This window comes from Salmo salar, chromosome ssa09 (genome assembly GCF_905237065.1).
Source record: "Salmo salar chromosome ssa09, Ssal_v3.1, whole genome shotgun sequence".
NCBI classification, from domain to species: Eukaryota; Metazoa; Chordata; class Actinopteri; order Salmoniformes; family Salmonidae; genus Salmo; species Salmo salar.
The window spans coordinates 139,319,586-139,463,764 of record NC_059450.1 but is presented as its reverse complement, the minus strand read 5'-3'; the positions used below and the strand labels follow the sequence as shown (position 1 = coordinate 139,463,764).

At 43.4% G+C, this 144,179-nt stretch overlaps 3 protein-coding genes across 3 annotated transcripts; 1 reads left to right on the top strand and 2 right to left on the bottom strand.

Annotated features, from left to right (window-relative positions):
- Positions 1-13,879: 13,879 nt before the first annotated feature.
- LOC106613062 (uncharacterized) lies at positions 13,880-24,097 on the bottom strand. Its single transcript, XM_014214946.2, has 11 exons — positions 23,980-24,097; positions 21,636-21,815; positions 19,928-21,481; positions 17,920-18,012; positions 17,229-17,333; positions 16,941-17,050; positions 16,506-16,700; positions 15,992-16,154; positions 15,600-15,765; positions 15,005-15,099; positions 13,880-14,708 (listed from the first exon to the last, which is right to left on the bottom strand). Exons 2-11 carry the CDS (start codon positions 21,790-21,792, stop codon positions 14,623-14,625), a joined length of 2,724 nt encoding a protein of 907 aa, XP_014070421.2. The 5' UTR covers positions 21,793-21,815; positions 23,980-24,097; the 3' UTR covers positions 13,880-14,622.
- A 2,389-nt stretch (positions 24,098-26,486) lies between these two features.
- On the top strand, positions 26,487-29,408 carry LOC123744748 (cis-aconitate decarboxylase). The gene is made up of 4 exons (XM_045724702.1): positions 26,487-26,555; positions 27,067-27,254; positions 28,071-28,138; positions 28,965-29,408. Exons 2-4 carry the CDS (start codon positions 27,176-27,178, stop codon positions 29,127-29,129), a joined length of 312 nt encoding a protein of 103 aa, XP_045580658.1. The 5' UTR covers positions 26,487-26,555; positions 27,067-27,175; the 3' UTR covers positions 29,130-29,408.
- A 16,900-nt stretch (positions 29,409-46,308) lies between these two features.
- LOC106613063 (chloride channel protein 2) lies at positions 46,309-133,029 on the bottom strand. The gene is made up of 23 exons (XM_014214947.2): positions 132,803-133,029; positions 125,609-125,762; positions 119,174-119,305; positions 108,434-108,562; positions 108,191-108,324; positions 106,456-106,533; positions 105,448-105,526; positions 104,628-104,753; positions 94,486-94,570; positions 92,780-92,881; positions 91,833-91,917; positions 89,889-90,044; positions 80,415-80,484; positions 80,170-80,280; positions 78,785-78,998; positions 77,606-77,739; positions 76,785-76,981; positions 56,008-56,125; positions 55,651-55,721; positions 54,041-54,079; positions 51,991-52,095; positions 51,191-51,277; positions 46,309-48,819 (listed from the first exon to the last, which is right to left on the bottom strand). Exons 1-23 carry the CDS (start codon positions 132,845-132,847, stop codon positions 48,613-48,615), a joined length of 2,658 nt encoding a protein of 885 aa, XP_014070422.2. The 5' UTR covers positions 132,848-133,029; the 3' UTR covers positions 46,309-48,612.
- Between the last annotated feature and the right edge of the window lie 11,150 nt (positions 133,030-144,179).

Here is a 144,179-nt window from a genome sequence, read left to right as displayed (position 1 = left end):
AAACATTTTTCCCAAAAAATTAATTATAATTATACTTTTTTTTTTGGGGGGGGGGGGGGTGAATATAAGTGCCCCAGGGCCCCAAATGCATTAGTCCAGTCCTGCTTGTGGGACACTGAAGGCTATGATGGACTCGTCTGATCTTGCATCACCGAGGGTGATGTACTGCTTGTGGTTAGAGAGGTAGGAGTTAAACCAGTTTAGTGCAGTCCCACAGATGGCAATGTGCTCTTTGAAGCGCTGCAGTAGAATGGTGTGTTCTACTGTGCCAAAAGCAGCACTGAGGTCAAGAAGAATCAAGATGGTGGGGGATCCTGTATCTGCAGCCATAAGCAGGTCATTTACAACCTTCACCAGGGCTGTCTCAGTACTGTGCAAGGGCACTGAGGTGTGAGTGAAGCTGAGTTACCACTGTCTTCTCCAGAACTTTAAATAGAAATGGGAGGTTGGATGTAGGCCTGTAGTTTGAGAGGTCTTGGTCAAGGAATGTTTCTTTACCAAGGAGGTGATGGCAGAAATGTTGAACCGTGACAGTACCGTCTTAATAACACCTCTTATAACCTATTCACCTTTTGTAATGGATCACCACCACAAGCTATTGTCAGTGTAGAGAATTAGAGGGCATGTTTTACATGTGTATGTACTGTACAGATATAGGATCTTAATTTGATCACCCTTTTGTTGCAGGACATTTCAGGCATAGCAGGTAATGCTAACTTGTAGTGTATTCAAGGTATAAAAAGGCTTCTAAAGTTTATAATTTCCACTTTAAATTGTCAGACTTAATTTTCCCTACAAAAATGACCATTCATTATAATATAAATTAAAATCCTTCATCTGTACCAATAAGAAATGACAGTGTTGATAGCGTCTCTCAACAGAGCGTCAGACAGCTGCCGTTAGAACAGGGTTGTCATGTTCAACACAGTTCAGGTCAGAGCCATATATGCTGAACAAAAATATAAACGCAACACGAAAAGTGTTGGTCCCATGTTTCATGAGCTGAAATGTTTTTTTTACACAGAAATGCTCCATACACACAAAAAGCTTATTTCTCTAAAATGCTGTGCAAAAATGTGTTTATATCACTGTTAGTGAGCATTTCTCCTTTGCCAAGATAATCCATCCACCTGACAGGTGTGGCATATCAAGAAGCTGATTAAACAACATGATCATTACACCAGTGCACCTTGTTCTGGGGACAATAATGTGCAATTTTGTCACAGAACATAATGCCACAGATTTCTCAAGTTTTTAGGGAGCGTGCAATTGGCATGCTGACTGCAGGAATATCCACCAGAGCTGTTGCCAGAGAATTTAATGTTAATTTCTCTACCATAAGCCACCTCCAATGTAATTTTAGAGAATTTGGCAGTACACCCAACAGGCTTCACAACCGCAGACCACTTGTATGGCGTTGTGTGGGCGAGTGGTTTGTTGATGTCAACAATGTGAACAGAATGCCACATGGTGGCGGTGGGGTTAGGGTATGGGCAGGCATAAAGTACGGACAATGAACACAATTGTATTTTATCGATGGCAATTTGAATGCACAAAGAAACCATTACGAGATTCTGAGGCCATTGTCATGCCATTCATCCGCTGCCATCACCTCATGTTTCAGCATGATAATGCATGGTCCCATGTCGCAAGGATCTGTACAAAATTCCTGGAAGCTGAACATGTTCTTTCATGGCCTGCATATTCACCACACATGTCACCCATTGAGCTGTTTGGTATGCTCTGGATCGACGTGTACGACAGCAACTTGCAAAGCCATTGAAGAGGTGTGGGACAACATTCCACAGGCCACAATCAACAGCCTGATCAACTTAATGCGAAGGAGATGTGCATGATGCAAATGGTGGTCACACCAGACACTGATTGGTTTTCTGAGCTGGTTTCCTTTTTTAAAGGTATCAGTGACCAACAGATGCATATCAATATTCCCAGTCATGCGAAATCCATAGATCAGTACCTAATGAATATGTTTCAATTGACTGATTTCCTTTATGAACTGTAACTCAGTAAAATTGTTGAAATTGTTGCATGTTGTGTTTAGAATGATCCTACAACTTTCAGCTTTTTTTTTTTATATTGTTCTACTTCTAATTCATTTACATACAGTAGAATTGTTTAAATATTGCAGTCATATTTTTATTTAATCTTAAATGGGAGCTAACATGGCTGCCATAGAATGTTGTAGTGTTATGTAATGTACAGTGTCTTACAAAAGTATTCATCCCCCTTGGTGTTTTTCCTATTTTGTTTCATTACAACCTGTAATTTAAACAGATTTTTATTTGGATTTCATGTAATGGACATACAAAAAATAGTCCAAATTGAAATGACAAAAATAACTTGTTTAAAAAAAAATACAACTAATAAAAATGGAAAAGTGGTGCGTGCCTATGTATTCAACCCCTTTGCTATGAAGCCCCTAAATAAGATCTGGTTCAACCAATTACCTTCAGAAGTCACATAATTAGATTGCACACAGGTGGACTTTATTTAACTAAGTGTCACATGATCTGTCACATGATCTCAGTATATATACACCTTTTCTGAAAGGCCCAAGAGTCTGCAACACCACTAAGCAAGGGGCACCACCAAGCAAGCGGCACCATGAAGACTCACCAAAACTCACAGACCAGGCAAGGAGGGCATTAATCAGAGAGGCAACAAAGAGACCAAAGATAACCCTGAAGGAGCTGCAAAGCTACACAGCGGAGATTGGAGTATCTGTCCATAGGACCACTTTAAGCCGTACACTCCACAGAGCTAGGCTTTACGGAAGAGTGGCCAGAAAAAAAGCCATTGCTTAAAAAAAAAAATAAGCAAACAGATTCTCAATTGGATTGAGGTATGGGCTTTGACTAGACTCTAGTCAAAGCCCATACCTCAATCCAATAGAGAATCTGTGGTATGATTTAAAGATTGCTGTACACCAGCGGAACCCATCCAACTTGAAGAAGCTGGAGCAGTTTTGCCTTGAAGAATGGGCCAAAATCCCAGTGGCTAGATGTGCCAAGCTGATAGAGACATAACCCAAGAGATTTGCAGCTGTAATTGCTGCAAAAGGTGGCTCTACAAAGTATTAACTTTGGGGGGGGGTGAATAGTTATGCACGCTCAAGTTTTCTGTTTTTTGTCTTATTTCTTGTTTGTTTCACAATACAAAATATTTAGCATCTTTAAAGTGGTTGGCATGTGGTGTAAATCAAATGATACAAACCCCTAAAAAAATCTATTTTCATTCCAGGTTGTAAGGCAAACAAAATAGGAAAAATTCTCAAGCCACTGTAAATGAATAATAATGCAGAAGCCTCAATGGCCTAACTCTCTAAATATATTCTATTTGACCATGTATTTGTATTTATTATGGCTCCTCATGCCAAGGCAGCAGCTACTCTTCCTGGGGTTCAGCTAAAGTAAGGCAGTTATTGCATTCTCTACTTGTCCTGCTCTACCTGTGTGAAGACTGGTTAAGCACACACAAGAGGAGTTCTTTGTTGAACATGGCCATTTCCCCAGATTAACATTTTTCATTCTCTCCTAAATGTTTCTTTACTGCTCTATTCAGTCCTTATATTGCTTCACAGCCTCCGTTAAGGAATCTCCATCTGAAGGGTGAGAGAGGCAATGAGGGGTGAGAGAGGGAGAGGTGGGACCAAGTCACTATTATTAGAGACTCAAGCAAGTCTCAAGTCACAAGGTCCGAGTTTCAAGTCGAGTCCCAAGTAGAACGGGTCAAGACACGAGTCAAGTAAAACAAATCTATACATGCAACACCTTGTTCAACCAAAAATCTTTGACTATTTATTGAGGCTACCAGACAGCCCTTTCCATTATTTTGCCTACAACACATTGTGATTAGCCTATGTAATTGTAAAATATGGAACTTGTAGCAGTTGTAAGGGCATGAAATCAGCAAAAGGCAAGGCAGGTTGACATGCTCAGTGTAGATTTATTTACAGGTCTTGGTGATCCAATGGTGAAAGCGCCATATCATACAAAATATACAAGTAGATTTACCAAATATACACAGGCAATAGCCCAAAAGAAATAGTCTCTGTATCAGGCTTAACCTGTCCTATCTGAACGGACACAAGTAGAGGGCAAGACTGTACAGCCTCCCCTTGAGAAACCAAATGGAATCTGTCCAACAGGAGCTCAAACAGGTAGAGGGCAGGACTGTACAGCCTCCCCTTGAGAAACCAAATGGAATCTGTCTAACAGGAGCTCCAACAGGTAGAGGGCAGGACTGTACAGCCTCCCCTTGAGAAACCAAATGGAATCTGTCTAACAGGAGCTCCAACAGGTAGAGGGCAGGACTGTACAGCCTCCCCTTGAGAAACCAAATGGAATCTGTCTAACAGGAGCTCCAACAGGTAGAGGGCAGGACTGTACAGCCTCCCCTTGAGAAACCAAATGGAATCTGTCCAACAGGAGCTCCAACAGGTAGAGGGCAAGACTGTACAGCCTCCCCTTGAGAAACCAAATGGAATCTGTCCAACAGGAGCTCCAACAGGTAGAGGGCAAGACTGTACAGCCTCCCCTTGAGAAACCAAATGGAATCTGTCCAACAGGAGCTCCAACAGGTAGAGGGCAGGACTGTACAGCCTCCCCTTGAGAAACCAAATGGAATCTGTCCAACAGGAGCTCCAACAGGTAGAGGGCAGGACTGTACAGCCTCCCCTTGAGAAACCAAATGGAATCTGTCCAACAGGAGCTCAAACAGGTAGAGGGCAGGACTGTACAGCCTCCCCTTGAGAAACCAAATGGAATCTGTCCAACAGGAGCTCAAACAGGTAGACAGGCCTACATTATATAAGCATTTGACCCCCAGAACCTTACAATTACCCAATTGGCAATTACAACCAAAAAACTGTTTTTACACTGTAAAAGGCCATTTCCACATCGATTGTTACATTGGTACATTCGTCTTAGTCAGACTTAATGATTTAATTATCTTTCAACACTATGCATACCGTACATGGAACAGTCATTTGTTGACAGAGACATAGGACACAGACACACGGAACTCCGACCTAACCCGGGAAATATGGACAAAGGAAACTATACATTGAATTAAATAAACATAACTTCTACATCACGAGTCTTGCGAATGTTCATGTGCACTATAAACATCGCACCCACTCAGAGCAGGGTACGCAATGGTTAGCTAAATGAAAAAGTATCTTAGGCCTATCAAACAGAAATGTCTATGTGTTGCATGAAACGGTACGGGAAGGAATGATGAAATGCTAGCAATTATTGTAGTATTCGATGCAATATAGATTTACCACATAGGGCCTATTTAACCTCCCTGGGCAAGGTGAGACGTTTGCGTCCCACCTAGTCAACAGCCAGTGGAATCGCGTGGCGCGAAATACAAATACCTAAAAAATTCTATAACTTCAATTTCTCAAACATATTACTATTTTACACCATTTTAAAGACAAGACTCTCGTTAATCTAACCACATTGTCCGATTTCAAAAAGGTTTTACAGCGAAAGCAAAACATTAGATTATGTCAGGAGAGTACCCTGCCAAAAATAATCACACAGCCATTTTCAAAGCAAGCATATATGTCACAAAAACCAAAACCACAGCTAAATGCAGCACTAACCTTTGATGATCTTCATCAGATGACACTCCTAGGACATTATTTTATACAATACATGCATGTTTTGTTCAATTAAGTTCATATTTATATCAAAAACCAGCTTTTTACATTAGCATGTGATGTTCAGAACTAGCATACCCACCGCAAACTTCCGGTGAATTTACTAAATTACTCATGAATAACGTTCACAAAATACATAACAATTATTTTAAGAATTATAGATACAGAACTCCTTTATGCAATCGCTGTGTCAGATTTTAAAATAGCTTTTCGGCGAAAGCACATTTTGCAATATTCTGAGTGCATAGCCCGACCATCACGGCTAGCTAATTTGACACCCACCAAGTTTGGCCCTCACCAAACTCAGATTTACTATAAGAAAAATTGGATTACCTTTGCTGTACTTCGTCAGAATGCACTCCCAGGACTTCTACTTCAACAACAATTTTTTTTACATTTTACATTTTAGTCATTTAGCAGACGCTCTTATCCAGAGCGACTTACAGTAGTGAATGCATACATTTCATTTCATACATTTTTTTTTCTGTGCTGGCCCCCCCGTGTTTTGGTTCCAAATAATCCATAGTTATATTCAAATACCTCCGTTTTGTTCGTGTGTTCAGGTCAGTATCCGAAGGGTGACGCACGAGCGCATTTCGTGACAAAAAATGTCAAAATATTCCATTACCGTACTTCGAAGCATGTCAAACGCTGTTTAAAATCAATTTTTATGCAATTTTTCTCGTAAAATAGCGATAATATTCCAACCGGGCGACGTTGTATTCATTCAAAGGCTGAAAGAAAAAAAAATTGAATTCACATGAACGCGCATCTCCAGTGTCACTGTTCCTAGCCTGACCACTCACAAACAGAGCTGCTGTACTTCGCCCAGAGACTGCAGACACCCCATTACACTTTCTGGCGCCTTCTGAGAGCCAATGGAAGCCTTAGAAGATGTCACGTTACAGCATGCTGTATTTTTGATAGAGATACCACAGAAGGAGAACAAATTGTCAGACAGGGCACTTCCTGTATGGAATCTTCTCAGGTTTTGGCCTGCCATATGAGTTCTGTTATACTCACAGACACCATTCAAACATTTTTAGAAACTTTACAGTGTTTTCTATCCAAATCTACTAATTATATGCATATTCTCGTTTCTGGGCAAGAGTAGTAACCAGTTTAAATCGGGTACGTTTTTTATCCGGCCGTGCAAATACTGCCCCCTATCCCCAACTTAAACATGTGAAAGCAACAGCAAACATTTCTGCCAAGAAAGATGGTGGTTTTGTTTGAAACTGCTTGTGAGTGAAGGGTGAAGCTAATAGTATAGAAAGTGAGAATGAGTTGGTTACCGTGGCGAAGAAAAAGAAACAAGAGAAGTAATGCTGTGGTGGAAAACAGGAAACCACTAGACTTGTTTTTAGTCCGAGTCAGGGTTTTGGATCAATGCTACTTGGAAAATCCATTTAATTAAGTCTCAAGGAAAATCTGGAATGTGTTAGAGGAAAGTGTGAAGTCGGTGAGAGTCACAAGAAGTGATCTTATTTCAAATTTTTTGTGTGTCTGCGGAGCAGAAGAAGAGTGTTTTAAGACTCAAAAAGATATCCGAATGGAATGTTTCCTGTATGGATTTTCATAGAATGGCGCCTTTCAAGGAGGTTATTTCTGGGGTGGCGCAATAAATAAAGGCAGAGGATATAACTGAAAACATCGATGGAGTGGTTGGTGCACGTCAACTGACCTGTATGGTGGATGGAGAAAATACATTTACTTCATCCATGCTGGTACCAAGTCAATGTGCGGGGGTACAGGTTAGTCGAGGCACAAGCTTCATAAGTAAATTATACATTTCAAGCAATTGTTACAGTGCATTCGGAAAGTATTCAGACACCAAGACTTTTTCCACATTTTGTTACATTACAGCCTTATTCTACAATTGATTAAATAGTTGTTTCCCACGTCAATCTACACACAATACCCCATAATGACAAAGCAAAAACAGGTTTTTAGAAATGTTTGCAAATGTATTACAAATAAAAAAATGAAATATCACATTTACATAAGCATTCAGACCCTTTACTCAGTACTTTGTTGAAGCACCTTTGGCAGCGATTACAACCTAGAGTCTTCTTGGGTATGTCGCTACAAGCTTGGCACACCTGTATTTGGAGAGTTTCTCCCATTCTTCTCTCTAGATCCTCTCAAGCTCCATCAGGTTGGTTGGGGACCATTGCTGCACAGCTATTTTCAGGTCTCTCCAGAGATGTTCCATCGGGTTCAAATCCAGGTTCTAGCTGGGTCATTCAAGGACATTCAGAGACTTGTCCAGAAGCCACTCCTGCGTTGTCTAGGCTGTGTGTTTAGGGTCGTTGTCCAGTCTGAGCTCCTGAGCGCGCTGGAGCAGGTTTTCATCAAGGATCTCTGTGTACTTTACTCCGTCCATCTTTTACTCGCTCATGACTAGTCTCCCAGTCTCTGACATTGAAAACATCCCCACAGCATGATTTTGCCAACACCATGCTTCACTGTAGGGATGGTGCCAGGTTTCCTCCAAATGTGACGCTTGGCATTCAGGCCAAAGAGTTCCATCTTGGTTTCATCAGACCAGAGAATCTTGTTTCTCATGGTCTGAGAGTCTTTTGGCAAACTCCAAGCGGGCTCTCATGTGCCTTTTACTGAGGAGTGGCTTCCGTCTAGCCGCTCTACCATAAAATAAAGGCCTGTTTGGTGGTGCTGCAGAGATGGTTGTCCTTCTGGTAGGTTCTACCATCTCCACAGAGGAACTCTAGAGCTCTGTCAGAGTGACCATCGGGTTCTTGGTCACCTCCCTGACCAAGGCCCTAGTCCCCTGATTGCTCAGTTTGGCTGGGCAGCCAGCTCTAGGAAGATTCTTGGTGATTCCAAACTTCTTCTATTTAAGATGATGGAGGCCACTGTGTTCTTGGGGACCTTCAATGCTGAATAAATGTTTTGATACCCTTCCCCAGATCTGTGCCTCAACACAATCCTGTCTCTGAGCTCTACAGTCTATCCCTTCGATCTCATGGCTTGGTTTTTGCTCTGAAATGTACTCTCAACTGGGGACCTTATATAGACAGGTGGGTGCCTTTCCAAATCATGTCCAATCAATTGAATTTACCACAGGTGGACTCCAATGAAGTTGTAGAAACATCTCAAAGTTGATCAATGGAAACAGGATGCACCTGAGCTCAATTTCAAGTTTCATAGCAAAGGGTCTGAATACTTATGTAAATAAGGTATTTCCATTTTTTAATACATTCTCATAAATGTTGCTTTGTCATTATGGGGTATTGTGGGTAGATTGCTGAGGATTTTTATTTGTTTAATCCATTTTAGAATAAGGCTATAACGTAACAAAATGTGGAATAAGTCAAGGGTTCTGAATACTTTCAAAAGACCAGTAGGCCTATGCTAGTAAATGCTGCCCCATTGCTGGTGAGTTTACAAAGTGAATAGTTAATATTCTTGATCAGTAAACAACTTTTGGAGCTGCGTATTTATTTATTATGGCAATCCTCATCCTATAATCTGACTTTGCTCTGCACTATGTGGTGGTTCATTTGTTTACTATCAAATGAGGAGAGACAAACTTATCACACAAGTCAGAGTTAAACTTAAACTGAATCTTTATTCACTTATTAATAAGGGAGCCGGTCAATACAACGCACACATATAAAGTGAATCGATTGAGTGCTCTACGATAATGATGGCTGGTCATGGCTGGTCGACGATTCACGATCAAACGATTCGTTGAGAGCCCGAGACAAAATTACAAAGGTCTTTTATAGCCAAGATACACCCCTTTCAACCTACATGACGAACAACAGATATATAGAATGGATCACAAGGTTAAGATCTGTATGAAAGATTCCTATAATACATAGCAGACAGTATCTGCTGTGTCAACAGTTTTCATTGTGTAGAGACCAGTGTCTGGCCCTCCGACTCCAAACTGGAACCATCTCTCCCTGGTACGGTATAGAACAGAAACATTAACTCATGCTCTGGAATGCTCTTTAGATTTTATCACCCAAAAGACATCGTAAATCTCCTGTCAGTGTTATCTCCCAGAGGTCCATCCTCAGTAGAACACACACAATAGTTAAGAATACTCTATTCTGTTGCATAAAACAACCATTTGACGCAATAAAAGTATTATAACATAATCTTGCAATTTTGCTCTCACAAATAATTCCTATAGCTGTACAGCAAATCACACCCGACCTGTGCTGATTGACAGTTGGCTGGTCCAATCAGAGTGCCAAGTGTGCGTTTCACTAGCTAATCTGTTGCTGTTTTTTTGCAAGGCCGATGTGGCTACTGTCTCTGGTTTTGTGAAGAGTAATCCGTCCATGTATACGCTGTGCTACAAAATGAGTGACAAAACATAACATTTTAGTCATTTAGCAGACGCTCTTATCCAGAGCGACTTACAGTAGTGAATACATACATTTCATTTTTATTCCATGCATTTTCTTGAATTTATTAGTATTATAATTTTTTTGCACTGGCCCCCCCGTGGGAATCGAACCCACAACCCTGGCGTTGCAAACACCATGCTCTACCAACTGAGCCACAGGGAAGGCATCTAAAACATTACAAAACCTGGCCAGATTATTTTAAGTCATCAGTCTCAAGTCAACGTCAAGTCCCGAGTCTTTAGGCTCCAAGTCCAGGTCAAATCTCAAGTTATTTTCTTTTCTATCAAGTCGAGGCTCAAGTCATCAAATTTGTGACTTGAGTCAGACTGGAGTCCAAGTCATGTGACTCGAGTCCACAACTCTGGAGAGAGGGGTGAGAGAGGTTCTGATGGGTGAAAGAGAATCTGAGGGGTGAGAGAGGGTTGATAGAGGCTCTGAGGGGTGAGAAAGGGGTGAGAGAGGCTCTGAGGGGTAAGAGAGGCTCTGAGAGGTAAGAGAGGTTTTTGAGGAAAGAGAGGTTCTGAGGAGTGAGAGAGGGGTGAGAAAGCCTCTGAGGGGTGAAAGAGGGGTAAGAGGGGTTTTGAGGGGTGAGAGAGGCTCTGAGGGGTGAAAGAGGGGTGAGATAGGCTCTGAGGGGTGAGAGAGGGGTGAGAGGCTATGTGGGGTGAGAGAGGTTCTGATGGGTAAGAGAGGTTCTGAGTAGGGAGCTAGGCTCTGAGGGGTGAGAGATGGATGAGAGAGGCTCTGAGGGGTCAGAGGTTCTGAGGGGTGAGAGAGGGGTCAGAGAGTTTCTGACAGGTGAGCGAGGATCTGAGGGGTGAACAAAGAGTCTGAGGGGTGAGAGAGGTTCTGAGGGGTGAGAGAGGTTCTGAGGGGTGAGAGAAGGATGAGGGAGATGCTCTGAGGTCTGAGAGGTTCTGAGGGGTGAGAGGGGCTCTGAGGGGCGAGAGGTTCTGAGGGGTGAGAGAGGGGTGAGAGAGGCTCTGAGGGGTGAAGATACTGAGGGGTGAGAGCGGGGTGAGAGAGGCTCTGAGAGGTGAAAGAGGGGTGAGAGGGGTTCTGAGGGGTGAGAGGCTCTGAGGGGTGAGAGAAGTTCTGAGGGGTGAGAGAATTTCTGAGGGGTGTGTGAGGCTCTGAGGGGTGAGAGGTTCTGAGGGGTTAGAGTGGGGTCAGAGAGGTTCTGAGGGGTGAGCAAAGGCTCTGAGGGATGAGAGAGGTTCTGAGGGGCGAGAGAGGTTCTGAGGGGTGAGAGAAGGATTAGAGAGGCTCTGAGGGGTGAGAGGTTATGAGGGGTGAGCGAGGCTCTAAGGGGTGAGCCAAGGCACTGAGTGATGAGAGAGGTTATGAGGGGTGAGAGAGGTTCTGAGGGGTGAGAGAGGCTCTGAGGGGTGAGAGAGGTTCTGATGGGTGAGAGAGGCTCTGAGGGGTGAGAGAGGCTCTGAGGGGTGAGTGAGGCTCTGAGGGGTGAGAGAGGTTCTGAGGGGTGAGAGAGGTTATGAGGGGTGAGGGGGGATCTGAGGGGTGAGAAAGGTTATGAGGGGTGGGAGAGGCTCTGAGGGGTGAGAGAGGCTCTGAGGGGTGAGGGGGGATCTGAGGGGTGAGAGAGTTTCTGAGGGGTGAGAGAGGTTATGAGGGGTGGGAGAGGCTCTGAGGGGTGAGAGAGGTTCTGAGGGGTGAGAGAGGTTCTGAGGGGTGAGAGAGGTTATGAGGGGTGGGAGAGGCTCTGAGGGGTGAGAGAGGTTCTGAGGGGTGAGAGAGGTTCTGAGGGGTGAGAGAGGTTCTGAGGGGTGAGAGAGGTTATGAGGGGTGAGAGAGGTTCTGAGGGGTGAGAGAGGTTATGAGGGGTGGGAGAGGTTCTGAGGGGTGGGAGAGGTTCTGAGGGGTGAGAGAGGTTCTGAGGGGTGAGAGAGGTTCTGAGGGGTGAGAGAGGTTATGAGGGGTGGTAGAGGTTCTGAGGGGTGAGGGGGATCTGAGGAGTGAGAGGGTCTCATGGGATGGTATCGTCAAGTAAAACCTACATAAATCATTTGGATGAGCATTCTGGATGCTGAGGATGGATGAAGAAGAATGATACATGTGAAGACTGATGAATAGTGATGCCAGTAACTATCAGTCATTCATCTTACAAGGAAGTACATCCATCTTTTGTTAGCCCTGCTGGATATTTCCCCAGATCAACCTTCTCATCTTCTCCTGTGTACCTTCACAACACTTTCCTTACTGCTTTTATCTTATTTTGTGTTTCTCACTTACTTAAAACATGTTGATAAGGAGGCTAATCTTCAGTTCTTTGTTGGTCCTGGCCCTGGGCATTTTCCCCAATCAATTCATCATTCTCACTGCCTCTGTTTAAGTGGAATTTGTCTCCATCTGAGGGGTGATCAGAGAAGGCTGGTGAGGGGAGCTATAGGAGGCTCATTGTAATGGCTGGAATGCTTGAATGGAATGGAGTCAAAGGTGGTTTCCATATGCTTGATGTGTTTGATAACGCTCCATATTCTATTCCAGCCATTACAACGATCCCATCCTCTTATAACTCCTCCCACCAGCATCCTGTGGTGGTGAGAGAGGGGTGAGAGAGGTTCTGAGAGCTGAGAAAGGGGTGAGAGAGTTTCTGAGGGGTGAAAGAGGCTCTTGGGAATGGTATCGCCATGTAGAACCTGTGCATTAGGCGTGTAGACTTTTACTAGACACTGTACAAAGCACACACATGTAGCAGGCTCAACTTGCCCGACTGCAATAAATGCCATAAATTGTCTGTCTTCACTTAAACAATGGGGAAGAACCAGATATATCCGTTTTAGGATACTGGAATTCTTTGCAAAAAATCCCCTTCCCAATGGAGAAACCTCTGTGTGACTGCAACTTGCGTGACTGCTCAGTTCACTTGCCCCAGGCAATAGGGCAACCCTTAATGTCACTCCTATTCTCATTTGTTTAACACATTTTTGGTTTCTACAAGTTTCCATATGTGTTATTTCATAGTTTTGAGGTCTTCACTATTAATATACAATGTAGAAAATAGTGAAAATAAAGAAAAACCCTGGAATGAGTAGGTGTGTCCAAAGTTTTGACTGGTACTGTATTTATATCAGGGAAACTACATTGCATTTTGAATAACATCCTTCTGTAGCAGATGGGCATGTATGAAACTCACTCCTCACCCTGAAGTGTCCCTACTGCTGTCAAATAGCTAGCGCGACTGGGTAAGATGCTTTTGGAGGTTGGTTACGCGTGTTTGTGAAGCAGAGCTCCTGGGTAGAGGCTACTAGAACCCCACCTCAGAGATCCACTGGAATGTCCCAGCTCTTTTGGAGGCCATTTTGAATGGTGATGGATAGAACGTTCTATAGCCTACATGTTTTACCTCGAAATGAATGCATGCACCTCAGATCTCTACTGGAATGACCCATTTCTATTGGAGACCATTTTAAATGAAAATGTTATTATCTTAGCTGTATTTCCTCTTGCCCAGGATTCATTGCAAATTAGAATTGGTTTCTAGTTGACCAACTATGCAGGAAGTGGATTTCCCCAGAGTCTGCTGTAAGGTTAAAAGCAGGATATAAAGCATGCTCTAAAACTAGACCCAAAAGAGCCCTACTCCATAGTTCTGCAGACCTGTTTTATACATGGAGATCCTATAATAATGTTCTATTCATTAATGTGGTTTTTATCTGTTCATATGCTGGGTCTTGTGGTGGAGACATCTTGTTTTAGGCTGATCATTGACACTTGTTTATTCATTATTAAGACATGAGAAATATTGGTTACGGTATTGAAAACAGAAAAGAAACTGGAAATGTTAGTTTAGTTGAGTTTTAATATGAAATAGATTTAAACAATAACATACATATACACATATAACCATTGCAACACATTGTCAGGACAAATGATAGAAATCGGGTCATTTAAATGTTGCATGTATGCTGTTTGGCCTGTGTAAATCTCCCATATGGAACAATACATTAAATCCCACATAAATCTTACCTCACCATAACAATAAATAATCCTTCATTTCTCCCCAGAAGCATCACACATTTATCCACACTACATAGTCCTTAACAAATGTTTATTTTAGACTTAATTCAACATCAAGGTATTATGGTGTTTTCTGGTCGCACTTTATTACAGAACAAAAATCTAACATCAATCTAGAATTCACAACATCTGTATCGTACCTCTAAAACTACAACAAATATACTGAATGAATACATAGGTAATTTCCCTGATTAAAACATTTGTTATAACAATAAGGTCAGCAAAGATTGCATTTGGCTTTCACTACAGTCCTCTCATCACAACGAATTGATTAGCATTTAGTTAGCCCAACATTACAACAATTATGCCGCGTTTTTACACTCTTCACATTTAATCTTCAGTTATCTTTAAGAGAACACTCTTCATTGGCTGGTGGCCTGAGATGTGTGGGTCCAGTATCTGATCTGAGCGTCATCATTGGTCAACATAGGATGGAGGGAGGGAATGTGGGAAGGAGAGGTGGATGGAAGCGAGAATGTAGGAGAGGATGGAGTGTGAAGGTCCTCTTCATAGCATACTGCTCTTCACCCTCTCAAAGATCTGTCGAACCTTGATAGCCGGGACACAGCCCTCCCTCACGATGCTAATCGTACCTGGGGGAGAAGGAAACAATTCTGACTAAGTGATCATTGACACACAAGGAACCATTGGGTGGGACTATGGTTGCAAAGTCTCAGTAACTTTAACTAAATTCCTGGTTGGAGGATTTTGGAAATTCCTACTTAAATCCTTCTGAAATCCAGGAATCTTCCAACTAGGATATCTGGAAAACCTGGGAATTTGGGGAAAGTTATTGGAATGTTGCAACCCTAGGTGGGACAACAGACAGCCTAAGAGGTTAGTTATGACTTATTGTAGTGGGAGTCTGTACTGCACTGTGACATCATACCTTCATCTATCTTGAGGCAGTTGACCACTGTGGAGGCTACGACCTCGTTGGAATCCCCGTCACACAAAACACCCTGGATCTTATGGCCCAGACGACTGAAACACACACAGATAGAGGAGACAGTGTCACTATCAGTATTAGGAAGACAGTTTGAGAGTAAGTTCAGGTACAGGTTCAGAACAGCATCAAGAGTAAAGAACATCATCTACATTATGACCCCATAACGAGTCGAGGACTAACACAGTCACATTAGCATAACTGTACATTTACACAGCAGGCTGACTGATACCAAACCAGTCTGACTGGAAAGATCAAACCGGTCTATAACAAGACTCCTGGACGCAGAAATACCTCAATAATGACATCACTCTCAGCATCACATCAAATAGTTCTCTCCAGGTTAAATAGTCATCATTTGATGAAACCCTGATGAAGGCAGCATAGCTGTGGAAATGTTGGTATCTAATTATTACATTGGAGCTGCAATGTGCACCATTTATGACATGTTATAAATGGTGATCATTTACCACTATAATGTTTTATGAATAAGCGTCAACACGCTTGAGTACTGGTGAGTATTATGCTAGACTGTTACCTGATGACCATGTCGTGGTGCGTGCTGTCGGGTTCTCCGCTGGGATTGGCTGAGGTGATGGCGAGTGGGCCGGTGATGTCACACAGGTGTCCGGTGACGGTGTGGTCAGGGACTCGGATCATAATGCTGTCCTTGGTCCCCACGAGGTCGTAGGCCGGACCCACACCTGGACAACACATGTAGACCATTATCTCAGCAAAACTTGACCGACACAGGTGCGAACACAACGATTAAAAACACTATTTTAGTTTAGGTAGACCCCCAAAAGTCAACCACATGTTTGACACCATTCCATTCACTCCATTCCATCTATTACACTCCATTCAAAATATTATTATGAGCCGTCTTGCCCTCAGCAGCCTCCACTGGTAATTTGCCACCATGGTACTGACCCAGTCTGAGTAGCCAATCTCCCTTGCAGACGATGCAGCTGATTCCTCCAGGGTAGACGTTCCTCAGGAACTCCCAGAGTAGAGGACTGAAGGGGGGCTTGGCAGCCACCAGCTGCTCCACACTGGAAATACAGATACAGATCGGCTTCTCTGCTGGGCGGTCCTGGTTAGGGGTCAGAGAGACAGGTCAGGGGTTAGAGGTCAGGGGTCAAGGGGCTTGGCCCAGCTGCTCTACACTGGAGATACAGATTGGCTTCTCTGCTGGGCAGTCCTAAAAGGGGTCAAAGAGAGGTTAGAGGTCAAAGGTCAGGTGTTATCCAGTTTCAACCAAAGTTTCATCCCAAAACAAAATTTTGTGAGCCAGTGCATGACAATTCACAGACATTTCACAATTAGGATTGTTCCAGGACAATTGTTCATATCAGGCTCAAAGGACCAGTAGCCTACTTGCTGGAGTAACATTGGCTTGTTTAAGAGTATGAGGACAGTATGTTACTGATAATGTGAGTGTTACCTTGATGTTGTAGATGCTCTCGATGGCGTGAGGGTTCTTGCAGGAGGCAGCCAGGGCGTAGACAGTGTCGGTGGGGATTCCACAGACCCCCCCGTCGTCTAGCAGTCTGTTGATTTTCAGGAGTCCACTAGTCAGCCTGGAGTCTGCTACGGGACAGGGCGAGTCAGGCGACAACGCCTTCCGCTGCTTCACATCCTGAGACACAACACAGAGAGAGACGATATGGAGCGTAACAGAATGGAGTAGGACGGAATGGTATGGAATGAAATGGAACAGAACAGAAATAAATGGAATGGAACGGGAACAGAATGGAATAGAATAGAATGTAACGGAATGGAATGGAGTAGAATGGAACGGAATAGAATGGAATTGAATGGAATGGAACGGAATAGAATGGAACAGAATGAAATACGGAATGGAGTGTATTGTTCTCACCTTGAACAGCGGCGGGCCAAGGGGCAGCAGTCTCTGAGAGAAGGTACAGTTGACCAGCGATGCCAGGGCTCCATACACACAGATGATAGAGAACACAGCTAGCATGGCAACTGTAGGAAGAATGCAAGAGCAATGTTAGAAGTGACATTCAACTAACATCTAGGTATCAAAACAATGTGTACATAATGCAATGTTTTGAACAGAAAGCGTACATGTTCACTATGGTAGAGATACTGTGCAGTAGGTCTGAGACCGTAAGGGTAGTGAGGTGAGAAGCAGGTTCCTTACTCTCCAGCTGGTAGGGGAGCTGTTGGAGGGTGGACAGGAGGAAACAGACCAGGACTACCTCCATGACTGTGGTCAGAGACAAGAGGACCAGGTTCCCATATGCAGCTGGGGGGTGGACACATGGAAATATGGAGAGATGTAGAAATGGAGTGTTGGAGGGGAGAAGACATGGAGAAAGTTAGCAATACAGGATGAATACACTGCATGTGTCCCTAATGGTCACCTATGCCCTATATCAGGCTTCCCCAACGGCGGCCCGCGGACACATTTATTTGGCCTATACATTTTTCTGAGCAAAAACAATTGTTGGATATAAAAGACTGCAAAAACACCAGCAAATCAGCTCCAATTGATTTTAATTTTGGAAATCTGTTCCAAGGTATTCCCACGCATAATAGAGAGATATATGTGATTGTGTAGAAATGTAAGCAATGTTTGAAATTACTATGTTTTAGTCAAATGTTATATCTGTTCGGGCTTCTTGTGGTTCATTTGCAGTCTACAAATGATTTGTAATTGGCCCTCGGCTGAATATAGTTGATGATCCCTGCACTACGGTGAAGCACTACTTGCGACCAGTGCCCATAGGGCTACATAAGGAATAGGGTGCCAAACACAACCGTTTTTCACTCTCTTTATCTGTTGAAGCAGGTGAACAGGTAGATTTTGGTCATTTCATGAAGAGACTGACCGATGAGCATGAGGAAAGCGTTGATGACCAGGAAAGCGATGGTTCCAGCTGTGAACCCTAAGGACCCTGCTGGAGAGATCTGTAGCATGAGGCCTGAGAATAGAACAGAGAGTACTGGTTACTAAACAGGTGACAGAGCATGGAGACAACAACAACAACAGTAACACTGACTAACTATCCTGCAAGTCTCCTCTTGACATTATTGTATGATTTAGGCCAAACTTAAAGGCGCATTCTTCCTGTTAGGATCTGTCGATGTGTGAAATGAGTAAAATTCTATATGTATGTTAGCGCCAAAGCCAAATTTCCATTTTGCGTAAACCTAATGGATAATAAAGTCTTCTAATCTAATCCTTCAGGGTATGTCCCAAATGGTACCCTATTCCCTAGAGTGGGGGGAAAAAGTATTTGATCCCCTGCTGATTTTGTACGTTTGCCCACTGACAAAGAAATTATCAGTCTATAATTTTAATGGTAGGTTTATTTGAACAGTGAGAGACAGAATAACAACAACAAAAAAATCCAGAAATTGATTTGCATTTTAATGAGGGAAATAAGTATTTGACCCCTCTGCAAAACATGACTTAGTACTTGGTGGCAAAACCCTTGTTGGCAATCACAGAGGTCAGACGTTTCTTGTAGTTGGCCACCAGGTTTGCACACATCTCAGGAGGGATTTTGTCCCACTCTTCTTTGCAGATCTTTTCCAAGTCATTATGGTTTCGAGGCTGACGTTTGGCAACTCGAACCTTCAGCTCCCTCCACAGATTTTCTATGAGATTAAGGTCTGGAGACTGGCTAGGCCACTCCAGGACCTTAATGTGCTTCTTCTTGAGCCACTCCTTTGTTGCCTTGGCTGTGTGTTTTGGGTCATTGTCATGCTGGAATACCCATCCACGACCCATTTTCAATGCCCTGGCTGGGGGAAGGAGGTTCTCACCCAAGATTTGACGGTACATGGCCCCGTCCATCGTCCCTTTGATGCGGTGAAGTTATCCTGTCCCCTTAGCAGAAAAACACCCCCTTAGCATAATGTTTCCACCTCCATGTTTGACGGTGGGGATGGTGTTCTTGGGGTCATAGGCAGCATTCCTCCTCCTCCAAACACGGCGAGTTGAGTTGATGTCAAAGAGCTCCATTTTGGTCTCATCTGACCACAACACTTTCACCCAGTTGTCCTCTGAATCATTCAGATGTTCATTGGCAAACTTCAGACGGGCATGTATATGTGCTTTCTTGAGCAGGGGGACTTTGCGGGCGCTGCAGGATTTACGGTGTAATGTGTTACCAATTGTTTTCTTGGTGACTATGGTCCCAGCTGCCTTGAGATCATTGACAAGGCCCTCCCATGTAGTTCTGGGCTGATTCCTCACCGTTCTCATGATCATTGCAACTCCACGAGGTGAGATCTTGCGTGGAGCCCCAGGCCGAGGGAGATTGACAGTTCTGTTGTCACCTTCTCACCAAGCTGCTAGGTGATGGTCTTTTAGCCCATTCAAGCCTTGTGTAGGTCTACAATCTTGTCCCTGACATCCTTGGAGAGCTCTTTGGTCTTGGCCATGGTGGAGAGTTTGGAATCTGATTGATTGATTGCTTCTGTGGACAGGTGTCTTTTATACAGGTAACAAACTGAGATTAGGAGCACTCCCTTTAAGAGTGTGCTCCTAATCTCAGCTCATTACCTATCTAAATGACACCTGGGAGCCAGAAATCTTTCTGATTGAGAGGGGGCAAATACTTATTTCCCTCATTAAAATGCAAATCAATTTATAACATTTTTGATATGCGGTTTTCTGGATTTTTTTGTTGTTATTCTGTCTCTCACTGTTCAAATAAACCTACCATTAAAATTATAGACTGATCATTTCTTTGTCAGTGGGCAAACGTACAAAATTAGCAGGGGATCACATACTTTTTTCCCTCACTGTATATAGTGCATTACTTTTTACAAGAGCCCTGTATAAGGAATAGGGTGTCATTTAGGAGGCAGCACAAGTCAACCATGTACCTGCGAAGCGGTACCATGTCCATGTAGCCCAGACAACCATGTAGAAGGATGGGATGACAGATCCAAATCTCTGTCCTCCCCTGACTTGCAGTCTGCTGACCAACCCCTGTACCAACGCTCCTGACACCAGCACCCACGGAACGCTCAGCCGCAGGAACACCCCGCTCTGACTGGACGAGGCCGAGTGGAGTGCCGAGAGAGCTGCCACCCCGTTGGTCAGGTAGAATAGGGTGTCAGTGATCTGAATTGTTGGTGGTGATGATGACAGCGCCCCCTGGAGTTTCCCCGGGGAACAGCAGCAGCACAGGACGGCGCGGAGGCGGTCAGAGGAGACGAGCTGAGGACCCACAGGGATCAGAATCTTCTCAGCAATGGAGTTGATGAGGCGGCAGAATGTCCCGTAAAGCGAGGAGGCGGCAAACAGGGAGCAGGACACCCCAAAGAACATGTAGTACCCCTGGAGGGGGATCTGGGGGACCGTGGACACGGACAGCAGCAGGAACAATGCATTGTGGGCCACCTCCAGGGCGTCATTACTGAGACTAACCACTAAAAGGAGCAGCGCTGCCGTCACAAAGAACCAATCACCAACCATTGCCTGTCTTCCAGCAGCCACCTCTACCTTCGGCTCCGACACGATCAGGGGCGACAACACAAACTCCTCCCACGCCTTGGTCAGCCAGTAGGTGGCATGCAGCCCGGCCTTGATGGCCAGGTAGCCATCATGCCGCAGGTGAGCGTAGTAGCTGGAGAGGAGCTGAGCAGCAGAGATGATGGACACCCACACGGCCCCCAGGGAGAAGGACGTGACGTAGCCGAAGCAGTAGAACAACAGGATGAATGGAGACACGGTGTCGCAAAAAAAGCAGAGCGCTTGAGGTTCAGCGTACTTCGTGTTCTTCTTCTTCTCCTGTCCCAGGCTCTGAGCGCTGGCCTTGGGAGTTTGATTGGTCCCCAGTAGGAGCACGTTAAACAGGGGGTTGCCGAACCCCTTCAAGATGTAGCGCTGTGCCAGGCCTTTCACCAGCAGGGCAGCGCTGCCGTACATGGCGAAAAGAAGGATGAGGAGTTCTAGAATACCGGAGACAATCAGCGGCCAGGCGGAGGACACTCCTAATACCACGGCCTCGAACAGCAGCGTCAGCGAGATGGCGCCGAACACAAAGGGCATGATGACGTTTACCGTGGCCGAGCAGAAGGCCAATAGGAAGGAGAGGAGGATGTATGGGACCAATCCCGCAATGGCAGTCTGGGGAATGTGCAGGAAGAACAGCCAATCAGGGCTCCGCGAGGTGCCGTTGATGAGTTCCGCTGACAGAGATAGGTTGGTTATGAGGGAAGTGTGCATTGTCATGTTGCTCATCAGGTCATGTGACAGGGTCAAGTTGGTTGTGATTGGTTGGGAGGCACCCTGGAAGATGCGTGTGGCGCCATAGCTCCCCCAGAGCGCTGCGTAGCCGATGAAGGCAGTGCTGCTTAGGTGGTCGTATTTGCGGAACGACAGGAGGCCGGCGATCAGCTGACACACACCACCTATCAGAATCAGGTGAACACCTGCAAGCACACAACACAGTTAGTGATGTTGAACAACCACCTACAAACACACAACACTGTTACTGATGCTGAACAACCAACTGAAACACAACAGCAAGAACAGAGAGTAGAGTTAGACAGTGATCATGATGAATGGATGGATTGATTAGCGTACCTGCCAGAATGTTTTCCACCCCCTGCGGCGGTACTCCGGTTCTAGCGGTGTTGAAGTTCTGCAGTAGAACCAGGAACGCACTGATCCCATTGGATAACATGCCCAACACCCCCGGCTCACCATAGAAACTGGCGGGAAAACCATCCAAGGTTGCCATGGCGTCTGTCGTTTCAGCTACAGCTGTAAAACAATAGCAAAAGTAATAATATTATATGAACATGAGAGAGAGGACAGCGAAGAAAAAAATTATAATGAGAAAATAAATGATGAAAATACAAGCTATTCAGTAGCATATTATTCCAGCATCAGTCTGGGTTGAAGTGTTTAACTATAAGGCTCTAGGCTGGGTGCCATGTGGGACCCCAGCCTAGAGCCATTTGGGATGCAACCCTAGACTGGTGTGGTTGGCTGGTCTGTCTGTCAACACTCTCCGCCAACCCAGGGCTAAGACTTCCTCTTGCTCTAAATTTAAATCCAATATTAGCTCATTCCTGTCCTGCCTGTTTCTTTATTCTGTGGAATGGAAATAAAGTATGAATGTGTTTCTAGTATAAATGTGTTTTGGACAATAAACAACCAGAGGATATATTTGCAGAGTTGATGATGTCACTGGCCCAGTCATGGAGGATAAATGTTATCTTGATTGGGTCAGATGAGTTGAAACAGGTGGTATTGGAGCTTACTGTCTAGAAAGGGCTCTGGTTAAGATTCACCTCAGTACTTCATGTTAATTATCACTGAACATAAAGATCCCATCGCCCTCTATATGTAAAACAGTAACCTACACTTTTTTGAATCAAAACACATTTGTGAATTACCACATCGCTCCCTGCCTTTCTCTCTCTCACTCACTCTTCCCCTCCCTCCCTCTCACTCCCTCTCTCTCCCACCTCCCCTACCTTATTCAGCACAGTAACCCCTCTCAGAGAGCCCAGCAGTGCCTCTCTACTCCCTGTCCTGCTTAGTGCCAGCTAAACGCTGATTCTCATATCCACCCACTCCCAGTGACAAAGACAGATTCCACAGTACAGTATGTGTGACTGGAGGGCGTTAGTACATGGCAGGTGCCTGTGCCTAGAGAGATAGGAGGCTGGTGCCTAGAGAGATAGGAGGTTGGTGCCTAGAGAGATAGGAGGTTGGTGCCTAGAGAGATAGGAGGCTGGTGCCTAAAGAGATAGGATGCCGGTGCCTAGAGAGATAGGAGGCTGGTGCCTAGAGAGATAGGAGGTTGGTGCCTAGAGAGATAGGAGGCTGGTGCCTAGAGAGATAGGAGGCTGGTGCCTAGAGAGATAGGAGGCTGGTGCCTAGAGAGATAGGAGGCTGGTGCCTAGAGAGATAGGCGGCTGGTGCCTAGAGAGATAGGAGGTTGGTGCCTAGAGAGATAGGAGGCTGGTGCCTAGAGAGATAGGAGGCTGGTGCCTAGAGAGATAGGAGGCTGGTGCCTAGAGAGATAGGAGGCTGGTGCCTAGAGAGATAGGCGGCTGGTGCCTAGAGAAGTAGGAGGCTGATGCCTAGAGATATAGGAGGCTGGTGCCTAGAGAGATAGGAGGCTGGTGCCTAGAGAGATAGGAGGCTGGTGCCTAGAGAGATAGGAGGCTGGTGCCTAGAGAGATAGGCGGCTGGTGCCTAGAGAAGTAGGAGGCTGGTGCCTAGTGAGATAGGAGGCTGATGCCTAGAGATATAGGAGGCTGGTACCTAGTGAGATAGGAGGCTGGTGCCTAGAAAGATAGGAGGCTGGTGCCTAGAGAGATAGGAGGCTGGTGCCTAGAGAGATAGGAGGCTGGTGCCTAGAGAGATAGGAGGCTGGTCCCTAGAGAGATAGGAGGCTGGTGCCTAGAGAGATAGGCTGCTGCCTAGCCAATCTTATTTTCTTCCTCTCTCTCTCCTTCTTTTCTCTCTCCCTCTTTCGCTGAGTCAGTGACAGGAGACAGAGCAGAGCACATTTAGTTACCCTGTATATGTCAGCCTGTCTATCATCATATATAGTATATCACATACATCTATTAGACTTCCATACATATGTGTTTACAAGTCTATTATCAAGCAGCTGATTCTAGTAAGTAATATCAGACCTCTTTCTCTCTCCCTCTCTCTCCATCACTATCTTACCATCACAACCCTACTAGCCTCCTCTAACTGTTCAGACAACTTCTCCACAGTATCATAAGCTGTTCTTTACATTCTCTATGTTTTCATGACAAATATTTACATAAGATACCAGTTATTTCTAATCATGCCATGAATGTTTGAATATAATATTCTGCTGTCCTGAAACTAGCCTACACAGTGCAATAACACAGAGAGGAGAGGAAATGGATACAGCACGCAGAGAAGGAGTATTTACCTTCTGATGATGAGGACAATGATGATGATGCTCAGACAAAGAAAGAGAAGGCGAGGTGATCGGACAGAGAGAGAAGACGTTGCTTGACATATGTTCTGGAGGAATGTCCTGAGAGTGGGAGGAGTTCCAGATGTTCCGGCCTCACCCCCCTCACCCCTCCAGAGGTGACATCAGACCTTACCTGGGTTGTTCCATGAAATTAGTACCTTTTGCTTCCTTTTGATATTTTAAAGGTCCAATGCAGCTGTTTTTATCTGAATATCAAATAATTTCTGGGTAACAATTACATACCTTACTGTGATTGTTTTCAATTAAAATATTGGATATTCTTTTTTTGCTTCTTTGAAAAGAACCATTTCTGAAGCAAAAACGTTGCTGGGACTATATGGGAGTGGTCTGAGTTGGAAGGGGGAAAATGACAATGTGTTATTGGCAGAAAGGTTTGGAACTCTCTTTCTTATTTGTCTATTAACTCATTTATCGATTGGTGATGTCAACAGGCAGGCCAAAACTATATCCCGTTAAAACTCCTTCTCACCAAAACAGGTTTCAAACAGCTCTTACACTAAAAGGGCATTAACATAATTTTCACAATTTCACAGTATTATTCCAACCTCAGTGTGGAACACCTTCTTAATATTGAGTTGCACCCCCTTTTGCCCTTGTCAGGGCATGGGCTCTACAAGGTGCCGTAAGCGTTCCACAGTGATGCTGGCCCATGTTGACTAAAATGCTTTTCACAGTTGAGTCAAGTTGGCTGGATGTCCTGGGTGGTGGACCATTCTTGATACACACAGGGAAACCGCTGAGCGTGAAAAACCCAGCAGCGTTGCAGTACAGGTGATATCAATAAGGGATCATAGCTTTCACCTGGTTTCACCTGGTCAGTCTATGTCATGGAAAGAATTTTGTACACTCAGGTAAATCATGTTTTTGATTGCAATGAGCCTTTAAGTAGAAAACGTACACCCTTTAATATAGACCACATGGAAAATTCAATAAATGTGATATTTTTATATGAATAGACTCTCTGCACAGGAAGAGTTTAACCCACTTGACACCAACATTTCTCAAAATGTTCACTATCATTGTAAAACCTTTTTGTTGCTTTGACAATGTAATTTCTGAAGATTAGTGAAATACATTATTTATTTATTTTTATAAACCTGGCCCTTAAGATCAACCCTGTTACCTGAACTGAACTCTTGTTTTCATATGTTGAAACTATTCCTTTTAAATATTTACTTCAAAAGAAACATTGAACATCTATTAGTCAAATCATAGTGTAAAAGCAGGTGGGCTGGTTCTACTCTTTTTGGCCATTTTGTGGTGGAATACTGGGTGGGTCGAGTATAACACGTTAACCCTGTTACCCATAGATAGACAGGCTAGACATGTTTTAACAATTTACATTATTTTTGGTGAAACTTGCATTCAATTGCCCCTCCCTGTTGCACACAACAAGCTTCCAGGGGATTTATGGCCGATTTAAGGTGAAATCGTCAACCCTGTTACAGTCAAACCTGTTACTTTAATTGTCACTTAATATGCAGTTACTATAGACATTTTTTATTTAACCTCTTGAGAGGTTATTTTAGGTTGAACATGTGCTTTTTATGACAGAATGTTCAAAATAGGTCAAATCAAAAGCTTTTTTCACCAAGTTACACATCTCAAAAGGCACCAAATTAATGGAACGTCTGCAACTAAGAAGCCAATGACTTCCTGTCCCTCTCTGTCCTGTATCAGGGATCTTTGTCTCTCTGGAGTATAACATCACACCTTACCCAAGAAGGAAATACCTTCCTCCTGATGATGATGATGGTGATGATGAGGGAAAATCCCAGCATGTGATGGGAGTAGAGGTTCATGTTTTGGAATTTCCTCCCCCTCCCTGCCTCTCACTGCTTCATGATTCATGATATATTGATATATGTGGGTCTCTCTCTATTCAAATGACAGTCAGTGTGTGAGGTTAGAAGCCTGTCTGTCTGTAATACTAATTGATGTGTCAAATAAGCTTATTGACCTCTCAGGACTTGAATATTACTGCACGTCACAAAATAATTTAACAAGTAGACCTACATAAAATGTTTACGTAGTGATAACACTATCACTCGTAATTCATACGTCACAATGATTAACTGGTACGGATGCCAGAGGTGGCACCACAGGTCCCTGAGTGGTTGGCCAAATTGTTTCACCTGAGGGTAACCAGGTATAACTTTGGAACCTAGTTGTAGCAGGGACTGTAAGGGTTGCCCTACTGCCTGGGCAAGTGAACTGAGCAGTCTGGCAAGTTGAGCCTGCTCTAAGATGCCCCAGGTGAATTTTCTTTACTGAGAACAACAAACTGTAAGGAATTCTGCTAAGCCTAAAACTGAAGAAAAAGTAGAGTACGATAAAGAACATTTCATAGTTTTGCTATTTTATGTTTTCATTCTTTCTCTCGATCTGTCCCTCAGGACTGTTTTACTGACATACTGTACTGCTGTCCGTCTGTTTGTGTGTTTGTCAGAGATCCTTCAGACCCATGTCTGCTACGCTGAGAGGACTCCACCAGTCTGCCTTGGACAGTAAGCTAAGCTCAGCACTCTACTATGTACTGTGTACTCTCTGCTGTCTCCTTCCTGTGTTAGGATTTTCCTTTACCACAATATCAAAACACACACATATACTGGACACAAGCACATTGGCTAAGTGTTTCTTTCTGGCTTGGATATGAGGAAGCTAATGTTTGACATTAGTAAATATTGGTCTGATCTGTTCTATTCATACAGGCTGTCTTGTTGAGGTCTACAGTATACTGTACATAGACCTACATTGACACAGGCTGTCTGTGTTGGTTGTCTACCTCTCCTCTGGTTCTTCGTCTCAGTTCAGACGTGAGTAAACTGAGCTAAGAACATACTGAGGAGGTTTTAAACATTCCTGTCTCCTGTCCTCGTCTCCCTTCTTCTCCCCTCTCCTCGTCCTCTTCAACACTCCTCTCCCCTCTCCCTCCTCTCCCCCTCCTCCTCCTCTCCCTCCTCTCCCCCTCCTCCTCCTCTCCTCCTTCCCATTTCCTCCTCTCCTCATTCCCTCCAGTGACAGACCATCCAGGCTCAGAGGGCAGTGTGACAGACAGTTTTGGACAGTTCATCCAGGGTGTCCAGTCCTACCAAATTCCCCCATCCTGCTCCACCGCAGCAAGAGGATGGTTCTGGACTCCAATCGGAGTGGGACTACTGGGCAGCACCACACACATCTTCCAGTTGGCCCTACAACACTGTCAGGTGAGATAATAGAATAGATACTTGTCTAGATACTTGTCTTCTGCCTTTCCTAACACCCCTAGATATACACACGCACACCCATTGAGAGGCACAGGGTCAGCCGCACAGAGCGCCCCTGGATGGAGAGCAATTGTGAGGGGTTAAGTGCCGTGTTCAAGTGCCCAACGCCAGGGGATGGTATATGGGATCAGAGACCAGCAGCTTTTCATCTGCTAGTTCAGTTCCATTCCCATTTTTGTGTCACCTGGGACTTGAACCAGCACCTTTCTGCTTCCTTTTCTCCTCGTCTTCTTCCCTTCACCCTACCCCTAATTGATGTGAAAGCAGATAGCTTGTAGTGATGTCAATCTACCAAGTTGTCAGAACAGTGCAGATGAAGGAGAAGACACACGGAAACGAGGCAAGGGCTTTTCTTCGATTGACAACTCTATGAATCCAGTCGAGTGCTGTGACAGTCTGTAAGAGGCAGAGACAGCCTGCAGACAAAACACAGTAACTGGACCCAGGGTTAAGGTTAGACAGAGACAGTTGACAGACTACATGACTGTTAGAGGCAGAAACTCTGTCATCCACTAAATAGTCAGGACAGGAATGGAGGAATAGAGTGTACTCTGTAAAGATTGGTCACTCACAGTCCCCATGGTGACAGTTCCTGTGTAGACGTGTGGAAACACATTGTGATATGGACACAGTGTTGTAGGGTAGAGGAGAAAAATAGGTTGTTTTAACAGTTATGTTGTCTCTGTTCTGTCTCTCTAACGCCCTCTACTGTCCATCCTCTGTCCTGCAACATATGTACGCTCCGGATGACATCAGTTCTGTATACGGACGCAGAGGAACCAGACTCTCCGCAACCCTCGCTGCCTTTATTCAACAGAGTGGCTGTGAGTAGATGCATCTACAGTAGATCTGCATACACATAAGTGTAGATATGCAGTACAGGTCAAGAGTTTGGACACACCTCCTCATTCAAGGGTTTTTCTTTATTTTTACTATTTTCTAAATTGTAGAAAAAGAATGAAGACATCAAAACTATGAAATAACACATATGGAATCATGTAGTAACCAAAAAAGTGTTAAACAAATCAAAATATATTTTATATTTGAGATTCTTCAAAGTAGCCACCCTTTGCCTTGATGACAGCTTGGAACACCATTGGCATTCTCTCAACCAGCTTAACCTGGAATGCTTTTCCAAAAGTCTTGAAGGAGTTCCCACATATGCTGAGCACTTGTTGGCTGCTCTTTTCTTGAATTAGTAGGTGTGTCCAAACCTTTGACTGGTACTGTATGTGGACACTATGGGGCTCCTATTACCACAGACATAAAGACAGACAGACAAAGATACATTTAGAGAAATACAGAGAAACAGAAAGAGAGAGACAGAGACAGACGGAGAGACAGACAGACACAGACAGGCAGGCAGGAGTGACAGAGACAGACAGAGAAACAGACAGACAGGTCATAAAGACAGAAAAAACATCCAGCAACAGACATGTAATTGTCAGTATTTGTCACTATTTACTGTCTCGTGGTAAACCAACTGTGTACACCTACTGTCTTCATTTGTTTTGTAATAAACATAACATTTGAATCTTTAAAGCAATGAGTCTGCTAATAACTGTGGTCTGTCCGTTGTCTGTCTCCATTGTATGTATGTTGTCCAAGATAACTACTGTGTGCCTGTTGTGTGTCGGTTGTCCTGTCCAGGCCCACTCCGTGGACCTTGACGATGCCTGGCACCCTGCCATTCACCCGTTGGGGGCGGTCCTTCCCGCTCTACTGGCGGTCAGCGACATACTGCCCAATAACAGAAAGCCTAGTGGGCGGGACTTTCTGTTGGCCTTCAACGTTGGAATAGAGTTCCAGGGATGACTGATGAGGTTCTCCAACGAGGCTCACAACATCTCCAAGAGGGGAGGACTGGACCATTCCTCTGGTGCTCTCTATGGGGCTGTAACATAAGTATTATAAATGCTTACAGGTCTGTTTGTGTGGTATTCTACCAGCCTGTCGCTGGGATAGCAGAGGCTCAGTGGCTAGTCTAATTAGCTTACTTTAAACAGTGGATTCCCTCAGACATGTACATTTGAAGTCGGAAATTTACATGCACTTTGGTTGGAGTCATTAAATCTAGTTTTTCAACAACTCCACAAATTACTTGTTAACAAACTATAGTTTTGGCAAGTCGGTTAGGACATATACTTTGTGCATGGCACAAGTAATTTTTCCAACAATTGCTTACAGACAGATTATTTCACTTATAATTCACTGTATCACAATTCCAGTGGGTCAGAAGTTTACATACACTAAGTTGACCGTGCATTTAAACAGCTTGGAAAATTCCAGAAAATGATGTCATGGCTTTAGAAGTTTCTGATAAGCGAATTGACATAATTTGAGTCAATTGGAGGTGTAGCTGTGGATGTATTTCAAGGCCTACCTTTAAGGTCAGTGCCTCTTTGCTTGACATCATGGGAAAATCAAAAGAAATCAGCCAAGACCTCAGAAAAACATTGTAGACCTCCACAAGTCTGGTTCATCCTTGGGAGCAATTTCCAAACGCCTGAAGGTACCACGTCCATCTGTACAAACAATAGTACGCAAGTATAAACACCATGGGACCATGTAGCCGTCATACCACTCAGGAAGGAGACGCGTTCTGTCTCCTAGAGATGAATGTATTTTTTTTGCGAAAAGTGCAAATCAATCCCAGAACAACAGCAAAGGACCTTGTGAAGATGCTGGAGGAAACAGGTACAAAAGTACCTATATCCACAGATAAACAAGTCCTATATTGACATAACCTGAACGGCCACTCAGCAAGGAAGAAGCCACTGTTCCAAAACCACCATAAAAAAGCCAGACTACAGTTTGCCACTGCACATGGGGACAAAGGTAGTACTTTTTGGAGAAATGTCCTCTGGTCTGATGTAACAAAAATAGAACTGTTTGGCCCATAATGACCATAGTTATGTTTGGAGGAAAAAGGGGGAGGCTTGCAAAATGAAGAACACCATCCCAACCGTGAAGCACGGGGTGGCAGCATCATGTTGTGGGGGTGCTTTGCTGCAGGAGGGACTGGTGCACTTCACAAAATAGATGGCATCATGAGGTAGAAAAATTATTTGGATATATTGAAGCAACATCTTAAGACATCAGTCAGGAAGTTAAAGCTTGGTCGCAAATGGGTCTTCTAAATGGACAATGACACCAAGCATACTTCCAAAGTTGTGGCAAAATGGCTAAGGACAACAAAGTCAAGGTATTGGAGTGGCCATCACAAAGCCCTGACCTCAATCCTATAGAAAATTTGTGGGCAGAACTGAAAAAGTGTGTGCGAGCAAGGAGGCCCACAAACCTGATTCAGTTACACCAGCTCTGTCAAGAGGAATGGGCCAAAATTCATCCAACTTATTGTAGGAAACTTGAGGAAGGCTACCCGAGACGTTTGACCCAAGTTAAACAATTTAAAGGCAATGTTACCAAATACTAATTGACTGTATGTAAACTTCTGACCCACCGGGAATGTGATGAAAGAAATAAAAGCTGAAATAAATAATTCCCTCTACCATTATTCTGACATTTCACATTCTTAAAATAAAATGGTGATCCTAACTGACCTAAGACAGGGAATTTTTACTAGGATTAAATGTCAGGAATTGTGAAACTGAGTTTAAATGTACTTGGCTAAGGTGTATGTAAACTTCCGACTTCAACTGTAGAGTATGTAGAGTAGAGAGCTTTAGTTGTTGTTCGACCAAACATTAGAACGGGCAAGATGCGTAATCTAAGCAACTTTGACCATGGTATGATTGTTGGTGCCACACATGGTGGTTCCAGCATCTCAGAAATAGCTGCCCTCCTGGGATTTTTTACGCACTAAAGTCTCTAGAGTTTATAGAAAATGGTGTGATAAACAAAACACATTCAGTGAGCGGCAGTTCTGTGGGCAAAACACTTTGTTAATGAGAGAGGTCAGAAGAGAATGTCCAGACTCATTCAAGCTAACAGAAAGGCCACAAATGCAAAAGGGGGTCCTACCCAGTACTAGATAGATGTCCCTAATAAAGTGGCCGACGAGTGTACAGTAATGTCAAATCTGAAAACATGGTCTGGAAAAGTGGTTCATGGGATCATAGAAACAGCGTCTGATAAAGAATGATGATGAAATATTACATCCATAGATAATGTAGTGCACTTGGTTCATGTTTCACGGTAGTTGGTGTCAATGGATCTCGTTATCCTGAAAGTTTAATGATCTAAACATGGAATATTGTTTGTCAGTTTCCATAAAACTTTGCATTAAGAGTAATGCAACAGTTACTTATCATTTTGAGCAGTTGTATCAATTGATACTTAGATCATTGTAATGAAATGAATAGACAGTCAGGTAATGTGTGAATTGCATTTTGAAATGGTAATACTTTTAGGTTAAGTTGTGTCACTTTGAACAGGTGATTTTAGTTCAATGAACATATGATCTTAGCTTTATGTGTATTGTATCCAAACAATTGGAAAAAGTGTTAGAGTTTTGAAAAATTTGCATTTTGATCATCGGTTGTGAGTTTTGTGTCTAGAGTTTTGAAAAATGACATCAAGGTTCTGAAATTAGTGCCAAAGTGATCGTAGAAAATTGTAATTTACCACAGGTGGACTCCAAACAAGTTGTAGAAACATCTCAAGGATGTTCAATGGAAACAGGATGCACCTGAGCTCAAATTCGAGTCTCATAGCAAAGGATCTGAATAATATACATTTATTTTCTATAATTTTTTTTCTCCCAATTTCATAATTTCCAATTGCGATCCAATTACAATCTTGTCTCATCGCTGCAACTGCCCAACGAGCTCTCAGGAGAGGTGAAGGTCGAGTCATGCGTCCTCCGAAACATGTCCCGCCAAACCGCTTCTTAACATCTGCCCGATTAGCACGGAAGCCAGCTGCACCAATATGTTGGAGAAAATACTGTTCAACAGGTGCCCGGCCCACCACAAGGAGTCGCTAGAGCACGATGAGCCAAGTAAATACTTTTCGAATGCACTGTATTTCTCTGTCTGTCTGTTGTAATGGATATTGCATTTGCACAAGCAGGACGCAGTTCCTACACTTTGGAGAAAAAACTATTGAGCATTTTATGTGATGCTGTACACTATCTTTATAGTTTCTGCCATATTGTAGTTCTTGAAAAAAGAACACTACTTGACTGCAAAAAGGCAGACTAACTAAATGGAACGCAAACATTAGTCAATGTTTGCAATAATGACGGATAAATATATTTAAATAGCTAATTAGACTGCGTGTCTGTAACCAGGTTTTCATCCAACCTTTTTATGGCAGTATAGTTGTCACGCCCTGACCTGGGAGAGACGGTTTATTTCTCTATGTTGTTAGGTCAGGGTGTGGGGTGGGCATTCTATGTTTTGTATTTCTTTGTGTTGGGCCGAGTATGGTTCCTAATCAGAGGCAGCTGTCTATCGTTGTCTCTGAGCAGGCAATATTAACTAAATATGCTGCCTTTTCCCACCTGTGTTTTGTGGGTAGTTATTTTCTGTTTTGTATTCGTTACCTGATGGAACTGTTTGGCTTTTCGGTTTGTTTCTTTGTTCTAGTGTTTTCATTGTTTAAATAAATATAATGAACACTTACCACGCTGCGCTTTGGTCCCCTCTCTACGACAGCCGTAAAAATAGTAGCCTACATGTCGAATAAAAAATGCCATGACAGGCCTGATGGAAACAGAACATTTTTTGGTAACATTTCCAAATGTTGACAAAACAAAATACATTAGACGAGGTGGGATCTTTTTGTGTCAGTAAAATTAATTATGTGAAAAATGTTGGTAGAAATGAATGCTGTTATGCGCAAATATTGATATAATAACCATCAAAGTACATTTTCAATCATGTAATAATGTATGTGTGGCGTAATCAAACTTGTCTGTATGTGAGTAAAATAACTACTATCTACTAACTAGAGGGCGACCGATTATGATTTTTCAACGCCGATACCGATGCCGATTATTGGGGGACCAAAAAGCCGATGCCAATTCATCGGCCAAATGTTTATTTTTATATATATATATATATATATATATATTTGTAATGAAGACAATTACAACAATACTGAATGAACATTTTTATTTTAACTTAATATAATAAATAAATAAAATCAATTTAGTCAAATAAATAATGAAACATGTTCAATTTGGTTTAAATAATGCAAAAACACAGTGTTGGAGAAGAAAGTAAAAGTGTAATATGTGCCATGTAAACAAAGCTAACGTTTAAGTTCCTTGCTCAGAACATGGGAACATATGAAAGCTGGTGGTTCCTTTTAACATGAGTCTTCAATATTCCCAGTTAAGAAGTTTTAGGTTGTAGTTATTATAGGTATTATAGGACTATTTCTCTCTATACCATTTGTATTTCATATACCTTTGACTATTGGATGTTCTTATAGGCACTTCAGTATTGTCAGCCTAATCTCGGGAGTTGATAGGCTTGAAGTCATAAACGGCGCAATGCTTGAAGCACAGCGAAGAGCTGCTGGCAAACGCAGGAAAGTACTGTTTGAATGAATACTTACGAGCCTGCTGCTGCCTACCACCGCTCAGTCAGACTGCTCTATCAAATCATAGACTTAATTATAATATAATAAACACAGAAATACGAGCTTTGGTCATTAATATGGTCAAATCCGGAAACTATCATTACGAAAACAAAACGTTTATTCTTTCAGTGACATATGGAAACGTTCCGTATTTTATCGAACGGGCGGCAACCCTAAGTCTAAATATTGCTGTTACATTGCACAACCTTCAATGTTATGTCATAATTATGTAAAATTCTGGCAAATTAATTACGGTCTTTGTTAGGAAGAAATTGTCTTCACACAGTTCGCAACGAGCCAGGCGGCCCAAACTGCTGCATATACCCTGACTCTGCTTGCACAGAACCCAAGAGAAGTGACACAATTTCCCTAGTTAAAAGAAATTCACGTTAGCAGGCAATATTAAATAAATATGCAGGTTTAAAAAAATGTGCTTGTGTATTGATTTTAAGAAAGGCATTGATGTTTATGGTTAGGTACACATTGGTGCAACGACAGTGCTTTTTTTCGCGAATGCTCTTGTTAAATCATCACCCGTTTGGCGAAGTAGGCTGTGATTCAATGATAAATTAACAGGCACCGCATTGATTATTTGCAACGCAGGACAAGCTAGATAAACTAGTAATATCATCAACCATGTGTATTTATCTAGTGATTATGTTTAGATTGATTGTTTTTTATAAGATAAGTTTAATGCTAGCTAGCAACTTACCTTGGCTCCTTGCTGCACTCGCATAACAGGTGGTCAGCCTGCCACGCAGTCTCCTTGTAGAGTGCAATGTAGTCGGCCACAATCGGCGTCCAAAAATGCCGATTACCGATTGTTATGAAAACTTGAAATTGGCCCTAATTAATCAGCCATTCCGATTAATCGGTCGACCTCTACTACTAACAGTGTATCTTTATGAAGGCACATTTATTGCTAATTTGATGTTGCTTCACATTACAAACCACATGAGAGAGAGATGCTTTCCTCATAAACCCTGCATACTCACAGGTCAGCATTAGCATATGGCCAATCAGGATACAATATTCAAATAACACCACAGTGTGGTCCTCCCACTACAACTCATCAGGAAAGCATGCAGTCCCGACCCCTCATGTCTCAGCCTCCAGTATTTATGCTGCAATAGTTTATGTGTCGGGGGGCTAGGGTCAGTCTGTTATATCTGGAGTATTTCTCCTGTCTTATCTGGTGTCCTGTGTGAATTTAAGTATGGTCTCTCTAATTCTCTCTTTCTTTCTTTCTTTCTTTCTTTCTTTCTTTCTTTCTTTCTTTCTTTCTTTCTTTCTTTCTTTCTTTCTTTCTTTCTCTTTCTCTCTTTCTTTCTTTCTTTCTTTCTCTCTTTCTCTCTTTCTCTCTCTTTCTTTCTCTCTTTCTTTCTTTCTTTCTTTCTTTCTTTCCTTCTTTCTTTCTTTCTTTCTCTCTTTCTTTATTTCTCTCTCGGAGGACCTGAGCCCTAGGACCATGCCTCAGGACTACCTGGCCTAATGACTCCTTGCTGTCCCCAGTCCACCTGGTTGTGCTGCTGCTCCAGTTTCAACTGTTCTGCCTGCGACTATGGAACGCTCACCTGTTCACCGAACGTGCTACCTGTCCCAGACCTGCTGTTTTCAACTCTCTAGAGACAGCAGGAGTGGTAGAGATACTCTGAATGATCGGCTATGAAAAGCCAACTGACATTTACTCCTGAGGTGCTGACCTGTTGCACCCTCTACAACCACTGTGATTATCATTATTTGACCCTGCTGGTCATCTATGAACATTTGAACATCTTGGCCATGTTCTGTTATAATCTCCACCCGGTACAGCCAGAAGAGGACTGGCCACCCCTCATAGCCTGGTTCCTCTCTAGGTTTCTTCCTAGGTTCTGGCCTTTCTAGGGAGTTTTTCCTAGCCACTGTGCTTCTACACCTGCATTGCTTGCTGTTTGGGGTTTTAGGCTTGGTTTCTGTACAGCACTTTGTGACATCAGCTGATGTAAGAAGGGCTTTATAAATACATTTGATTGATTGATTGATATTAGGTTACAGATTAAATAAATTATGATGATCTTCACATGGTGGTGAAAGTGCAATGTGATGAGCTTGATGCTCCTTTCCAATAAATATCGAGAGTTTTATTCTGGTGACATGATAATCAATGCTTGGTTGACCTTTGACAGATGAAAATAATCTCTCTCTTTTGTCCATAATAATAATCTGAGCATGTACACTACATGTGGGCTTTAGCCAACAGCGCACAGATGGAGCGCACGTGACGGAAACCCATTTATCTTGAATTTACCGCAAAAGGTATTTTATGTGCACTACGTCATCACATACCGCCTTCTCTCTGCAACAAGTCAATTTTATGGAAACATCACTGGTGGTATTGTTTTTATGCAGATTTTAGAATATTCATATGAAAACATGTCGCCAATTGGATGGAAACCTAGCTACTGTCTTGCTGCTTTCCACATGACGAATGTTCTACGCAGCCGAGCGTGTATCAAGACCAGTGAAAACAGTCTGTCAGGGCTCAGTCTGCGTATGGGCGGATTCGTTTTGCATCGCCGGTGCCATAGTTATGCCATATATGCTGATATTGTGGCGAGAGTAAATAGCTGCATGTAGCTCAGGAACTAAAAAGAACATGAAATCGCTAGACTGCCTATTTGTGTTGTGCCTACAGTATTGTAAACTTAAAGAAAACAGAAGAAAAAATAAGGATTTTAAAAAAATATTTTAAATGATGACAGTAGTAGCACGTTAGTTAACGCTAATAAAGGAAACAAGAGTGTGAACAAAAGTAGTTAAAATAGGAAAGGAGTTTCAGGGGGGTAGGTTACATGTTCATTGTGGTTATGTTGTGTTTTTAAGTGAGGTGTGTTGATGTGGTGTGGGATGTGAGGTTAAGCTTGTATCAGTCTGGCTTTGACATCTGGAGCATGACTGACAGGTGTTTCTGTGGCCCATTATGCTTCTTCTACGTTTTTCTTGTGATGTGTTGTGGATTGTTCAGGTATTTCTGTCCTATTATTGGCTGTCTTTCTGTGATGGTCTTGACTCCCGATACAGTATGTGGTGAATGTATTGTGTTGATGAAGCCGGGTAATCTGTATGCCATTTGTATTGCTTTGTTCTGTATTCTCAGTAGTCTGTTCATTTGATGTGTGGAGGCTGTAATCCAGTGCATATTCAAGAATTGATCTGATTTTAAAATAGTTTTGGGTGCTGTTCCATGTTTATTTCCACAAAGTGCTTTCAAATGATTGATCATCTTCTGTCCTTCTCTCTCAATGTTCCCAATATGGGTGGTCCACAGCATGTTTCTTTGAAATGTTACCCCCAGGAACTTATTTTAAAATTGTTATAATTTTGTTGTACATTTTTACATGCTGACTAAAGCGCAGGCGCGCGTGCGTCTGCGTGCGCCATCGCGCGCAAGTTGATTTTGTTCACCCACACCAGAAGCGATCAGGACATGCAGGTTGAAATATCAAAACAAACTCTGAACCAATTATATTAATTTGGGGACAGGTCAAAAAGCATTAAACATTTATGGCAATTTAGCTAGCTAGCTTGCTGTTGCTAGCTAATTTGTCCTGGGATATAAACATTGGGTTGTTATTTTACCTGAAATGCACAAGGTCCTCTACTTCGACAATTAATCCACAGATAAAATGATAAACCGAATTCGTTAGTCGTCATCCCTCCTTCCTTCAGGCTTCCTTTTCTTCTTTGGACTTTATTTGGCGGTTGGCAACCAACTTTACAGCATTACTACAACCGACCAGTGTGAACCTAAGTTCATCTTTCAATTACCCACATGGGTGTATGTTCCTAAAAACCAATGAGGAGAAGGCACGTGGGTGTATGCTACTAAAAACCAATGAGGAGATGGCACGTGGGTATATGCTACTAAAAACCAATGAGGAGATGGGAGAGGCCGGACTTGCAGCGCGTTGTACGTCACAAATAGAACCAATTTCTATTTTAGCGCCTGGCCATGCAGGCGCTCGCTAGCACTGCGGATGCAATGATTGAATAACATGTATGTGTACATTTATTTTGCAACGCTCGCGCAAGCAACACAAGTGGTGTGGTCAGCAAATAGGGTTACGAGTTTCTTTAGTTATAGGTTTGTGTTTTTGGTAAATAGAATGCACTCTGTCTTTTTGGGGTTTATTTTAACTTGCCAGTTGTTTGACCACTGTTCTATTTCTTATATGCACTTTGTGAGTATCTTTGAGGCTAGCTGTGGGCACTTGGAGCTGGTCCAATGGCATAGGTCATCAGCAAATTGTGCTACCTGTCCAAAGGAAGGAAGGGGGTAGTAAATATCTGAGATGGAGATGATAAATAGAAGTGGGCTGAGGACTGTACCTTGCGGGACTCCAGCTTCTGGGGTAAATGTGGAGAGATGGCTGTGGACACCTTAACTTTTATTTGGCGGTTATGGAGGAAGCTTGAGATGATGTTTCTGATTGGATGTGGGAGTTGGAGGTTATTGTCGGCTAGTCTGTAACGTAGTCCGTTATGCCATGTTTTGTCGAATGATGAATGTCGAAGATAACAGCAGGATTTTTATTTTTATTTTGGACATTTCTCAGGATGTCCTCTGATAGCCATAAAATATTGTCAGTCTTAGATCTGTTTCTCCAGAAACCAGCCTGGTGTACTCCAGGGAGGCCCCTATCTGGTGAGTACCCTTTCAAATACACTACATGGCAAAAAGTATGTAGACACCCCTTCAAATTAGTGGATTTGGCTATTTCAGCAACACCCATGCTAACAGGTGTATAAAATTGAGCACACATGCAATCTCCATAGACAAAGATTGACAGTAGAATGGCCCAAGCTCAGTGACTTTCAATGTGGCACCGTCATAGGATGCCACCTTTCCAACAAGTCAGTTCCTCAAATTTCTTCCCTGCTAGAGCTGCCCCGGTCAAATGTAAGTGCTGTTATTGTGAAGTAGAAACGTCTAGGAGCAACAACGGCTCAGCCGTGAAGTGGTAGGCCACACAAGCTCACAGAACGGCACCGCTGAGTGCTGAAGCACGTAGTGCGTGAAAATGGCCTGTCCTCGGTTGCAATACTCACTACCGAGTTACAAATTGCCTCTGGAAGCAAAGTCAGCACAAGGACTGTTCATCGGGAGTTTCATGAAATGGGTTTCCATGGCTGAGCAGCCGCTCACAAGCCTAAGATGCGCAATGCCAAGCGTTGGCTGGAGTGGTGTAAAGCTCACCGCCATTGGACTCTGGAGCATTGGAAACACTTTCTCTGGAGTGATGAATCACACTTCAACATATGTTAATGGCTAACATAAATAGGAAACACATAAAATAATAACAGTCAGCTACACCAACATTAGTTATCATTCATACAAAGTATCAGGTAGATTGCCACAGTAGATTTGCTGTGGTGAAAGAGGAAATACTTTATGCTTGTCAAATAGATACTGTAAATCACGCTTAATCTGTTTAAAATTGACTAAATTGTTACGATAATTCCAACCAGAGGGCGGACATATATTGAAAGACTTTGTTTGCAAACTGGAGTAAGGTAACACTGACATCATCTATTAGGGAGCGGTAATGAGGTGACTACAAATTGTTGCAAATGAGATCAGCTGTGTTCGGGTGAATTTAGAATGTATTGATGGTTTAAGGAGACATCAGCTGGCAATAATCTAGTGCTAGCGATATTTATTTGCAGGGGTGCAACTTTCACTGGGGACGGGGGACATTCGGACGGGGGGGACATCTGAAAATTGCATTTTTGTCCCCCCCAATTTTATAATTGAAATGTGATACAAAATTAGGCCCGGTGTGCTTTAGGACCATGCAGACTCCTCTAAGCGGTCGGGTAGGCAATTTGGAGTGTTTACCCATGTCACGTCCTGGCCAGTATAAGGGTTAATTGGTATTGTAGTTTGGTCAGGACGTGGCAGAGGGTATTTGTTTTATGTGGTTCGGGGTGGTGTTTTGGAAAAAGGGTATTTGATTTAGTATTTCCGGGTTTTTGGGTTATAATCTTTGTTTACGTATTTCTATGTTTATCTAGTTAGTTGTATGTCTATGTTTGGTTAATTGGGGTGGACTTCCAATTGAAGGCAGCGGTGGGGTGTTGCCTTTGATTGGAAGTCCTATATTAGTTGGGTGTGTTTGTTTGTTTAATTGTGGGAGATTGTTCTTGGATTGCTGTGGTGCCTTCAAGACTGTCATTGTGTCGTTCATCGTTTTGTTATTTTTGTATACGTGTTTGTTTGGTTTTTCCTTCTTTCCCGTAAATAAAGAGGATGAGTATACACATACCTGCTGCGTTTTGGTCCGCCATTTCTAACGACGAGCGTGACAGAATCTCCCACCAACTAAGGACCAAGCAGCAGAAGAAAAGGGACTTCGAGTTGGACTGGCGGGAGAGATGGACCTGGGAGGAAGTTCTGGACGGGGCTGGACCTTGGCACCAGGCTGGGGATTATCGCCGGCCGCAGTGGGAAATTGGGGCAGCCAAGGCAGAGAGGCGGAGGTACGAGGCCTTGGACGCGCTGAGGGAGAAGCACGAGAGGCACCCCCCAATATTTTTTTTGGGGGGGGCACCCGGGTAGTTTGGCTAGGCCTAGGAAGAGCCGGAAGCCAGCTACCCGTGGTTATATGGAGGAGCGTATGAGGTGGAGAGCGCCATGTTTCGCTGAGGAGCGCACTATCTCACCCATACGCACGCACAGTCCGGTGCGCGTTATTCCAGCCCCTCGCAGGTGCCGTGCTAGAGCGGGCATCCAGCCTGGTAGGAGGAGGCCTGCGCAGCGCATCTGGTCGCCTGTACGCCTCCGAGGACCAGGCTACCCAACTCCCGCTCTACGCACGGCTACCATCAGGCCCCTGCACAACCCAGTCCGCCCTGTACAAGCACCCCGCTCGTGCAGGGCTACTAGTTCCATCCATCCAGGACGGGTTGTGCAGGAGGTAAGATCAAGACCGCCTGTGCGCCTCCATAGCCCTGGGTTTCCAGCTCCTGTCTCTCGTGCGGACCCGGAAGTGCGTCAACCCAGTCCGACTCGTCCTGTTCCCACTCCCCGCACTAGCCTGAAGGTGCGTGTTCTCAATCTGGTACGCCCAGTACCAGCACCACGCACCAGGCTTCAAGTACGTAAACCCAGCCTCGCCAGTCAACAGTCACCAGAGCTGCCCGCCAGTCAACAGTCGCCAGAGCTGCCCGCCAGTCAACAGTCGCCAGAGCTGCCCGCCAGTCAACAGTCGCCAGAGCTGCCCGCCAGTCAACAGTCGCCAGAGCTGCCCGCCAGTCAACAGTCGCCAGAGCTGCCCGCCAGTCAACAGTCGCCAGAGCTGCCCGCCAGTCAACAGTCGCCAGAGCTGCCCGCCAGTCAACAGTCGCCAGAGCTGCCCGCCAGTCAACAGTCGCCAGAGCTGCCCGCCAGTCAACAGTCGTCAGAGCTGCCCGCCAGTCAACAGTCGTCAGAGCTGCCCGCCAGTCAACAGTCGTCAGAGCTGCCCGCCAGTCAACAGTCGTCAGAGCTGCCCGCCAGTCAACAGTCGTCAGAGCTGCCCGCCAGTCAACAGTCGTCAGAGCTGCCCGCCAGTCAACAGTCGTCAGAGCTGCCCGCCAGTCAACAGTCGCCGGAGTGGCCAGACTGCCCTGAACTGCCAGAGTGGCCAGACCGCCCTGAACTGCCGGAGTGGCCAGACCGCCCTGAACTGCCGGAGTGGCCAGACCGCCCTGAACTGCCGGAGTGGCCAGACTGCCCTGAACTGCCGGAGTGGCCAGACCGCCCTGAACTGCCGGAGTGGCCAGACTGCCCTGAACTGCCGGAGTGGCCAGACTGCCCTGAACTGCCGGAGTGGCCAGACTGCCCTGAACTGCCGGAGTGGCCAGACCGCCCAGACTGCCCCGAGCTGCCAGACTGTCCCGAGCTGCCAGACTGTCCCGAGCTGCCAGACTGCCCAGACTGTCCCGAGCTGACAGACTGCCCCGAGCTGCCAGACTGCCCCGAGCTGCCAGACTGCCCCGACAGCCTGGAACGGCCAGAACCGGAGCCACCTCCAGAGATAGGTGGGTTGGGGAGGGGGGGTGTAGCACAGTGCCGTCGTTGACGGCAGCCGCTTTACTAGGGGGGAATTTTTCTTTTGGTGTTGTTTGGGGTTATTTTTGTTAAGGTGCTTCCGGGGTTAGCACCTTTAAGGGGGGGGGGGGGGGCGTACTGTCACGTCCTGGCCAGTATAAGGGTTAATTGGTATTGTAGTTTGGTCAGGACGTGGCAGAGGGTATTTGTTTTATGTGGTTCGGGGTGGTGTTTTGGAAAAAGGGTGTTTGATTTAGTATTTCCAGGTTTTTGGGTTATGATCTTTGTTTACGTATTTCTATGTTTATCTAGTTAGTTGTATGTCTATGTTTGGTTAATTGGGGTGGACTTCCAATTGAAGGCAGCTGTGGGGTGTTGCCTTTGATTGGAAGTCCTATATTAGTTGGGTGTGTTTGTTTGTTTAATTGTGGGAGATTGTTCTTGGATTGCTGTGGTGCCTTCAAGACTGGCATTTTGTCGTTCATCGTTTTGTTGTGTTTGTTTGGTTTTTCCTTCTTTCCCGTAAATAAAGAGGATGAGTATACACATACCTGCTGCGTTTTGGTCCGCCATTTCTAACGACGAGCGTGACAACCCAGTACATCTTTTAAAATAATTATGTCCCACTCACTTATAAAACCAAAGTTGCGCCCCTGGTTATTTTATTATATTCCAATTCATTCTGAAAGCTACCTGTTACCCTATCCATTGTTGCATAATGAAAGGTGTGCTCACAATCTATTGTTATTTGTCCAATGATTTTATCTTTATTAAAGGTATTTTATTAAGGAGTGGGGAAGTCCCATTCCTTTCATAATTTTTTTGCTTCAATTGAAGAACATTGTTGGGAAGATAGGGGTCAAAGGGCAGTGGGCCTATTGCTTACCTCGAAATACACTGAGTATAATACACATTAGGAACACCTGTTCTTTCCATTACATAAACTGACCAGGTGAATCCAGGTGAAAGCTATGATCCCTTATTGATGTAACGTGTTAAATCCACTTCAATCAATGTAGGTGAAGAGGAGGAGACCGGTTAAAGAAGGACTTTTGTGTTGTTCAGACAATTGAGACATGGATTGTGTATGTGTGCCATTCAGAGAGTGAATGGGCAAGACAAAAAATGCTGGGGTTTTCATGCTCAACAGTTTCCCGTGTTGATCAAGAATGGTCCACCACCCAAAGGACATCCAGCCAACTTGACACAACTGTCGGAAGCAGGGCCAGCATTCAACATGGGCCAGCATGTGGAACGCTTTTGACACCTTGTAGAGTCTATGCCCTGACGAATTGAGGCTGTTCTGAGGAAGGTACTCCTAATGTTTGGTATACTCTGTGTATAATAAAACAATTGATATATATAAAAAATACTTATTTTCCCTAATTAAAAATACATCTACCCCCTACGAATGTCAATTTATTATAATCCACATAAGAATTCACGAGACGGGCTGTAGCCTGCACGTAGCCTACATAGGCTACTTGAACTGACGCCCAGTGGACTTTCAGTCTAAGGTACAATGTAGGTACGGCATTGTATAGCCTACAAACACCATTTCCAGCTGCGCCCTGGCGGCAAATACTAAATATTCAATATTCATTCAAATCCTCCTGCTGCAGGATTATTTTCTTCCTGCGACGAAATGGTTCAAATTAAGATCCAACATCTGTAGAGCCCCCCTCACCCCCCACATACTGCTCTGAGGCAGGCCTCTGACCTGTTTTACACATACTGTAGAAGAGATGTAATGTCCAGAAATGCGATAGTTAAAACATTTATGATTCGATTTCAGTAGATTTTTTATTGGTGGGTTTAGGTGTTGATGAATTAATACATTTTGTTACATACATTTTCAGTCCTTTAGCAGACGCTCTTATCCAGAGCAACTATGGATAAGTGCCTTGGTCAAGGGCACATTTATAGATGTCAGGGACCTTTGGGCTACTGTCACAGCACTCTTAACCGCAAGGCTATCTGCCGCCTTATAATATATAAATGGATGACCTTTATAAAGAAAATGTATAAAAAAATACAAAATGTATCTTTAACATTGCACCATATTAAAGTAAGTAACATGGGGTTTGGTTTATTACATACACACACAGTGCATCCTGGTCAAAGAAAAGTTCAGACCAGGTTACAGATAGACCCCCCCCCCCCCAAAAAAAAAAACCCTCCAAACTGAACACACTGGGTAGACCTGAGAGAGAGAAAAAGGGTTATTTTCATGAACAACAACAGATACTTGTCCAGAGCCATAGAGTCATCAATATCCTGGTAACCTATGGAACTACATTGTTCTTACATTACACTTGATTTGGTATAGCCTTTGAGCCAGGTCATAACATAGAAATAAACTCATTGAAAATGACCAGTAGTTAATGACAGGGGGTGCCTTGTTACAATTGTTGTTACCAGGTCCTAGCCTATTTATCAACCTTGATATTACATGTGGATTCGATGGTAGTGGCACCTTGTAGTTACATGTAACAAGGTCAGATGTAGGTTACAGTTATTAACATGGTAATTCACAGGTAACTTTCAAATGTGTAACTACCAAAACATTACTTACATAGTTAAACAAGAAAATGTGTAATAACATCAGTAGTTACACCATGTGGAATAACCTTCAGCAAGAGGATGTGTAATTACACATTCATTGTTCCAATTGTGTATTAAAGGGACATTTCAACTTCATACTCATCATCTCCAGAGGAGAGGAAGATAAGTGTTTCCAATGACATCATAAACTAATTAGTAGACAATTAGTAGTGTGGAAGAGAAATGTAATTTGTTATCTTATTTTGTCTGAAGAAGGGACAGGTCATCCTGTTTCTCTTAGATTGCTAAATCTTACAGAAAATTGTCCCTTTACTTTTTTGTAGTCTGTTTTATAACTGTTTCTAACTTTCTGTGAAACGATCTTTCATAGCTCCTGCTATCCCGGGATGTGTGGGGGAGAGATCTCATGTCCTTGGTATGATTAGTTGTTCTCTTTCCTTTACTATCTGTGGTGATGAGCAGAAGGACCGGACTCATTCGAAGGGCATGTGTAACACCCCACCTATCCTCCGTCTGTGAGAACAAAGAGCGAGTTGAATTGGTTTTCCCATGCATGTTCAAATAAAGCTTTTGAATATTGAGATTGGACTGCCTTATGACTGGTTTTTCCACCACAGTAGGCAATGTCTACTCATAATTGCTAAAATCACACGGCACACACCCATGATGTCATTGGAAACACTTATCTTCCTCTATCTTTTTTTACTACAAAACATAGAAATGTGCCATTTTCACATAATGCTGATTGTTGGGGTGGTGCAGGGTGTGTGTCTGTGTGTGTGTGTGACCAAATGCAGAGACATAGGTAGTCATTTCTATCCCCTAAAATGAGAAAACAGAGATTACAGAGAAAACAGGATGACGTAGGCACTTGTGACATGACGATGTCATACGGACCACAGACCATTAGAACACCCATGGGTCCTTTAAACATTCTATAAACGTTGGTTAAATGTTCCTGTTACTTCAGGTAGTGGGTCTCATTCTGCTTACTTTATAGTGTTACTTGCATTATTCAAATTACATACATAAACATTGTAGAAATGTTGGGTACATCCTGCAAGGCTGGATAAACATTGTAGAAATGTTGGGTACATCCTGCAAGGCTGGATAAACATTGTAGAAATGTTGGGTACATGCTGCAAGGCTGGAAAAACATTGTAGAAATGTTGGGTACATGCTGCAAGGCTGGATAAACATTGTAGAAATGTTGGGTACATGCTGCAAGGCTGGAAAAACATTGAACATTGGACCTCTTTATAACAATCAGACAGGGAAGAGCAATACGCAACAAAAACTAAAAAGGAGTTTTAGTCATTAGATTTTAAATGAACAATCATGTATTACAGCAATGATGTTAAATATGTTAAATCTGTAAACGTATAGCAAAGTTTTAAATCCACACATTCCCCAAAAACCCCATCCCCTTTCCAGTGGTGGAAAACGTACCCAGTTGTCATACTTGAGTAAAAGTAAAGATACCTTAATAGAAAATGACTCAAGTAAAAGTCACCCAGTAAAATCCTACCTGAGTAAAAGTCTAAAAGTATTTGGTTTTAAATATACTTAAGTATCAAAAGTAAATGTAATTGCTAAAATATACTTAAGTATCAAAAGTATAAATCATTTCAAATTCATTATATTAACCAAACCAGACGGCACCATTTTCTTGTTTTTTTAATTTAAGGAGTCAGGGGCACACTTCAACACTCAGAAATAATTTACAAATGAAGCATGTGTGTTTAGTGAGTCCAGATCAGAGACAGTAGGGATCACCAGGGATGTTCTCTTGAAAAGTGTGTGAATTTGACAATGTTCCTGTCCTGCTAAGCATTCAAAATGTAATGAGCACTTTTGGGTGTCAGGGAAAATGTATGGAGTAAAAAGTATATCATTTTCTTTAAGAATGTAGTGAAGTAAAAGTAAAATATAAATAGTAAAGTACAAATACCCAAAACAACTACTTAAGTAGTACTTTAAAGTATTTTTACTTAAGTACTTTACACCACTGCCCCTTTCCCAAAATAAGCCATGATTAAAGCTCATTGGATGAATGAATGATGCCAATCAAACCTAGATCAAAATTCATTCAATGAGAAAAGATACAAAATAAACAAGAATAAAAACCTTAAAAAATATATATCCATCATCATAATGATATTGTCCATTAAAATGATATACACAACAGCATACTTCTCCTCATATGTGTGCATCTCTCTGCATGTCAGGATGGACATGACAGTCTGTGAAGATGTTAATGTGTGTGTGTGTGTTTTCTTTTCAGTGGCGGTGAACAAGGCAAGAACTCACCACTGAAATGAAAACCTATTTATGCAATACCAATGTCAGTCAGTGTGTGTGTGGACATGTTTAACTATACTTGTGGGGACCAGAAGTCCTCTCAAGAATTGTCCCAATTTTTTTGGACCAACTGGGGACATTTAGTTGGTCCCCACAAGGTCAAATGCAATTTCTAGGGGGTTTAGGGTTAAGGTCAGAATTAGTGTTAGGGTTAGAATTTGGGTTAGGAGCTAGGGTTAGGGTTAGGTTTTCGGGTTAAGGTTAGGGTTTGGAGCTAGGGTTAGGGTTAAGGTTAGGGAAAGTAGGATTTTGAATGGGACTGAATTGTGTCTCAACAAGGTTGTACAATACTGTGTGTGTGTGCTTGTGTGTGTGTGTGTACTTTATTCAATGTGGAACTGAATAAGGCATATGAATGTGTAAAAGCACAACCATCTGAGCTTGCATATGTGAGCAGACATCTTTACATCGCTGGCAGAAATCAACACCAAGCAGTGGTTTCCTTAGTCATTCAAATGACTAAGGAAACCATGCAGCACATTAAGCCAGCGACTGTCATGAGGAAAATACATGAATAAATCAAAACCACAGAGGTCAGACTCTTAACCATCTAACCAGACCTCCTCTAGGCAGGTCTATATATCAGTAGGACTATTGATAACTCATACTGTAGTAGGAATGTAGTGCTTTATCATTGGTCATGTATAGATCACAGATCGGTAATGCTGACGACTTCTAATTGGTCAGTATGGATGGGCTGTAGTGTTTGATCATTGGTCAGTTAGTTCAGATATCTAGTTTCAGTCAGTTGGCTACTGGTCAACATTATTTAAACTGGTTCTATGTGGTCTGGGTCTGACCTTACTCTGATCACCGTAGTGTTACTGGACAGTGGACATATACAGTGGGGATGTGAAGTTGGCCAACCAGAAAGCTACCCTGGGTTCTATTGAAGAAAACTCCCTAACGCAGCAGATTAGATAACAGAAAACGCTTTCATATTGTCATATTTTAGCCTTTTTCACTCTCCCTCTTCTCCCTCTCCTTCTTCCTCTCTTCAAGGTTATAAAGAACTATTTTTAGAGAAAACTCCATTGTCTTGGAGTGTGCAGACTGGCTCTTATTAAAACTTGTGCATGTGTGTTTGAGACTGTATTTTCTGAGAAGGTGCTACACATGGGATTTTCTTTTTTAAATTTCCCCTCAAAGTCAGACCAATAGCCAAGTCTGCAAAATTTGTATAAAAATGCAATTCCTTTTATAGTCAAACCACGCATATTCTATACATTGTGCTCTGACCACCTTTGTTAAGCAGTGACACCTTAACCCATCCCTCCTCTCCTCTCCCCTCCCTAACACCCAGATCTCTTCTGTTCTGGTTGGGCCAAGCGCAGGGTGAGTCCATCCCTCCTCTCCCCTCCCTAACACACAGATCTATTCGGTTGTGGGCCCCCCCAAGCCTAGTGGAGAGCAGGGTCCAGTCTGTGGTGAGTCCATTCCTCCTCCATAAGAGCTGAGTAAGTGTAGGGCCCAAAGACCAACCGGGAGGAGGGGTAAAGGAGAGAGGGATGGAGAGGAAGGTTAGGAGAGGAGTAAGAGGAGAGAACTCTATAGTCCAGAATTAAATATTGATCCAAGCCATGAGTTTGCAGCATTGGTTGTGGTTTTGAGTTGGGGGGGGGTCAACGCTCCTCCTACTCCTCGCCAACACACCTGTCCCCATTCCTGTGTCACCTGTCCCCATCCCCGTCCACCTGTCCGCATCCTCGTCCACCTGTCCCCATCCCCGTTAACCTATCCCCGTCCACCTCACTTGGACTTCTCGTCAGAGTCGGAGGCTCGGTGCTCCTGGGGGAGGGACATCGACTTTCGCCGGTTCCACAGCTTGTGGAGATCTCTGGCTTTGTTCTCGTTGTTCATAATGGTGCCACTGGTGCCGCTGTCCCGGAAACTGGCCAGAGGGGGGCGAACATTCACCCCCTTCACTGCCACAGAGCCCTCGATGGCTTTCTGCAGCTACAGAGATAATGACAAAGAAATAGTGGGTCAACAAAAGTGAAGTGACTTGCCCAATGCAAACCCAACCCCTAGCCTGTACACTTTGACACTTAGGGACTACGGGTCACAGTTATTGAGTACCAGTCAATTTGGGATTGAGTATAAATTAGGCTTGGTATCAGAGAGGACAGCTCAATCTGTACAGTGACCAATAATGTATGTAATCCCTGGATTGCTGATGCTATGTATTTGCCAATGAAAGACTGAAGCCACCGGCCAGCCATATTGGCACTCCCCAGAAGGAGCAATCCTCCATAGGAATGAATGGAATTTTACAGTATTTCAATGAAATGATTCAAGGACAAAATTACATCTATTTAAGTATTCTTCGTTGTAGTGGGGTTGCAAAACTACCGGTCATTTACCAAAGTTACTGGAATCTGGTAATTAACAGAAAATCTATAGGAATCTATCGTAACTTTGGTCATTTATACTTGAAAAACATGAATACAATTGTTAAATTACGAACCTAGCTGGTTTAGACACAGAAAAAGCAAGCAACCTTCCCGCTAGCCATGATTGGCTGAGATAATGAGTTGGCTGGACATGCCGAGAGATGAGTTTGGATTGGTCTGCCATATAGCAAACTTCTGTCTATTTGAGCTGGTCAGTATGTGTAGGTAATCCTGTCTAACACGGCTTTAAAAAAAATATGTATTGCTTAGTAGAAATGCATAAGTGTTGCTCTCCACTTTCTGGAGGACCAAGTTTTGAAATCAGTGGAATTAGAGTATGATAGCTAAGGAGATGGAGAAAACACCTGTCTCCGGATTACATCTTCAAACTAAGGGAAACCATGGCACCCATGACAGGGAGAAGCATCCATCCATGATGTACACTACCGGTCATAAGTTTTAGAACACCTACTCATTCAAGGGTTTTTCTTTATTTTTACTATTTTCTACATTGTAGAATAATAGTGAAGACATCAAAACTAGGAAATAACACATATGGAATAATGTAGTAACCAAAAAAAGGTTTAAAAAATATCAAATAATATTTTATATTTGAGATTCTTCAAATAGCCACCAAATAGCCAAATAGCCACAAAGCTGCCTTGATGACAGCTTTGTGCACACTTGGCATTCTCTCAACCTGCTTAACCTGGAATGCTTTTCCAACAGTCTTGAAGGAGTTCCCACATATGCTGAATTCTGGTAGTTTACTGGTAGTTTCCAGTAATATACCCTCCCTTTGCAACCCTAGTGGGAACAGTACTTTAAAAAAAGATACATGTTTTTATATATTTTTTAATTTGTATGTTTAGCTTACATAATATAATTTAAAAGTATGCATTAAGGTGTCTGTAATAGAATGAACACGGCAATTTTTTAAAAATTTATTAATAAAGGCATTTCTATAGCTTCCAAAATATATTTTTACAACGGTGTGGCAGTGCCAAGATGGAGGTGCGGTGGCTTCAAAACGGCGCCCCTAGTCAGTCATCTAGTGCACATATAAATCATTGACAGTCTTAGGCAAGTGTAGACCAAAGTGGAATGGTGATGTTTAACAATGGCAATATTACAGGGCGGTTGCTATGGTGATTCTAGGTGATAATATAGGGAGTGTGGCTATGCTACCATGGTAATAAATTAAAGATGATGAACAATGGTTTTTTGAACTCAACATATATTGGCCCCAACAATAGCCCTATTCAGACGTCGTCATATACTCCACCCCTCTCCTTCCCCAACCACGACAGACGCCTGGGAAACAACGCTTTCTAGGCAGACATTTCTCACTTACACACACATACACACCCTCCCCAGTTATTAGAAAGCATAAGGAGAGCTGAATGCAGCAGTGCTGTGTGACAGAGACGAGGAGAGGAGAGGTGAGGCGAGGAGAAGCAAAGAGAGGAGATGAGACGAGAGGGCGAGAAGAGGAGAGGCAAGGAGAGGTGAGGCTCATCTCACTGCTGTTTAACACCAAACAAAAGGCCTAAATGTCAGCCAGTGGAACAACACTGTGCTTAGCAACAATCTCCTGTTTTACAGCCAACTGACAAAGACAGAGTGCCTCCGCATGCTTTGTTTGTGAAGAGAGAGAGAGAAATATAGAAAGAACAAGAGACAGAAGGAGGAGAGACTGCAAGGAACATTAACCAGTCATTTGTCTCGCTGTCTGTCACATAACAAGGCACGGAAGGAGCGAAGGTCATTGATACTGATGGTGGTGACAGTTATGCTGATGATTGTGACAGTGAGAAAGATGATGATGATGGAGATGGCTATGACAATGGTGGCTGTTGTGATGTTGTAATCGATGATGATGATAGGACAGTGCCATGTTGATGTGCTCCACCCCAGGTGATCTGATCACTCACCTCTTTCAGGGACACCACTCCGATGAGTCGTCCAATGCTGGTGACGTAGGCATGGTCCAACCCCAGCAGAGAGAAGATGGTGTGGGTCTGGGGACAAGAGAACAATACACTTAGAACCAACATCTAGAACACTTAGAACCAAAGATTCCCTTTTGACATTCATATGGAGGCCCCTCTGAATCCCAAATCAGTAAACATCTGAAAGCAGCTATTAAACTACAGCAGTTAGTGCATTAGAACAGTCAGCTCAGTGGTCACTGGAGAGCTGAATGGTGTGCAAGCTCCTTCCTCATTCAACTAATGAAGTAAATCAGCAAGTCATCAAAAGTAATCACCTTGATTAGACTAATCGGGTGTCTGAGCACCACTGAGCTAGATTGTTGTGAAAGGTACAACATCCCTACTGATACTGTAAGCTGCTAGAACCTCAAGCTTGAGCCTAAACCCAAATCACAGGAAATAGAATAACCTTATTGTTATTTAAATATTTAATGCAATGGGAGTTAACCATTACAATGTACCAGGAAACAAACACATAAAACAGCATGCAATACACGTCACCCAGACTGATAGACGCAAGAGAACAAACACCAGTGTCCATAAGTCACACACAAATGTGAGTGTGTGTGCTTGCACTGCCGTGGCTATAATAGCATTAATACTGGACTATCCATCTACAATGCGCATTTTACAAAATAATCCTGGATTTAGTGAAAAGGGGGTGCTGAGCAGTATAACGGAGACAGACAGACAGACAGACAGACAGACAGACAGACAGACAGACAGACAGACAGACAGACCTTATGTAGTGAGGTGCGCTCCACCAGTTGGATGGGGGCGGGGTCGATCATGCAGTTGTCAAAGTTCACCTGCTCGTCAAGCTGCTTCTCCTCCCACTCTGCAATCTGCAAACCCGAGGAGGATAAAGAGGAGAGAAACATTCTGGAAGTACTCAAAAACTCAGACATTGGGCTGGCACAATTACCGTATAACCATGTAACCGACGGTTACGTATGAAGACCATCATGGACAGAAAGTAACTGTCATAACTGTAAAAAATAAATTGATAAAACTAATATTTTTTTCCTAACAAACAGTTGACTGAATGACTACAATTCAGCTGCAGCACATATAGAAATAGGTGAATAGAACAGGCTTGGAACCTGTAACCCTGGCAAGTTGACAGGTAAAGTCATGGGTGCACTCACAATGGCTACCTGGTATTGTGATGCAATAATTTTCTTTGTAATATATGCAGAATGTTAATTCAAATGATGTTAACTGATGTGGCTCATGTCTCAGAGCGAGTGACGTCACCGACTGAAATGCTACTAGCGCGCACCACCGCTAACTAACTAGCCATTTCACATCGGTTACAGATAGTTAGAAAGAATAAGATGAAGCTCAAGTAATATGGATAACTATTGAAAGATAGCTGATATGCGTTTTCTACATTGTAATGGACATGGTGCAACCCTTGGTAGGTAGACTGCTGGCAGACTGCGGTACCCCAAAGCCAAATCAACCCGTGCCCACAGGGGAAGTGAAATGATAGGCTACAATGACTTTGTTCATGATCATGTACTCCGCAGATGACATGTAACTATACATTTTATTTTGCGGGTGCCTTTTCATTACCTGGATAGACACTTGTGGTTTCTAGATAACTTTACACCAATCAAAGCAGTGGAGTGTCTAGTGAAGCAAAACTTTAGTGGTCAAAACCATTCATCTTGGGGAGACGGGGTGAGCGGGTTTGCAAAATGCTATCATCTCACGCAATTATACCATTAATAAAACGGTCAGATATATGCAGTATATTTTTAATACAGACTAGCTCAAAAATAAGTGAAAATTGACAAATTATCCAATGGATTTTGTTAATTTTCTGGGGGGGAAAAACATACATTTGCACCGTCCATGGCTCAGGCGGCCAAGTGGAGACTCATCTCAGTCACAAAGAGGAATAACTTTGCAGCTATTTCTGATTAATAAACCATGTCATGCTGGTGGGTGGCAACATTCAAATAAAACCCAGTGCTGAAATGAAACGTAGGCTGAAAATAATTTCTTCATCATATCATAGGAAAAGATACTGCATTCACAAGGATTTGCACGAAATGGGCTTTCCGGATTTGTCTCTTCAAGCCCAAATATGTCATACTTTGACTAAAACCATGATTTATTGACTTCAATCGTTGTGCAACATCATGGGTAAACATCGTATTTCAGTTGAAAAAAGTTTTATGGTGGGGCATTCATTAACATTTCAGAAGAGAAAATCATTCCTTTTGGAATAGACATTAAACTAAGGTGATTGTTACCTATATGGGCTTCTGCAAATCTAAATGCTAATAGTTGAGCAAATATGAGAGTGACATGCATAATAAGCATGGTAGCAGTTGAAATGGAAACGTGAGATTAAAGAAATGATAGATTATGGAATGCAGTGAAAAAATCTCCGAATATTTCAATTGAGGTACCACCAATAATTCCTGCATTAATCTAAAATCCAATCATTCCTAATACCAACCAAATCACTTTGCAAACCCCAATGCTAATTTAAATCCCTACCCAAACATCAACCCTAATCTCAATCCCTATCCAAACTCCACTTCCTTTAAGCCTAGGTGGTTTCCTCTTTTGTGTGGCTACACAGTGTCTGGCTGTGGTCCCTGGTGCAGAGATAATAGATGCCCATAGAGATTCCAGCTTTGATAAGGATATTCATACTCAGTGACTAATTATTCCCCTGATAACCAGTAAATACACTGTAGCGTAGACAGACAGCACTGACACATCCTGAGAGAAAAGGGAGAAAGAGGGAGAGAAAGTGTTATAGGGTCTCACCTCTCTGATGGTCATGTCATCATCCACATCCAAGTCATCCTGAGAGAAGAGGGACAGGAAACAGATCAACACACTTACACTGCAAACACAAACCAAGCGATCAATGGTTAAAGGTTTTATTTCTATAATCTAGCTATATGATGAATGGATGCTTTTATGATATGGATGTGTCATACATGTAGTCTATGGATATGAAATAAAATCAAGGTTTAATGACATAAAACCCTGAACTATTTCATTTCCAGATTGCTGTTCTCTTGACTATTTATGAATAACACAATTACCATTTTATATTTTGTCAGGGGGTACATACAAAATGTTATCATGTTGTATATGTTGTAATCATCATTGTTAATTCAAAATTGGGCAGTTGTTTCATCGATGGACATGAATGGCTGTTTGAGCGTAGCAGCGTTGGTAATTAGACAGTGTATCATGGTTTATGATGTCATTTTCCAGATACCTCAAATAAATCCTCCTCTCATGCATTATGGGTTCCTTGGTGGTTGTAATTGTAATTGCTCTGTCATTGAACAGGAGGATAAGAACTGCCCGTCTTACCAACAGGATGTTCTTCTGATTTCTATTGTCCTCCATAGATAGACATGCATGGACCCCCCCCCGCTCCCATCCCAACCACCACCCTTCCCTCCATCTTCAGTATGACATATGTTTTCATGGCAAGTGGTATGAACAACTATAGAAGATGAAAAGGGGAGGAGTTTGGTTCTGTGGAGGGGCGGGCCCCACCCACAAACCAGGAGAAGGTCACTGATTGGACACCTCTAATGACATGGCTGATGATAGACAGCGTAGCAGCATGCTTTGGTTGAACTGCGACGTCCCTTAAGTTGCCCGCAGCTTAACCACACCACCCTGACCATGGAAAGACCACGTTTGGACCACATAGACACGGTTTGTAGTCTTTTGGGGTTTAGGGTGTCATAGCTAGAGAGGCAGTCGAGTTCTCCACGACCACTACTGACTTCTTGACCAAGCAGTTTGCATTCTGACGATGAGGTCAGAGTTAAAACTACCTAACAGCCAATCAGAAGAGGATGAGGTCAGTAAAAGTTCACAGACAGGGAGGAGGGCGTTCAACACATTTGTCTCGATGGCACAGATCGGCATGGCTCAGCTCGGCACAGATCAAAGTCCACAGGCATGGACTAGCCCTGCAGCGGATGGCGAATGGTTGATTGGTTTGCTGACCAGTTGTTGGGCAGGTTCCTGGGGCATTCCCAGCATTTTTACCACAACGGATATCCTGATGCGCCTGGGTGGCCTCCTAAACTCAGGAGTCGCAGAGCTTGATGTAGTGCCCTTTATGTTGATGTTGACGTTGTTGTTCTTCCAGCGGCCAAAGACAAGAACAACGTTAACACAACATCTCTGCCACGCTGGGCAAATGCACCTCCAACTCTGAAGCTCCCCCAACTCTCAAAAAATAGAGTCATGCCTAACCTAAGTGGAGGTGTGGAGGCTTGAGTTGGAGGTGTCACTCAGAGAGATTGAACAGGAAGTGATTATGTATCGGAGAGTGATTGATGGTGAACTTCTAGAAGAGGGAGAGTTTGTATAGGAGGTAGGAGTGTGTGTGTGTGTCTCACCTCCAGGCCTTCTTTATCAGGTCTGACACGGAAGAGGTTCTTTAAGGTGCTGCCAGAGTGGTCCTGTGGACCTGAGAAAGGGAGAGACAGAGACTATTGAAGAAGCTCTAAGTAATTCAAAAAGTACTTAGTTGTTTAATAATTCACAAAAGTCTAAGCAGTTGGGGGGGTTCTAAACTGATTATGGAATTGTTTTAAGATGCTCATACTATGGATCATTTAGCTATTTGATTTCGAATTTTAGGATCCTTTCGGAATAAAAAATAAATTAAATACAATTATTTGAGAGACATGGAAGGAGAGATAGAGACCATTGATGTTGGTAATACAAGTTCCTCTGTGTGTGTTTGTTCTTACTTGTGGGCATGGATATCTCAGTAGGGCGGTCCACCACAGAGGGTCTCTTCAGGGCCGGCTTCAGTGGCTTCATGGAGGGGGTAGGGGTGGAACTGAAGGAAGACTCCTCTGTGGAGATCTACACACACACACACACACACACACACACACACACACACACACACACACACACACACACACACACACACGTTACTATTCATGGGTTGCATGTTTCGTCACAATATTGTGTCGAACGTTTGTTTGGGACTGATGCCCGACTGAGCATTCTACTCAATGCATTGTCAATGAGCGCTAATGAAGATTTCATCAAAAGTGCATTCCAGTGGCTTGGAAATACTATGACATTCAAAAGGAGGAAAATAATTAGTAGGAAAACATTTTGATGTAGCCAGATTAACTGAGAGGCCACCGGATTGTAGCTAGCTAACGTTAGCATTGCTAGCTATTTTTGATTAACTTAGCAAGCTAATGACAACATTGCCATCTGTCTAAAGTCAATTTGACGGCATGATAATGCTGCTAAAGTTGTTTCCTACTAAATATTTGACTACATTAGCAATGTCATCATATTTTTAGGCACTATAGTGTAATTTTGACGAAATAGTAGTTAGCCTCTGTCCAGAATGACTGGGCGGCAGAGGACAGCTTAAGAACGTTCATAACAATGGCATGACGCGACCGATTCACGGAGGTGCAACCTATGAATACACTCTGAATACATATAATCAATAGTACAGTTCATGCTGTACCTGTTGCCTAAATAAAGGAAACACTTGAGTAAATGAGGGATGCAAAGTATATTGAAAGCAGGTGCTTCCACACAGGTGTGGTTCCTGAGTTAATTAAGCAGTTAACATCCCATCATGCTTATGGTCATATATAAAAATGTGTAAGTCGCTCTGGATAAGAGCGTCTGCTAAATTACTTAAATGTAAATGTAAATATTGAAAGCAGGTGCTTCCACACAGGTGTGGTTCCTGAGTTAATTAAGCAGTTAACATCCCATCATGCTTATGGTCATATATAAAAATTCCCAGTTGCCCATTATTTTGGCTACAATGACTAGAAGAAGAGATTTCAGTGACTTTGATAGAGAGGTCTCAAAGTAGCATAGGGGGTTTAAATGGTGTGTTTGTGTGTGTGTGTGTGTGTCTGTCTGTCTGTCTGTCTGTCTGTCTGTCTGTCTGTCTGTCTGTCTGTCTGTCTGTCTGTCTGTCTGTCTGTCTGTCTGTGCGCACGCATCTCAGTCACCAGATCTCAACCCAATTGAACACTTATGTGAGATTCTGGAGCGGCGCTGTCTGTTTCTCGTTCTCTGTCTGTCTCTCTCTGTTTGTTTCTCTCTCTATCTCTGTCTGTTTCTCGTTCTCTGTCTGTCTCTCTCTGTTTGTTTCTCTCTCTATCTCTGTCTGTTTCTCGTTCTCTGTCTGTCTCTCTCTCTCTGTTTGTTTCTCTCTCTATCTCTGTCTGTTTCTCGTTCTCTGTCTGTCTCTCTCTCTGTTTGTTTCTCTCTCTATCTCTGTCTGTTTCTCGTTCTCTGTCTCTCTCTCTCTCTGTTTGTTTGTTTCTCTCTCTATCTCTGTCTGTTTCTCGTTCTCTGTCTGTCTCTCTCTGTTTGTTTCTCTCTCTATCTCTGTCTGTTTCTCGTTCTCTGTCTGTCTCTCTCTCTGTTTGTTTCTCTCTCTATCTCTGTCTGTTTCTCGTTCTCTGTCTGTCTCTCTCTCTGTTTGTTTCTCTCTCTATCTCTGTCTGTTTCTCGTTCTCTGTCTGTCTCTCTCTGTTTGTTTCTCTCTCTATCTCTGTCTGTTTCTCGTTCTCTGTCTGTCTCTCTCTCTCTCTGTTTGTTTCTCTCTCTATCTCTGTCTGTTTCTCGTTCTCTGTCTGTCTCTCTCTGTTTGTTTCTCTCTCTATCTCTGTCTGTTTCTCGTTCTCTGTCTGTCTCTCTCTCTGTTTGTTTCTCTCTCTATCTCTGTCTGTTTCTCGTTCTCTGTATGTCTCTCTCTCTGTTTGTTTCTCTCTCTATCTCTGTCTGTTTCTCGTTCTCTGTCTGTCTCTCTCTCTGTTTGTTTCTCTCTCTATCTCTGTCTGTTTCTCGTTCTCTGTCTGTCTCTCTCTCTGTTTGTTTCTCTCTCTATCTCTGTCTGTTTCTCGTTCTCTGTCTGTCTCTCTCTCTCTGTTTGTTTCTCTCTCTATCTCTGTCTGTTTCTCGTTCTCTGTCTGTCTCTCTCTCTGTTTGTTTCTCTCTCTATCTCTGTCTGTTTCTCGTTCTCTGTCTGTCTCTCTCTGTTTGTTTGTTTCTCTCTCTATCTCTGTCTGTTTCTCGTTCTCTGTATGTCTCTCTCTCTGTTTGTTTGTTTCTCTCTCTATCTCTGTCTGTTTCTCGTTCTCTGTCTGTCTCTCTCTCTGTTTGTTTCTCTCTCTATCTCTGTCTGTTTCTCGTTCTCTGTCTGTCTCTCTCTCTGTTTGTTTGTTTCTCTCTCTATCTCTGTCTGTTTCTCGTTCTCTGTCTGTCTCTCTCTGTTTGTTTCTCTCTCTATCTCTGTCTGTTTCTCGTTCTCTGTCTGTCTCTCTCTCTGTTTGTTTGTTTCTCTCTCTATCTCTGTCTGTTTCTCGTTCTCTGTCTGTCTCTCTCTGTTTGTTTCTCTCTCTATCTCTGTCTGTTTCTCGTTCTCTGTCTGTCTCTCTCTCTCTGTTTGTTTCTCTCTCTATCTCTGTCTGTTTCTCGTTCTCTGTCTGTCTCTCTCTCTGTTTGTTTCTCTCTCTATCTCTGTCTGTTTCTCGTTCTCTGTCTGTCTCTCTCTCTGTTTGTTTCTCTCTCTATCTCTGTCTGTTTCTCGTTCTCTGTCTGTCTCTCTCTCTGTTTGTTTGTTTCTCTCTCTATCTCTGTCTGTTTCTCGTTCTCTGTCTGTCTCTCTCTGTTTGCTTCTCTCTCTATCTCTGTCTGTTTCTCGTTCTCTGTCTGTCTCTCTCTGTTTGTTTCTCTCTCTATCTCTGTCTGTTTCTCGTTCTCTGTCTCTCTCTCTGTTTGTTTGTTTCTCTCTCTATCTCTGTCTGTTTCTCGTTCTCTGTCTGTCTCTCTCTGTTTGTTTCTCTCTCTATCTCTGTCTGTTTCTCGTTCTCTGTCTGTCTCTCTCTCTGTTTGTTTGTTTCGCTCTCTATCTCTGGCTGTTTCTCGTTCTCTGTCTGTCTCTCTCTGTTTGTTTCTCTCTCTATCTCTGTCTGTTTCTCGTTCTCTGTCTGTCTCTCTCTCTCTGTTTGTTTGTCTCTCTATCTCTGTCTGTTTCTCGTTCTCTGTCTGTCTCTCTCTGTTTGTTTCTCTCTCTATCTCTGTCTGTTTCTCGTTCTCTGTATGTCTCTCTCTCTGTTTGTTTCTCTCTCTATCTCTGTCTGTTTCTCGTTCTCTGTCTGTCTCTCTCTCTGTTTGTTTCTCTCTCTATCTCTGTCTGTTTCTCGTTCTCTGTCTGTCTCTCTCTCTCTCTGTTTGTTTCTCTCTCTATCTCTGTCTGTTTCTCGTTCTCTGTCTGTCTGTCTCTCTCTGTTTGTTTCTCTCTCTATCTCTGTCTGTTTCTCGTTCTCTGTCTGTCTGTCTCTCTCTCTCTCTGTTTGTTTCTCTCTCTATCTCTGTCTGTTTCTCGTTCTCTGTCTGTCTCTCTCTCTGTTTGTTTGTTTCTCTCTCTATCTCTGTCTGTTTCTCGTTCTCTGTCTGTCTGTCTCTCTCTCTCTCTGTTTGTTTCTCTCTCTATCTCTGTCTGTTTCTCGTTCTCTGTCTGTCTCTCTCTCTGTTTGTTTGTTTCTCTCTCTATCTCTGTCTGTTTCTCGTTCTCTGTCTGTCTCTCTCTGTTTGTTTCTCTCTCTATCTCTGTCTGTTTCTCGTTCTCTGTCTGTCTCTCTCTCTGTTTGTTTCTCTCTCTATCTCTGTCTGTTTCTCGTTCTCTGTCTGTCTCTCTCTCTGTTTGTTTCTCTCTCTATCTCTGTCTGTTTCTCGTTCTCTGTCTGTCTCTCTCTCTGTTTGTTTCTCTCTCTATCTCTGTCTGTTTCTCGTTCTCTGTCTGTCTCTCTCTGTTTGTTTCTCTCTCTATCTCTGTCTGTTTCTTGTTCTCTGTCTGTCTCTCTCTCTGTTTGTTTCTCTCTCTATCTCTGTCTGTTTCTCGTTCTGTCTGTCTCTCTCTGTTTGTTTGTTTCTCTCTCTATCTCTGTCTGTTTCTCGTTCTCTGTCTCTCTCTCTCTGTTTGTTTCTCTCTCTATCTCTGTCTGTTTCTCGTTCTCTGTCTGTCTCTCTCTGTTTGTTTGTTTCTCTCTCTATCTCTGTCTGTTTCTCGTTCTCTGTCTGTCTCTCTCTGTTTGTTTCTCTCTCTATCTCTGTCTGTTTCTCGTTCTCTGTCTGTCTCTCTCTCTGTTTGTTTCTCTCTCTATCTCTGTCTGTTTCTCGTTCTCTGTCTGTCTCTCTCTCTGTTTGTTTCTCTCTCTATCTCTGTCTGTTTCTCGTTCTCTGTCTGTCTCTCTCTCTCTGTTTGTTTCTCTCTCTATCTCTGTCTGTTTCTCGTTCTCTGTCTGTCTCTCTCTTGTTTGTTTCTCTCTCTATCTCTGTCTGTTTCTCGTTCTCTGTCTGTCTCTCTCTCTGTTTGTTTCTCTCTCTATCTCTGTCTGTTTCTCGTTCTGTCTGTCTCTCTCTGTTTGTTTGTTTCTCTCTCTATCTCTGTCTGTTTCTCGTTCTCTGTCTCTCTCTCTCTGTTTGTTTCTCTCTCTATCTCTGTCTGTTTCTCGTTCTCTGTCTGTCTCTCTCTCTGTTTGTTTGTTTCTCTCTCTATCTCTGTCTGTTTCTCGTTCTCTGTCTGTCTCTCTCTGTTTGTTTCTCTCTCTATCTCTGTCTGTTTCTCGTTCTCTGTCTGTCTCTCTCTCTGTTTGTTTCTCTCTCTATCTCTGTCTGTTTCTCGTTCTCTGTATGTCTCTCTCTCTGTTTGTTTCTCTCTCTATCTCTGTCTGTTTCTCGTTCTCTGTCTGTCTCTCTCTCTCTCTGTTTGTTTCTCTCTCTATCTCTGTCTGTTTCTCGTTCTCTGTCTGTCTCTCTCTCTCTCTGTTTGTTTCTCTCTCTATCTCTGTCTGTTTCTCGTTCTCTGTCTGTCTCTCTCTCTCTCTGTTTGTTTCTCTCTCTATCTCTGTCTGTTTCTCGTTCTCTGTCTGTCTCTCTCTCTCTCTGTTTGTTTCTCTCTCTATCTCTGTCTGTTTCTCGTTCTCTGTCTGTCTCTCTCTCTGTTTGTTTCTCTCTCTATCTCTGTCTGTTTCTCGTTCTCTGTCTGTCTCTCTCTCTGTTTGTTTGTTTCTCTCTCTATCTCTGTCTGTTTCTCGTTCTCTGTCTGTCTCTCTCTCTGTTTGTTTGTTTCTCTCTCTATCTCTGTCTGTTTCTCGTTCTCTGTCTGTCTCTCTCTCTCTGTTTGTTTCTCTCTCTATCTCTGTCTGTTTCTCGTTCTCTGTCTGTCTCTCTCTCTCTGTTTGTTTCTCTCTCTATCTCTGTCTGTTTCTCGTTCTCTGTCTGTCTCTCTCTGTTTGTTTCTCTCTCTATCTCTGTCTGTTTCTCGTTCTCTGTATGTCTCTCTCTCTGTTTGTTTCTCTCTCTATCTCTGTCTGTTTCTCGTTCTCTGTCTGTCTCTCTCTCTCTCTGTTTGTTTCTCTCTCTATCTCTGTCTGTTTCTCGTTCTCTGTCTGTCTCTCTCTCTCTGTTTGTTTCTCTCTCTATCTCTGTCTGTTTCTCGTTCTCTGTCTGTCTCTCTCTCTGTTTGTTTCTCTCTCTATCTCTGTCTGTTTCTCGTTCTCTGTCTGTCTCTCTCTGTTTGTTTCTCTCTCTATCTCTGTCTGTTTCTCGTTCTCTGTCTGTCTCTCTCTCTGTTTGTTTCTCTCTCTATCTCTGTCTGTTTCTCGTTCTCTGTCTGTCTCTCTCTCTGTTTGTTTGTTTCTCTCTCTATCTCTGTCTGTTTCTCGTTCTCTGTATGTCTCTCTCTCTGTTTGTTTCTCTCTCTATCTCTGTCTGTTTCTCGTTCTCTGTCTGTCTCTCTCTCTGTTTGTTTCTCTCTCTATCTCTGTCTGTTTCTCGTTCTCTGTCTGTCTCTCTCTGTTTGTTTCTCTCTCTATCTCTGTCTGTTTCTCGTTCTCTGTCTGTCTCTCTCTCTGTTTGTTTCTCTCTCTATCTCTGTCTGTTTCTCGTTCTCTGTCTGTCTCTCTCTCTGTTTGTTTCTCTCTCTATCTCTGTCTGTTTCTCGTTCTCTGTCTGTCTCTCTCTCTGTTTGTTTCTCTCTCTATCTCTGTCTGTTTCTCGTTCTCTGTCTGTCTCTCTCTCTGTTTGTTTCTCTCTCTATCTCTGTCTGTTTCTCGTTCTCTGTCTGTCTCTCTCTCTGTTTGTTTGTTTCTCTCTCTATCTCTGTCTGTTTCTCGTTCTCTGTCTGTCTCTCTCTTGTTTGTTTCTCTCTCTATCTCTGTCTGTTTCTCGTTCTCTGTCTGTCTCTCTCTCTCTGTTTGTTTCTCTCTCTATCTCTGTCTGTTTCTCGTTCTCTGTCTGTCTCTCTCCTGTTTGTTTCTCTCTCTATCTCTGTCTGTTTCTCGTTCTCTGTCTGTCTCTCTCTCTGTTTGTTTCTCTCTCTATCTCTGTCTGTTTCTCGTTCTCTGTCTGTCTCTCTCTCTGTTTGTTTCTCTCTCTATCTCTGTCTGTTTCTCGTTCTCTGTCTGTCTCTCTCTCTCTCTGTTTGTTTCTCTCTCTATCTCTGTCTGTTTCTCGTTCTCTGTCTGTCTCTCTCTCTGTTTGTTTCTCTCTCTATCTCTGTCTGTTTCTCGTTCTCTGTCTGTCTCTCTCTCTGTTTGTTTCTCTCTCTATCTCTGTCTGTTTCTCGTTCTCTGTCTGTCTCTCTCTCTGTTTGTTTGTTTCTCTCTCTATCTCTGTCTGTTTCTCGTTCTCTGTCTGTCTCTCTCTCTGTTTGTTTCTCTCTCTATCTCTGTCTGTTTCTCGTTCTCTGTCTGTCTCTCTCTCTGTTTGTTTCTCTCTCTATCTCTGTCTGTTTCTCGTTCTCTGTCTGTCTCTCTCTCTGTTTGTTTCTCTCTCTATCTCTGTCTGTTTCTCGTTCTCTGTCTGTCTCTCTCTCTGTTTGTTTCTCTCTCTATCTCTGTCTGTTTCTCGTTCTCTGTCTGTCTCTCTCTCTTGTTTGTTTCTCTCTCTATCTCTGTCTGTTTCTCGTTCTCTGTCTGTCTCTCTCTCTGTTTGTTTCTCTCTCTATCTCTGTCTGTTTCTCGTTCTCTGTCTGTCTCTCTCTCTTGTTTGTTTCTCTCTCTATCTCTGTCTGTTTCTCGTTCTCTGTCTGTCTCTCTCTCTGTTTGTTTCTCTCTCTATCTCTGTCTGTTTCTCGTTCTCTGTCTGTCTCTCTCTTGTTTGTTTCTCTCTCTATCTCTGTCTGTTTCTCGTTCTCTGTCTGTCTCTCTCTCTGTTTGTTTCTCTCTCTATCTCTGTCTGTTTCTCGTTCTCTGTCTGTCTCTCTCTCTGTTTGTTTGTTTCTCTCTCTATCTCTGTCTGTTTCTCGTTCTCTGTCTGTCTCTCTCTCTGTTTGTTTCTCTCTCTATCTCTGTCTGTTTCTCGTTCTCTGTCTGTCTCTCTCTCTGTTTGTTTCTCTCTCTATCTCTGTCTGTTTCTCGTTCTCTGTCTGTCTCTCTCTGTTTGTTTCTCTCTCTATCTCTGTCTGTTTCTCGTTCTCTGTCTGTCTCTCTCTCTGTTTGTTTCTCTCTCTATCTCTGTCTGTTTCTCGTTCTCTGTCTGTCTCTCTCTCTCTGTTTGTTTCTCTCTCTATCTCTGTCTGTTTCTCGTTCTCTGTCTGTCTCTCTCTCTCTCTGTTTGTTTCTCTCTCTATCTCTGTCTGTTTCTCGTTCTCTGTCTGTCTCTCTCTCTTTGTTTGTTTCTCTCTCTATCTCTGTCTGTTTCTCGTTCTCTGTCTGTCTCTCTCTCTTGTTTGTTTCTCTCTCTATCTCTGTCTGTTTCTCGTTCTCTGTCTGTCTCTCTCTCTGTTTGTTTCTCTCTCTATCTCTGTCTGTTTCTCGTTCTCTGTCTGTCTCTCTCTCTGTTTGTTTCTCTCTCTATCTCTGTCTGTTTCTCTTTCTCTGTCTGTCTCTCTCTCTGTTTGTTTGTTTCTCTCTCTATCTCTGTCTGTTTCTCGTTCTCTGTCTGTCTCTCTCTCTCTGTTTGTTTCTCTCTCTATCTCTGTCTGTTTCTCGTTCTCTGTCTGTCTCTCTCTCTTGTTTGTTTCTCTCTCTATCTCTGTCTGTTTCTCGTTCTCTGTCTGTCTCTCTCTTGTTTGTTTCTCTCTCTATCTCTGTCTGTTTCTCGTTCTCTGTCTGTCTCTCTCTCTGTTTGTTTCTCTCTCTATCTCTGTCTGTTTCTCGTTCTCTGTCTGTCTCTCTCTCTCTGTTTGTTTCTCTCTCTATCTCTGTCTGTTTCTCGTTCTCTGTCTGTCTCTCTCTCTCTGTTTGTTTCTCTCTCTATCTCTGTCTGTTTCTCGTTCTCTGTCTGTCTCTCTCTCTGTTTGTTTCTCTCTCTATCTCTGTCTGTTTCTCGTTCTCTGTCTGTCTCTCTCTGTTTGTTTCTCTCTCTATCTCTGTCTGTTTCTCGTTCTCTGTCTGTCTCTCTCTCTGTTTGTTTCTCTCTCTATCTCTGTCTGTTTCTCGTTCTCTGTCTGTCTCTCTCTGTTTGTTTGTTTCTCTCTCTATCTCTGTCTGTTTCTCGTTCTCTGTATGTCTCTCTCTCTGTTTGTTTCTCTCTCTATCTCTGTCTGTTTCTCGTTCTCTGTCTGTCTCTCTCTCTGTTTGTTTCTCTCTCTATCTCTGTCTGTTTCTCGTTCTCTGTCTGTCTCTCTCTCTGTTTGTTTCTCTCTCTATCTCTGTCTGTTTCTCGTTCTCTGTCTGTCTCTCTCTCTGTTTGTTTCTCTCTCTATCTCTGTCTGTTTCTCGTTCTCTGTCTGTCTCTCTCTCTGTTTGTTTCTCTCTCTATCTCTGTCTGTTTCTCGTTCTCTGTCTGTCTCTCTCTCTGTTTGTTTCTCTCTCTATCTCTGTCTGTTTCTCGTTCTCTGTCTGTCTCTCTCTCTGTTTGTTTCTCTCTCTATCTCTGTCTGTTTCTCGTTCTCTGTCTGTCTCTCTCTGTTTGTTTGTTTCTCTCTCTATCTCTGTCTGTTTCTCGTTCTCTGTCTGTCTCTCTCTCTGTTTGTTTCTCTCTCTATCTCTGTCTGTTTCTCGTTCTCTGTCTGTCTCTCTCTGTTTGTTTGTTTCTCTCTCTATCTCTGTCTGTTTCTCGTTCTCTGTCTGTCTCTCTCTCTGTTTGTTTCTCTCTCTATCTCTGTCTGTTTCTCGTTCTCTGTCTGTCTCTCTCTCTGTTTGTTTCTCTCTCTATCTCTGTCTGTTTCTCGTTCTCTGTCTGTCTCTCTCTCTGTTTGTTTCTCTCTCTATCTCTGTCTGTTTCTCGTTCTCTGTCTGTCTCTCTCTCTCTGTTTGTTTCTCTCTCTATCTCTGTCTGTTTCTCGTTCTCTGTCTGTCTCTCTCTGTTTGTTTCTCTCTCTATCTCTGTCTGTTTCTCGTTCTCTGTCTGTCTCTCTCTCTGTTTGTTTCTCTCTCTATCTCTGTCTGTTTCTCGTTCTGTCTGTCTCTCTCTGTTTGTTTGTTTCTCTCTCTATCTCTGTCTGTTTCTCGTTCTCTGTCTGTCTCTCTCTCTGTTTGTTTCTCTCTCTATCTCTGTCTGTTTCTCGTTCTCTGTCTGTCTCTCTCTGTTTGTTTGTTTCTCTCTCTATCTCTGTCTGTTTCTCGTTCTCTGTCTGTCTCTCTCTGTTTGTTTCTCTCTCTATCTCTGTCTGTTTCTCGTTCTCTGTCTGTCTCTCTCTCTGTTTGTTTCTCTCTCTATCTCTGTCTGTTTCTCGTTCTCTGTCTGTCTCTCTCTCTGTTTGTTTCTCTCTCTATCTCTGTCTGTTTCTCGTTCTCTGTCTGTCTCTCTCTCTCTCGTTTGTTTCTCTCTCTATCTCTGTCTGTTTCTCGTTCTCTGTCTGTCTCTCTCTCTTGTTTGTTTCTCTCTCTATCTCTGTCTGTTTCTCGTTCTCTGTCTGTCTCTCTCTCTCTGTTTGTTTCTCTCTCTATCTCTGTCTGTTTCTCGTTCTCTGTCTGTCTCTCTCTCTTGTTTGTTTCTCTCTCTATCTCTGTCTGTTTCTCGTTCTCTGTCTGTCTCTCTCTCTGTTTGTTTCTCTCTCTATCTCTGTCTGTTTCTCGTTCTCTGTCTGTCTCTCTCTCTGTTTGTTTGTTTCTCTCTCTATCTCTGTCTGTTTCTCGTTCTCTGTCTGTCTCTCTCTCTGTTTGTTTGTTTCTCTCTCTATCTCTGTCTGTTTCTCGTTCTCTGTCTGTCTCTCTCTCTCGTTTGTTTCTCTCTCTATCTCTGTCTGTTTCTCGTTCTCTGTCTGTCTCTCTCTCTCTGTTTGTTTCTCTCTCTATCTCTGTCTGTTTCTCGTTCTCTGTCTGTCTCTCTCTGTTTGTTTCTCTCTCTATCTCTGTCTGTTTCTCGTTCTCTGTATGTCTCTCTCTCTGTTTGTTTCTCTCTCTATCTCTGTCTGTTTCTCGTTCTCTGTCTGTCTCTCTCTCTCTGTTTGTTTCTCTCTCTATCTCTGTCTGTTTCTCGTTCTCTGTCTGTCTCTCTCTCTTGTTTGTTTCTCTCTCTATCTCTGTCTGTTTCTCGTTCTCTGTCTGTCTCTCTCTCTGTTTGTTTCTCTCTCTATCTCTGTCTGTTTCTCGTTCTCTGTCTGTCTCTCTCTCTGTTTGTTTCTCTCTCTATCTCTGTCTGTTTCTCGTTCTCTGTCTGTCTCTCTCTTGTTTGTTTCTCTCTCTATCTCTGTCTGTTTCTCGTTCTCTGTCTGTCTCTCTCTCTTGTTTGTTTCTCTCTCTATCTCTGTCTGTTTCTCGTTCTCTGTCTGTCTCTCTCTCTGTTTGTTTCTCTCTCTATCTCTGTCTGTTTCTCGTTCTCTGTCTGTCTCTCTCTCTGTTTGTTTCTCTCTCTATCTCTGTCTGTTTCTCGTTCTCTGTCTGTCTCTCTCTCTGTTTGTTTCTCTCTCTATCTCTGTCTGTTTCTCGTTCTCTGTCTGTCTCTCTCTCTGTTTGTTTGCTCTCTCTCTATCTCTGTCTGTTTCTCGTTCTCTGTCTGTCTCTCTCTGTTTGTTTCTCTCTCTATCTCTGTCTGTTTCTCGTTCTCTGTCTGTCTCTCTCTCTGTTTGTTTCTCTCTCTATCTCTGTCTGTTTCTCGTTCTCTGTCTGTCTCTCTCTCTGTTTGTTTCTCTCTCTATCTCTGTCTGTTTCTCGTTCTCTGTCTGTCTCTCTCTCGTTTGTTTGTTTCTCTCTCTATCTCTGTCTGTTTCTCGTTCTCTGTCTGTCTCTCTCTCTGTTTGTTTCTCTCTCTATCTCTGTCTGTTTCTCGTTCTCTGTCTGTCTCTCTCTCTCTGTTTGTTTCTCTCTCTATCTCTGTCTGTTTCTCGTTCTCTGTCTGTCTCTCTCTGTTTGTTTCTCTCTCTATCTCTGTCTGTTTCTCGTTCTCTGTCTGTCTCTCTCTCTGTTTGTTTCTCTCTCTATCTCTGTCTGTTTCTCGTTCTCTGTCTGTCTCTCTCTCTGTTTGTTTCTCTCTCTATCTCTGTCTGTTTCTCGTTCTCTGTCTGTCTCTCTCTCTTTGTTTGTTTCTCTCTCTATCTCTGTCTGTTTCTCGTTCTCTGTCTGTCTCTCTCTCTGTTTGTTTCTCTCTCTATCTCTGTCTGTTTCTCGTTCTCTGTCTGTCTCTCTCTCTCGTTTGTTTCTCTCTCTATCTCTGTCTGTTTCTCGTTCTCTGTCTGTCTCTCTCTCTGTTTGTTTGTTTCTCTCTCTATCTCTGTCTGTTTCTCGTTCTCTGTCTGTCTCTCTCTCTGTTTGTTTCTCTCTCTATCTCTGTCTGTTTCTCGTTCTCTGTCTGTCTCTCTCTCTGTTTGTTTCTCTCTCTATCTCTGTCTGTTTCTCGTTCTCTGTCTGTCTCTCTCTCTGTTTGTTTCTCTCTCTATCTCTGTCTGTTTCTCGTTCTCTGTCTGTCTCTCTCTCTGTTTGTTTCTCTCTCTATCTCTGTCTGTTTCTCGTTCTCTGTCTGTCTCTCTCTCTGTTTGTTTCTCTCTCTATCTCTGTCTGTTTCTCGTTCTCTGTCTGTCTCTCTCTCTGTTTGTTTCTCTCTCTATCTCTGTCTGTTTCTCGTTCTCTGTCTGTCTCTCTCTCTTTGTTTGTTTCTCTCTCTATCTCTGTCTGTTTCTCGTTCTCTGTCTGTCTCTCTCTCTGTTTGTTTCTCTCTCTATCTCTGTCTGTTTCTCGTTCTCTGTCTGTCTCTCTCTCTGTTTGTTTCTCTCTCTATCTCTGTCTGTTTCTCGTTCTCTGTCTGTCTCTCTCTCTGTTTGTTTGTCTCTCTATCTCTGTCTGTTTCTCGTTCTCTGTCTGTCTCTCTCTCTGTTTGTTTGTTTCTCTCTCTATCTCTGTCTGTTTCTCGTTCTCTGTCTGTCCTCTCTCTGTTTGTTTCTCTCTCTATCTCTGTCTGTTTCTCGTTCTCTGTCTGTCTCTCTCTCTCTGTTTGTTTCTCTCTCTATCTCTGTCTGTTTCTCGTTCTCTGTCTGTCTCTCTCTCTGTTTGTTTCTCTCTCTATCTCTGTCTGTTTCTCGTTCTCTGTCTGTCTCTCTCTCTCTGTTTGTTTCTCTCTCTATCTCTGTCTGTTTCTCGTTCTCTGTCTGTCTCTCTCTCTGTTTGTTTCTCTCTCTATCTCTGTCTGTTTCTCGTTCTCTGTCTGTCTCTCTCTCTCTGTTTGTTTCTCTCTCTATCTCTGTCTGTTTCTCGTTCTCTGTCTGTCTCTCTCTCTTGTTTGTTTCTCTCTCTATCTCTGTCTGTTTCTCGTTCTCTGTCTGTCTCTCTCTCTCGTTTGTTTCTCTCTCTATCTCTGTCTGTTTCTCGTTCTCTGTCTGTCTCTCTCTCTGTTTGTTTCTCTCTCTATCTCTGTCTGTTTCTCGTTCTCTGTCTGTCTCTCTCTCTCTGTTTGTTTCTCTCTCTATCTCTGTCTGTTTCTCGTTCTCTGTCTGTCTCTCTCTCTTGTTTGTTTCTCTCTCTATCTCTGTCTGTTTCTCGTTCTCTGTCTGTCTCTCTCTCTGTTTGTTTCTCTCTCTATCTCTGTCTGTTTCTCGTTCTCTGTCTGTCTCTCTCTCTCTGTTTGTTTCTCTCTCTATCTCTGTCTGTTTCTCGTTCTCTGTCTGTCTCTCTCTCTGTTTGTTTCTCTCTCTATCTCTGTCTGTTTCTCGTTCTCTGTCTGTCTCTCTCTCTGTTTGTTTCTCTCTCTATCTCTGTCTGTTTCTCGTTCTCTGTCTGTCTCTCTCTCTCTGTTTGTTTCTCTCTCTATCTCTGTCTGTTTCTCGTTCTCTGTCTGTCTCTCTCTCTCTCTGTTTGTTTCTCTCTCTATCTCTGTCTGTTTCTCGTTCTCTGTCTGTCTCTCTCTCTCTGTTTGTTTCTCTCTCTATCTCTGTCTGTTTCTCGTTCTCTGTCTGTCTCTCTCTCTGTTTGTTTCTCTCTCTATCTCTGTCTGTTTCTCGTTCTCTGTCTGTCTCTCTCTCTGTTTGTTTCTCTCTCTATCTCTGTCTGTTTCTCGTTCTCTGTCTGTCTCTCTCTCTTTGTTTGTTTCTCTCTCTATCTCTGTCTGTTTCTCGTTCTCTGTCTGTCTCTCTCTCTGTTTGTTTCTCTCTCTATCTCTGTCTGTTTCTCGTTCTCTGTCTGTCTCTCTCTCTCTGTTTGTTTCTCTCTCTATCTCTGTCTGTTTCTCGTTCTCTGTCTGTCTCTCTCTCTGTTTGTTTCTCTCTCTATCTCTGTCTGTTTCTCGTTCTCTGTCTGTCTCTCTCTCTGTTTGTTTCTCTCTCTATCTCTGTCTGTTTCTCGTTCTCTGTCTGTCTCTCTCTCTGTTTGTTTCTCTCTCTATCTCTGTCTGTTTCTCGTTCTCTGTCTGTCTCTCTCTCTCTGTTTGTTTCTCTCTCTATCTCTGTCTGTTTCTCGTTCTCTGTCTGTCTCTCTCTCTGTTTGTTTCTCTCTCTATCTCTGTCTGTTTCTCGTTCTCTGTCTGTCTCTCTCTTGTTTGTTTCTCTCTCTATCTCTGTCTGTTTCTCGTTCTCTGTCTGTCTCTCTCTCTCTGTTTGTTTCTCTCTCTATCTCTGTCTGTTTCTCTTCTCTGTCTGTCTCTCTCTCGTTTGTTTCTCTCTCTATCTCTGTCTGTTTCTCGTTCTCTGTCTGTCTCTCTCTCTGTTTGTTTCTCTCTCTATCTCTGTCTGTTTCTCGTTCTCTGTCTGTCTCTCTCTGTTTGTTTGTTTCTCTCTCTATCTCTGTCTGTTTCTCGTTCTCTGTCTGTCTCTCTCTCTCTGTTTGTTTCTCTCTCTATCTCTGTCTGTTTCTCGTTCTCTGTCTGTCTCTCTCTCTGTTTGTTTCTCTCTCTATCTCTGTCTGTTTCTCGTTCTCTGTCTGTCTCTCTCTGTTTGTTTCTCTCTCTATCTCTGTCTGTTTCTCGTTCTCTGTCTGTCTCTCTCTCTCTGTTTGTTTCTCTCTCTATCTCTGTCTGTTTCTCGTTCTCTGTCTGTCTCTCTCTCTGTTTGTTTCTCTCTCTATCTCTGTCTGTTTCTCGTTCTCTGTCTGTCTCTCTCTCTGTTTGTTTCTCTCTCTATCTCTGTCTGTTTCTCGTTCTCTGTCTGTCTCTCTCTCTTCTGTTTGTTTCTCTCTCTATCTCTGTCTGTTTCTCGTTCTCTGTCTGTCTCTCTCTCTCTTGTTTGTTTCTCTCTCTATCTCTGTCTGTTTCTCGTTCTCTGTCTGTCTCTCTCTCTCTCTGTTTGTTTCTCTCTCTATCTCTGTCTGTTTCTCGTTCTCTGTCTGTCTCTCTCTCTGTTTGTTTCTCTCTCTATCTCTGTCTGTTTCTCGTTCTCTGTCTGTCTCTCTCTCTCTGTTTGTTTCTCTCTCTATCTCTGTCTGTTTCTCGTTCTCTGTCTGTCTCTCTCTGTTTGTTTCTCTCTCTATCTCTGTCTGTTTCTCGTTCTCTGTCTGTCTCTCTCTGTTTGTTTCTCTCTCTATCTCTGTCTGTTTCTCGTTCTCTGTCTGTCTCTCTCTCTGTTTGTTTCTCTCTCTATCTCTGTCTGTTTCTCGTTCTCTGTCTGTCTCTCTCTCTGTTTGTTTCTCTCTCTATCTCTGTCTGTTTCTCGTTCTCTGTCTGTCTCTCTCTCTGTTTGTTTCTCTCTCTATCTCTGTCTGTTTCTCGTTCTCTGTCTGTCTCTCTCTCTGTTTGTTTCTCTCTCTATCTCTGTCTGTTTCTCGTTCTCTGTCTGTCTCTCTCTCTCTCTGTTTGTTTCTCTCTCTATCTCTGTCTGTTTCTCGTTCTCTGTCTGTCTCTCTCTCTGTTTGTTTCTCTCTCTATCTCTGTCTGTTTCTCGTTCTCTGTCTGTCTCTCTCTCTGTTTGTTTCTCTCTCTATCTCTGTCTGTTTCTCGTTCTCTGTCTGTCTCTCTCTCTGTTTGTTTCTCTCTCTATCTCTGTCTGTTTCTCGTTCTCTGTCTGTCTCTCTCTGTTTGTTTGTTTCTCTCTCTATCTCTGTCTGTTTCTCGTTCTCTGTATGTCTCTCTCTCTGTTTGTTTCTCTCTCTATCTCTGTCTGTTTCTCGTTCTCTGTCTGTCTCTCTCTCTGTTTGTTTCTCTCTCTATCTCTGTCTGTTTCTCGTTCTCTGTCTGTCTCTCTCTCTGTTTGTTTCTCTCTCTATCTCTGTCTGTTTCTCGTTCTCTGTCTGTCTCTCTCTCTGTTTGTTTCTCTCTCTATCTCTGTCTGTTTCTCGTTCTCTGTCTGTCTCTCTCTCTCTGTTTGTTTCTCTCTCTATCTCTGTCTGTTTCTCGTTCTCTGTCTGTCTCTCTCTCTCTGTTTGTTTCTCTCTCTATCTCTGTCTGTTTCTCGTTCTCTGTCTGTCTCTCTCTCTGTTTGTTTCTCTCTCTATCTCTGTCTGTTTCTCGTTCTCTGTCTGTCTCTCTCTGTTTGTTTCTCTCTCTATCTCTGTCTGTTTCTCGTTCTCTGTCTGTCTCTCTCTCTCTGTTTGTTTCTCTCTCTATCTCTGTCTGTGTCTCTCTCTGTTTGTTTCTCTCTCTATCTCTGTCTGTTTCTCGTTCTCTGTCTGTCTCTCTCTCTCTGTTTGTTTCTCTCTCTATCTCTGTCTGTTTCTCGTTCTCTGTCTGTCTCTCTCTGTTTGTTTGTTTCTCTCTCTATCTCTGTCTGTTTCTCGTTCTCTGTCTGTCTCTCTCTCTCTGTTTGTTTCTCTCTCTATCTCTGTCTGTTTCTCGTTCTCTGTCTGTCTCTCTCTCTCTGTTTGTTTCTCTCTCTATCTCTGTCTGTTTCTCGTTCTCTGTCTGTCTCTCTCTCTGTTTGTTTCTCTCTCTATCTCTGTCTGTTTCTCGTTCTCTGTCTGTCTCTCTCTCTCTGTTTGTTTCTCTCTCTATCTCTGTCTGTTTCTCGTTCTCTGTCTGTCTCTCTCTCTGTTTGTTTCTCTCTCTATCTCTGTCTGTTTCTCGTTCTCTGTCTGTCTCTCTCTCTGTTTGTTTCTCTCTCTATCTCTGTCTGTTTCTCGTTCTCTGTCTGTCTCTCTCTCTCTCTGTTTGTTTCTCTCTCTATCTCTGTCTGTTTCTCGTTCTCTGTCTGTCTCTCTCTCTCTCTGTTTGTTTCTCTCTCTATCTCTGTCTGTTTCTCGTTCTCTGTCTGTCTCTCTCTCTCTCTGTTTGTTTCTCTCTCTATCTCTGTCTGTTTCTCGTTCTCTGTCTGTCTCTCTCTCTGTTTGTTTCTCTCTCTATCTCTGTCTGTTTCTCGTTCTCTGTCTGTCTCTCTCTCTGTTTGTTTCTCTCTCTATCTCTGTCTGTTTCTCGTTCTCTGTCTGTCTCTCTCTGTTTGTTTCTCTCTCTATCTCTGTCTGTTTCTCGTTCTCTGTCTGTCTCTCTCTGTTTGTTTCTCTCTCTATCTCTGTCTGTTTCTCGTTCTCTGTCTGTCTCTCTCTGTTTGTTTCTCTCTCTATCTCTGTCTGTTTCTCGTTCTCTGTCTGTCTCTCTCTGTTTGTTTGTTTCTCTCTCTATCTCTGTCTGTTTCTCGTTCTCTGTCTCTCTCTCTCTGTTTGTTTCTCTCTCTATCTCTGTCTGTTTCTCGTTCTCTGTCTGTCTCTCTCTCTGTTTGTTTCTCTCTCTATCTCTGTCTGTTTCTCGTTCTCTGTCTGTCTCTCTCTGTTTGTTTCTCTCTCTATCTCTGTCTGTTTCTCGTTCTCTGTCTGTCTCTCTCTCTGTTTGTTTCTCTCTCTATCTCTGTCTGTTTCTCGTTCTCTGTCTGTCTCTCTCTCTGTTTGTTTCTCTCTCTATCTCTGTCTGTTTCTCGTTCTCTGTATGTCTCTCTCTCTGTTTGTTTCTCTCTCTATCTCTGTCTGTTTCTCGTTCTCTGTCTGTCTCTCTCTGTCTGTTTCTCTCTCTATCTCTGTCTGTTTCTCGTTCTCTGTCTGTCTCTCTCTCTCTGTTTGTTTCTCTCTCTATCTCTGTCTGTTTCTCGTTCTCTGTCTGTCTCTCTCTCTCTGTTTGTTTCGCTCTCTATCTCTGTCTGTTTCTCGTTCTCTGTCTGTCTCTCTCTCTCTGTTTGTTTCTCTCTCTATCTCTGTCTGTTTCTCGTTCTCTGTCTGTCTCTCTCTGTTTGTTTCTCTCTCTATCTCTGTCTGTTTCTCGTTCTCTGTCTGTCTCTCTCTGTTTGTTTGTTTCTCTCTCTATCTCTGTCTGTTTCTCGTTCTCTGTCTGTCTCTCTCTGTTTGTTTCTCTCTCTATCTCTGTCTGTTTCTCGTTCTCTGTCTGTCTCTCTCTGTTTGTTTCTCTCTCTATCTCTGTCTGTTTCTCGTTCTCTGTCTGTCTCTCTCTGTTTGTTTCTCTCTCTATCTCTGTCTGTTTCTCGTTCTCTGTCTGTCTCTCTCTGTTTGTTTCTCTCTCTATCTCTGTCTGTTTCTCGTTCTCTGTCTGTCTCTCTCTCTGTTTGTTTGTTTCTCTCTCTATCTCTGTCTGTTTCTCGTTCTCTGTATGTCTCTCTCTCTGTTTGTTTCTCTCTCTATCTCTGTCTGTTTCTCGTTCTCTGTCTGTCTCTCTCTCTGTTTGTTTCTCTCTCTATCTCTGTCTGTTTCTCGTTCTCTGTCTGTCTCTCTCTCTCTGTTTGTTTCTCTCTCTATCTCTGTCTGTTTCTCGTTCTCTGTCTGTCTCTCTCTCTCTCTGTTTGTTTCTCTCTCTATCTCTGTCTGTTTCTCGTTCTCTGTCTGTCTCTCTCTCTCTCTGTTTGTTTCTCTCTCTATCTCTGTCTGTTTCTCGTTCTCTGTCTGTCTCTCTCTCTCTCTGTTTGTTTCTCTCTCTATCTCTGTCTGTTTCTCGTTCTCTGTCTGTCTCTCTCTCTGTTTGTTTCTCTCTCTATCTCTGTCTGTTTCTCGTTCTCTGTATGTCTCTCTCTCTGTTTGTTTCTCTCTCTATCTCTGTCTGTTTCTCGTTCTCTGTATGTCTCTCTCTCTGTTTGTTTCTCTCTCTATCTCTGTCTGTTTCTCGTTCTCTGTCTGTCTCTCTCTCTGTTTGTTTCTCTCTCTATCTCTGTCTGTTTCTCGTTCTCTGTCTGTCTCTCTCTGTTTGTTTCTCTCTCTATCTCTGTCTGTTTCTCGTTCTCTGTCTGTCTCTCTCTCTGTTTGTTTCTCTCTCTATCTCTGTCTGTTTCTCGTTCTCTGTCTGTCTCTCTCTCTGTTTGTTTCTCTCTCTATCTCTGTCTGTTTCTCGTTCTCTGTCTGTCTCTCTCTGTTTGTTTCTCTCTCTATCTCTGTCTGTTTCTCGTTCTCTGTCTGTCTCTCTCTCTCTGTTTGTTTCTCTCTCTATCTCTGTCTGTTTCTCGTTCTCTGTCTGTCTCTCTCTCTGTTTGTTTGTTTCTCTCTCTATCTCTGTCTGTTTCTCGTTCTCTGTATGTCTCTCTCTCTGTTTGTTTCTCTCTCTATCTCTGTCTGTTTCTCGTTCTCTGTCTGTCTCTCTCTGTTTGTTTCTCTATCTCTGTCTGTTTCTCGTTCTCTGTCTGTCTCTCTCTGTTTGTTTCTCTCTCTATCTCTGTCTGTTTCTCGTTCTCTGTCTGTCTCTCTCTGTTTGTTTGTTTCTCTCTCTATCTCTGTCTGTTTCTCGTTCTCTGTCTGTCTCTCTCTGTTTGTTTCTCTCTCTATCTCTGTCTGTTTCTCGTTCTCTGTCTGTCTCTCTCTCTGTTTGTTTGTTTCTCTCTCTATCTCTGTCTGTTTCTCGTTCTCTGTCTGTCTCTCTCTCTGTTTGTTTCTCTCTCTATCTCTGTCTGTTTCTCGTTCTCTGTCTGTCTCTCTCTGTTTGTTTCTCTATCTCTGTCTGTTTCTCGTTCTCTGTCTGTCTCTCTCTGTTTGTTTCTCTCTCTATCTCTGTCTGTTTCTCGTTCTCTGTCTGTCTCTCTCTGTTTGTTTGTTTCTCTCTCTATCTCTGTCTGTTTCTCGTTCTCTGTCTGTCTCTCTCTGTTTGTTTCTCTCTCTATCTCTGTCTGTTTCTCGTTCTCTGTCTGTCTCTCTCTCTGTTTGTTTCTCTCTCTATCTCTGTCTGTTTCTCGTTCTCTGTCTGTCTCTCTCTCTCTGTTTGTTTCTCTCTCTCTCTCTGTCTGTTTCTCGTTCTCTGTCTGTCTCTCTCTCTGTTTGTTTCTCTCTCTATCTCTGTCTGTTTCTCGTTCTCTGTATGTCTCTCTCTCTGTTTGTTTCTCTCTCTATCTCTGTCTGTTTCTCGTTCTCTGTCTGTCTCTCTCTGTTTGTTTGTTTCTCTCTCTATCTCTGTCAGTCTGTGTCTCTCTGTCTCAATTCAATTCAAAGGGCTGTAATGACATGGGAAACATATGTTAACACTGCCAAAGGAAGTGAAGTAGATAGTAAACATTACACTCATAGAAGTTCCAAAAGAATAAAGACATTACAAATGTGATATTATGTATATATACAGTGTTGTAACGATGTGCAAATGGTTAAAGTACAAAAGGGAAAATAAATAAACATAAATATGGGTTGTATTTACAATGGTGTTTGTTCTTCACTGGTTGCCAGTGGAAGTGCAGCTCAGTTTCCACCTCATTTTGTGGGCAGTGTGCACATAGCCTGTTTTCTCTTCAGAGCCAGGTCTGCCTACTGCGGCCTTTCTCATTAGCAAGGCTATGCTCACTGAGTCTGTACATAGTCAGAGCTTTCCTTAAGTTTGGGTCAGTCACAGTGGTCAGGTATTCTGCCACTGTGTACTCTCTGTTTAGGGCCAAATAGCATTCTAGTTTGTTCTGTTTTTTTGTTAATTCTTTCCAATGTGTCAAGTAATTCTCTTTTTGTTTTCTCATGATTTGGTTGGGTCTAATTGTGTTGCTGTCCTGGGGCTCTGTGTTTTTGTTTTTGTGTTTGTGAACACCCCAGGACTCTCTCTCTCCCTCTGTCTGTCTCTCTCTCCTGGCCTCTTACTGATGGGACAGTAAAGGCTTGTTAAAACTCTTTCTCTCACAGATACAGCCAATATCAACCATGAGACTAGAAGAATTTCATATCATTTTATTTCCCCTTTCACTATGAAAAGTGCCTAGGTTCTCTTTCACTGATCCAGTCTTCAAGACTGAGGGTAAGCACCACATCTTATACAGATGTATTTGTACTTTTACCTTATTGACCTGGAAGTGGACTTCCTGGTTGACCATGGTGGAGCCGTCCTCGCTGCTTGGGTGGGAGACCACCGACAGGCGCTTCTCAGCAGCAGCCCGGTCTCTCAGGTACTTCAGCCTCCGTGGCCGGCCCAGCTGTAGGGACAGGAGGGCCTGGAGCTGGGCACGCTCAATAGAACCCAGCAGGATCATCGACTCTGAGGGGGGGACGAGGGGGTAGAGGTGGAGAAGGAGAGAAAGTAAGAAGGGAGTGAGGGGTGAAGAGAGGACAGAGATGATGGGCAGAGGAGAAGAAGAATGATGGAAGAGAGGAGAAATGGAGAGAGAGGGGCCAGGAGATTAGAGTGAGAGGAGGGGGAGGACAGAGTGGGAAGATGGGATGAAGGAGAGGAGAAGAGGTATTTTAGAACAGTAGTTAATGTGCAGACTGCAGGGGACTCCTAACGAATCACAACAACATGGTGAGTGATGTAACTGAGAACAGCCAGGAGTCTGAGTGTGTGTGTGTGTGTGTGTGTGTGTGTGTGTGTGTGTGTGTGTGTGTGTGTGTGTGTGTTACACAACAGGGTACAGTACAGTGTGTATGAGGGGGTATGTTTGTTTGTTTTAAATAATTGCCTTTTGTTTGGAATTTGTTTATTATGTCTTGGTTAAATGCCCCAGCTAATTGCTTTGGCATCGCTGCACAATTACAACAGACTTGGCATAAGAATACATAACTTGAATGTGTGTGTGGGGAACTTTTATTTGACTGAAAATGTTCTGTGGTGTCTGTAATGTGTGTGTATGCATGTGTGTTTGTGGGCGTGTGAGTGTCTCACCACTGGACTCGAGCAGGGCTAGGGTCTTGAGGTGTCCAGACAGTAGTACATCATGCAGGTCTCTGTAGCAGCAGTTGAGGGTGATGTACATCACATCCCTGATCATGATGTCCTCCACACAAATATTATACTTCCTGAAGGATGATAGGAGAGAGGGATGACGAGGGGAGGAGTGGAAGAGAGGGAGGGGGTATTAGCACCCCCCATACAGTCAGTACAGGTTTCCTTTGACTCAGGTTTATTAGACAAAAGCAATGTCACAAAAGAAGAAATGTTCTAAAGATCGACAACATTTGTAACTGTTCAACAGGGGGCATGTTTTGTCATCACGTAACTATAAAACTCCACTCCACATTTCATTCTAAAGGCGTACTGCTAGCAAAATCTATTGTTCAACTATAAAAATAAGGTTTCTTTGCAGGACATGGATTTTCCTGACTCAAGAATGACTGAATTGCTTCACCTTGCTTTTCTGGTTGGCTGGCAAGTTTCACCATCCAATTATTTCAGATCTAGGCCTACAGGAGTGCAAGTTTCACCGTGGCAATATGTTGGCACATGATAATTATTAGAATATGGAAAATATTAGTAAATGAATGCATTCTATCCATGCTGGTGTTCGTGGACTACCTGAGACATGAAACAGATAGGTGGGAGGGCAAACAGGCGGTCACGCAATTTGTCTAAATGGGTAACACTTCAACCACTTCATTATTCGACACTAGGTTTTTGTGAAAAACTTTTAAAAAAATTGTACGTGTGACATCATCGTGTCCAGCTGTTTTTTGGACAAAAGATAGTTCAATGAAATGCACAGTAGCAGGCAATTGTCACATTGATTTTCTATGCAAACGTTCTAAATGTCGACCAAAAGTAATTGGACAAGTTAATGGAAACATAGCTTGTTAATGGAAACATAGCTTGTTAATGGAAACATAGCTTGTTAATGGAAACATAGCTTGTGAGTGATGACTGTTAGAAAATGGGAACAAAAGGTTAACCCTCAGGTAGCGTAGTGGTTAGAGTGATGGGCCAGTAACTGAAAGCTTGCTGTTTCAAATACCAGGCCTGACAATGTGAAAAATCTGTTGATTTATCCTTGAGCAAGGCACTTAACCCTACTTTGCTCCAGGGGTGCTGTTGATAGATAGATAGACAGATAGGTGTAGTCCTACGTACTCGTGGTGACCCCAGCCCAGCTCAGGGAGGTAAGGTAGTTTCTTGATCATGATGAGGGAGTCATATAGCGAGGGCTGGAGGGACTGGGCCACGGCGTTGGCCAGTATCACCGCTATCATCACCGGCAGGATGTGGCTGATCTGACCCGTCAACTCAAACACAACAACTGCAGTTGACACTGTGTGAGTGACTGCTCCAGACAGGGCCGCCGCACCTGGGAGGAGAGGGGAGAGGAGGAGGAGAAGAGAAGGGAAGAACAGAGGAGAGGTGGGAGAGAAGGAAAGAAGAAAGGCGAGAGGAAAGGAGAGGAGGGAATGGGTACAGATGAAGGTTGAGGTTACTGTCCTTGACATGACTAAAGTAGTAAAAGCAATATCATTGTAATCATACTTCTCTTCACCTCAACTCTATACTGATTATTCATCAATAATACTGGAGCAACAAAGTGAGGAGGGAGGGATGAGAGGGGAGGGAGGGAGACGGTAGGTAGAGACAAGGGTTGAATTGAGATTACTTTGTATCTCACACATTTTATTAATTTAAGAACCGTTATTGAAGCGAAAAAGAGATGAGTGGATAAAATGAGAAAAAATAAGGAGTTGAGAGAGTGGGTGGGAGAGGGGGTGCAGAGATAGAGGGGAGGGAGGGAAGGTTGATTATTCCTAACTTTATTAGGAGGGAGGAGAGAGGGAGCAAGAGAGCAAGAGAACGAGAGTGAGAAAAAGGGAGAGAGAGCGACTGAGAGAAAGATAGTGAGAGAAAGAGAGGGCAAATCTAGCCATGCTGAGGTGAAAGAGGGCTCATCAGAGAGAGACAGAAAGCTGAGGTGAAAGAGGGCTCATCAGAGAGAGACAGAAAGCTGAGGTGAGTGAACAACATCAGCACCCATTAGACACAAACACAGATGACATCAACCCCAACACTGAACAACAGCATAATCAGCACAACAGTCAACAACAATGCTAACAGAATCACTCATAACAACAACGTTAAAGGAAAATTCCACCCAAAAACAATCTTTTGGTATTTGTTGCATTAGTCAATTGTTGATATAGTCCCAAATGTTTTGCTTGTCAGCAATCAAGTTTTCAAGATTTGAAACTTTCAAAATACAGAAATCATCCACGTATGACGCAGTTTGATTTCTGTACTTTGAAAGTTACATATCTTGAAAACTTGATTGCTGGCAAGCAAAACATTTGGGACTTGCCAAAGGGGACATCATATTGTTTTTGTCTGTGACATAAAGGGCTTACTGTATCTGGCTTTGCACTACCTAACTTTTACAATAATGGTGCCTAGTGTCTAGTCTTGAATAGGTATTGTTAATCTTGTCTATCTGTACCAAACTTTGCCTTTGTGTGTATATTTCTACAGTAACTCACCTACGGCTGCGTACACTCCTGGCTCTATGGGGTAGATGGTGCCATCAGAGTGGACGCCATCAGGGAACCAGGCGGCCATGCTCTCCCCGACCAGACGGCCAAACGCTGCCCCTAGAACACACAAACACACACACATTGTTAATGAGAGAGTAACATAATGTTACACAGACACTCACAAGACTGAATAGCATATCCACAGGGTTAACATTATTGTTGAAACACACACATTCGCACACAATTCTTACCAATGACGAAGACAGGCATGAAGGCTCCACAGGGCACAGGCATGGTCATGGCCAGAGCAGACATCCAGAACTGAGACAGACAGAGACAGAGTCACACCGGGAACAGTGTGGCATTTCAATTAGGGAACAGGACAATCTTTCAATTAAAGAGATGTTACCAGAAGTTTTAGATACTTTTTTGACAGTTTTTCTGAAAGTAGCGCACACGCGCCAAAAGTGGTCCCCGAAAATCACGTACGGTGTCACATACAGTTGAAGTGGGAAGTTTACATCCACTTATGTTGGAGTCATTAAAACTCGTTTTTCAACCTCTCCACGAATGTCTTGTTAACAAACTATAGTTTTGGCAAGTTGGTTAGGACATCTACTTTGTGCGTGGCAAAAGTCATTTTTCCAACAATTGTTTACAGACAGATTATTTAACTTATAATTCACTGTATCACAATTCCAGTGGGTCAGAAGTTTACATACACTAAGTTGACTGTGCCTTTAAACAGCTTGGAAAATTACAGAAAATGATGGATTTAGAAGCTTCTAATAGGCTAATTGACATAATTTGAGTCAATTGGAGGCGTACCTGTGGATGTATTTCAAGGCCTACCTTCAAACTCAGTGCCTCTTTGCTTAACATCATGGGAAAATCAAAAGAAATCATCCAAGACCTCAGAAAAAAAAATTGTAGACCTCCACAAGTCTGGTTCATCATTGGGAGCAATTTCCAAATGCCTGAAGGTATCACGTTCATCTGTACAAACAATAGCACGCAAATATAAACACCATGGGACCACGCAGCCATTATACCGCTCAGGAAGGAGACGCATTCTGTCTCCTAGACATGAACGTACTTTGGTGCGAAAAGTGCAAATCAATCCCAGAACAACAGCAAAGAACCTTGTGAAGATGCTGGAGGAAACAGGTACAAAAGTGCCTTTTTCCACAGTAAAACGAGTCCTATATCAACATAACCTGAAAGGCCGCTCAGCAAGGAAGAAGCCACTGCTCCAAAACCGCCATAAAAAGCCAGACTACGGTTTGGAACTGCACATGGGGACAAAGATCGTACTTTTTGGAGAAATGTCCTCTGGTCTGATGAAACAAAAATAGAACTGTTTGGCCATAATGACTATCGTTATGTTTGGAGGAAAAAGGGGGAGGCTTGAAAGCCGAAGAACACCATCCCAACCGTGAAGCACGGGGGTGGCAGCATCATGTTGTGGTGGTGCTTTGCTACAGGAGGGATTGGTGCACTTCACAAAATAGATGGCGTCATGAGGAAGGGAAATTATGTGGACATATTGAAGCAACATCTCAAGACATCAGTCAGGAAGTTAAAGCTTGGTTGCAAATGGGTCTTCCAAATGGACAATGACCACAAGCATACTTCCAAAGTTGTGGCAAAATGGCTTAAGGACAACAAAGTCAAGGTATTGGAGTGGCCATCACAAAGCCCTGACCTCAATCCCATAGAAAAATTGTGGGCAGAACTGAAAAAGTGTGTGCGAGCAAGGTGGCCTACAAACCTGACTCAGTTACACCAGCTCTGTCAGGAGGAATGGGCCAAAATTCACCCAACGTATTGTGGGAAGCTTGTGGAAGGCTACCCGAAACATTTGACCTAAGTTAAACAATTTAAAGGCAATGCTACCAAATACTAATTGAGTGTATGTAAACTTCTGACCCACTGGGAATATGAAGAAATAAATAAAAGCTGAAATAAATCATTCTCTCTACTATTATTCGGACATTTCACATTCTTAAAATAAAGTGGTGATCCTAACTGACCTAAGACAGGGAATTTGTACTAGGATTAAATGTCAGGAATTGTGAAAAACTGAGTTTAAATGTATTTGGCTAAGGTGTATTTAAACTTCCGACTTCAACTGTATTTGCAGATATGTGCACCACGTCATTCGTCTTTTTCTCTGTCTGCTGTGTGTACATGTGCATGGAATTTGCACTGAGCCATTGGGCCCACCCTTCAACCTCATTGGGTAACGCTTGGTAGGCCTGGGCCAGCCTTCTTTCACTGTGCAACCTCATTAGACCTGATCACATGATTGTGCCTTCTCCGGGAAAAAATGGCATGCACGTAGCTCTCTCTCTCTCACTCACTCACTCAAGCCGGCCATAGATTGGAACTGGCCTACCTGGTTAAATAAAGCTGAAATAAATTAAATAAAAAGAGGTAGCTTAATCCAGCCATAACTCTGCTAATAATGTAGCTATAACGCTATTAATAATGTAGCTAGAATGCTATTAATAATTAATACTATTAATGATGTCAGGCCTGAAAGAGAGCTATATCTAGATATTGAATTATAGGGTCGTTCATGAAAGACAAAGGCCGAAAAATTATGGATATTGGATGTTTTTCCGAGATGGCCTCAAGGAAGAGAAACCTTGTTGCCTCATTCAGTCCATAAACGTCATCTTCAGTCGAAAGGTAAGAGACTGAGCTCTAGCATTAGCTAGGCTACTCAACAGTCTGTGTCATAGCATGCTTTCAAAGCTAACATAGATAGCTAGCATTCATGGTAAATGCATCATACTGTCCATCTAGCCAACTGAAACCCATTTCAAAATGGGAAATCACTCTACTAATATATGTATGTTGTGTATCTTTGTAGCTGCATAGAATCTCTTATTAACTGGCTAAAATGGTGGACATAGATATTTGTAACTACTAGTGTCTAGCTAGCTGGCTAGGCTATGTTTACAACTGGTCTACTTTAACTATATGAAACATTAGTAAAGGGTGTCAAGGACCTGAATTCAACACTGTGGAAGACGCTACATTGCATTCTGTCAAACATGCTTGCCATCGCCACAACCTGGACTGGTGCAGGAGATAACGCCTGTTTCAAGGGCTTGTTTCTAAAGACTATGCTTCAAGTTTTGTTATTATTAAATGTGTTACTTTTAAGTACATTTTTAAATCTCGTTGCGTAAGACCTTGTGTAATTGAAATGTAACTAAATGTTCATTCTTTGTGTATAAAAAAAGAACCCTCTTTGTGTAATAGAAAGAACCCTGCAACCCGGGATGCCACGGACGAGGGGTCCAGATTCAGGTCGTCCTTTACCTGAAAGGGGCCTCCGATTGTGAAGGCGGGAGAAGGCGGTGCACAGGGGAGAGGGATCCGCTGCAGTGAGGATCAACATCAAGTCTCGGACCACCTATCTCAAAACCAGCCCACTTTAGTTTTATGGACCAATGCAATAGTTATCCTGTTAGGGCTAGGGGGCAGTATTGACACGGCTGGATAAAAAACGTACCCGATTTAATCTGGTTACTACTCCTGCCCAGTAACGAGAATATGCATATAATTATTGGCTTTGGATAGAAAACACCCTAAAGTTTCTAAAACTGTTTGAATGGTGTCTGTGAGTATAACAGAACTCATATGGCAGGCAAAAACCTGAGAAGATTTCATGCAGGAAGTGGCCTGTCTGACAAGGTGTCGTTCTTCTTGTCTCTGTTTATTGAAGAGTGAGGATCTTAGCTGTCCCGTGACACTTCCTACGGCTGCCATAGGTTCTCAGAAGGCGGCAAAATGCTGAATCGTGGCTTTGCAGGCTCTGGCTGAAACAAAGTAGCGAGTTTGGGTAGTGGCTGGTTACAGTACTGTGAGACTCAGGCTCGTGCCCGCGTCGACCGAAAGCTTTGTTTTCTTTCCTCTGTTTAGCTAAATGGACATTCCCGGTCTGAAAATTATCGCTTTTTTACGAGAAAAATGGCATAAAAATGGATTTTAAACAGCGGTTGACATGCTTCGAAGTACGGTAATGGAATATTTAGATTTTTTTTGTCACGAATTGCGCCATGCACGCGACCCTGATTTACCATTTCGGATAGTTTCTGGAACGCACAAACAAAACGCCGCTATTCGGATATAACGATGGATTATTTTGGACCAAACCAACATTTGTTATTGAAGTAGCAGTCCTGCGAGTGCATTCTGACGAAGACAACAAAAGGTAATCAAACTTTTGTAATAGTAAATCTGATATTGGTGAGTGCTAAACTTGCCGGATGTCTAAATAGCTAGCCCGTGATGGCTGGGCTATGTACTTAGAATATTGCAAAATGTGCTTTCACCAAAAAGCTATTTTAAAATCGGACATATCGAGTGCATAGAGGAGTTCTGTATTATAATTCTTAAAATAATTGTTATGCTTTTTGTGAACGTTTATCGTGAGTAATTTAGTAAATTGTTAGTGAATTCGCCGGAAGTTTGCGGGGGGTATGCTAGTTCTGAACGTCACATGCTATTGTAAAAAGCTGGTTTTTGATATAAATATGAACTTGATTGAACAAAACATGCATGTATTGTATAACATAATGTCCTAGGGTTGTCATCTGATGAAGATCATCAAAGGTTAGTGCTGCATTTAGCTGTCTTCTGGGTTTTTGTGACATTATATGCTAGCTTGAAAAATGGGTGTCTGATTATTTCTGGCTTGGTACTCTGCTGACATAATCTAATGTTTTGCTTTCGTTGTAAAGCCTTTTTGAAATCGGACAGTGTGGTTAGATTAACGAGAGTCTTGTCTTTAAATAGCTGTAAAATAGTCATATGTTTGAGAAATTGAAGTAATAGCATTTCAAAGGTTTTGAAAATCGCGCCACAGGATTCAACTGGCTGTTACGTAGGTGGGACGAATTCGTCCCGCCTGCCCCAGAGAGGTTAAGTCACCTAACTCCACTATGTAGACATACTTTCATTATAATTCTATGCTGCTACTGCACTGTAGTTATTCTACTCTTTGCACAAACAATGTCCATTCCATACTATATTCCTATAGGTATTTTTTTCTTCTTTTTTGTGTACTTTTACAATGTCACTTATTTTATTCCTTTACTATGTCACTTTGAATACTATGTCACTTTTGTTGCTGTGTGATTTGACTGGATTTATTTGTTGTCACCTGTTGATCCAGGGAACATGGACTGGCACTCTTCATCTGATCATTTGCGCACACATAATCATTTACAGTAGTTGTACATATTGGAAATCACAAACCGTTTTTTAAATGGCATCCAATATCTTAAATAATACAAATCTATAAATATATTTTAAAAATACTGGAAATATGGAGTAGGCACGCCGCTGGATTACAGCATGTCACTGAATTGCCATATAAATCCTTAGTCATATCTTGTGCATATATTTTTTGACAGTAAAGAATCTGATTGTTAACTGGGCTTTGTTTGTCATGTCATAGCCATGTTTTTTTACTTTAAAAGGACGTGTCACTGTTATGTTATATTTGTAATGGAGAAGGGATACAACGGTACAACAAAAGAGAAACAAGTAGTGATGCATTTCCAATAACACAGATTCTGTGTTATTACATAGCAACTACCATCTCTGTTTCCAGGTAACACTGTGGGCTAGCTGGGATGTTTAAAGGTCTTTAACAGTATAACTAAAGATAAACAGGTAATGTTGCATTTTCCAGCACTGATTCAGCGTAAGAGACCAAGATGGTGCCAACAGCGGCCCACCTCGCTTCTAGTCCTTAGTATTTTTTTTTTTTAATGTATTATTTCTTACATTGTTAGCCCAGAAAATTGTATGTGTTATTACATACAGCCGGGAAGAACTATTGGATATCAGAGCAGTGGTAACTCACCAGCATCATCAGCATTACGACCAGGAATACGACTTTCCCGAAGCGGATCCTTTGTTAGCACCACCCAGGGCATTTGAACTGATCCCAGAGGCCGACCCAAAACAACGCCGCCGGAGGAGAGGAATTCGGAGCGGTCTTCTAGTCAGACTTAGGAGGTGCGCACACCACCCACTTCTTCCAAGTATATTACTCGCTAATGTTCAGTCCCTAGATAACAAAGTTGACGAGATCAGGGCAAGGGTTGCTTTCCAGAGAGACATCAGGGATTGTAACATACACTTTCACGGAAACATGGCTCTCTCGGGGTATACTGTCGGAGTCGGTCCAGCCATCTGGATTCTCAGTGCATCGTGCCGACAGGAATTAACATCTCTCCGGGAAGATGAAGGACGGGGGTGTATATTTCATGATTAACGACTCATGGTGTAATTGTAATAACATACAGGAACTCAAGTCCTTTTGTTCACCTGACCTAGAATACCTCACAATCAAATGCCGACCTTATTATCTCCCTAGAGAATTCTCTTCGGTTATTATCACAGCCATGTATATCCCCCCTCAAGCCGATACTACCTCAATTATATCGGCATATCGACTGTAGCACTCGTGCTGGAAAAACATTGGACCATTGTTGCTCTAACTTCCGGCATTCATACATGGCCCTCCCCCACCCTCCTTTCAGCAAATCAGACCATGACTCCATTTTGTTCCTCCCTTCCTATAAGCAGAAACTTAAACAGGAAGTACCCATGCTAAGGACTATTCAACGCTGGTCTGACCAATCGGAATCCCCCCTTCAAGATTGTTTTGATCACGCGGACTGGGATATGTTCCAGGTAGCTTCTGAGAATAATATGGACGTGTACACTGAGACGGTTACTGAGTTTATCAAGAAGTGTATAGAATATTTTGTACCCACTGTGACTGTCAAAACCTACCCTAACCAGAAACCGTGGATAGATGGCAGCATTCGCACAAAACTGAAAGCGCAAACCACCTGTCACGGCTGTCGAAGTGATTAGACCAAGGCGCAGCGGGTTGCGTGCTCATAATTATATTTATTATAGCGAACACGGAAAAACAATAAACAAAGAACGACAGCTAACAGATTTGCAGGCTAAACAACAGCAGTGCAAATACAACTACCCACAGTCAACCAGGTGAAAACAAGCTCCCTATATATGACTCTCAATCAGGAACAACGATGTACAGCTGTTCCTGATCGAGAGCCACACAGACCAACAAAGAAATATACAAACTAGAAAAACCTAGAATACCAAAACAAGAACATACACCAAAACCCTGGAACACATAACTAAAACACCCCTCTACATACACATAACCCCCGAACCACATAAAACAAATACCCTCTGCCACGTCCTGACCAAACTACAATAACAAAAAAAATCCCTATTACTGGTCAGGACGTGACACCACCGCATTTAACCATGGCAAGGTGACGGGGAATATGGCAGAATACTAACAGAGTAGTCATTCCCTCCGCAAGACAATAATACAGGCAAAACGTCAGTATTGAGACAAAGTGGAGTCGCAATTCAACGGCTCAGACATGAGAAGTATGTGGCAGGGTCTATAGACAATCACGGACTACAAAAGGAACACCAGCCACGTCGCGGACACCGACGTCTTGCTTCCAGACAAGCTAAACACGTTCTTTGTCCGCTTTGAGGATTACACAGTGCCACCGACGAGGCCAGCTACCAAGGACTGTGTGTTCTCCTTCTCCGTGGCCGACGTGAGTAAGACATTTAAACCTGTTAACTCTCGCAAGGCTGCCGGCCTAGATGGCATCCCTAGCCACGTCCTCAGAGCATGCGCAGACCAGCTGGCTGGTGGGTTTACGGACATATTCAATCTCCCTATCCCAGTCTGCCGTGCCCACATGCTTCAAAATGGCCAGCATTGTTCCTGTACCCAAGAATGCAAAGATAACTGAGCTATCATCCCGTAGCACTGACTCACTTCTGTCATCATGAAGTGCTTTGAGAGACTAGTCAAGGATCATATCCCCTCCACCTTACCTGACACCCTAGACCCACTTCAATTTGCTTACCGCCCCAATAGATCCACAGACGATGCAATCGCCATCACACTACCCTATCCCATCTGGACAAAAGAAATACCTATGTAAGAATACTGTTTATTGACTATAGCTCAGCATTCAACACCATAGTACCCTCCAAGCTCATCATTAAGCTCGAGGCCCTGGTTCTGAACCCGGCCCTGTGCAATTGGGTCCTGGACTTACTGACGAGCCGCCCCCAGGTGGTGAAGGTAGGAAACAACATCTCCACTTCGCTGATCCTTCAGAGCCAGCCTTCTTCTTCAGGAAACAGCAGAGGGAGCACCCCCCTATCCACATCGACGAGACAGCAGTGGAGAAGGTGGAAAGTTTTAGGTTCCTCGGCGTACATATCACTGACAAACTGAAATGGACCACCCACACAGACAGTGTGGTGAAGAAGGCACAGCAGCGCCTAACCCTACCCTAACCTCAGGAGGTTGAAGAAATTAGGCCTGTCACCTAGAACTTTTACAGAAGCACAATCGAGAGCATCCTGTCGTGCTGTATCACCGCCTGGAACGGCAACTGCACCGCCCACAACCGCAGGGCTCTCCAGAGGGTGGTGCGGTCTGCACAACGCATCACAGGGGGCAAACTACCTGCCTGCCAGGACACCTACAGCACCAGATGTCACAGGAAGGCCAAAAAGATCATCAAGGACAACAACCACCCGAGCCACTGCATGTTCACCCCGCTATCATCCAGAAGGCGAGGTCAGTACAGGTGCATCAAAGCTGGGACCGAGAGACTGAAAAATAGGTTCTATCTCAAGGCCATCAGACTGTTAAACAGCCATCACTAGCAAAGAGAGGCTGCTGCCTACATACAGACTTGAAATCATTGGCCACTTTAATAAATGTAACACTGTCACTTTAATAATGTTTACATATCTTGCATTACTCATCTCATATGGATATACTGTATTCTATACTATCTACTGTATCTTAGTCTGTGCCGCTCTGACATTGCTCCTCCATATACTTATATATTCTCAATTCCATTCCTTAACTTAGATTTGTGTGTATTAGGTATTTGTTGTGAAATTGTTCGATATTACTTGTTAGATATTGCTGCACTGTCAGAACTAGAAGCACAAGCATTTTGCTACACCCTCAATAACACTGGCTAAACACGTGTATGTGACCAATAAAATTTGATTTGATTGCATAGAAATGACCATCTAGTTAGCAGTAACTAAGCCCACCTGCCAGTGTGATCTAATGGATCTTTGTCAGTAACTCTACACCCTACGCTGCTTTCTCACACACACACACACACACACACACACACACACACACACACACACACACACACACACACACACACACACACACACACACACACACACACACACACACACACACACACACACACACACACACAGGGGATTACTAAAATACTACCTCTATTGAGGACAATGGGCACAAACACAAAGTTAGTGACAACGTCAAAATGTATGCCAGAAATACTGCTACATATACAGTAGTGGGCTGGAAACACACACACACACACCCAGAGAAAATTGACTGTGTCAACCTTGGAAGTGACATTGGAAGAACAGGGGGATGGGACAGCACCATCAGAGGAGTGAAAGTAAAGGTGTCTGATTTTAGGACAGAAGAGGGAGGAGAGAGGGAGGGGACAAGAGGACAGGACAGGACTTTTAAGCAGTTTTGGATGATCAAATTGTTTCTTTAACTCCTTTCCTTCAAGACCACTAACAGGAGAAAGGTTAGGCTCCTGTGTGCCTACCTTCATGACAACAAAGAGGGTGAGGGTGACGAAGACGTTGACCTGGGGGTGTTTCCAGGCCTGGGAGTGGCTGTTGCTGTCAAACTCCTCGGGTATGCCCTGCTTGGACCACGTGTGGTTGTCCAGCAACGTCTCCAGGGACTCCATCTGGGTCAGCTGCATGGGGGAAACAGGAAGTGACATCATATCAGACAGATGGAGGGCTAAAGCCAGCAGGCATTTATGTAATTTTTTATATATCCCATATTGGTCCCTAGCTCCTACCCAAAGCATTGAAGCAGATATGAAAGGATTGGATAGGTATAAGCAACACAGCAAGAAATATTCCTTTCAGAGGGCAAGGAGAAGCTTAGTACTATCCCAATCTACATGAAGTGTCATGGGGTAGGTGCTAGGGGATAGGGTTGCAAAGGATCATACACTTTCTGGTAAATTTCCAGAATTTTTCCAGAAATTTTCCATGGGAAGTTAAGCCTGGGAATTTGGGGAATTTTGCTTAAATTCATCAAAAACGTTAGCTTGTAACAGTGAACTTATTGTGGGATACACAAGGCAATTCTAGGTCTTGTGTCATATGTTGGTTAAACTTTCACCAATTCAATGGAATTGCAACCCTCTGCATGCACAGTGCACTCTTCCATCACATGTATAGCTGATTCTCAAGATCTTGCACACTAATGAGATTGTCACGACTTCCGCCGAAGTCGGTCCCTCTCCTTGTTCGGGCAGCGTTTGGCGGTCGACGTCACCGGCCTTCTAGCCATCGCCGATCCACTTTTCATTTTCCATTTGTTTTGTCTTAGTCTTACACACCTGGTTTCACTCACCCAATTACCTGTTTATTATTTAACCCTCTGTTCCCCATGTTTGTTTGTGAGTGATTGTTTGTTGTATTGTGGTCCGTATTGTGGGCTTGGTTATTCTCTTGTATTTTGATGACTTTGAGTAAAGTTACTTTTATTTACTAATCTCTGCTGTCCTGCGCCTGACTCCTCTGCACCAGCTACACATAGATCCTTACAGAGATGCTATTGAGCCCACACTACTACACTGTCTGAGCCAAGAACTACGTGCTTTCTCGTTTTGATTACAATACTGGGTGGGGTGAATATTTTTTATATGACATACATGATTTTTTGTTAACTAGTAAATAGTAGCCTCCAGCAAAGTGTTACATTTTTCTAGCTTTTAACAATTTCTGCTAGTTAGTTTTTGCTACCATGTGGGTTTTAGCTTGCTTGAGCTTGCTAACTGAGAAGTGTTAATTCACCTGTTTCCATACATGTTTCAATTTAAAACATTTATCTTACAAAGGAGTTGTTTAATCTAACTGTTTAACTATTTATCTGTACATGGAATTGTATTTATTTATTTTTTACAATTTTTTTCTAATCTTAATGATTTTTTTATTGTTTAAGCACAAAGAAAAATTGCAGTTTAAACGTTAAGAAACTAAATCTATTTGTCACATCCCTAGCATCAACAACAGAACTACACCAAGAGTTTCACTCCCCCTCTCATTACAGAGAGAGGGAAGGAGGGGGGGTAGGGAGGCAGGAAGACATAGGAAGAAAAAAATGAGATGGAGGGAGAGACTGTGCCGCTATGTAAATGTGTGATTGTATGTATGTGTGTGTTAGGCCGGAGGAGCCGCTGAATTTTCTGCTGTTAATTGTTTTAATTTCCCAGATGAGAGGAATTTAAACAGAGAGGCATCTACATTAGTCACCCTAAACCACACACACACACACACACACACACACACACACACACACACACACACACACACACACACACACACACACACACACACACACATAACCAATAGACACAAAGAACAACAGTACTTATCTGTGTTCCTAACTATCAACTCTCCTCTGATTTCACCTGTGTTATCCACAAAAACCCACTGGCCATGGTTTGGAACAGTGGAACTAAACTAACCTTGGCTGCCATGAACTGTCCGAAGCCGGGGGGAAATGTAAGCGTAGACACAAGCAGAGTGACCAGGGCTGGGTACAGCAGACGCCTGGGAGGGAGGGAGGGAGGGAGGGAGGGAGGGAGGAGGGAGGGAGGGGGAGAGGCAGAGGAGAGAGAGAGAGGGTGTAGAGAAGAGAAGGGAGGGATGGTGAGAGGAGAGGGAGGGAGGGAGGGAGGGAGGGAGGGAGGGAGGGAGGGAGGGAGGGAGGGAGGGAGGGAGGGAGGGAGGGAGGGGAGGGAGGGAGGGAGGGAGAGAGAGAGAGAGGGAGGGAGGGTGAGAGAAGAGAAGAGAAGGGAGGGAGGGTGAGAGGGAGAGGAGAGAGAGAGGGAGGGAGGGTGAGAGAAGAGAAGGGAGGGAGGGAAGGGAGAGAGAGGGAGGGAGGGTGAGAGAAGAGAAGGGTGGGAGGGTGAGAGGAAAGAGAGAGGGAGGGAGGGTGAGAGAAGAGAAGGGAGGGAGGGTGAGAGGAAAGAGAGAGGGAGGGTGAGAGAAGAGAAGGGAGGGAGGATAAGAGGGAGAGCAGAGAGGATGTTTAGTCAAACTGTCCACAAACCCTTCACATGGCTGAGTGATATACAGAACATTACGTTAATTTAGAAGTCTAAGGATTGTTAATTCATCAGTCTGGTAGGGAGATGAGTAGACATCATTCATTAATAAACACTTGTCAAGATGAATGTCTTCATTTATCTCTGCTGTGGAGAGATCTGCATCACTGGAGCTAAATCTGTGTGTGTGTGTGTGTGTGTGTGTGTGTGTGTGTGTGTGTGTGTGTGTGTGTGTGTGTGTGTGTGTGTGTGTGTGTGTGTGTGTGTGTGTGTGTGTGTGTGTGTGTGTGTGTGTGTGTGACACTGGGATACAGGTACTCTCTCTAGGACCCAGTAGGGGCCACTGTCTGATGTTGATGACTTACTTCTTCATGAGGAACTTTTTGATGGTCTTCTGGTTCCTGATTAACTGGACTATCTGTCTGTTCAGGCAGACAAACAACGCTCCGCCAAAACCACTGGCAATACTGTGGCGAGAGAAGAGGGGGAAGGGAGGAGTGGGGAGGGAGGAGGGACAGGGAGAGGGAGAGATTAAAAGGAGAAAAAGACGGGTGTAGAAAGAGAGAGAGAGACCAGTTTATATAAGCTTGTGTTTTAAGTAAGTACCCAGTATGTGTCCACTTTGTGGAAGTTACAGTAGGACAGAGAGACAGAGTTTCTCCAGCCACCAGAACTAAGTGGTAGCAGAGCCTAGAGCTGGGATGACGAATTGAAAATTACTGACACTCGCATGTTCAGTGACTTTGCTACACATCGTTCCTGTAGATTGTTCTATTTGGTCAATAGTAATAGCCTATACATTGTGTTGATTCCTGCTATGAAAGTATCTGCCTGTCCCGTTTCGCTGTCGACTGCTGTGGGAGACTCTCACTCCCTGACCCCATTATGCGAGGAGAGAGAGATGTACAAGTATACAGTGCATTCGGAAAGTATTCAGACCCCTTGACTTTTTCCACATTTTAAAATTGATAAAATAAAAAATTATCCTCATCAATCTACACACAATTGCCCATAATGATAACGCAAAAACAGGTTTTTAGACATTTCTGCAAACGTATTAAAAATAAAAACATAAATACTTTATTTAGATAAATATTCAGACCCTTTGCTATGAGACTCGAAATTGAGCTCAGGTGTAACCTGTTTCCATTGATCATCCTTGAGATGTTTCTACAACTTCATTGGAGTCCACCTGTGGTAAAATCAATTGATTGGGCATGATTTGGAAAGGGGTCAAGGGGTCTGAATACTTTCCGAATGCACTGTATGACCATTGATCAGTGCAGGCCGTAGTATGGTTTTGATGTGCTCGCAGAGCAGAACACGCCATTTTCAGTGAATAGAAATGGTCTACATCAAACTGGAAAGTTTTTTTTAGGACATTAACCTATATTTACTGATAGATTAATCAATTAGCCTACATGGCTATATAGCCAAAAATAAATCAGGTTACACATCAAAATATCAATCATGCATTCCCTGGATATGTTAGATGAAATAGGTGACTTTTTTAATCATAGGCTACCATCTCTGTTGTCCTACATGACACTGGAAAAAATGTGTCTAAAGCCCTGCCCCAAAAACATTCACTTTTTTGTTTGTTGTTGTATTTACTGTTATCAAGCAAATAGCTACATTTATCACGATATGGATTTTGTTCATATCACCCAGCTCAAAGTTCCCCCTCAGTTACAGCCAATTACTGTATATGAATGCTCATAAATTAATGTTCCTGCATAATAAATATGTCAAATACTCCTGAATAAATAATGAATAGATGATATTTCACTCTCTCTCCCTATCTCTCTCTCTGTCCGAGTTGACTGAATCACTGACCTACTTTCCAAAAAGACAGCAAGGCATTGGCGAGGGAGAGGTTACCGAAATACACACCTACAGGGGCGTGCATCACACACACAAACACTCTCTCTCTCTATCTCTCTCCCTATAGAAGTGTGATAAGACTGCTGTTTTGCTTGATTGTGAGTCAAAGCTCCACTCCTCAGATGGGTCTCTGGCTAACAGAGGCAACGGAGAGCTCACTGGATAATTGAGGACAACTTAGACTCACCCAAGGACAGCGAAGGCTGGGAGCTCCTGGAGGTCAAAGGGGAAGTCCTGACGGAAATTGGTTGGCAACAGAGCTGTGATGGTCACTGTGTAGGAGGGAGGGATAGAGAGAGAGAAATGGAGTGATTAATCGTTATCAAAATGTTTTTAAAGGGCTATATCAGTGTTTCCCAAACTCAGTCCTGTGGCCCCCCTGGGTGCACGTTTTGGTTTTTGCCCCAGCACTACACAGCTGATTCAAATAATCAACTAATCATCAAGCTGTGATTATTTGAATCAGCTGTGTAGTGCTAGGTCAAAAAACTAAACATGCACCCCTTGTGGTCCCGAGGTCTAATTTTGGGAAACACTGGGCTAAATACAGTACAGACCTTACCTTAATGTTTTATTAAGGCAATATACAGTATACACAGCAAACCAAAATTGGTTCTGTGAAAGTTCCCAGAACATTTATTATGTTGTGGAAAATGTTCTCATAACACAAAGACTGTCCAGTTGTGCTGATGATTATACAATGTTCGTATAAACCATTAGCCTGACATTGCAAGGATGTTACCAGAACACATATAGTCTGTTCTTTAAAGGTTTCCAGAATGTTTCATTAGGTTGTGGTAACAGTCTGGTGGGGACATTGTGGGGACATCACAAAAGATATGTGACCCGTTTCAGGAAACTAGGCGTATGTTGCGGGTCACTACTTCACACGAGAGCCATTTTAACGTAACCTTTTTTTTAATCAAAATGTGTTTTAGCCACAGAGCCTAGTTGGTTGAGCCACAGAAAAAGCAAGCAACCTTCCTGCTAGCCATGATTGCTGAGATAATGAGTGGGCTGGACATGCTGAGAGATGAGTTCGGATTGGTCTGCCATATAGCACACTTCTGTCTATTTGAGCTGGTTAGTATGTGTAGGTAATCTTGTCTAACGTGGCTTTTAAAAAAATATATTGCTTAGTAGAGCTGCATAAGTGTTGCTCTCCACTTTCTGGAGGACCGAGTCTTGAAATCAGTGGAATTAGAATATGATAGCTAAGGAGATGGAGAAAACACCTGTCTCCGGATTACATCTTCAAACTAAGGGCAACCATGGCACCCGTGACAGGGAGAAACATCCAACCATGATGTATACGTGTAAGATATTCATTTTCAGATATTACATGTTCTAATTTTGACAAAGTCATTTTCATTTCAAGTTAAAGTGTACTGTTAGCTAGCTAGGTAACGTTATGTGTATGATCTTTTTATTCGTATCTCAGAGGCATTAGCTTGGCTAGTTATAGCCTAATGTTAGCTAGCTAACATTGATCCTGGTTGGTTAGCTACCTGCAGATTCATGTAGGGTAGCAATGTCATGAGTTGGGATTATGGTTCATTGTTTGGCTAGCTAGCTAGCTACATGTCTTAACAAAAGACTCCACTATGCAAGTATCCATTTCAATAGAATGTCACCGCGACAACCACTGATAGACGTAGCCAGTAAATTCGCTCTGGCTATCTACTCCGATTTCAGACGGGTAAGAAAGTCTAGCTACATTTTCAGATATTACACATTTCTAATTTTGACAAAGTATTTTCATTTCACGTTAAAGTGTACTGTTAGCTAGCTAGCTAACGTTAGCTGGCTGGCTGGCTCGCTAGCTAATGTTACGTGTATGATCTTATTAGTTGTATCTCAGAGCCATTTGCTTTGCTTGTTATAGCCTAATGTTAGCTAACTAACATTGAACCTGGTTGGTTAGCTACCTGCAGATTCATGCAGGGTAGTAACGTCATGAGTTGTGATTATGGTTCAATGTTTAGCTAGCTAGCTACATCTCTTAACAAAAGACTCCACTGTGCAAGTGCCAATTTTAATAGAATTTCACTGCAACAACTGTTAGCCAGTTAACTTGGGTGCTTGACTGCTGTTGTTAGGACAGAACGTTTGGATCAACCCTTAAAGAGATTGGTGGAGCTAAAGATAAAGAGGGTGTGAACGATGCTGAATGAGTGTAGACAAAGAAGAGCTCTCCAGTACGTACCAAAACATTCAATTATTATTATTAGCCATTATCTCAAAAGTCTATCAACTTTAAAAGCAGAATAGCTTTCACACTGTTCCTCAAATGCAGTGCTTGATATACCATTTTGTATCTCTGTGTCTCTGCTTTTATCCAATGTAAAAAACACAATTTCAAATGTTGCTACATAAGACCGAATCAAGGCAGTCGGTCACATATGTTCCAAAAATAAAAACAAAAAAACTGTCCTGTTGTGAAGATGATTATATCATATTTATTTTAAGGTGCAAAAAATATTCACCTGATGTTACAGGAACCACATTTCTTTTCTTTAAAAGTTCCTTACACATTTCTTTAGGTTGTGGTAACATTGCAAGGACATGACAAGAGATATGTTCCCAAAACACAAAAACTGTCCAGTTGTGCTGATGATTACAATGTTTCTATTAGGTTGAAAAAACACTTGCCTGATGTTGCAAGAATGTTCCGATAACACATTTTGTATGTTCTTTAAAAGTCCCTAAAACATTTATTTAGGTTTTGGGAACATTGTGGGGATATGATGAGAGATAGGTTCCCTAAACACAAAATATGTCCAGTTGTGACGGCATACTTACAATGTTTGCATCAGGGTGCACAAAACATTCCCTCAATGTTCTTTCTATGTTCCCAGAATGATAAATTACCGTTTTTTTAAGTCCATTGAGGTTTCTTTCATGTGTCAGTGTTATCTTACTGTTGAGAACATTAGTGGAATCACATGACAATTTATTAAACATGTATTGTACAAACATAGCTTTTCTGTATGTTGTTGATAGTCTCAAGCGGAGATCGAACCTGGGAGATTTTGAGTGTTAACCCTTGAATGAATCCACTGCGCCACTGGGATGGGACTGACACCAATATGAAGCTGTTTACACTTTTACTCTGTGACTTCCAGGCTGTGGTCTTTGACTTTGCAAAAGAGAGGATAACTAAATCTAGGAAAAAATGATCCTCTATTATTTCTTACTCTACCAATCTTCTTTATACACTCAGTGGTTAATTTATTAGGTACACCCATCTAGTACCGGGTCAGAACCTCCTTGCCTCCAGAACAAACTGAATTCTTCAGGACATGGAAATGTTGCTTAATTGGTATCAAGGGACCTAACCTGTGCCAGGAAAACATTCCCCACACCAGTACACCACCACCAGCCTGTGGCAGGATGGGGTCATGGACTCATGCTACTTACGTCAAATCCTGACTCTGACATCAGCATGATGCAATAGGAACTGGGATTCGTTTGACCAGGCAATGTTTTTCCGCTCCTCAATTGTCCAGTGTTGGTGATGGCGTGCCCACTGGAGCCGCTTCCTCTTGTTTTTAACTGATAGGAGTGGAACCCGGTGTGGTCGACGAGGATCGTCGAGTTTTGCGTTCCGAGATGCCGTTCTGCACACCACTGTTGTAATGCGCTGTTATTTGACAGTTTGTAGTAGAGGTCGACCGATTAATCGGAATGGCCGATTAATTAGGGCCGATTTCAAGTTTTCATAACAATCGGTAATCGGTATTTTTGGCCACCGATTTACCAATTGAAAAAATATATATAATAATAATAATAATATCATATTTTTTTTTTTACACCTTTATTTAACTATGCAAGTCAGATTAAGAACACATTCTTATTTTCAATGACAGCCTAGGAACGGGGGTTAACTGCCTTGTTCAGGGGGAATTCGGGGATTCGTTTTTGTGTCACTTCTCTTGCGTTCATTGCAAGCAGAGTCAGGGTATATGCAACAGTTTGGGCCGCCTGGCTCGTTGCGAACTAATTTGCCAGAATGTTACGTAATTATGACATAACATTGAAGGTTGTGCAATGTAACAGGAATATTTAGACTTAGGGATGCCACCCGTTAGATAAAATATGGAACGGTTCCGTATTTCACAAAACAAAAAAAATGTTTTCGAGATGATAATTTCCGGAATCGACAATATTAATGACCTAAGGCTCGTATTTCTGTGTGTTTATTATATTATAATTAAGTCTATGATTTGATAGAGCAGTCTGACTGAGCGGTGGTAGGCACCAGCAGGCTCGTAAGCATTCATTCAAACAGCACTTTCGTGCATTTTGCCAGCAGCTCTTCGCAATGCTTCAAGCATTGCGCTGTTTATGACTTCAAGCCTATCAAGTCCCAAGATTAGGCTGGTGTAACCGATGTGAAATGGCTAGCTAGTTAGCTGGGTGCGTGCTAATAGTGTTTCAAACGTCACTTGCTCTGAGACTTGGAGTAGTTGTTCCCCTTGCTCTGCATGGGTAACGCTGCTTCGAGGGTGGCTGTTGTCGATGTGTTCCTGGTTCGAGCCCAGGTAGGAGCGAGGAGAGGGACGGAAGCTATACTGTTACACTGGCAATACTAAAGTGCCTATAAGAACATCCAATAGTCAAAGGTATATGAAATACAAATCGTATAGAGAGAAATAGTCCTATAATTCCTATAATAACTACAACCTAAAACTTCTTACCTGGGAATATTGAACACTCATGTTAAAAGGAACCACCAGCTTTCATATGTTCTCATGTTCTGAGCAAGGAACTTAAACCTTAGCTTTTTTACATGGCACATATTGCATTTTTACTTTCTTCTCCAACACTTTGTTTTTGCATTATTTAAACCAAATTGAACATGTTTCATTATTTATTTGAGGCTAAATTGATTTCATTGATGTATTATATTAAGTTAAAATAAGTGTTCATTCAGTATTGTTGTAATTGTCATTATTACAAATAAATAAATAAAAAGTTGTCCGATTAATCGTCATCGGCGGTTTTTGGTCCTCCAATAATCGGTATCGGCGTTGAAAAATCATAATCGGTCGACCTCTAGTTTGTAGCCTGTTAGCTTGCACAATTCTTGCCATTCTCCTTCGACCGCTCATTAACGATCTGTTTTCACCGCCAGGACTGCCGCTGACTGTATGTTTTTTGTTTGTCGCACCATTCTCTATAAACCCTATACGTTGTCAGACTAGAAAAGCCCAGCAGGCCAACCTGGCACCGACGATCATACCACCCTGAAAGTTGCTTAGGTTACTCGTTTTGCCCATTCTAATGCTCAATCGAACAGTAACTGAATGCATCGATGCCTGTCTGCCTACATGCCACGGCCACGTCTGTAGGAGGAGTGAACCATTTTCGTGTACCTAATACACTGGCCACTGTTGGGATGTTTTTATATTTATTTTCCCTACAAACTTAATTTCAGAAATCATGTAAAATTACTGCCTGGCAGACTGTGGTGAGATGTACATAGATGCGCATATGTTCTAAGACACATACTACTACTACTACTGTACTACTACTACAACCTCTCCCTCAATGTCAGCAAGACAAAGGAGCTGATTGTGGACTACAGGAAACAGATGGGGCGAGCACGCCCCCATCCACATCGACGGGGCTGTAGTGGAGCGGGTCGAGGGCTTCAAGATCCTCAGTTTCCACATCCCCAAGGACTAAACACAAGAGCGCCTATTCCCCCTCATAAGGTTGAAATGATTTGTCTTGGCCCCTCAGATCCTCAAAAGGTTATACAGCTGCACCATTGAGAGCATCTTGACTGGCTGCATCACTGTGGGTTCCGACAGAGATCATTGCGGCACGTTCAGCATTTTTCATGCTGTGGTTGGGAGCGGGGGCGGTCACATAAATACACATACAGGTCCAGTCCTGGCCGTTCTGCTGCACTAGGTGAGAGAAGAAAATTGACGCCTTCCTCCTATTCCCCACAAAACTAGAAAAGTCCTAGTAAGCAAATTGACATTGAAAAAACATCAAAAATATGTATTTTCCAGAAGTTGAAGTTAGGTTCATTTTAGAATCTGTGAAAGGTGAAAATACGTATTTTTCAGATGTTGAAAAATACGTATTTTCCTGATGTTGAAAATGCGTATTTTTCAGACGTTGAAAATATGTATTTTCTGGTCGTTGAAATCAGGCTCATTTTCAATTCTTAATGAAAGTTGAACAGGCGTTCTTTCCGAATGTAGAAAAAACATATTTTCCAGATGTTGAAAATACAGTTTTCCAGATGTTGAAGGTTCATTTCCAGTTCGGAATGAAAGTTGAAATTAGGTCATTTATTGAACCAATCAAGGCTGGTCCAGACCCGACCAAATCTGAACCAAACATAAACGTTTATGATTGGTTCAGATTTGGCCTTCACCGGACCAAAAATCTATGTCAGAAATCAAGGCTGGTCTGGACTGGACCAAAAAAAGATGCCCAAAAGACATTGGTGTCAGTCCGTGCTTACTGGGGTGCAGCTTACAGTGTCGTCCCGCAATGGAATTTTATGAATGCCCATCCATCTGGTAGACCTACCGTTTGTAAAACACAAAAAAAAAAACGGACTGTCCAGAAAGGACCAGAAAAAGACATTGGCGTTGGTCTGTGCTTACTGGGGTCTAGCCTATAGTGTCGGCCGCAATAGAATTTTATGAATCTATGTTGTAGGACTAACGTTTATAAAACAGGCAGTTGCATTGGCTTTATTAGTTCTGATTCCTGTGACTAATCAATTTGGCTATTTAAGCTCTGAATATCAGCTACACAACTTTATCAAGAGTTATCCTCAGCCTATTTGCAATGTTTACACACCGGGAAATTCAGAAGTACGCCTTTTTTCTTTCTCCCTATGATCAGCTCATCAAAAATGGGATGAATACAAACTTTAAAACACTGATCATGACAATTTAGCCCATGGGGTAAAACTCCTGGACAACAGACAGCATATGGTCCATTTTACTTTACTTTTCTGTACTGTTTTTAGGATATGGTGTTTAACATGTCAGCACATCTTTTATTTGATTGGGCGCCATTTAGGTTTGGCTATTTGCGTCATTTAGGTTAGGCTATATGATGGAAGAAACGTGTATGATGTAAAAAGTGTCTGTCTCATTACATTGTCATACATTTTATCTCCTGCCTGTAGGCTACATAAAAGGCTGCATACTCTTTTCTCTTTCATAGGCTATATCTGCTACATGATTTATGTTTGATTATTTTTTGACGGAAAGTTGGTGGAGCGCCGCAGCGATGAGTCTCTCCAACAGCACCCTGGAGAGGCACGCTGGGAATGGACGAGCAAAATATTTTGTGCCCTTGCCTTTGACAAAGTGGCCACTGCTTATCACAGTATGGCATCAGTGCTCACCTAAAAAGCCCATATGCCACTGGTTGAGAGAAATTGTCATTGTTTTTGGGAAGAATTATGAGGTGTTATGTGTTGTTGGAGGTGCTGCTTGGTCAGTTTAACTCGGAAAATGCCATCTTCGTCAAGCTGCCACCATAATCCTGCCTAACGGGCGGGCCGGCCGGCCCGGTGCATATAAATCAGTCAAGGATATTCGTATTGTAACTAAATTTGGTACACGTTGCAAACATTGTCAAGACTCAACTTATGCAAGAGCATTCATGGTGGTGCTATAACGGGCACATCTCTTGATCTATTTGACTCAGAATGATGACATTTGGCACACATGCTCAGGGATATGAGTCTAACTAAACCACGCTATATCTCAGACACCACTGACCCGATACTGACGAAACTTGGGTGAATGATGCATCTTGCCATAGAGATCCTGCATTTACAATATTACACTAATTGGCCCAAGAGGGGGCGCTATAGTAATCCACTGTAAATTAGTCACACGAGATATCTCAGAAACAACTGGCCTGATTTTGGACAAAACTGGGGTGAATAATGCGTCTTGCCATAGAGCTCCATAATTTACTAAATTACACTGATTGGCCCAAGGGGGGCACGGCATCATTCATGGGGGAAGACATGTTTATTGTTGCCTTGTTTATTATCTATCCTGATTGCCTAGTCACTTTTACCCCTACCTACATGTACATATTATGTCAACTACCTCGTACCCCTGCACATTCACTTGGTACCGGTACTCCTTGTATATAGCCAAGTTATTGTTATTTATTGTGTTAATATTTTACATTTTTATCTGCAAATGTTCTTACTTTTTAACTCTGCATTGTTGGGAAAGGGATCTTAAGTAAACATTCTATGGTAAAGACTACACATGTTTAATTCGGCGCATGTGACAAATAAAATGTGATTTGATTACCATTCTTTGGATAATATCCTAATAAAATATAATGATTAACGAAGATTGAAATGCCATTTCTTTAAAAGTTTTGCAACTTCATATAATAATTTAACATTATACATCAATATAATGTGCCTTGGTTAGGGAGGTGACCAAGAACCCGATGGTCACTATGACAGATCTCCAGAGTTCCTCTGTGGAGATGGGAAAACCTTCCAAAATGACCACCATCTCTGCAGCACCCAACCAATCAGGCCTTTATGGTAGAGTGGCCAATTGGAAGCCACTCCTTAGTAAAAGGCACATGACAGCCCGCTTGGAGTTTGCTAAAAGTCAACCAAAGACTCTCTGACCATGAGAAACAAGATTCTCTGGTCTGATGAAACCAAGATTGAACTCTTTGGCCTGAATGCTAAGCGTCACGTCTGGAGGAAACCTGGCACCATCCCAACAGTGAAGCATGGTGGTGGCAGCATCATGCTGTGGGGATGTTTTTCAGCGGCAGGAACTGGGAGACTAGTCAGGATCAAGGGAAAGATGAACAGAGCAAAGTACAGAGAGATCGTTGATGAAAACTTGCTCCAGAGTGCTCAGGACCTCAGACTGGAGCGAAGGTTCACCTTCCAACAGGACAACGACCCTAAGCAAACAGCCAAGACAACGCAGGAGTAGCTTTGGGACAAGTCTCTGAATGTCCTTGAGTGGCCCAACCAGAGCCCAGACTTGAAACCAATCGAATATAGCTGTACAGCGACTCCCCAAATAAATAAGGCTGTAATCGCTGCCAAACTACTGAGGAAAGGGTCTGAATTTACTTATGTAAATGTAATATTTCAGTTTTTTATTTGTTATACATTTGCAAAAATGTCTAAAAACAGGGTTTTGTTTTCGTCATTATGGGGTATTGTGTGTACAGTAGATTGATGCTGATTTTTTTTAAGGCTGTAACCTAACAAAATGGGTAAAAAGTCAAGGGGTCTGAATACCTTACGAATGCACTGCATAACATTGTAGCAATGCTTTAAGAAATACTTCCATTATCGTTGAAGTTTGTTTTTAGAACAATTCTGGATCATCATGTCATAACCTTACAGAATCATTTTATAAGAGTCTCACAGGAATGTTTCTTGTTTGTTGTTATAGATGTTAGTAGTAATTTCTCCCTCAACATTAACTGAATATTCCAGGAATGTTTCTTGTTTGTTGTTATAGGTGTTAGTAGTAATGTCTCCCTCAACATTGACTGAACATTTTGGAAAGAATACTGTAGGTTTAAAAATGATTCTAAAGTTTCTTCTTTAAAATATCAGACTTGATTTTCCCTAATGAAAAATGTATCAACCCATACAAAAATATCCATTAATTATAATCCACTTATTAATGCACATTTCCTGTTGCTGCAAGATTATTTTCCTGCTGTGAGAAACTGGTCAAATTAAGATGCTATGCCTGGATAGGTGTCTCGGATATCCATTAATGTTAGTGAAATATTCCAGTAATGTTTTCTCAGAACTAATTTCATTGAATGCAGACATGATTGCTGAAGAATGTTTAGGAAACGTTATTGGAATAATCATGTCATAATGTCTCACCGTAACTTCATGAAAGCATAGTGGGAATATTCCCTGCTTGTTGTTACGCGTGTTTTTGATCAAATCTTCATCAACATTAGCAGAACGTTCACGTAATATATTCTCAGAACCATTTCTATTGCACTCACATTTTGTTGTGGCACTATGTTTTAAAAGTACTTGTACATTGTACCTGGAAACCTAATGAGAATGTTTGGGGAATGTTCTGCAGTGGTTGTTACAGATGTTGTGCACAACATTTTAGTGAACGTTATGAGAAAATTCCAAGTATAATAAATTTAAAACACCTTAAAAAACAACATTTGGTTATCAAAAACATTATTGGAATGTTTTTAGGATGTTCTCATCCTAATGTTCGATAAAACCCTAACTATAACATAAGTTAATGTTCTGGGAATGCTCCCAGTTTGCTGGGTACACATGTAAACATGTCTTACCCTCGTCTCTGTTCCACACGGCCAGGACTCTGTACATGAAGGCAGTGACGGTAGCAGCGAAGAACCCTCTCCAGTAGTTCCTCACAGTGAAGAACGTAGACATTGCCTCAATACTGAACAGCAAACCTGACACACACACGCATAGGCACACACACACACACACACACACACACACACACACACACACACACACACACACACACACACACACACACACACACACACACACACACACACACACACACACACACACACACACACACACACACACACACATTACTTAGAAACACACAGGAAGATTATTAGTAACTATGCCCCAATCAGGGGAGTGACGGGTGTAAGACTATTTCCAAGATAAATACACAACGAAGAGGACTAAAGGTCAAGAGCACTAAAGGTCAAGAGAGGACTATGGAAAAAGTGTTTTTTCTGTAATAGGGAATTATTGATCAATGGGTCAGAGACATGGGAGGAATTTGTCTAGGCATTGAGCCTGAAATAAGATACTTGTTATTTGGCCATTGGCTCAGTTTTATTGCAAGGAATTCTAATTGGTCAACCACAGGCTAGGGCTGGGTTATAAAACTACATCCTGTCCCTTTGTTCTGTGGAGAGAATCAATGAGGACAGGGGAGAATGAACATCTACCTCTCAGCATAACATCTATGATTTGTCCTCTTTGAATAAACCTATTTTTCTCCGCCTGATATGCTTTGGGGTCTGTGTTATTGAAGAGTAACATCAACTGCTAATTGTAAACCTTACAATCTCTGACCCAGCCAGTGTATCAGTCAGTGAGTGTTATGTTGGTGTCACTCACCTCCTACAGGGGCAGCGAAAACACAGCTCACCCCCACAGCACAGGCAACTGACAACAGCTCCATGTTCCTCGACTCATTCTGTAAGTACATAGGGAGAGGTGTGTTCACATTTACAGACACACACACACACACAGCCTGTGAGGTAGGCTGTTGTCCGGATGGATGTAGGCCTAGTAGTGTGGAAGGAGGCAGACAATGATGCTACGTTTTTCTGCACAAGGTCAGGGCTTTTATGAGCAAAAATGGGGAATAAATAAGCACAAAAAGTAAGCTACTACATTATTTACAAAATAATCAACAGGACGAAGAGCAATATCAACTGGATTTAAATCAATAAGTCAGCCCACTGACCTCCCCCAGGGCAGGCCTCAGTAATGCCTGTTCGCAATTAGCATGCACTGCAGCAAGTATAGCCCAACCTATACCTGTCACAGCTGTTGTGACAGGGGAAAATTGGGATAATGCATTTCACCATGGAATATACAATTTCACACCAACAGGTTGGTATGAACAGTTAAAACATTGCGCTCTCCAACGCACCTCCGTTTGCCTGTCACAACAAGGAAATATGAAGAATCCTTCTCCAACTACCAGGACAAATAAAGTAAGCATTTATATTTCTTTAGCTTTGCAAGAGCGCTAAAGTGTTTATTCCTAAACATGATTACTTTGTAGGTAATATTTGAATGAACAAATGCATGGATGGAAGAGTAATTCATGTGGAAGCGCAAACAAAAGCCATAAAATGCGGCATATTCATATACAGTACAGATACAACACAGAGAGGAGGGGGAAGAGAGAGAGGATGAGAGAAGGAGAGAGGCGAGAGGGAGCCGAGGGAGAGAAGGAAAAGATTAAGGGGAGACGGACGGACGATGTACTGTGGTTTAGTTGTGAGGTTAGGGTATGGAAGTGAAATACTGACAGAGGCATGTATAGTGTTGAAAGCTTATTAAGAACATATTGGTAACAATGTGGTAACGTGTGTGTGTACAGGTGTAGTTTACCTCATAGATTCCTCCAAACAGAGACATGAACTTGCAGAGAAGTGAAGCACCAAGACTGGCAATGTGAACAAACGGACTCTAGAGAGGAAGAGAGAATGACTTGTGAATTATTTCTTAAAACACTGGGTATAAAAAAAAGATTTGTTACATACTTAAAGAAAACCACATCACACTTAAACTTCAGTTTCACTCACGCCGGAATAAAAACAAGTCACATTTTGCCAAAAGGGTCCATGTAGTCCAGAGGTTTAAAACCCTCCAGGAGACTAACCTAATCCTGGTGTTGAGAAGCAACACTTCTCCCCAATACAACTAGCCTCTTTCTCTCTCTCCCTCTCCCTCTCTTTCTCCACTTTCTTTAACTCTCAGAGAGGAGGAAAGGTGTCCAGACTTTCTTTCTTTACCTCTGTTTCACTCCCTGTTTTTACACTCACTCATGACCTCTCTCTCTCCACTTTTCAAACTCTCTGAAAGGAGAGAGGTCTCCAGTCTTTTTCTTTCCAAAATGTATGCACTCACTGCTTACTGCAAGTCACCCTGAATAAGAGCGTCTGATAAATCACTAAAATATCAAATGTAAAAATGTTTCCCTCCCTGTTTCAACACTCAGTCATAGCCTGAACCCTGCTGCTGAAGTCACTGCTGGGCATCTGTCATTTATGCCACAACAGAGCAGAGTGGAGTAGGAAACTTTAAATGGAGCTGCAGTGTTATTGTCTAGAGGGAGAGAAGCTGGGGGAGGAGTCACCCTATGTGTCCTGTCATTTAAAAAAATGGTAATTTAACCCAAGCATCATCATTATATCCCTCTCAGGACAGCAGGCTCACCTGTGAATGCAATTGGTTTAATGCATTCACTGTCTCATACAGTATAATTAACACTCGCACACACATCTCACATGTACACACACACAGACACACACTCTTCTCAGAAACATGTGTGTACACAAACACCCTCCTCAGTGTGTTCCTATAAATCTCCTCTCCTCCAGTGTATCATTGACTAATCTCAGGTCTTTCAAGATTACAATGATCTCATTTTCTTTCCCTCTTCCACCCCCCGTCTCCTCTCCATCCTCCTTCATCCCCCTCTCCTTTCCAATCCACCCTCCTTCATCCCCCTCTCCTCTCCAATCCACCCTCCTTCATCCCCCTCTCCTCTCCAATCCCCTCTCCTCTCCAATCCACCCTCCTTCATCCTCCTCTCCTCTCCACCCTCATTCATCCCCCTCTCCTCTCCTCCCTCCTTATCCCCCTCCCCTGTCCTCCCTCTCCACTGTGACCAACAGGGTGGCCTGAGTGCAACGTGTGTGGCTGTATGACAGGGACACAGGACATGTGTAACCACAACCCTCTGTGTGCTTCACTGTAAGAACCCCTTGTCCTATGAATCACAGATATATTGATTGATTTTAGGAGTCTTCATGCCAGATTGCGTCTGCTGGCTGTCAAATGGAGTGTGTGTCTGCATAACAGTACTGTACTGTCAGCAACAAGTGACAACTACCCAAACTCACACAAGCCTGACTGTGAGAAGAGGACGTGTGTGTATGCGTCTATATGTGTGTGTATGCGTGTGTATGAGGACTGTGTGAGGTGAGAAGAATGTTTACAGAGTGTGTGTGTGTGTGTGTGTGTGTGTGTGTGTGTGTGTGTGTGTGTGTGTGTGTGTGTGTGTGTGTGTGTGTGTGTGTGTGTGTGTGTGTGTACTGTGTGTAGAGAGTGCGTGTGTTACCTCCTTGCCCAGAGGCATGCCACTGCCGAGGGCAGAGGTGAGGCCGATGACTTTGGCCACAAAGGTTTTAAAGGTGAGGCATTCTTTCAGCACTACACCCCTCAGAATGGTCTTAATCTCTGGGATACCTGAACCTAGAGGGGGAGGGGGAGAGAGGGTTAGTGTGGGTATGCTATGGTCAGTATGTGTGTGTAGTATGTGTGTGTGGGTGAGATTGTGAGATTGTGTGATTGTGTGTCTTACCTACGGCCTGTGGGGCCAGTATCTGTGTGAAGCCAGCTGAGAAGGTGATGAGCACCACAGGGTAGGTGACCCAGGCCAGGTACTGGAGAAACACATTACTCTCCAGGTTCACAAACATCCACTTCTGTGCTGTGGACACACACACACACACACACACACACACACACACACACACACACACACACACACACACACACACACACACACACACACACACACACACACACACACACACACACACACACACCAATATCAACTTGATGTCAGTCATAAAGTAAAAGTACATCCAAGTCATGCTTCAACTGAGACAGAAAGAAGGATTACTTATGAGTACCTCAACAACAGTAGAACACGCAGGACTCCTCTCCCTAAAAGGAATGCTTTACAGGGAGAGATCAAAAATGTGTGTGTGCCTGTGTGTGTGTGCATGTGTGTGCGCATGTGTGTGGAGAAAGGGAATAAGAGGATTTGTCTATATGAGCGTCTTGCTTCTAGATTACTCTCTCTTCACTTTCTCCACGTGCATCAGTCTCCCCCTTGGCACACACACACAATAATGCAGCAATGTGTGTAAATGTCTGTTTGACTGATAACACGATAAATAAAATCAGAGGAGGGATTTCTAATGGCAGAAAAACACACACACACACACACACACACACACCTGCATGCAGCTCAGGGAGACAGCAATTTGCACTGCAGATCATCATGAACACACACACACACACACACCCTGGTTTGACGGGTGTGTGTGTGTGAACCACAGTGTCTGAGATTATCTTAGTGTGGCTTAATGTCTTCTTTAGCTGCATGCAGGAGATGTGTCAGATTAAATGATTCAGACAGAGGAACAGTGTTTCAAGTTTTATTAGTTGTATGTACAGTTGAAGTCGGAAGTTTACATACACTTAGGTTGGAGTCATTAAAACTCATTTTTCAACCACTCCACAAATTTCTTGTTAACAAACTATAGTTTTGGCAAGTCGGTTAGGACATCTACTGTGTGTATGACACAAGTAATTTTTCCAACAATTGTTTTTTAGTCAATAAGATTTTTGCAACGTAAGCTTTCGAGTTGAGTAGTCCACTTGTGTAGCTAGCAGGACTGACTTTGTGTTAGCTAGCCAACGTTTAATTACTTCTGCGTTATGAAAGGAACTAGACACGGACACGAATGATCCATTGGTAGTTTGTTGTAACCAAGTATTGGTGCTAACCGTGTGTTATTGGATGCTAGCATGCTAGTTGGCTACGACGTCATAGGATACGGTGCACTGGGTGGGTTTCACGGAAGAATACTATACCAAGTTATCTAGCTGAATAAACTAAGTTTGAGCATATTCCTGGACACATTGAACCACTGTAGTTTACATCAATTATAATTTCTAAGTGGAAGTTGGAATAGTTATATTTGAGTGTTTCAGCAAATGGCGAGTGAGGGAGGCCCTGCTCTCTCGCTTCCCCAGTTGTTTAGTTAATTTTCTTTCCAATCTCCTTTGCATTAGCGTAGCCTCTCCTGTAGCCTGTCAACTATGTGTCTGTCTATCCCTGTTCTCTCCTCTCTGCACAGGCCACACAAACGCTTCACACCACATGGCCGCTGTCACTCTAACCTGGTGGTCCCAGCGTGCACGACCCACGTGGAGTTCCAGGTCTCCGGCAGCCTCTGGAACTGCCGGTCTGCGGCCAACAAGGCAGAGTGCATCTCAGCCTATGCTACCCTCCAGTTCCTCGACTTCTTGGCGCTGACGGAAACATGGACTCCACAGAAAACACTGCTACTCCTACTGCTCTCTCCTCGTCTGACCACGTGTTCTCGCATACCCCGAGAGCTTCTGGTCAGCGGGGTGGCGGGACTGGAATCCTCATCTCTCCCAAGTGGACATTCTCTCTTTCTCCCCTGACCCATCTGTCTATCTCCTCCTTTGAATTCCATGCTGACACAATCACTAGCCCATTCAAGCTTAACATCCTTATCATTTATCGCCCTCCAGGTTCCCTTGGAGAGTTCATCAATGAGCTTGACGCCTTGATAAATTCCTTTCCTGAGGATGGCTCACCCCTCACAATTCTGGGTGACTTTAACCTCCCCACGTCTACCTTTGACTCATTTCTCTCTGCCTCCTTCTTTCCACTCCTCTCCTCTTTTGGCCTCACCCTCTCACCGTCCCCCCCTACTCACAAGGCAGGCAATACGCTTGACCTCATCTTTACTCGATGCTGTTCTTCTTCCAATCTCACTGCAACTCCCCTCCAAATCTCCGACCACTACCTTGTATCCTTTTCCCTCTCGCTCTCCTCCAACACTACTCACTCTGCCCCTACTAGATGGTATTGCGCCTTCGCAACCTTTGCTCTCTCTCTCCTGCTACTCTCTCCTCTTCCATCCTATCATCTCTTCCCTCTGCTCAATCCTTCTCCAACCAATCTCCTGATTCTGCCTCCTCAACCCTCCTCTCATCCCTTTCTGCATCCTTTGACTGTCTATGTCACCTATCCTCCCGGCCGGCTCGGTCCTCCCCTCCTGCTCCGTGGCTTGACGACTCATTGCGAGCTCACAGAACAGGGCTCCGGGCAGCCGAGCGGAAATGGAGGAAAACTAGCCTCCCTGCGGACCTGGCATCTTTTCACTCCCTCCTCTCCACATTTTCTTCCTCTGTTTCTGCTGCTAAAGCCACTTTCTACCACTCTAAATTCCAAGCATCTGCCTCTAACCCTAGGAAGCTCTTTGCCCCCTTCTCCTCCCTCCTGAATCCTCCCCCCCTCCTCCCTCTCTGCGGACGACTTTGTCAACCATTTTGAAAAGAAGGTTGACGACATCCGATCCTCGTTTGTTAAGTCAAACGACACCGCTGGTCCTGCTCACATTGCCCTACCCTATGCTTTGACCTCTTTCTTCCCTCTCTCTCCAGATGAAATCTTACGACTTGTGACGGCCGGCCGCCCAACAACCTGCCCGCTTGACACTATCCCCTTCTCTCTTCTCCAGACCATTTCCGGAGACCTTCTCCCTTACCTCACCTCGCTCATCAACTCATCCTTGACCGCTGGCTACGTCCCTTCCGTCTTCAAGAGAGCGAGAGTTGCACTCCTTCTCAAAAAACCTACACTCGATCCCTCCGATGTCAACAACTACAGACCAGTATCCCTTCTTTCTTTCCTCTCCAAAACTCTTGAGCGTGCCGTCCTTGGCCAGCTCTCTTGCTATCTCTCTCAGAATGACCTTCTTGATCCAAATCAGTCAGGTTTCAAGACTGGTCATTCAACTGAGACTGCTCTTCCCTGTGTCACGGAGGCTCTCCGCACTGCTAAAGCTAACTCTCTCTCCTCTGCTATCATCCTTCTAGACCTATTTGCTGCCTTTGATACTGTGAACCATCAGATCCTCCTCTCCACCCTCTCCGGCGCGGCTCACTCTTGGATTGCGTCCTACCTGACAGGTCGCTCCTACCAGGTGGCGTGGCGAGAATCCGTCTCCGCACCACGTGCTCTCACCACTGGTGTCCCCCAGGGCTCAGTTCTAGGCCCTCTCCTATTCTCGCTATACACCAAGTCACTTGGCTCTGTCATATCCTCACATGGTCTCTCCTATCATTGCTATGCAGACGACACACAATTAATCTTCTCCTTTCCCCCTTCTGATAACCAGGTGGCGAATCGCATCTCTGCATGTCTGGCAGACATATCAGTGTGGATGACGGATCACCACCTCAAGCTGAACCTCGGCAAGACGGAGCTGCTCTTCCTCCCGGGGAAGGACTGCCCGTTCCATGATCTCGCCATCACGGTTGACAACTCCATTGTGTCCTCCTCCCAGAGTGCTAAGAGCCTTGGCGTGACCCTGGACAACACCCTGTCGTTCTCCGCTAACATCAAGGCGGTGACCCGATCCTGTAGGTTCATGCTCTACAACATTCGCAGAGTACGACCCTGCCTCACACAGGAAGCGGCGCAGGTCCTAATCCAGGCACTTGTCATCTCCCGTCTGGATTACTGCAACTCGCTGTTGGCGGGGCTCCCTGCCTGTGCCATCAAACCCCTACAACTCATCCAGAACGCCGCAGCCCGTCTGGTGTTCAACCTTCCCAAGTTCTCTCACGTCACCCCACTCCTCCGCACACTCCACTGGCTTCCAGTTGAAGCTCGCATCTGCTACAAGACCATGGTGCTTGCCTACGGAGCTGTGAGGGGAACGGCACCTCCGTACCTTCAGGCTCTGATCAGTCCCGACACCCAAAGAAGGGCACTGCGTTCATCCACCTCTGGCCTGCTCGCCTCCCTACCTCTGCGGAAGCACAGTTCCCGCTCAGCCCAGTCAAAACTGTTCGCTACTCTGGCACCCCAATGGTGGAACAAGCTCCCTCATGACGCCAGGACACCAGAGTCAATCACCACCTTCCGGAGACACCTGAAACCCCACCTCTTTAAGGAATAGCTGGGATAGGATTAAGTAATCCCTCTAACCCCCCCCTACCCTCCCCCCCAAAAAAGATATAGATGTACTATTGTAAAGTGGTTGTTCCACTGGATATCATAAGGTGAATGCACCAATTTGGAGGTCGCTCTGGATAAGAGCGTCTGCTAAATGACGTAAATGTAAATGTAAATGTTTACGGACAAATTATTTCACTTATAATTCACTGTATCACAATTCCAGTGGGTCAGAAGTTTGCATACACTAAGTTGACTGTGCCTTTAAACAGCTTGGAAAATTCTAGAAAATGACGTCATAGCTTTAGAAGCTTCTAATAGGCTAATTGACAACATTTGAGTCAATTGGAGGTGTACCTATTTCAAGGCCTACCTTGAAACTCAGTGCCTCTTTGCTTGACATCATTGGAAAATCAAAAGAAATCAGCCAAGACCTCAGAAAACTAATTGTAGACCTCCACAAGTCTGGTTCATCCTTGGGAGCAATTTACAAATGCCTGAAGGTACCACATTCATCTGTACAAACAATAGCACGCAAGTATAAACACCATGGGACCACGCAGCCATCATACCACTCAGGAAGGAGACGTGTTCTCTCTCCTAGAGATGAACGTACTTTGGTGTAAAAAGTGCAAATCAATCCCAGAACAACAGCAAAGGACCTTGTGAAGATGCTGGAGGAAACAGGTATAAAAGTATCTATATCCACAGTCAAACGAGTCCTATATCGACATAACCTGAAAGGTCGCTCAGAAAGGAAGAAGCCACTGCTCCAAAACCGCCATAAAAAAGCCAGACTTCGGTTTGCAACTGCACTGTTTGGCCATAATGACTATCGTTATGTTTGGAGGAAAAAGGGGGAGGCTTGCAAGCCGAAGAACACCATCCCAACCGTGAAGCACGGGGGTGGCAGCATCATGTTGTGGGGGTGCTTTGCTACAGGAGGGACTGGTGCACTTCACAAAATAGATGGCATCATGAGGCAGGAAAATTATGTGGATATATTGAAGCAACATCTCAAGACATCAGTCAGGAAGTTAAAGCTTGGTCGCAAATGGGTCTTCCAAATGGACAATGACCCCAAGCACACTTCCAAAGTTGTGGCAAAATGGCTTAAGGACAACAAAGTCAAGGTATTGGAGTGGCCATCACAAAGCCCTGACCTCAAACCTATAGAAAGGTTGTGGGCAGAACTGAAAAAGGGTGTGCGAGCAAGGAGGCCTACAAACCTGACTCAGTTACACCAGCTCTGTCAGGAGGAATGGGCCAAAATACACCCAACTTGCGGAATGCTACCCGAAACGTATGACCCAAGTTAAACCATTTAAAGGCAATGCTACCAAATACTAATTGAGTGTAAGTAAACTTCTGACCCACTGGGAAGGTGATGAAAGAAATAAAAGCTGAAATAAATCATTCTCTCTACTATTTTTCTGACATTTCACATTCTTCAAATAAAGTGGTGATCCTAACTGACCTAAGACAGGGAATTTATACTAGAATTAAATGTCAGGAAAAAAACTGAGTTTAAATGTATTTGGCTAAGGTGTATGTAAACTTCCGACTTCAACTGTACATGGTATAAACTGTCCAACGAAATGCAAAGTTGCAGTTTCCTTCTCGACAATGCAACAACAATAAGACATAATAAAACACAATAATACGAACATAAAGTAAATGGCTCAGTAGAATAAAATAAACATTTTAGCATAAGTATAATACAGGACAGCACAATCTATAGTCCAATATTTACATGTGTTCTGGGGAAGGGGGGGTGGTGTTTAAATTGTGCAGTATTTAGCAATCATAATAAGAGTCTGGTAAAAGCAGTGGTTTGTGTGTGTGTGTGTGTGTGTGTATGAGTGAGTGAGTGAGTGCATGTGTGCGAAGGTGCAGAGAATCAGAGCAGGTGGCCAGTCCAATTAAAGTGTTCTGCAGTATTAACTTCCTATGGCTCCGATACCGTCTGCCACGGCAGTAAGGGAGTGAACAGCTCGTGGCTGGGGTGTGCGGGATCTTTGATGGTGCTGCGGGCCTTCCTCAGGCACCGTTTTGAGTAGACTGTGGATGGGTGTTGTCACAATTATCTTCGTCTTCTGATGATAATGCGAAATCGTCATCTGAGAATGTAGACCAATACGCAGCAGGTGTGCAGTTGTCCATTTTGAACATTTAATTAAATCAAAACGAATACAAAACAACAAACAAGAAAACGAACGATAAACTGACAGTCTGCAAAGCATAGGCTCAACACAGAACAATCACCCACAAATCACACACACAAACACACCCTAATATATGGGACTCTCAATCAAAGGCAGATAGACAACACCTGCCTTCAACTGAGAGTCCCAACCCCAATTAACCAAACATAGAAACAGACATACTAGACAAAATCATAGAATACCTGAAAACCAAACAGTGCCCAAAAAACCCAGGAATACTTAAACCAAATGCCCCTTCAACAAAACACACCACCCCGAACCACATAAAACGAATACCCTCTGCCACGTCCTGACCAAACTACAATACCAATTAACCTTATACTGGTCAGGACGTGACAGTACCCCCCCGGAAGCACCTTAACAAAAATAACCCCAAGCAACACCAAAAAGAAAAATTCCCCCCTACTAAAGGGAGGGAAGGGAGGGTGGCTGCCGTCAACGACGGCACTGTGCTACACCCCCCCTCCCCAACCCACCTATCTCAGGAGGTGGCTCCGGCTCAGGCCGTTCCAGGCTGTCGGGGCAGTCTGGCAACTCGGGACAGTCGGGGCAGTCTGGCAACTCGGGACAGTCGGGGCAGTCTGGCAACTCGGGACAGTCGGGGCAGTCTGGCAACTCGGGACAGTCTGGGCAGTCTGGCAACTCGGGACAGTCTGGCCACTCCGGCAGTTCAGGGCAGTCTGGCCACTGCGGCAGTTCAGGGCAGTCTGGCCACTGCGGCAGTTCAGGGCAGTCTGGCCACTCCGGCAGTTCAGGGCAGTCTGGCCACTCCGGCAGTTCAGCGCAGTCTGGCCACTCCGGCAGTTCAGCGCAGTCTGGCCACTCCGGCAGTTCAGCGCAGTCTGGCCACTCCGGCAGTTCAGCGCAGTCTGGCCACTCCGGCAGTTCAGCGCAGTCTGACCTCTCTGGCGACTGTTGACTGGCGGGCAGTTCTGACGACTGTTGACTGGCGGGCAGCTCTGACGACTGTTGACTGGCGGGCAGCTCTGACGACTGTTGACTGGCGGGCAGCTCCGACGACTGTTGACTGGCGGGCAGCTCCGACGACTGTTGACTGGCGGGCAACTCCGACGACTGTTGACTGGCGGGCAGCACTGATGACGACTGTTGACTGGCGGGCAGCACTGATGACGACTGTTGACTGGCGGGCAGCTCTGATGACGACTGTTGACTGGCGGGCAGCTCTGATGACGACTGTTGACTGGCGGGCAGCTCTGATGACGACTGTTGACTGGCGGGCAGCTCTGATGACGACTGTTGACTGGCGGGCAGCTCTGATGACGACTGTTGACTGGCGGGCAGCTCCGATGACGACTGTTGACTGGCGGGCAGCTCCGGTGACGACTGTTGACTGGCGGGCAGCTCCGGTGACGACTGTTGACTGGCGGGCAGCTCCGGTGACGACTGTTGACTGGCGGGCAGCTCCGGTGACGACTGTTGACTGGCGGGCAGCTCCGGTGACTGTTGACTGGCGTGGCTGGGTTTACGCACTTGAAGGCTAGTGCGTGGTGCTGGTACTGGGCGTACCAGATTTTGAACATGCACCTCCAGGCTAGTGCAGGGAGTGGGAACAGGACGAGTCGGACTGGGTTGACGCACTTCCGGGTCCGCACGAGAGACAGGAGCTGGAAACCCAGGGCTATGGAGGCGCACAGTCGGTCTTGATCTTACCTCCTGCACAACCCGTCTTGGCTGGATGGAACTAGTAGCCCTGTACGAGCGGGGTGCTGGTACAGGGCAGACTGGGCTGTGCAGGGGCCTGATGGTAGCCGTGCGTAGAGCGGGAGTTGGGTAGCCTGGTCCTCGGAGGCGTACCGGCGACCAGATGCGCTGCGCAGGCATCCTCCTACCAGGCTGGATGCCCGCTCTAGCACGGCACCTGCGAGGGGCTGGAACAACGCGCACCGGACTGTGCGTGCGTATGGGTGAGATAGTGCGCTCCTCAGCGAAACATGGCGCTCTCCACCCCATACGCTCCTCCATATAACCACGGGTAGCTGACTTCCGGCTCTTCCTATGCCTAGCCAAACTACCCGTGTGCCCCCCTAAAAAAAATTCTTGGGGGTGCCTCTCGTGCTTCACCCTCAGCGCGTACTTGGCCTCGTACCTCCGCCTCTCTGCCTTGGCTGCCTCAATTTCCCACTGCGGGCGGCGATAATCCCCAGCCTGGTGCCAAGGTCCGGCCCCGTCCAGTACTTCCTCCCAGGTCCACTTCTCCCGCCAGTCCAACTCGAAGTCCCTCTGCTCCTTCTTCTGCTGCTTGGTCCATAGTTGGTGGGTGATTCTGTCACAATTAACTTTGTCTTCTGATGATAATGCGAAATCGTCATCTGAGAATGTAGACCAATACGCAGCAGGTGTGCAGTTGTTCATTTTGAACATTTAATTAAATCAAAACGAATACAAAACAACAAACAAGAAAACGAACGATAAACTGACAGTCTGCAAAGCACAAGGCTCAACACAGAACAATCACCCACAAATCACACACACAAACACACCCTAATATATGGGACTCTCAATCAAAGGCAGATAGACAACACCTGCCTTCAACTGAGAGTCCCAACCCCAATTAACCAAACATAGAAACAGACATACTAGACAAAATCATAGAATACCTGAAAACCAAACAGTGCCCAAAAAACCCCGGAATACTTAAACCAAATGCCCCTTCAACAAAACACACCACCCCGAACCACATAAAATGAATACCCTCTGCCACGTCCTGACCAAACTACAATACCAATTAACCTTATACTGGTCAGGACGTGACAGGTGTACTGGGCCATCTTCACCAACTGCTGTAGGGCTTTGTGGTTGTGGACAGAGCAATTCTCGTACCAGGTCGTGATGCAACCGGTCAGGACGCTCCCGATGGTGCAGCGGCAACATTTGGAGCGTACCCGGAATGGCATGCCGAATTTATTCAGCCGCCTTAGGAAGTTAAAGACACTGTTGACAAGAGTGGTGGTGTTGATGGTCCATGACAAGTCCTCTGTGATGTGGACTGTGAGGAACTTTAAACTGCTGACTCTCTCTCTCTCTCCAGTCCCATTGATGTGAATCAGGGCATGTTCCCTCCTCTGCTTGCTGAAGTAAACAATGAACTCCTTGGTTTTGCTGACGTTGAAGGAGAGGTTGTTATCCTGTCACCACAATGCCACTTCCCTTACCTACCTGGTTATCAGGCCTACAACTGTAGTGTCGTCACCAAACTTTATGATGGAGTTGGTATCGTGCAAAGCCACGCGGTTGTGGGTGAACAGGGAGTACAGCAGAGGGCTGAGGACACACCCCTGGGGGGCCCCTGTGCTAAGAGTCAGTGTGGAGGCAGTGCTGTTACCAATCCTCACATGGTCTGCCGTCAGGAAGTCTAGGATCCAGTTGTAAAGGGTGGTGTCCAGACCCAGGGCCCTGATCTTGGTGTCAAGCTTGGAGGGAACAATAGTGTTGAATGCTGAACTGTAGTGTATGAACAGCATTCTTACATAGGTGCTCCTCTTGTCCAGATGAGTTACAGCCGTGTGAATAGCAATGGAAATGGCATCTTCTGTGGATCTGTTGGAGAGGTAGGCAAATTGGAGTGGGTCCAGTGTGCCTGGCATGCTAGCCTTGATGTGGGCCATGACCAGCCTCTCAAAGTATGTGTCCTAATGTGTGTGTGTGTGTGTGTTCAAGTGCGTGGGTGTAAGCGGAGGTGGTGGGTTGTCCCTGTTGGACAGGTGGTTAGTCATCATGTATCCAGTTATAAAAGCTGTACAGCTCGTTTGTGTCAAGATACCTTGACAAGATATACACACAAAAGATACATTCAAACCTAATGGGAAAACACTGACAATGTGCTTACACACACCATGGGGTCTAAGTAGTCTGTCCACCATTTGACTTCTCTGCATCCTCTCCCGCCATCCCTCTCTCCTCCTCCCTCACTCTCCTCTCTTATCCCTCCCTCCCTCACCTTGTAGACAGGTTGCGATAGTGAAGTCGATGACACAGCTGACTAGAGCCATCAGTAGACCAAGGAGTCTACCTCTCTTTCCCTTCCTAACTCCCTCCTTCCCAACTCCCTCCCTCCCTCTCTTACATTGTAGACAGATGCCGATACCGAAGTCGACCAGCCAGCTGAGCAGAGCCATGAATAGACCCAGGAGGATGAGGAAGATCCAGTCTTCACCAACACAAGAGATGAGGAACTTCTGACAGCGCACCGTACAGACTGGAGGGAAGAGAGATACAGGTGCACACTGTTAGACAACAACAACAACACTTACTACTACAGTACCAGTGAGTCAAGTCAGTCAGAACTACAATACAAACAAACCAACACATCTTACAGACTGAGGAGAGAAGAGTAGCATTGTTAAAACTACATTACCCACCTTGGAGTCAGGACCACCCATACCCACCATACAATGTAACACTCTCACCATTTTTTAAGTTAAAATTATACTAGTCTGTGCAAAAGTTAACACAGTGATGTTCTCCTCTGTCTCCCGTCCTCTCCTCTAACTCCCCCTCCCCTACACACACACACACACACTGACTCTACCAGTTCTTCCCCTATTTCCCTCCACTGTCGTAACATTATTCCTGCTCCCCAGTCATCTTATTCAGTCTTCTCTCATCTCACCAATGTACTAAACCACAGTACAAGATTCTTTCTTTACCTCATCTAAAGCATTACTACTCTCCCCATTTCTGTCTCTATACTTTCCTCCTCTATAGTACGGCCTGTGTGTGCTATTGTATAGGGGAAAAGGTTGTAATGTTGATGACATGGATGGGGGTGTACAGCCATGGCCAAAAGTTTTGAGAATGACAAATATTAATTTTCACAAAGTCTGCTGCCTCAGTTTGTATGACGGCAATTTGCATATAGTGCAGAATGTTATGAAGAGTGATCAGATGAATTGCAATTAATTGCAAAGTCCCTCTTTTCCATGCAAATGAACTGAATCCCCAAAAATATTTCCACTACATTTCAGCCCTGCCACAAAAGGACCAGCTGCCATCATGTCAGTGATTCTCTTGTTAACACAGGTGTGAGTGTTGACGAGGACAAGGCTGGAGATCACTCTGTCATGCTGATTGAGTTCGAATAACAGACTGGAAGCTTCAAAAGGAGGGTGGTGCTTGGAATCATTGTTCTTACTCTGTCAACCACGGTTACCTGCAAGGAAACATGTGCCGTCATCATTGCTTTGCACAAAAAGGGCTTCACAGGCAAGGATATTGCTGCCAGTAAGATTGCACCTAAATCAACCATTTATTGCATCATCAAGAACTTCAAGGAGAGCGGTTCAATTGTTGTGAAGAAGGCTTCAGGGCGCCCAAGAAAGTCCAGCAAGCGCCAGGACCATCTCCTAAAGTTGATTCAGCTGCGGGATCGGGGCACCACCAGTACAGATCTTGCTCAGGAATGGCAGCAGGCAGGTGTGAGTGCATCTGCACGCACAGTGAGGCGAAGACTTTTGGAGGATGGCCTGGTGTCAAGAAGGGCAGCAAAGAAGCCCCTTCTCTCCAGGATAAACATCAGGGACAGACTGATATTCTGCAAAAGGTACAGGGATTGGACTGTTGAGGACTGGGGTAAAGTCATTTTCTCTGATGAATCCCCTTTCCGATTGTTTGGGGCATCCGGAAAAAAGCTTGTCCGGAGAAGACAAGATGAGCGCTACCATCAGTCCTGTGTCATGCCAACAGTAAAGCATCCGGAGACCATTCATGTGTGGGGTTGCTTCTCAGCCAAGGGAGTGGGCTCACTCACACTTTTGCCTAAGAACACAGCCATGAATAAAGAATGGTACCAACACATCCTCCGAGAGCCACTTGAACAGTTGAACGGTTATCCTCCGACACATTGGTGCGGCTGGCTTCCGGGATAAGTAGGCGGGTGTTAAGAAGCGCGGTTTGGCGCACACTTGACACCAAGATCATGTTTCGGAGAACGCATGACTCGACCTTTGCCTCCCGAGCTCATTGGGGAGTTGCAGCGATGAGACAAGATCAAAATTGGGGGTAAATAAGATTGACTTTGAGTGTCCATGTTTAAAACTTCCACAACATATCCCTTTGAGCATGGTGAAGTTATTAATTACACTTTGGGTGGTGTATCAATACACCCAGTCCCTTCCTAACTCAGTTGCCAGAAAGGAAGGAGATGGTGTAGGGATTTCATCATGAGGCCAATGGTGACTTTAAAACAGTTACAGGGTTTAATGGCTGTGATAGGACAAAAGAACTGTCAATCTCCCTCGGCCTGGGGCTCCATGCAAGATCTCACCTCGTGGAGTTGCAATGATAATGAGAACGGTGAGGAATCAGCCCAGAACTACACGGGAGGATCTTGTCAATGATCTCAAGGCAGCTGGGACCATAGTCACCAAGAAAACAATTGGTAACACACTACGCCGTGAAGGACTGAAATCCTGCAGCGCCCGCAAGGTCCCCCTGCTCAAGAAAGCACATATACATGCCCGTCTGAAGTTTGTCAATGAACATCTGAATGATTCAGAGGACAACTCAACTCGCCATGTTTGGAGGAGGTGGAATGCTGCCTATGACCCCAAGAACACCATCCCCACCGTCAAACATGGAGGTGGAAACATTATGCTTTGGGGGTGTTTTTCTGCTAAGGGGACATGACAACTTCACCACATCAAAGGGACGATGGACGGGGCAATGTACCGTCAAATCTTGGGTGAGAACCTCCTTCCCTCAGCCAGGGCATTGAAAATGGGTCGTGATAGGGTATTCCAGCATGACAATGACCCAAAACACACGGCCAAGGCAACAAAGGAGTGGCTCAAGAAGAAGCAAATTAAGGTCCTGGAGTGGCCTAGCCAGTCTCCAGACCTTAATCCCATAGAAAATCTGTGGAGGGAGCTGAAGGTTTGAGTTGCCAAACGTCAACCTCGAAACCTTAATGACTTAGAGAAGATCTGCAAAGAGGAGTGGGACAAAATCCCTCCTGAGATGTGTGCAAACCTGGTGGCAAACTACAAGAAACGTCTGACCTCTGTGATTGCCAACAAGGGTTTTGCCACCAAGTACTAAGTCATGTTTTGCAGAGGGGTCACATACTTATTTCCCTCATTAAAATGAAAATAATTTTATAACATTTTTGACGTGCGTTTTTTCTGGATTTTTTTTGTTATTCTGTCTCGCACTGTTCAAATAAACCTACCATTAAAATTATAGACTGATCATTTCTTTGTCAGTGGGCAAACGTACAAAATCAGCAGGGGATCAAATACTTGTTTCCCTCACTGTATGTATTTTTTAAAGATGGTTATGCCAACGATTATTTAGCTATTTGATTTTGAGGACCCCTTTAGGTATAATTTTTTTTTTTGGATGAAACATTGAATTTGGCCTGCTATTAGCACATACAAATAACAGATTCATACATGGAAAAACAGATAGTCCAAAAATAAATCAAAAGGAAGTTTGTTTTAAAATGTCTGTCCTATATCTGAGAGATATAAGAAAGATCAGGATTTTATATATTTTTTACCCATATTTAACAACCAAAAAATTTGCCCTAAACTACTTCTATATACATTTTCGTTCATTTTTTAAACTGGTACAGGGCTATCTTCAGACAAGTCTCGTGAGGCTTGTGTGCATCCTAGAGCAAAGCATCTACTGACATGTACGTGTTTGTGAAAGTTTCACCTTTCCACAGAGGGGTCATATTAGTGTGTAGCCCAAACTGTTTGGTCGCTACAGACAGAAGTTGGCAGATCGGCGGTACTGACTTGTTATTCAGTCCCTTTTTAATCATTACTTTGTTGAAGCACCTTTGACAGCGATTACAGCCTCGAGTCCTCTTGGGTATGACACTACAAGCTTGGTGTAACGAGTGCGCTGAGAGTCGGGAAGCAAGTACAGGGAGTGAGTGTTTTAATAAATAAACAAAACAATAAACACGAAACACAAACAACGCACCGACATGAAACAGAGTCAATAACACCTGAGGAAAGAACCAAGGGGAGTGACAGATAGGGAAGATAATCAAGGAGGTGATGAGTCCAGGTGAGCGTCATGAGGCGCTGGTGCGCTTGACGATGGTGACAGGTGTGCGGGATAATCAGCAGCCTGATGACCTAGAGGCCGAGAGGGAGTATACGTGACACTTGGCACACCTGTATTTGGGGAGTTTCTCCCATTCTTCTCTGCAGATCCTCTCAAGCTCTGTCAGGTTGGATGGAGCACATCGCTGCACAAATATTTTCAGGTCTCTCTAGAGATGTTCGATCAGGTTCAAGTGTGGGCTCTAGCTGGGACATTCAGAGACTTGTCCCGAAGCCACTCCTGCGTTGTCTTGGCTGTGTGCTTAGGGTCGTTGTCCTGTTGGAAGGTGAACATATGCCCCAGTCTGAGGTCCTGAGCACTCTGGAGCATGTTTTCATCAAGGATCTCACAGAACTTTGCTCTGTTAATCTTTGCATCAGTCCCTGCCACTCAAAAACATCCCCAAAGCATGATGCTGCCACCACCATACTTCACCGTAGGGATGGTGCCAGGTTTCCTCCAGACGTGACGCTTGGCATTGTCACGTCCTGACCAGCAGAGGGAGCAATTGTATTAGTTTTGGTCAGGACGTGGCAGAGAGATTTTTGTGTTACATGTGAGTGGGTTGTTGGACTCCCAATTGAAGGCAGGTGTGTTGAGTTGCCTTTGATTGGGAGTCCTATAAACAGGTGTGTGTTTTTCTTTGGGGTTGTGGGTAGTTGTTTTTGCACTGCAAAACTGTTCTTGTCGTGAGTATCATTTATTGTTTTTTCACTGTGGATGCATTGCGTGTTTTTTCATTAAAGAAAGATGAGTATCCACATTCCCGCTGCGCCTTGGTCCATTCCTAACGACAAGCCTGACAGGCATTCAGGCCAAAGAGTTCCATCTTGGTTTCATCAGACCAGAGAATCTTGTTTCTCATGGTCTGACAGTCTTTAGGTTTCTTTTGCCAAACTCTAAGTGGGTTGTCATGTGCTTTTTACTGAGGAGTGGCTTCCGTCTGGTCACTCTACCATAAAGGCCTGATTGGTGGAGTGCTGCAGAGATGGTTGTCCTTCTGGAAGTTTCTCCCATCTCCACAGAGGAACTCTGGAGCTCTTTCAGAGTGACCACCCTTCTCCCCCGATTGTTCAGTTTGGCCGGGAGGCCAGCTCTACGAAGAGCCTTGGTGGTTACAAACTTCTTCCATTTAAGAATGATGGAGGCCACTGTGTTCTTGGGGACCTTCAATGCTGCATACATTTTTTGGGTACCCTTCCCCAGATCTGTGTCTCGACACAATACTGTCTTGGAGCTCTATGGACAATTCCTTTGACCTCATGGCTTGGCTTTTGCTCTAACGTGCACTGTCAACTGTGGGACCTTTTATATAGACAGGTATGTGCCTTTCCAAATCATGTCCAATCAATTGAATTTACCACAGGTGGTTAAGTTGTATAAACATCTTAAGGATGATCAATGGAAACAGGTTGCACCTGCACTCAATTTCAAGTCTCATCGCAAAGGGTCTGAATATTTATTTAAATAAGGTATTTTGTTTTTTATTTTTAATACATTTGCAAAAATTTCTATAAACTTGCTTTCACTTTGTCATTATGGGTCTGAATACTGAGTGGTTAAGGTTAGGGCTATGGCATGGAGAAGGCTAAATAATTGAAAACGGCGCGCTGTTTCCATCAACTACTGTATCATCAAGTATTCTCAGGCTTGCTAGAGCATTGTGAACTGCAGTGGAGCTGTGGTCTGAGCAGTGTGCTCTGACTCCGCCCATCACAACTTTGCGCCCACTGCTGGGCAATTATTCTTGGGGGGGTGGACCATTCTTGGCACACAGAGCAAACTGTTGAGCGTGAAAACCCCAGCAGCTTTGCAGTTCTTGACACACATCGGTGCGCCTGGCACCTACTACCATTCAAAGGCACTTAAATACTTTGTCTTGCCCATTCACCCTTTGAATGGCACATATACACAATCCATGTCTCAATTGTCTCAAGGCTTAAAAATCCTTCTTTAGCCTGATTGAAGTGGATTTAACAGGTGACATCAATAAGAGATCATAGCTTCCACATGGATACACCTGGTCAGTCTATGTAATGGAAAGAGCAGGTGGTCATAATGTTTTGTACACTCCTAGTCTATTTCTAGTGAACAGGCTGTTCAGTCTACCAAAAACAAATATATTAATCATTATTATCACCATCAACAGTAAATAGAATGAGGTGGCTCACACACCACAAACACTGTACTAGCAAATAAACATCAACACACACACACACACTGACTGTACAAACACTCCAAAACTCTCCCTCCCAACTCCCTCCTTCAATACACTCCAGTGTATTTATGTTTGTAACAATGTAACTACATGGTATCTAGCAAAGTTTATGTGAAGTGAGACTTGTTTCACAGTAACAAAGAGAGACAAAGAGAGACCTGGTCAGAGAATATGGTCTGGTTACAGTATGTCCAGCTTGAGTGGTCAGTATTGGTCAGTACTCACTGCGACACTTGGCGCAGCAGCCCTTGTCATTCTCCAGGAGTTCCAGGGAGCGTGAGCGTTCTGCGACCGAGGGTCTCCGCACCCCCTCCTCCCTCAGGCGAGCTGCCTCTTCTTTAGCATACGCCCCCAACTCCTGTGTGTAGCGACCATACATCTGGAAGAACACACAGAAAGGGTTAAGGGAGAGCAGTAAGTAACACACACACATAAACATACAAAACATGCCATGTACTTACATCAAGGACTGGGTATCACACTAGACAACCCTACTTACTACAACACTAGTTTACTTACACATACTGTAGAGGACATTTCTAGACATCTTGTCGAATGAATGGGTCCCACCGGCACATTGCAATGACAGTCTAAGTATGGTCTATGTATACGGTCCATGTATAGGACTGTATCAGCCAGAACAACTGACCCTATCTACAGTGTATAGGACTGTATCAGCCAGAACAACTGACCCTATCTACAGTGTATAGGACTGTATCAGCCAGAACAACTGACCCTATCTACAGTGTATAGGACTGTATCAGCCAGAACAACAGGCCCTATCTACAGTGTATAGGACTGTATCAGCCAGAACAACTGACCCTATCTACAGTGTATAGGACTGTATCAGCCAGAACAACTGACCCTATCTACAGTGTATAGGACTGTATCAGCCAGAACAACTGACCCTATCTACAGTGTATAGGACTGTATCAGCCAGAACAACTGACCCTATCTACAGTGTATAGGACTGTATCAGCCAGAACAACTGACCCTATCTACAGTGTATAGGACTGTATCAGCCAGAACAACAGGCCCTATCTACAGTGTATAGGACTGTATCAGCCAGAACAACTGACCCTATCTACAGTGTATAGGACTGTATCAGCCAGAACAACAGGCCCTATCTACAGTGTATAGGACTGTATCAGCCAGAACAACTGACCCTATCTACAGTGTATAGGACTGTATCAGCCAGAACAACTGACCCTATCTACAGTGTATAGGACTGTATCAGCCAGAACAACTGACCCTATCTACAGTGTATAGGACTGTATCAGCCAGAACAACTGACCCTATCTACAGTGTATAGGACTGTATCAGCCAGAACAACTGACCCTATCTACAGTGTATAGGACTGTATCAGCCAGAACAACTGACCCTATCTACAGTGTATAGGACTGTATCAGCCAGAACAACAGGTAGAATATATGAGAGAGGGGGAGGAAGAGTAGTGATGGGGGGGAATCGACGATACAGTTACATACCGGGATATAATTTTTTACGAAATATAATATCGCAATATTATTTTTGCACTAGTTAGCTGTACCTGCAGCAAAACTCAAGTATTTTTCCTTCAAAGCTTGTTCTGCATCTTCTTTTGAAATAGGTAGCCAATTTGTTTTCTGCACTTTTATTTCCATGACTGATCAAAACTCGTTTTCTCATGGCTCTCTCTTGTCCCTCTGCAGCAGATATATGATAAGCAATCTGTTTGTGCCTTTTACGAAGGACTGGCTTCCGTCTATTCACTCTACCATAAAGGCCTGATTGGTGGAGTGCTGCAGAGATGGTTGTCCTTCTGGAACAGGTATTCCCAAACTGGTGTAGCAATGCCGTCGGGGGTAAGCCAAATAAAAATGTGATTCATATATTATTATTTTTTTATCTTCACATTTTCAAACAGTACATTTATATTTTCCAACGGGGCTATACATTTGGGTGAGGTTTTTTTCTCGCCTGAGTAGCCTCGTTTCACTGCCAAAATTTTAATTAAACCATCTAATGTTCAGCGAAATAACAGCACAATGTCAAATGCAGGTAGCCTAGTCAAATAATTAACATCCAATCACATTAACCGCTACTCTCTCGCGGGAAACCTTCACTCTTGCACAGACATTTAGAAACGAAACATGACAATTTGAAAGATAAGCCACAGAGTTTTTGGAGCGAGAATAAAGACGACTTTCGAGTAATAAGACATGTATAAAAGCAACAGATACCATTAATAAGAAGGGTCTAGAAGCGTCTTATATGGTGAGCTACCGAGTGGCTGATACAGTGTCACGTGTGCTCCCTCTCCGGCCTCTAGGTCACCACTCCCAGCACACACGTTACAGACAGGCAAGCCCCATACTATTGTGGAGGACTTAATTCTTCCTGCTGCTGCGGATATGACTGGGACAGTGCTGGGGGAAAAGGCCCCAAAACATATACAGACAATGACTTCATCAAACAACACTGTTTCACAACGCATCACTGACATGGCAGGAGATGTTTTGAAACAATTACTGCTTCGCATACAAGCCAGTGAATTATATGCGTTACAGCTGGATGAGTCAACAGACGTGGCAGGCCTGGCACAGCTCCTGGTATATGTCCATTATGTTTATGGGGGGTCAATTAAGGAAGACATCATCTTCTGCAAACCACTGGAAACCAGGACAACATGAGAGGATATTTTTAAAGTAATGGACTTTGGTGGTCAAGGTGTGTTGGTATCTGTACTGACGGAGCAAAAGCCACGATAGGGAGACATAGTGGAGTGGTAACGCGCATGCAAGCAGTTGTTCCCGACGCCACTTGGGTACACTGCATTATGCAATGATATGGGCAGCGACCATATAATGCTTTTACAACATACAGAAGTGTGCTGGTTATCAAGGGGCAAAGTATTGACACGTTTCTTTTTAATTGAGAGACGAGCTTAAAGTTTTCATTACTGACCATAACTTTCACTTGTCTGACCGCTTGCATGATGATGAGTTTCTCACACGACTGGCCTATCTGACTTGCCTAGTTAAATAAAGGTTAAATAAATAAATAAAGACATCTGGGTGATGTTTTTTCTGGCCTGAATGATCTGAATCTAGGATTATAGGGACTCTCCGCAACTGTATTCAATGTGCGGGACAAAATTGAGGCTATGATTAAGAAGTTGGAGCTCTTTTCTGTCTGCATTAACAAAGACCACACACAGGTCTTTCCATCATTGTATGATTTTTTGAGTGCAAATGAACTGAAGCTCACAGACAATGTCAAATGTGATATAGCAAAGCACCTGAGTGAGCTGGGTGCGCATTTACATTTTAGTCATTTAGCAGATGCTCTTATCCAGAGCGACTTACAATAGTGAGTGCATCCATTTTCTTTTTCTTTTTTCCCGTACTGGTACCCCGTGGGAATTGAACCCACAACACTGGCGTTGCAAACACCATGCTCTACCAACTGAGCCACACAGGACTACGGTACTTTACACAGGTACTTTCCCGAAACGGACGACACAAACAACTGGATTCATTCTCCTTTTCATACCCTGCCTCCAGTCCACTTACCGATATCTGAACAAGAGAGCCTCATCGAAATTGCAATAAGCGGTTCTGTGAAAATCTAATTTAATCAGAAGCCACTGCCAGATATCTGGATAGGGCTGCGCTCAGAGTTTCGTGCCTTAGCAAATCACACTGTTAAGACACTGATGCCCTTTGCAACCACTTACCTATGTGAGAGTGGATTCTCGGCCCTCACAAGCATGACAATTAAACACAGGCACAGACTGTGTGTGGAAAATGATTTAAGACTGAGACTTTCTCCAATACAACCCAACATTGCAGAGTTATGTGCATCCTTTCAAGCACAACCTTCTCATTAACCTGTGGTGATTTATTCACAATTGTTTAGGAACAAATAAGGTTTTATATGTAAAATGATAAATAAAGAGCAAAATTATTGATTATTATATTATTATTTGTGCCCTGGTCCTATAAGAGCTCTTTGTCACTTCCCACAAGCTGGGTTATGACAAAAACGCACACTAATTCTTATATTTAATAAATGTATTGTGTGGCAGGCTTACAATGATGGCAAAAAAACAACATTTGAGAGTGCGCTGACCCTGGTGCTAGAGGGGGTACGCAGCTGGAGGTTGAATGTTTGAAGGGGTACGGGACTATAAAAAGTTTGGGAACCACAGTTCTGGAAGATTCTCTTATCTCCACAGAGGAACTCTGGAGCTCTGTCAGAGTGACCCTCAAGTTCTTGGTCACTTCCCTGACCAAGGCCCTTCTTCCCCGATTGCTCAGTTTGGCCGGGCGGCCAGCTCTACGAAGAGTCTTGGTGGTTCCAAACCTCTTCCATTTAAGAATGATGGAGGCCACTGGGTTCTTGGAGACCTTCAATGCTTTTGGTACCCTTCCCCAGATCTGTGCCTCAACACAACACTGTCTCTGAGCTCTACAGACAATTCCTTCGACCTCATGGCTTGGTTTTTGCTCTGACATGCACTGTCAACTGTGAGACCTTATATGGACAGGTGTGTGCCTTTCCAGATCATGTCCAATTAATTGAATTTACCACAGGTGGACTCCAATCAAGTTGTAGAAACATCTCAAGGATGATCAGTGGAAACAGGATGCAACTGAGCTCAATTTCGAGTCTCATAGCAAAGGGTCTCAATACTTATGTAAATAAGATATATATATCTATTTTTTATATACATTTGCGAAAAACATGTTTTCGCTTTGTCATTATGGGGTATTGTGTGTAGAATGATGAGTATTTTTTTAAAAATCTATTTTAGAATAAAGCGTAACAAAATCTGGAAAATGTCAACGGGTCTGAATATTTTCAGAAGCACATTATATTGATGTATAATGTTAATGTCGCGGCCGTCATAAGGATTGGACCAAAATGCAGCAGGTATGTGAATGCTCATAATAACTTTTATTGAACACTTAACGAAAAAACAAGAAGACGAAAAACAGCTAAACAGTTTTGCAGGCTAAAATACAGCAGTGCAAAAACAACTTCCCACAAAAGACAGGTGGAAAAAGGGCTACCTAAGTATGGCTCCCAATCAGCAACAACGATGTACAGCTGTTCCTGACTGAGATCCATACCAGGCCAACACAAAGAAATACACAACATAGAAAGAACATAGAAATACAAAACATAGAACATTACCCAAAAACCCCCGACAACACAAAACAAACACACCCCTGCCACGCCCTGACCAAACTACAATAACAAATAACCCCTTATACTGGTCAGGGCGTGACAGTTAAATTATTATATGAAGTTGCCAAACTTTTAGAGAAATGGCATTTAAATCTTTGTACATCATTATATTACCTTCAGAATGCACTGTATTGGCTACATCATATACTTATAATCAAGTATGATGATAATAATAGTCATCATAATAATAATCATAATTGTAATAATAAATAATCATGTTTAATGTTCCACAAAAATGCCTAAAGAATGTTTTAATACATTTCATTTGTATGAATATTTGAAGTTCATCATAAAAATATGGAAATGACTCATATATTCTGTAACGTGTGTCGTATAAAGGGGACCAAGGCACAGCGTGTAGAGTGCTCATATTTACTTTTAATGAAGACTTTTTAACAAAACGACCGACAACAGTTCCGTCAGGTGACATACACTAAACAGAAAACAACTACCCACAAAACCCAGGAAGAAAAACCCATACTTAAATATGATCTCTAATCAGAGGCAACGAGGATCAGCTGCCTCCAATTAGAGATCAACCCAAACAATCCCAATGAAGAAATAGAAAAACTAGAACTTAAACATAGAAATAGAAAACATAGAACAACCCAAAAACACCCCCTGTCACGCCCTGACCTACTCTACTATAGAAAATTATATCTTACTAGGGTCAGGACGTGACATATTCTCAAATGTATCATTCTTTACAATAAAGAATTAAGTGTCCCACTTTGCCAATCAAAGTGTCCCAATTTACCAGTATGGACTGCAAAAAATGTGGCCTCGGGACAATTTGTGTTTGAAGAAGAGTCATCCATTCTTTGTTAAATATTTCTTTCGTTTTCTTTTGTATAGTGTAGTAGAGTTCTTATGATGTTTAGAACGGTATCATGTTGGGGTTATGACTATGCGATGATTCTGTAAGGTGTTCTGGTGTTGTGCCGAAAATCTCCCCCTGCCAGAATCCCCCCCCCCTTCTAATTTCCTTCATTTTGTGGCTAGAGTCAAATACTTTTTGTGGCACACTACTGGTCAACATGAGCTACCAAAATGATTATGAAGTGTGCCAGGCCTTGTAGTCCCAAGATAGAACGGGGTGGGTGGGAGGATTTCGCCAGGCAAGAAAACGGCCTTTGCCGAACCCCCCTTCTAATTTCCTTAATTTTGTCACTAGAGTCAAATACTTTCTGTGGCACACATCAGAGTTAAATACTTTCTATAGAACAAACTTCACGTCAGGATAGGCAACCGAAATTAATACTTAATGTATGTGTGTTAAACATAGAGGGAGTAAAATGTTGGCAAGCAATAAACATTTCAGAACAACTACTAGTCGAATAAGACATGGGAGAGATGACGAATTTTGGCAATTTTTGTTATTTATAGACTAATACACTTTAAACAAATAGCCAAACCGAAAACTGCAGACATTACTTGTGCCTCCCCCGCGATCCAAACCGCCATAAAACAAAAAAACGTTATCATTGACAGCTGCCTTGAAGGACACAAATAAAAAATGCTTTCTGCTACTAAGACCAGTGAAATGTAGGCTACACTGACGACGGAGTGAAGAGCAGAACTCTCTACTAGCAAGCAAGTCGCAGCAATGAAGAATGAGTGTGTGCGCGTTCACGCGAAGGGGGGAGAATTCTGTCAGGGGGAGATGTTTGAGTTTGAGTTTATTTTATTTTTACAGGGACAGTGCACATTAATCAACGTTTCAGTAAAAGTGCCGGTTTTAGCCAGCCGGCTAATTTTCAACCGCAGTCCCTACACCTGTTAGCACAACACCTGTTAGCACATTTTCACAAAGTGTCCCACTTTACCAATACTCACTTTATGTACATTGTGAATAATTTAACGACCTTAGACCCATTTAATGCAGTGTTTTAAAATCGGCCTACCCCTTTTAATTGAATTGTTTTAATCTGTGAGAGAGAAATCATAAACCTCTCTGTCATAACCATGTTGTGACTTGTCATTTTACCAAACGCCCAGGTGCGAGCCCAAAACTTTAAGACGTTCTCTCAACGTAAAAACAGTGAACGACACTGGCTCAAGCAGATGTAATGGACAACACACCGAAGTTGAAGTGGCAACAACTTAGCTGATGAACGCTCAACTGGTCGTGTATATCGAGAGAACGGAGAAAAGCGTTCCTCAGCTAGCAACAAGTTAACTTACCAACGTTTGTTCATAATGTAGCCCCCGCTGATCGTCGCTGGCCATGGCTGCGCTGTGTGGCTCGCGCTACCGCAGAGAGATGCGAGAGATGATGATGAGGAATTCTTTTGAGGTAGGAGTGAGACACAAAAACTCTCTCTTATTTGCTAGTGACTAGAACACTACACTGATTAACGTGTCGTGAAGCTGCTGACGTTCATGAGATGAACTCAAAAGTGCTGCATAACAAAGTTCCTTCATTTTATATCCCCAAATCTCTTCGATCCAGAGGCGGGACTTGTGCAATGGTGTGTAGTGCTTTAGGTGCGGGAGCGCACCCAAAAAAGTTAGTTACATCATTATTTCTCAATCAAAGTTTGTACCGACAGATGTAGCCTATTGAATATTATTATAGAATATTAATCAAATGTATCCTCCAATTGCAACGTCTGCCTATGCCCATACATATTGTCTCAATAAACGTATATGGTCCCGTGTGGCTCAGTTGGTAGAGCATGGTGTTTGCAACGCCAGGGTTGTGGGTTCGATTCCCACAGGGGACCAGTACGGAGAAAAAAATGTATGAAATGTATGCATTCACTACTGTAAGTCGCTCTGGATAAAAATGTAAAATGTATATTTTTAATACCCTTAAACACCAAGTTAAGCATACCTACAGTGCCTTCAGAAAGTATTCACACCCCTTTACTTTTTCTACATTTTGTTGTGTTACAGCCTGAATTTAAAATGTATTAAATTGAGATTGTGTCACTGATATACACACAATACCCCATAATGGCAAATTGGAATTTCGTTTGTAGAACATTTTAGAAATTTATAAAAATGTAAAGCTGAAATATCTTGAGTCAATAAGTATTCAACCCATTTGTTATGGCATGCTTAAATAAGTTCAAGAGTAAAAATGTGCTTAACCAATCATATAATAAGTTGCATGGACTCATTCCGTGTTCAATAATAGTGGTTAACATGATTTTTTTTATGACTACCCCATCTCTGTACCCCACACATACAATTATCTGTAAGGTCCCTCAATTGACTAGTGAACTTCAAGCACAGATACGTCCACAAAGAGAGGGAGGTTTTTCAATGCCTTGCAAAGAAGGGCACCGATTGGTACAAGTGTTTAAAAAAAGCAGATGCTGAATATCCCTTTGAGCATGGTGAAGTTATTAATTAGGCTTTGGATGGTGTATCAATACACCCAGTCACTACAAAGATACAGGTAAACAATTAGCTTTTCTTGTATTTTGTTTCAATCAAAGCATATATATTGCATAGTCGCACAATGTTGATTTTTGTCAGCATGAGAAAGAAATGGGACTATTCAGCTTCAGCTAACCATCCTTAAATCTTGCCAGAAATGAAGAGTTGTTTTTGGTGTAACCGTAATGTTATAGGCCTACTATGCTATGCTATTATATTATATTAGATTCTGTTATGATCATCAAGGACATTAATCACCCGAGCTATTGCCTGTATATGCCCGCTATCATCAAGAAGGCGAGGTCAGTACGGGTGCATCAAAGCTGGGACCGAGACTGAAAAACAGCTTCTATCTCAAAGCCATCAGACTGTTAAATAGCCATCACTAGCCAGCCTCCACCCAGTACCCTGCCCGGAACTTAATCTCTGTCACTAGCCGGCTACCACCAGGTTACTCAACTCTGTATCTTAGAGGCTGCTGCCCTATGTACATAGACATGGAATCACTGTTCACTTTAATAATGTTTACATACTGTTTCACTCATTTCATACGTATATACTGACATTGCTCATCCTAATATTTATATATTTCTTAATTGCATTATTTTACTTTGAGATTGATGTATATTGTTGTGAATTGTTAGATATTACTGCAATGTTGGAGCTAGGAACACAAGCGTTTCACTACAACCGCAATAACATCTGTTAAAAATGTGTATGTGACCAATCAATTTTGATTAGATTAGATTTTTGTAAATACTAATTCATCATTATGTGATCTTGCCAGGCATTGATTGAGCTTCAGAAATCATGTTCCAAAAATATTTTTACCAGCTTTGTGTATTCTCAAATTGAAAAAAGTTAGAGAGCCCTCATGCTTCGGCAGCACTACACCCCTGGATTTGTGTGCCTTGGAGTTGTATGACACACCCCTCTAGCTCGTTCAAATGGTACAGTCTGTCCTCTTGTTTTCTGAACAGTGAAAGTTCAGGCAAAGATGGTGGATAAATAAGATAGTTTAGTCAGACCGTTTACCATTGAAAAGAATTGTCAAGGTTCCTGTCTGTGTAAGTGGGCATTTCCTCTCTCTTGTGAGCATGTTTTTCCCACGTGAGCTCATGGTTCCTCCACAATAGAACCCCACAGTGGAGGTGTCAAAAACAATATAACCTAGTGGTCAAACACGGAAATGGTTCCAATTGTTTTTTCAACCATTCATTTTTTTCCATAGGAGATTTTAGAAACACTTAAAATAGGGGTTGTGTTTAGTGTAGGCTTACCCTGTTGTGAGTTTTTGATAACCATCTAAATCTCTCTCGGACAAGGTGACTTTTATCAATATATTTCGCCCAAATGCGCAAAGACTCTGTTGGTCCATTGCGTCAAACTTGGCCTTCGTTAGCCAATACAGAATGCCGGGTGATATTCCTGGTGTGTAAGCATTGGCTTAATCGGCTTAATCTACCAACCAATCATCTTCCACAACACTTTCTCCCTAACCCTCCCCCGTACACTAGCGCACCACAAGCACAGAGACATGCCTTGTCGTGTGATTGGCTCAAATTAAATGATGACAAATACTTTATTCAGTAGGTCCCATAGAATTCTATGGTCACTCCCAGTAAGGCCAACGTTGAGTGGTTGATATCCCAGGCTTATATGCGCTGTGTGCAATAGCCTGGGGATGAGATTATGTTTCATTTGACCATGTATTGACAATGTTGTGTGGTTAATGTGCGGTCTATATGTGGTCAGAGGGAGGTGGAATGCAGACAGCAGATGACAGATGGTGGGAGTTGAGGTGGTGGGGACAGTGGACTCAGTGGAGGACATCCCAGCCACTTGGCAGTGTTGCTACTGCTACTTCCTACCTGATGGGTAAGAGGACATCACTTCTGCTTGTACAATCAATCAATCAATTAAGCACAATTATATATGGATTTGTTGTGACAAAGTCACATATCAAATCAAATCAAATTGTATTAGTCACTGCGCCGAATACAACAGGTGTAGACCTTACAGTGAATTGCTTACTTACGAGCCCCTAACCGATAGTGCAGTTAAAAAAAATATGAATAAGAATAAGAAATAAAAGTAACAAGTAATTAAAGAGCAGCAGTAAAAAATAACAATATATACAGGGGGGTGCCGGTACAGAGTCAATGTGCAGGGGCACTGGTTAGTTGAGGTAGTATGTACATGTAGGTAAAGTTAATTAAAGTGACTATGCATAGATGACAACAGAGAGTGGCAGTGGTGTGGAGAGTGGTGGGGGGGGGCAATGCGAATAGTCTGGGTAGGCGTTTGACTAGATGTTCAGGAGTCTTATGGCTTGGGGTTAGAAGCTGTTTAGAAGCCTCTAGGACCTAGACTTGGCGCTCCGGTACCGCTTGCCGTGTGGTAGCAGGGAGAACAGTCTATGACTAGGGAGGCTGAAGTCTTTGACAATTTTTAGGGCCTTCCTCTGACACCTCCTGGTATAGAGGTCCTGTAGTTTACCCCCTTTTTCGATCTTGTCTCATCGCTGCAAATAACCAATGTGCTCAGGAGACAAAGGTCGAGTCACACGTACCCCGAAACATGACCTGCCAAACCGCGCTTCTTAAAACCCGCCGGCTTAACCCAGAAGCACCAATGTGTCAGAGGAAACACCCTTCAACTGATGACCGAGGTCAGCCTGCAGGCGCCCGGCCCGACAACAAGGAGTCGCTAGAGCGCGATGAGCCAAGTAAAGCCCTTCCGGCCAAACCCTCCCATAACCCGGACGACGCTGGGACAATTGTGCGGCACCCTATGGAACTCCTAATCATGGCTGGTTGTGATACAGCTCAGGATCGAACCCGGGTCTGTAGTGATGCCTCTAGCACTGCGATGCAGTGTTAGACCACTGCGCCACTCGAAAGGCCCCATGACAAAGTGCTTTTATAGTAACCCGGCCTGAACCGGAGAAACCCAGGACATACAGGGCACCACTGCTCCTGCCATCTCTTTCTCCTTGTGTGATGTCATATCCTGGTCCTGTTTAAGGCCAGCTAAATGCAGGTGTGCTCTCCCGTCAACATGAGGCTCCTGCTGCTCCCGCCCCAAATACAAACAGGTACACACATACACAGATACACACACAAACACACACACTATTAGGAATGGTCCCCTATTTACATGTCCGTGTGTATGTTTGTTGTGTGTCAGAGGTGAGGGCTGACCAGCCAGTGTTTGAGAAGAGGCCTCTGGTGTGGGAGGAGGACATGTAGATGCACTCCAAGTTTCTGGACAGAAAGGTGACGTATTTGTTTTGCCCTACACCCTACCATTGCCATGTACTGTCACCTTTGCCCCTAAACCAATAACCCCTACGTCTCCAACATACGCTTCCAACATGACCTGATTTGTGTGTGTGTTGAAGGCAGAGCATGCCTCGTACCTGCGGCTGTCAGCTCCGCGCCATGATGGCTGACTTCTTGCAGTTCCTGTTACTACATAAACCAAGCAACGTCTTCATGGTCGCCCATGAGGACTTCTCTCCCTTCCGCTCCCGCCAAACACCTTCAACACCTCCTCACCGTGAGGACACACACTGTAGCTGCATCTCAGTAGTTTATTAGCTTCCTCTCACAGGCACTTTACTGAGATCAATACTCTTCTGGTTATCACTTGTCAGTAGTATGTACAGACCATTGAGATCATTAAATATGATTGTTTTTATGGATGTTTTGTATTTTATTTGGTGATTCTGTTTTTACTCTACTGTTTTTGTTTTTATGAGCTGCACTGAAACAAATTCAAATCAAGAGTTACAGTTATGTCAGTTGGTGTGAATGAAATAAAATGTCTTATATATTTTCCATGCTTTATTTCTGTTAAGAACTTTATCATCGAGTGTGATCATTTCAGTAACTGCTGCTTTGCTTTGGCTCTGAGGAGGTGTTGAAGGTGCGCAAACATAAGACGTCGCTTGGTTTTCATAGTAACAGGAACTGCAAGAAGTCGGCCATCATGGCGAGGAGCTCCGGGTTCTACTACAGGTACAAGACAAGCTCCACCTTCAACTCCTCCTGTAACACACACACACACACGTCATGTTAGAAACTTAGGGGTTAGTGGTTTAAGGTTAAGGGGCAAAGGTGAGAGTAAGGGATAATGGTAGGGTGTAGGGAAAACAAATATGTCACCTTTCTGTCCAGGAACGTGGAGTGCATCTACATGTCCTCCTCCCACACCAGATGCCTCTTCTCAAACACTGGCTGGTCAGCCCTCACCTCTGTCACACAACAAACATACACACGGACATGTAAATAGGGGACCATTCCTAATAGTGTGTGTGTTTGTGTGTGTATCTGTGTATGTGTGTACCTGTTTGTATTTGGGGCGGGAGCAGCAGGAGCCTCATGTTGACGGGAGAGCACACCTGCATTTGGCTGGCCCAAAACAGGAACAGGATATGACATCACACAGGGAGAAAGAGATGGCAGGAGCAGTGGTGCCCTGTATGTCCTGGGTTCCTCTGGTGTAGGCCAGATTACTGTAAAAGCAATATTTAACTAGGCAAGTCAGTTAACAACAAATTCTTATTTACAATGACGGCCTACACTGGCCAAACCTGGACAACGTTGGGCCAATTGTGTGCCGCCCTATGGGACTCCCAATCACGGCCGGTTGTGATACAGCCTGGATGTAACTGCTGATGTAAAATAAAATGCCATATATAATTGTGCTTGATTGATTGATTTATTGATTGTATAAGTAGAAGTGATGTCCTCTTACCCGTTAGGTAGGAAGTAGCAGTGCCAACACTGCCAAGTGGCAGGGGTGTCCTCCACTGAGTCCACCGTCTTCTCCTCCCCAAACACCTCCACCACCTCCACTCCCACTGTCTGCCATCGGCAACTCAGCTCCCTCTGACCACAGATAGACCCCACATTAACCACACAACATGGTCAATACATGGTCAAATCAAACAGAACCTCATGTCCTGTCTATTGCGCACACATTTGGCCTTACTGGGAGTGACCATAGAATTCTATTAGGACATACTGAGTAAAGTATTTGTCATCAATACATTTTAGCCAATCACACAACTGTGAGGCGTGCCTCTGTGCTTGTGGGGTGCTAGCGTACAGGGGAGGGTTAGGGGGAAGGTGTTGTGGGAGATGATAGGTTGGTAGATTAAGCCGTTTCATGTTTTGATGGATTTAATGAATTGATATATGTTGGGAGTATACATGATAATATACCTAGGAAATCACGGCAGCAAAATTATCCAAACAATATCATTGCTTTCATTTATAACTTTATTCTTACTATTTTATGGGGTGATCACATCAGAGCCAAAGCAAAGTAGCAGTTACTGAAATTATTACACTCAAGGATGAAGTTCTTAACAGAAATAAACAATTTGAAAATATACAAGACATGAAACAATACGTTATTTTATTCACACCAACTGACATAACTGAAACTCTTGCAATTACCACATCAACAGAGTTGATTGGAATTAGTTTTACTTTCAGTACAGTACACAGTAAAAACAGTATCACAAAATAAAATACAAAACATCCATTTACAACAATTATATTTAATGATCTCGATGGTGTGTACATACAGTGGGGCAAAAAAGTATTTAGTCAGCCACCAATTGTGCAAGTTCTCCCACTTAAAAAGATGAGAGAGGCCTGTAATTTTCATCATAGGTACACGTCAACTATGACAGACAAAATGAGAAAAGAAAATCCTGAAAATCACATTGTAGGATTTTTTATGAATTTATTTGCAAATTATGGTGGAAAATAAGTATTTGGTCACCTACAAACAAGCAAGATTTCTGGCTCTCACAGACCTGTAACAACTTCTTTAAGAGGCTCCTCTGTCCTCCACTCGTTACCTGTATTAATGGCACCTGTTTGAACTTGTTATCAGTATAAAAGACACCTGTCCACAACCTCAAACAATCACACTCCAAACTCCACTATGGCCAAGACCAAAGAGCTGTCAAAGGACACCAGAAACAAAATTGTAGACCTGCACCAGGCTGGGAAGACTGAATCTGCAATAGGTAAGCAGCTTGGTTTGAAGAAATCAACTGTGGGAGCAATTATTAGGAAATGGAAGACATACAAGACCACTGATAATCTCCCTCGATCTGGGGCTCCACACAAGATCTCACCCCGTGGGGTCAAAATGATCACAAGAACGGTGAGCAAAAATCCCAGAACCACACGGGGGGACCTAGTGAATGACCTGCAGAGAGCTGGGACCAAAGTAACAAAGCCTACCATCAGTAACACACTACGCCGCCAGGGACACAAATCCTGCAGTGCCAGACGTGTCCCCTGCTTAAGCCAGTACATGTCCAGGCCCGTTCTTTAGTTTGCTAGAGAGCATTTGGATGATCCAGAAGAGGATTGGGAGAATGTCATATGGTCAGATGAAACCAAAATATAACTTTTTTGGTAAAAACTCAACTCGTCGTGTTTGGAGGACAAAGAATGCTGAGTTGCATCCAAAGAACACCATACCTACTGTGAAGCATGGGGGTGGAAACATCATGCTTTGGGGCTGTTTTTCTGCAAAGGGACCAGGACGACTGATCCGTGTAAAGAAAATAATGAATGGGGCCATGTATTGTGAGATTTTGAGTGAAAACCTCCTACCATCAGCAAGGGCATTGAAGATGAAACGTGGCTGGGTCTTTCAGCATGACAATGATCCCAAACACACCGCCCGGGCAACGAAGGAGTGGCTTTGTAAGAAGCATTTCAAGGTCCTGGAGTGGCCTAGCCAGTCTCCAGATCTCAACCCCATAGAAAATCTTTGGAGGGAGTTGAAAGTCCGTGTTGCCCAGCGACAGCCCCAAAACATCACTGCTCTAGAGGAGATCTGCATGGAGGAATGGGCCAAAATACCAGCAACAGTGTGTGAAAACCTTGTGAAGACTTACAGAAAACGTTTGACCTGTGTCATTGCCAACAAAGGGTATATAACAAAGTATTGAGATAAACTTTTGTTATTGACCAAATACTTATTTTCCGCCATAATTTGCAAATAAATTCATTAAAAATCCTACAATGTGATTTTCTGGATTTTTTTTCTTCTCATTTTGTCTGTCATAGTTGAAGTGTACCTATGATGAAAATTACAGGCCTCTCTCATCTTTTTAAGTGGGAGAACTTGCACAATTGGTGGCTGACTAAATACTTTTTTGCCCCACTGTACTACTGACAAGTGATAACCAGAAGAGTATTGATCTCAGTAAAGTGCCTGTGAGAGGAAGCTAATAAACTATTGAGATGCAGCTACAGTGTGTGTCCTCACGGTGAGGAGGTGTTGAAGTGCCTGTGAGAGGAAGCTAATAAACTATTGAGATGCAGCTACAGTGTGTGTCCTCACGGTGAGGAGGTGTTGAAGGTGCTCCCCGAGGTTCGGTGGAGCCCAAGGGGGAGAAGTCCTCGGGGGCAAACATAAGACGTCGCTTGGTTTTCATAGTAACAGGAACTGCAAGAAGTCGGCCATCATGGCGAGGAGCTCCGGGTTCTACTACAGGTACAAGACAAGCTCCACCTTCAACTCCTCCTGTAACACACACACACACGTCATGTTAGAAACTTAGGGGTTAGTGGTTTAAGGTTAAGGGGCAAAGGTGAGAGTAAGGGATAATGGTAGGGTGTAGGGAAAACAAATATGTCACCTTTCTGTCCAGGAACTTGGAGTGCATCTACATGTCCTCCTCCCACACCAGATGCCTCTTCTCAAACACTGGCTGGTCAGCCCTCACCTCTGACACACAACAAACATACACACGGACATGTAAATAGGGGACCATTCCTAATAGTGTGTGTGTTTGTGTGTGTATCTGTGTATGTGTGTATCTGTTTGTATTTGGGGCGGGAGCAGCAGGAGCCTCATGTTGACGGGAGAGCACACCTGCATTCGGCTGGCCCAAAACAGGAACAGGATATAACATTACACAGGGAGAAAGAGATGGCAGGAGTGGTGCCCTGTATGTCCTGGGTTTCTCTGGTGTAGGCCGGGTTACTGTAAAGGCTCTTTGTGACAACTGCTGATGTAAAATAAAATGCCATATATAATTGTGCTTGATTAAATTATTTATTGATTGTATAAGTAGAAGTGATGTCCTCTTACCGGTCAGGTAGGAAGTATCAGTGATGTCCTCTTACCGGTCAGGTAGGAAGTATCAGTGATGTCCTCTTACCGGTCAGGTAGGAAGTATCAGTGATGTCCTCTTACCGGTCAGGTAGGAAGTATCAGTGATGTCCTCTTACCGGTCAGATGAGAAGAAGCAGTGATGTCCTCTTACCGGTCAGGTAGGAAGTAGCAGTGATGTCCTCTTACCGGTCAGGTAGGAAGTATCAGTGATGTCCTCTTACCGGTCAGGTAGGAAGTAGCAGTGATGTCCTCTTACCGGTCAGGTAGGAAGTAGCAGTGATGTCCTCTTACCGGTCAGGTAGGAAGTAGCAGTGATGTCCTCTTACCCGTCAGGTAGGAAGTAGCAGTGATGTCCTCCTACCGGTCAGGTGGGAAGTAGCAGTGATGTCCTCTTACCCTTCAGGTAGGAAGTAGCAGTGCCAACACTGCCAAGTGGCTGGCTTGTCCTCTACTGACTCCACTGTCCTCTCCTCTCCAAACACCTCCACCACCTCCACTCCCACTGTCTGCACGCCAGCTCCCTCTGACCACAGATAGACCACACATTAACCACACAACAGGGTCAATACTCGGTCACACCAAACATAACCTTGTCCAGGTTATCGTGCACAACACATGTAAGCCTGGGATATCAACCACTCAGTTGGCCTTCCTGGGAGTGACCATAGATATCTATGGGACTTACTGAGTAAAGTATTTGTCATCATTTAATTTTAGCCAATCACACAACTGTGAGGCATGCCTCTGTGCTTGTGGTGTGCTAGCATACGGGGGAGCGTTAAGGGGAAGGTGTTGTGGGAGATAATTGGTTGGTAGATTAAGCCGTTTCATGTTTTGATGGATTTAATGAATTGATATATGTTGGGAGTATACATGATAATATACCTAGGAAATCACGGCAGCAAAATTATCCAAACAATATCATTGCTTTCATTTATAACTTTATTCTTACTATTTTATGGGGTGATCACATCAGAGCCAAAGCATTTCTTAACAGAAATAAAGCATGGAAAATATACAAGATATGAAATAATACATTTTATTTTATTCTATTCACATCAACTGACATAACTGTAACTCTTGCAATTGCCATAGCAACAGAGTTGATTGGAATGCGTTTCAGTGCACCTCATACAAACAAAAACAGTAGACATTAGAAACATAATCACCAAATAAAATACAAAACATCCATAAAAACAATAATATTTAATGATCTCGAGGGCCTTTGTACATACTAGTGACAAGTGATAACCAGAACAGTATTGTCCTAAGTAAAATGCCTGTGAGAGGAAGCTAATAGACTATTGATATGCAGCCACAATGTCTGTCCTCAAGGTGAGGAGGTGTTGAAGATGCCCCCAGGGTTAGCTAACTAACTAACTAACTAGCTAACGTTACTTGTTGGTGGCCCTTATTATAGCTAACCTGGCGAAGGCTAGCTAGCTAGCTGGAGTGATTGTCAGGTAATATTAGTCACACAGCTTTTACTTTGAAAACTGCTAGCCCATGTATCATGTTGCAGCCCCTCCTCTCCACGCCCACACAGTCTCTGTTGATTATTCATTATTGTGGAAGAAATTAGAAAAATGAATTCAAGCAGTGGAAATAGTTATCCGTCTTCTGTCTACATGCAGCAGTTTTTTTCTTCTGAATCCCCAATGAGCTCCGAGTCTTGAAGCAGTCTAGCGAATGTCTTAGCTAGCTAGCAAAATGCTAGTTTTGTTTTAAAAGAAAATGGCTGAGATGACTCAAACACAGTAACTAGCTAGCAAGCGCTTCTCGGCGACAATGTTATTGGGGTGTGGGAATGTTAGATTAATCTTTTAATTAAATTAGGTGGTTACTACTGGCTTCAGATAGCAAGAGAAACTGTCTGCCATATTTGATATTCGGAGTGACGTCATACACCCAAGAAGCCTCAACCAATCACGTGACAGACGTTAATGACTTTGCCTTCTTAAAGGAAATTTCACAACCGGATAAGCAAAAACCCTGTCTCCCAAAAATGGATGTC

What these genes read in the sequence shown, in the direction of transcription:
- LOC106613062 (XM_014214946.2), bottom strand. Translation starts at nt 21,792, where the DNA reads ATGGCAACCTTGGATGGTTTTCCCGCCAGTTTCTATGGTGAGCCGGGG. An exon ending in TTGGCCCGCCGCTGTTCAAG is followed by an intron (nt 16,701 to 16,940) that starts GTGAGAACAATA and finishes GTTGTGTCTCAG; the next exon opens with GATGTGAAGCAGCGGAAGGC. An exon ending in CTGCCTCAAGATAGATGAAG is followed by an intron (nt 14,709 to 15,004) that starts GTATGATGTCAC and finishes CTTCTCCCCCAG; the next exon opens with GTACGATTAGCATCGTGAGG.
- LOC123744748 (XM_045724702.1), top strand. Translation starts at nt 27,176, where the DNA reads ATGGTTCTGGACTCCAATCGGAGTGGGACTACTGGGCAGCACCACACA. An exon ending in TGGCCCTACAACACTGTCAG is followed by an intron (nt 27,255 to 28,070) that starts GTGAGATAATAG and finishes GGATGACATCAG; the next exon opens with TTCTGTATACGGACGCAGAG. An exon ending in CTTTATTCAACAGAGTGGCT is followed by an intron (nt 28,139 to 28,964) that starts GTGAGTAGATGC and finishes TGTCCTGTCCAG; the next exon opens with GCCCACTCCGTGGACCTTGA.
- LOC106613063 (XM_014214947.2), bottom strand. Translation starts at nt 132,847, where the DNA reads ATGGCCAGCGACGATCAGCGGGGGCTACATTATGAACAAACGTTG. An exon ending in ACTGGCCCCACAGGCCGTAG is followed by an intron (nt 108,325 to 108,433) that starts GTAAGACACACA and finishes CTCCCCCTCTAG; the next exon opens with GTTCAGGTATCCCAGAGATT. An exon ending in CTGATAAAGAAGGCCTGGAG is followed by an intron (nt 54,080 to 55,650) that starts GTGAGACACACA and finishes CTCTTCTCTCAG; the next exon opens with GATGACTTGGATGTGGATGA.